Genomic DNA, 144,179 nt, shown 5'->3' on the forward strand with positions numbered 1-144,179 from the left:
CTTTATCAGATCTGTCATTTGCGAATACATTCTCCCATACTGTTGGGTACTTTTTGTTCTATTGATAGTGTCCTTTGCTGTACAGAAGCTTTTCAGCTTGATGTAGTCCCACATGTTCATTTTTGACTTTGTTTTCCTTCCCAGTAAGATACATTCATGAAGAAGTCGCTCATGTTTATGTCCAAGAGATTTTTTAAAATTAATTAATTAATTAATTTTGTGGTCATTAATCTACAATTACATGAAGAGTATTATGTTTATTAGGGTCCCCTCTTCACCAATTCCCCCCCAAAAACCCCATTAAAGTCACTGTCCATCAGCGTAGTAAGATGCTGTAGAATCACTACTTGTCTTCTCTGTGTTGCACAGCCCTCCCCATGCTCCCCCACATTATACATGCTAATCGTAATGTCCCCTTTTTTTTTTCCCCACCCTTATCCCTCCCTTCCCTCCCTTTCTCCCCAGTCTCTTCCCCTTTGGTAACTGTTAGTCCATTCTTAGATTCTATGATTCTGCTGTTGTTTTGTTCCTTCAATCCTTCTTTATTCCTATACTCTTTGGGTTTGAGATGAGTCTCTTGTAAGCAGCATAGAGATGGGTCTTGCTTCTTTATCCATTCTATTATTCTGTGTCTTTTGATTGGTGCATTCAGTCCAATTACATTTAGGGTGATTATTGAAAGATATGTACTTATTGCCATTGCAGGCTTTAGATTCGTGGTTGCCATAGGTTCAAGGTTAGCTTCTTTAGTATCTCACTGTCTAACTTAACTCACTTATTGAGCTGTTTTAAACACTGTCTGGTTATTCTTTATTTTTCTCCCTTAATATTCCTCCTCCTCTGTTCTTTATATGTTGGTTGTTTTATTCTGTGCTCTTTTGTGCTTCCTTTAACTGCTTTTATAGGTAGTTGATTTTATTTTTTGCTTTAAGTTAGTATTTCATTGGTCTGCTTTCTTTGCTGTGATTTTATTTTCTGTGGTGACATCTATTTAGTCTTAGAAGTGCTCCAATCTAGAGCAGTCCCTCTAAAATATCCTGTAGAGGTGGTTTGTGGGAGGCAAATTCCCTCAACTTTTGCTTGTCTGGGAATTGTTTAATCCCTCCTTCATATTTAAGTGATAGTCGTGCTGGATACAGTATCCTTGGTTCAAGGCCCCTCTGTTTCATTGCATTAAATATATCATGCCATTCTCTTCTGGCCTGTAAGGTTTCTGTTGAGAAGTCTGATGATAGCCTGATGGGTTTTCCTTTGTAGGTGACCTTTTTCTTCTCTCTAGCTGCCTTTAAAACTCTGTCCTTGTCCTTGATCTTTGCCATTTTAATTATTATGTGTCTTGGTGTTGTTCTCCTTGGGTCCCTTCTGTTGGGAGTTCTGTACACTTCCATGGTCTGAGCGATTATTTCCTCCCCCAGTTTGGGGAAGTTTTCAGCAATTATTTCTTCAAAGACACTTTCTATCCCTTTTTCTCTCTTCTTCTTCTTCTGATACCCCTATAATGCGGATATTGTTCCTTTTGGATTGGACACACAGTTCTCTAACATTGTTTCTTTCCTGGAGATCCTTTTATCTCTCTCTGCATCAGCTTCTATGCGTTCCTGTTCTCTGGCTTCTACTCCATCAATGGCCTCTTGCATCTTATCCATTCTGTTTATAAATCCTTCCAGAGATTGTTTCATTTCTGTAATCTCCCTCCGGACTTCATCCCTTAGCTCTTGCATATTTCTCTGCATCTCCATCAGCATGGTTATGAGCTTTATTTTTAATTCTTTTTCAGGAAAACTGGTTAGGTCTATCTCCTTTTCAGGGTTTGCCTCTGTGATCTTGGTATGTATCAATTTCTTCTGCCTTTTCATGGCGGTAGATATATTTGTGGGGAGCTGGTGTGTGTGTTGGATAAGAGAAAGTCCTTTCTTGCCAGTTTATGGCCCTCCTCTCCTGGGAGAAAAGCGACCACTAGTGGCTTGTGCTGGGCAGCTGCATACAGACGGGGCTTCTGATCTTGCCTGGCCGCTATGGAGTTTATTTAGCTCTGCAGTTGCTGTGGGCATGGCCTGCCTCACGCTACTGCTCTAATATGGTGGAGCTTCATTGGAGGGGAAAACAGATGGGAGGCTGTTTACCATGGTGAGGGGCCTCCGACTGTGCTGTGAGGGTTCAGTTGCCCAGAGTTCCCCCGGATTCCCAACTGCTGGGCTGTGTCCTGCAGCACTTCCATCCAGCTGTGGGGTCCCTGTCCCTTTAAGGCTTTCAAAAAGCACTCGCTTTTCTTTGTCCCAGGGGTGCCATCTGCGGGGAACCACTCACAGGTCTTACTGTCCTGTTTCCCTAGTTTCCAGCACCCCATACACGCACTGTGTGTCTGCACTCTGGTGTGGATGGCTAGGGCTGTGTGTTTAGCAGTCCTGGGCTCCCTCTCCCTCCCCACTCCGACTAGTCTCCTCCCACCAGGAGCTGGGGTGAGGAGCGCTCAGATCCCAATAGGTCTCGGCTTGTATCTTACGCCCTTCGTTAGGTGCTGGGTTCTCGCAGGTGTGGATGTAGTCTGGCTGTTGTCCTGCGTCTTCTGGTCTCTCTTTTAGGATTAGTTGTATTTGTTGTATTTTCAAAAATATATATATGGTTTTGGGAGCAGATTTACGCTGCTCTACTCATGCCGCCATCTTGGTTCTCACTCCCAAGAGATTTTTGCCTATGTTTTTTCCTAAGAGTTTTATGGTTTCATGACTTACATTCAGGTCTTTGATCCATTTCGAATTTACTTTTGTGTATGAGGTTAGACAGTGATCCAGTTTCATTCTCTTGCATGTAGCTGTCCAGTTTTGCCAGCACCATCTGTTGAAGAGACAGTCATTTCCCCATTGTATTTCCATGGCTCCTTTATCATATATTAATTGACCATGTATGTTTGGGATAATGTCTGGAATCTCTAATCTGTTCAACTGGTCTATGACTCTGTTCTTGTGCCAGTACCAAATTGTCTTGATTACTGTGGCTTTGTAGTAGAGCTTGATGTTGGGTAGTGAGATCCCCCTATTTTGTTCTTCTTTCTCAGGATTGCTTTGGCTATTCGGGGTCTTTGGAGTTTCCATATGAATTTTTGAACTATTTGTTCCAGTTCGTTGAATAATGCCATTGGTAATTTGATAGAGATTGCATCAAATCTGTATATTGCTTTGGGAAGGATTGACATTTTGACGATATTAATTCTTCCTAGCCAAGAGCATGGGATGAGTTTCCATTTGTTTGTGTCCTCTTCAATTTCTCTTAAGAGAGTCTTACAGTTTTCAGGGTATACATCTTTCACTTCTTTAGTTAGGTTTATTCCTAGGTATTTTATTCATTTTGATGCAATAGTGAATGGAATTGTTTTTTGATTTCTTTTTCTATTGGTTCATTGTTAGTGTATAGTAAAGCCACAGATTTCTGTGCATTAATTTTGTATCCTGCAACTTGCTGTATTCTGATATCAGTTCTAGTAGTTTTGGGGTGGAGTCTTTAGGGTTTTTTATGTACAATGTCATGTCATCTGTGAATAGTGACAGTTTAACTTCTTCTTTACCAATCTGGATTCCTTGTATTTCTTTGTTTTGTCTAATTGCTGTGGCTAGGACCTCCAGTACTATGTTGTATAACAGTGGGGAGAGTGGGCATCCCTGTCTTGTTCTGGATCTCAGAGGAAAAGCTTTCAGCTTCTGTCTATTCAGTATGATGTTAGCTGTGGGTTTATCATATATGGCCTTTATTATGTTGAGGTACTTGCCCTCTATGCCCATTTTGTTGAGAGTTTTTATCATGAATGGATGTTGAATTTTGTTGAATGCTTTTTTAGCATCTATGGAGATGATCATATGGTTTTTGTCCTACTTTTTGTTTATGTGACAGATGATGTTGCTGGATTTTCGAATGTTGTACCATGCTTGCATCCCTGGGATGAATCCCACTTGGTCGTGGTGTATGATCCTTTTGATATATTTTTGAATTCGGTTTGCTGATATTTTATTGAGTATTTTTGCACCTACATTCATCAGGGATATTGGTCTGTAAAATTCTTTTTTGGTGGAGTCTTTGCCTGGTTTTGGTATTAGGGTGATGTTGGCTTCATAGAATGAAGTTGGGAGTATTCCTTCTTCTTCTATTTTTTGGAAAACTTTAAGGAGAATGGGTATTATATCTTCTCTGTATGTCTGATAAAATTCCAAGGTAAACACATCTGGCCCAGGGGTTTTGTTCTTGGGTAGTTTTTGGATTACTGCTTCAATTTCATTGCTGGTAATTGGTCTGTTTAGATTTTGTGTTTCTTCCTTGGTCAGTCTTGGAAGGTTGTATTTTTCTAGGAAGTTGTCCATTTCTTCGAGGTTTTCCAGCTTCTTATCATATAGGTGGTTTTCATAGTAGTCTTTAATAATTCTTGTATTTCTGTGGAGTCTGTCGTGATTTTTCCAGTCTCATTTCTGATTCTTATGATGTGTGTTGATTCTCTTTTTCTCTTAATAAGTTTGGCTACAGGCTTATCTATTTTGTTTATTTTCTCAAAGAACCAGCTCCTAGTTTCACTGATTTTTGCTATTGTTTTAGTCTTCTCAATTTTTTTTATTTCTTCTCTCATCTTTATTATGTCCCTCCTTCTGCTGTCTTTAGGCCTCATTTGTTCTTCTTTTTCCAGTTTCGATAATTGTGATGTTAAACTATTCATTTGGGATTGTTATTCCTTCTTTAAGTATGCCTGGATTGCTATATACTTTTCTCTTAAGACTGCTTTCACTGCTTCCTACAGAAGTTGGGGCTTTGTGTTGCTGTTGTCATTTGTTTCCATATATTCATTGATCTCTATTTTAATTTGCTTGTTGATCCATTGATTATATAGGAGTATGTTGTTAAGCCCCCATGTGTTTGTGAGCCTTTTTGTTTTCTTTGTACAGTTTATTTCTAGTTTTATACCTTTGTGGTCTGAGAAGTTGGTTGGTAGAATTTCAATCTTTTGGAATTTACTGAGGCTCTTTTTGTGCCCTTGTAAGTGGTCTATTCTAGAGAATGTTCCATGTGCACTTGAGAAGAATGTGTATCCTGCTGCTTTTGGATGTACAGTTCTATAGATGTCTATTAGGTGCATCTGTTTTAGTGTGTTGTTCAGTGCCTCCATGTCCTTAATTATTTTATGTCCAGTGGATCTATTCTTTGGAGTGAGTGGCATGTTGAATTCTTCTAAAATGAATGCATTGCATTCTATTTCTCCCTTTAGTTCTGTTAGTATTTGTTTCACATATGCTGGTGCTCCTGTGTTCGGTGCATATATATTTAGAATGGTTATATCCTCTTGTTTGGCTGAGCCCTTTATCATTATGTAATGTCCTTCTTTATCTCTTGTTACTTTCTTTGTTTTGAAGTCTATTTTGTCTGATAAAAGTACTGCAACACCTGCTTTTTTCTCCCTGTTGTTTGCATGAAATATCTTTTTCCATCCCTTGACTTTTAGTCTGTACATGTATTTGGGTTTGAGGTTTCTTGTAAGCAGCATATAGATGGGTATTGCTTTTCTATCCATTCTATTACTCTGTGTCTTTTGATTGGTGCATTCAGTCCATTTACATTTAGGGTGACTATTGAAAGATATGTACTTATTGCCACTGCAGGCTTTAGATTCATGTTTACCAAAGGTTCAAGGTTAGCTTCCTTAGTATCTTACTGTCTAACTTAACTCACTTATTGAGCTTTTATAAACACTGTCTGGTGATTCTTTATTTCTCTCCCTTCTTATTCCTCCTCCTCCCTTCTTTACATGTTGGTTATTTTATTCTGTGCTCTTTTGTGTTTCCTTCAACTACTTTTGTGGGTAGTTGATTTTATTTTTTGCCTTTAGTTAGTATTTCATTGGTCTGCTTTCTTTGCTGTGATTTTTTTCTCTGGTGAAATCTATTTAGTCTTAGGAGTGCTCCCATCTAGGCAGTCCCTCTAAATACCCTGTAGAGGTGGTTTGTGGGAGACAAATTCCCTCAACTTTGCTTGTTGTTTCATTCCTTCTTCATATTTAAATGATAATCGTGCTGGATATAGTATTATTGGTTCAAGGCCCTTCTGTTTCATTGCATTAAATATATCATGCCATTCTCTTCTGGCCTGTAAGGTTTCTGTTGAGAAGTCTGATGATAGCCTGATGGGTTTTCCTTTGTAGGTGACCTTTTTCCTCTCTCTAGCTATCTTTAAAACTGTGTCCTTGTCTTTGATTTTTGCCATTTTAATTATTATGTGTCTTGGTGTTGTCCTCCTTGGGTCCCTTCTATTGGGAGTTCTGTGTACTTCCGTGGTCTGATCGATTATTTCCTCCCCCAGTTTAGGGAAGTTTTCAGGAATTATTTCTTCAAAGACACTTTCTATCCCTTTTTCTCTCTCTTCTTCTTCTGGTACCCCTATAATGTGGATATTGTTCCTTTTGGTTTGTTCACACAGTTCTCTTAATATTATTTCATTCCTGGAGATCCTTTTATCTCTCTCTGTGTCAGCTTCTATGCATTCCTGTTCTCTGGTTTCTATTCCATCAATGGCCTCTTGCATCTTATCCATTCTGTTTATAAATCCTTCCAGAGATTGTTTCATTTCTGTAATCTCCCTCCAGATGTCATCCCTTAGCTCTTGCATATTTCTCTGCAGCTCCGTCAGCATGGTTATGACCTTTATTTTGAATTCTTTTTCAGGAAAATTGGTTAGGTCTATCTCCTTCTCAGGGGTTGACTCTGTGATTTTGGTCTGTATCAAATTCTTCTGCCTTTTCATGGTGATAGAGATAGTTGTGCAGAGCTGGCGCATGTGACGGCTGGGAGAGTGTCCCTTCTTGCTGGTTTGTGGCCTTCCTCTCCTGGGAAAACAGTGACCTCTAGCAGCTTGTGCTGGGCAGCTGCACACAGACGGGGCCTCTGATTCTTGCCCGGCTGCTGAGGAGTTAAGCTCCACGATTGTTTTGGGTATGGCTGGCCTCAGGCTGCTGCTCCAATGTGGCAGAGCCGCTTAGGAAGGGAAACGGCCTGGAGGCTGTTTATCACTGAGGGGCATATGAGCTGCACTGCTGCCCATTGGGTTAGGGTGCCCGGAGTTCTCTGGGATTCCCAGCTGCTGGGCTAAGTGTCCCGGGATGCTTCCATCCACCTGTCCCTTTAACTCTTTCAAAAAACATCTGCTTTTCTTTGTCCCAGGGGTGCCACTGTGGGAACCCACTCACAGGTCTTACTGTCCTGTTTCCTAGTATCCAGCACACCATGCAGTATGTGTCTGCGCTCTGGTACGGATGGCTGGGGCTGTGTATTTAGCAGTCCTGGGCTCCCTCTACCTCCCTGCTCTGACTCCTCTCCTCCCTCTGGGAGCTGGGGCGCTCGGGTCCTGCAGAGCCGCGGCTTGTATCTTACCTCCTTCGTGAGGCACTGGGTTCTCTTATGTGTGGATGAAGTCTGGCTGTTGTCCTGTGTCTTCTGGTCTCTCTTTTAGGAAGAGTTGTATTTGTTGTATTTTCAAAAATATATGTGGTTTTTGGAGATTTCTGATGCTCTACTCACGCCTCCATCTTGGCTTCGCCTCCACTGTTTACTTCTTTACACAATGTTTCCTTTTTACTTTTTCACTGAAACATGTTCCAAATTTGTCTTACAGAAACTCATTTCCAAGTGTGTGTTTGAGGAAAGAGTGTTTCAGTGACCAAACTATTTCTGTTAAGTAGGACTTTTTAGCACTTGCATACACTGTAAATCTGTGTGGATATAATATATAGTATTGCCCACTTATTTAGCCATCATACTCATCTTCACTAAAATATTTTACGGGCTTGTAACACACTCTGGGAAATGCCTGTGATGAGGTCTGAAGTGCCATGATTTATTTTATTTAAATTATGAAAGGATGGTATGATGTTTGTGAAGGGAAAGTCTAAATTTTTTCCTTAATTTCATTTTGCAGTTGCCCTACCATATGCATTCAAAAGAATGTATTTTTTCTTTTATTAAGAACAAATTCCCTATAAAATATAGCATTGTTAGTTCAGAATTTTGTGTAAGAATAATTTTACTTAAAACAATGAAAGTATTTGAATCTATAGTCTTTTTTCCTTATATGTCATCTAGTCGAGGAAAATAACAACAGACAAAATGATATCTAGCTTTTGTGAAGGCTTCTTAGATACCAGGCATGGAACCAAAAATTGTATCAATATTATGTCCTTCAATCCATGTACCATACTGGGATGTTGAGGCTTAAAAAGATAAGGAATTGAGCTTAATGACATCTAAGGCCATAGTCCTAGTGTAAAGGTGAAATTTACCCCCCAGGTATGTTCATTGCTAACAGTATGCCTTTAAGTGCAATACTTTCATGATCTTAAGCTGATGTGACTTTAAATATATCAACCTCATATAATCATAAATGGTAATGAGTTTCTATAAGTTTACTGTGTCAGGTGACTAGGGTAAAGAAAGTATAAAATTTCCTTCATAGAATAATCACCAATATAATTAATTTATTTTCTTTCATATTATTGTTAAAAATACATAGCATTAACTATTTTTTAATATACAGTTCTAGTTGTAATATATGCATATTATTGTGCAACAGATCTCTAGTATAAGTTTTTTGTCTTACAAAAATGAGCAACACATTGACCAAATCTCCTTTTCCCCCCTCCTGTGCCCTGTCAACTACACTCCACTTTCTGTTTTGTTTTGTTTTGTTTTTAATAGTCATTCACTTATTCAACAAATACTTGCCAGGCTCCTGTTACATGGCCAGTCCTATGCTTGGTACTGGGGAGACAAGAGGCAAAACTGATAGACTGTGCCTGGGCTGGGAGCTCACACACTGGTGCATTATATATTCCAGAGCAAGGCAAACAGGAGAAGAGGTAGGACACCCATGGGGGAGTGCATTCCAAGACCCCCAGTGGATGCCTTAAACTGTGGAGATAGGGAAATATCAAACCCTTTGTATACTATGTTTTTTCCTATACACACATACCTGTGATAAAGTTAACTTATAAATTAGGTACAGTAAGATTAACAATAATAACTAATTATAAGATAGAATATTACAACACTGTACTGTAATAGAAGGTACGTGAATGTGGTCTCTTTCAGAGTATCTTATGACACTGTACCCACCCTTTTTGTGATGGTGTGAGATGAGGTGAGTGAGGTGAACAATGTAGGCATTGCCACGTGGCGATTAGGCTACTATTGACCTTCTGATGTTTAGTAGAGGATCACTGGCTTCCAGAGCATGGTTGGTCATGGGAAATCCACTTTCTGTTTTTAAGAGATCTATTTAGATTTTTCATATTATTGGATTAATGCAGTTTTTGTCATTTAGTGACAGACTCACTTCACTTAGCATAGTATCCTCAAGGTTCATCTATGTTGTAGCATATGATGGGATTCCTACTTCTTTAAGGCTTAATAATGTTCCATTGTATGTATATACCATATTTTCTTTATTCATTTGTTGATGAACATTTAGTTTGCTTCAACATCTTGGCTACTGTGAATGGTTCAATGAACGTGGGTGTGCCAACAACTCTTTAAGACCCTATTTTCAATGCTTTCGGATATATACCCAGAAGTGGGATTGCTGGATTATATGGTAGTCCTATCTTTAATTATTTGAGAACCCTCCATACTGTTTTCCATAGTAGATGCACCATTTTACATTTCTACTAACAGTCCATAGAGTTCTAATTTTTCTATATCCTCACCAACATTTTTTCTTTTCTTATTATTTCTTCTTTTCTTATCAGTAACGGCCATCCTAACAGGTGTGAAGTGCTATCCCATTATGGTTTTGACTTACATTTCCATAATGATTAATGATATTGAACATCTTTTCACATGTTTATTGGCCATTTGAATCTCTTCTTGGGAGAAATGTCTATTTAAATTTTACCACTTTTTAATTTGATTTGTTGCTGTTGTGAAATTGTAGAAGTTCTTCATATATTCCGGATATTAACCCCTTATCAAATACATGGTTTGCAAATATTTTCTCCTACTCCATAAGTGCCCTCTTCATTCCATCAATTGTCTCCTTTGCTGTGCAGTTTTTGAGTTTGATGTGGTCCCACTTGTCTATTTCTGCTTTTGTTCCCCATGCTTTTGATGTCCTATCTGAGAAATCATACCAAATCCAATGTCATGAAGCTTTCCTCCTGTGTTCACATCTAGAAGTTTTATAGATCCAAGTGATATGTTTAGGTCTTTATTCTCTTTTGGTTAGTTTTTGCATATGGTGTAAGGATCCAAATTAATTTTTTTCATGTGAATATCCAGTTGTCCTATTAGTTGAAGAGACTTTTCCCATTGTACAGTTTTGACATTTGTTGAAGCTAATTTGGCCATATATGAGAGTTTATTTCTGGAGTGCTTGTGCTGTTCCATTGGCCAGTATGTCTGTCCTTATGCAAGTACCATATTGTTTTGATTACTGTAGCTTTGCATTATGTTTAGAAATACAGAAGACCCTAACTATGCTTTTCTTTCTCAAGATCATTCTGGCTATTCAGGTCCTCTGAAATTCCATTTGAATTTTAAGATGAGTTTTTTCTGCAAATAAAGGAGTTTTGTTACGTATTGTATTGAGTCTTTAGTTAGTTTGGGTATGATGGACATTTTAACAATATTAAATCATTAAATCTTTGTATGCAGAATGTCATTCTATTTATTTGTGTCTTCTTTATCTCAGCAATACCAGATCACTTTAATCCATTGAAGGCTTGAGATAGGTTAGAATTAGTCATTGGTCCCTATGATGATTGGTACATTCAAGTTTACAGTACATCTTTGTCCCTAAGCCAAAAGAATTTGAAGTTATGACAGCTTTTCAGTCATGCTTTTATGAGTAGACATTAAGACATGTCTTAAATGTCTCACTCTATATAGCCCTCCTCTTTTTGCAAATTTTGATCTGCAATTCCTTTCCAAATTATACCTCCTTGATTTCTTCAAATATATTTTAATATATTTTGTATACCTTTTATGGTTATTTCCAGTAGAATTTTGGAGATAAGACATATTGCCTGCCATTGCTGGAAGTGGTACTTGGCTGCTTCCCTTTCTCTTTGGGAGGTAATTAGTTTGTGAAGCCAGATTTGTATTTTTCCATTTTCATTTAGGACAAGTACCAAGCAGTATGCCTAAAAGAATAATTCTATTTCTGCTATTTTAGAATAAGGTTAGTGGGTACACCTAGCTCATAAATAACTAGTATTAACAAATTATCCTTCAGAATATGATAAAAATATGTTTCTGATTTTAGCTGAGTAGAAATTTTAATCTAACATTTAAATATAGAAGCTCTATAATATTTGTAATAATATTTAGATATAGGTTCACTATGAAAGTGAATAACTTAAAAACATTAATATTTAAGTATATTTCTTACACAATAACCAATTCCTGTACAAGGGATATGGTTAAATAAATATTAGTAGGAACTGGAATATGTCACATAAATTTACCTTCAAGAATATTAAGTTCTCAGTACAATTACTCTTCTTCTATAAGAATATATATATGGATATGTACACATATGTATACGTTTCACATGTTTAAAGTATTTTTTAATCATTTGTGCTCTTACATGATGGTTTTATAAGGTGGAAAGTCTATTAATATAAACAATCCAGTATCCATGTATATTCTAATTTAAAATTAGAAGAGACATCAGCAGAATAAGTAACATTTCCAAATGGTAATAAAGTGCATCAGTCTGGAATGTGACTATTATGTGACAACTAACATAATTAGTTAATCTTAGTTAGAAAGTTAAAAAAAGATCTAGACCTTACTATCTTTAAAATGTATCAATTTTTAAGAAAAAAAAAATCAAAGGGGAAAAGAAATAAATTGATGTCAGTTGGTAATTGTGACCTGGAATAAAAGTTGTAGAATGTACTGTATGCACCATGTCCATTTCAAGTCTAGAATGAGAGGGAGCCAGTGTGATCATTTTGGTAGCAAAATTCCTTAGAGCTTTGGCATGAGCAGGAAAAGAAACATCACTTCTTGTTGGTTGCAATATCTGAGAATTACTCAGTTTTTAACAAATGGACAAGTGGTTATTTTCAGAAAAAGCTTTTTCCATACTTGCAGATAAATTGCATAAAATATTAATTCCAAAAGAAGTTTGTGGTAAACCATGTAGAATTTGAGAATGGGAAGGAACAAAGTTTTTATATATTCCATTGACTTCTTTTGTAATACAAAATAGCTAGACAGTTCACTAAAGTTTTAATAGTTATTGCTAAGGATTATGCATGTGACAAAAGCAAATTTAAATATTTTATGTCAGTGAGAGGGAAAAGGAAGGAAGGAAGAACACAAATACTATGTTCTCTTCAAACAGGTCATATGTAATGTCTTTTTTTTCTGTATGTTTGAAATAAATGAAAACAATAAAAAGCTGAGCTAAGCTAAGGTAATATTTTGCACGTTTCTGGGATCCCAAACAAAATCAGAACAATGAAGTTGATTAAAGATTCAAGTTTGAATATACAAACTGCTGAATTCACAATCATCAAATATTTCATTTTTTTATGATTTACAGCTGTGTTTAAATAAATCTATCTAATTATCCTGAAGCCTGCCATGTAATCATGGACTAAATCCCATTTGCATGCTTAGAAAATGATAACAATGAGCTCCATTGGGCAATAAAGATTTAAATAAACAAATTGAGAAGTTTCTACACCAATTCTAGGTATTTTTTCTGATTTTTATTTGGCTCTCTGCTTCCAACAGATCATATTTTTGACCTTAAACCAAAAGTAAGAAAGACAGATAAGTCAATGCTTGACACTTCTCCACAAAGACTGGACCATCTGGACACTTTATATTTGTAACAGGTGCTTCTGGGATTTAGAGACTAATTCTGGCCCAGATTTTGTTCTGTATGGGTGACTCTGTTGCTATGTGCAATTGTGCATTGCATTAATTGAAGAGAATAGAAAAGGCCAAGTACAGCAATTAGTCAGTTGGTCATGCAGAAAAGAGTCTAGTGGCTTTGAGCCATGAAATGTTCAATGCACAGATGCACAGAACCATCAGTTTTGCTCTCTGTGGTATGCTCTTAGTCCGTGACAGGTAAAATGCCTTTGTGATTTGATCCCAGTTTTCTGTTCTCTTTAAAAATGAAGTATATTTTGTACTCACAGGAGAGAGAAAATGTTATATTGATACAGTATGTCTTGAGTATCTAATAGAATAATACACAATAGGCAGAAAACTAAAACAAATATATAAATACGTTTAATGTGTACTTCAGTCATGAAGTATTTAGATGTGTTATTTTTTAAATGATGGTACTATTTTCAATAGTACTTTTCAAAATAAAATAAATTTTCAGGCTTATAACATGGGTACATATTTAATTTTGTTTAAATACTTTAAAGCATGCATAATAATTTAGTTACTTAAAACAATAGTTTCCTCATTTATAAATTAGGAGTATTGTCAATAGTCAAATGATATAATGAGGAACAAAGACAACAATCATTTAATTATTCTATTCCCAAATATTCTATTATTACATAATTCTATTCAAATTATTCTATTCCAACAAATAAACAAACAATAAAATAACACATAACTCTAATGGATTGACACCATTTTAACAATTTAGAAACCTATTTGTTTCTCTACTCATTTTTAGAAATTGATTATGATATTTTTATACTTTATGGTATTATCATTTCTGATGGCTAATTTCATGAGTCAACTTGACTGCATTACTGGATGCCCAGATCTGGTAAAGCATTACTTCTGAGTGTGTCTGTGAGGGTGGAATCAGAAGAGATTAACACTTGAATCAGTACACTGAGTAAAGAAGATCACTCTCACTAATACTGGTGGGCATCACCCACCTGAACGAGTGGGCTATCCATTCACGGAGAACCTGCATAGAACAAAAAGGCACAGGAAGGGAGAATTTGCTCTCTCTGATCTGGGATGTGCATATTCTCCTGCTTGCAAACATCTACTCTCTGGTTCTTGGGTGTTTGAATTCAGACTGAATTACACACCAGCTTTCCTGGTTCTCCAGCTTACAGAAAGAAGATGGTAGGACCTCTTCGCCTCAATAGTTACACGTGCAAACTCCTATCATATAACATACACACACACACACACACACATATACATATATATGCATATATGTGGATGTACATATGTAGTTTTGGTTCTGTCCTCTGGAGAACCTTGACTAACAAACCCATTAAATGTACATCATTTCCATTACTTTATTCAATGTTTTATACCACTTGTTGATTCAACTTACAATAACTTAAATAATAAAAATAGTGTTAAACACAAAATGGAGACTGGACTTGAAAATTCTCTAAGCAGACAAAACCATTTAAGCCACAGAAGTAACAATAAATCTAATTTATTTCATGAACAGACGTGAAATTTAACTTAGGTTATTTCTTGAAATACCTCTGATAATCATAAAATAAACTTAAGTCATCTTCCTACAAATGGTGTAAAATAATCACTTGTAACCAGTCCTGCCATTTGGAAACCCCCACTGTAATAACCAGTCACTGTAAAGGTTAAACAATGTCCTCATTTTAGCTTTACAAGCCATCCTGTAATGTAATGCCCCTGAGTTTCAGACCAGTTTTAAATTTGAAAGCTCCCACTTTGTAAACTGTTCTTATATACATAATAAACTCTTACTGAGCTATTTTACTGATCTGGTGGTTTTAATATTGCTATTTTTGGATCTTTGATAGTAGGCAGTATATTTTTAAAAATGAACAAATATTTTGAATATGCTCTATAAATCAAGAAATATGCTAGGTACTGGGGCATATGTCATTGGAAAAAACAGCTCTACTCCATAAAGCTTACAGGGTTGGAGAGAGACACATCATACATTTAATGTTTATTTGTATAGTTTCATATAACAATAATAAAATTAAGTAATGGTTGATGTCATTTAGGCAAAGAAAGCAAGGTAAGGAGGTGGAAATAATAACAATGTTATTTAGTTCCTGAAGCTTTGAAAGAGCTCTTTGAGGAGGTGGTATTTATATAGAAACTTACATGAAATGAGAAAACAAATCTTAAAAACCAATGGGTAAAGAGCATTACTAGCCAAGGGTTGAGCAGAGGGAAGAGCAGGAGCTGGTTATATAACATGGAACAGGCTTTTTGTGGATATGGAGCATCTTCGGTAACCCAGACACTTCACTAGATATCTAGCTGACCTACTGTATTTCTAGATTTGCAGATACACTACATGCTAAACTACTTAAACACTAAATACTGGAGAAAATTATATTCAAATCCAGATTCTGGCACCTACTAGGTGTTTTCCCATTTGTGAGATAGAGATGATATTCACAGTGATGACACAGCACTGCTGAACAAAAGCAAGCAGTGCACTTCCAATACCTGACATACAGTAAGCATTATACAGAAGCCAGTGATCATCACCATCATTAAACTATTATTCCCATTCTCAAGATGGGGAAATACAACTACAGATTTGTTTAATCACAGGTAATTTGCTTGTTCTATGATGTTTTTCAGACATCTTTTAAAAAAATTAATTTTATCTAATTTCTACAGTTGTTTTTATTTTTTTAAATTAAGGTACTATTGATATACAATCTTGCAAAGGTTTTACATGAGCAACACTGTGGTTTTTAAATTCACGCATATTATCAAGTCCACCCCTGCTACGCCCTATTGTAGTCACTGTCTATCAGCATAGTAAGATGCTATAGAGTCACTACTTGTCTTCTCTGAGCTACACTGCCATTCCCATGACCCCCCTACATTATGTGTGCTAATCATATGCCCCTTAATCCCCTTTTCCCTCCCTCCCCACCCACCTTCCCCACCCCCTTCCCTTTGGTAACCTCTAGTCCCTTCTTGAAGTCTGTTGAGTCTGCTGTTGTTTTGTTTCTTCAGTTTTGCTTCGTTGTTATACTCCACAAATGAGTGAAATCATTTGGTATTTGTCTTTCTCCGCCTGGCTTATTTCACTGAGCATAATACCCTCTAGTTCCATCCATGTTGTTGCAAATGGTAGGATTTGTTTTCTTCTTATGGCTGAATAATATTCCATTGTGTATATGTACCACGTCTTCTTTATCCATTCATCTACTGATGGACACTTAGGTTGCCTCCATTTCTTGGCTTTTGTAAATAGTGCTGAGATAAACATAGGGGCGCATATATTTTTTTGAATCAGGGATCTTGTTTCCTTTGGGTAAATTCCTAGGAGTGGAATTCCTGGGTCAAACGGTATTTCTATTTTTAGATTTTTGAGGAACCTCCAATTATTTTCCACAATGGCTGAACTACTTTACATTCCTACCAACAGTGTAGGAGGCTTCCCCTTTCTCCGCATCCTCGCCAGCATTTTTGTTCCTAGTCTTTTCTATGTTGGCCTTCCTAACTGGTGTGAGGTGGTATCTCACTGTGGTTTTAATTTGCATTTCCCTGATGATTAGTGATATGGAGCATCTTTTCATGTGCCTGTTGGCCATCTGAATTTTTTTGGAGAAGTGTTCAGATCCTCTGCCCATTTTTTTAATAGGGTTATTTGCTTTTTGGGTGTTCAGGTGTGTGAGTTATTTATATATTTTGGATATTAACCCCTTGTTGGATATGTCATTTACGAATATATTCTCTGTCTACAGTTGTTCTTAATGGGAGGATTAGTCAGGTACAAGTTATTCCTTTATAACCAAAGTAGAAGTCTCCCCTAGAAAAGATTTTAATGCTTAAAAATGACTTATTTTCCATGTAAATTTTAAAATTTATCTGAACCAAAATAATCTGATATTTGTAAATTTACCACAGATCAAGTATGAAAACATGACATTGTTCCTATCTCTCATTGTGTTTCAGTTAATAAAACCTTGTTTTCTGGGACAATACAGTTCATCAAGAACAGGATCCTCAAAGTCTCACTTGTTTTAACAGAGTATTTAAAACCCCAAAACATCAAGCTTCTTAAGGAAAAGTTTTTCAATTTTCTCTGAATAGTTTTTTTATTACCTATGAATGGAATAAGGCAAGATAATACTAGTAATGATAAAAAGACCAAGAAAGAACTTGAGTCCCATAGGAATTAAAATAAAACAATATGGGCCTCTCTTTCAGGAGATATGCCTCCCTTATTGCCAGATTTTTCAACAATAACATCGCCTTATTCAAATGTTGAAGTTTAGGATCCTAGGGAGAACCAGTCATGGGTAGGGCTTTCCCCCACTATGGTTCTTATTCATGACTCTGATGGTGGCTGCACCCAGAATTACTAAGCTTGGATTCTGCTCGGGGTAGCACCTCCTGGTACTCAGCTCACAAAAGCTGCTTTTGTAGCTCTCAGATGTTCTTGGTGAAAGCAAAGTCCAAAGTATTCTTATTTGATGGATAAATTTCAAAGAGTAATGAAGGGCTTTTGGGGGTCCTGGTTTGTGCTAAGTCTTCCGTTGGTGGCTCTGTGTCCCAAGAAATGCATGCCATGCTCAAAGACCCCTGGAGATTCACTGAGAGATAAGACATATTGTTCTACCTTCCTATATAATTCCCTGTATTTGGTTTTGTGTTCACATGAGAGAAAACACAGATAATTTGATTCCTTTGGATGAGAGGCAGGGCACTTATTTTACCCATTTTTCCCTCACTGAGGTTGCAGGTTGCCTTGCTCATCCTCACAATGGCCAAATCCAAGGATGAAGAAAAGTGACAGAAGTCACAAATATATTTAAACATCCAACTAGCAGGACTAAAGGCACTTAGGAAAATCAGGTTCCAAAAAACAGACATCTCATAGTTGCTCAAGACCCATATTAAAATAATGAAACTAGTCACTTGCAATTTTTCTACATATTTGTATATAATTGCACACGTGCACACACAAACTAGAGGTTCTCTCTTTCCCCAACTGGATTATCCCATTAACATTCTTAAGCATTTGTAACTTAAAAAAAAAATTCCTTCATTCAACATCACACTCCAGTTACTTTCTCCCTCCAATGCTAAGCTTTCCAAAATAATTGTACACAATTCTTGCTTCAATTTCTTTATCATTCACTTTACAACAAATATAATTATTTTCAATCCCATTTCATTAAAATTATACAAACAAAAGCACCCAAAAAAAAAATCAGTTTCCAAATTCTCACTTAACATGACTGCAATCTTTTTCTTGAACCTCTCTGCTTTCTTCTGTAGTTTTCCTCCTGTTTCTCTGGCCTTGCTTTTCAGTCCCTCTTAAGAGAATGACCTTTATGCATTTGCCCTTGATATGTTATTTTGCAACAGATTTTTCTTGCACGATGGTCTGAACTTTCCCTGGACTATCTTATTCATTCCAGTTTATCCGTATACTATTTTAGACTTACCTTTACTCTAGAGTCCACTGTTTAATTCAAAGTTAGCTCAGTAGAGCCAAAAGACTAAAAACATTTGCTTCTAAATGGTCCATAAACTCCTCAAACTCAACATTTAGAAAATTCATGGCTTTGATTTTCATCAAAATTTGTAATTTTCCAATAATTTCTCTGATCAAAATTTATTTTAATTGCTCATTTAATATATGTATTTTCCATTAGGCTTTAAATTCCATAAGTGCAAAGGCTCTTTTAGATTTATCTCCAAATACTTCAGTATAGTAGGTCTTCAAAAACATTGGCTACTGCAATGCTACCTAAATTAAAAAGCTGGCATTTGCCTAAGTTGAAACATTTATGATTTGCCATTTAAAAAATCTCTGAATATTTCAATTACACGATTTGATTGCTTTTCCCTTTAAGACTTTACTTTCCCCTTATTTCAAACATGTTCTTGATACAAGAGCCATGTACAGAGATTCTTTAAATATATGAAAATTCACTCATGCTATCAACAAGAACATACTTATAACTCTGCTAACCTTCTTGGTATCTAGTTCCATATTTTTCCATACTCACTTAAAACATGGCCTTTTCCATAAGGCTTAATTGACCCATGCCCAAGCAGAGCTCCCAACTCCCACCCTAATGATCCCACTGTCCTTTAGACACCTCATACATCACAACATGGACCTTCTTCAATATATACAATATATACATACAGGTAAGCCTGTATATGGTACATTTATATATATATATATGAACTTTATATATTGTGACTACAGGGGGAGAAATATGTTCCCAGCCCATGGCAAATAAACCTTTGAAGATGAAATCAGTAAAAGGGAGAAATAAAGTTGGAGAAACCCATTTATTGCTTACAAACAGTTGTGTACTCCTGCTAACCTGTGTCACTCATGACCTGGCTACAAAAAGACCCCACAAAACTTCTCCTGTCCAGGTGAGTGCTCACTCCCCACCCTCCCTAATTATCACCTAGGGACTTGGGGATGGACTACTTCTCTCAACCCCTTGGAAATACCTATTGATATGGAGTTGCACTTAAGACAAGGCAAGAGATTCTGGAAATAATGCAATTTTATCCATGGCCCACCCTTCCAGAAATCTTGCCTCACAATCTACTTGCTTCCTATCTTCCTCAATGTCTCCTGTGCAAGAAAACTGGAGATGTGTAACCAGACTAATAATATACAACAGCAGCAATAAAATCATAATAATCCTTAAGCTGGAGGATCCAGCTAGGTTCAAAGTCCTATGCAGATTAAGTCCATAGCTTGCCCATTCCACAAGAGGCCAGTAGCTGAACTAGTAGGGAGCTCAGTGCACTCATCATGCAGTAGCTGCAGCCAGGGGATGGGTCCAGACCACAGGGACTATACAAGAAAATAAGCTTAAGGGCAATAAGATGCATGTTTCAATGATACCAGCATAGGCAAGTCACATCCATCAGGTAAGATGCATACAGGAGAGTGATCCTGTGAAAGGATAGCGGCAGGAATGGGATCTCGTCCCGGTCTAGTATACCAGACCTTTACCTGCCTCCCTGTGGGAGTTACAGATGGGTCAATATATAGGGCTATGGGAGGTACATGCATTGGCCATAAAGATATAATAAAACTTCCTAGTAAGATGCTTTTAACTCCCAGACATTTTGGGTACACTACTATGATCTTTGGGGGCCACTCAGCTGTTACTCCAGTGTCAGTCCCTCCCTGCCTCTGACCTGTAGATAACGGAGGAGACACGATGAGATATCAAAGATATGAAAGGACCAGCCAGGGGACTCAAGGCTTAACAGCGCAAGACTGGTGCTGAGAGGGCACCTCTCATATTTATTGATCAAGTGGTTGTTAACAACAATAAAATTCTGTATTGGGGACTCAATACACAATCATTAATCAACCCCAAGACTAACTCTCAACAGTCTCCAATCTTATGAAGCATAATGAATAAGTTCTTACATAGTGAACAAGTTCTTACATGGTGAACAATGCGAGGGCAGTCATATCACAGAAATTGTTTGGGTTTTGATCATGCATCATGAACTATAAACAATCAAGTCAGATACGATTATTCATTTGATTTTTATACTTGATTTATATGTAAATCCCACACTCCATAACACACAGGAGGCCAGCTTCCAGGCCTTTTCCCCAACATGCCAGAAAGGACAGCCATCACTGGTCCATGTGTGGAGATGTCCAGGGCTATGCCCACTCAATAGAATCTCCAGGGTTTAATACAGCTGGGACTGGCAGCAGGACGTTGCTCTGCTGGCCATATCCTGCCTTCAGTAACTCCTCTTTGGCTTGTACATACAGTTGTATAGGAGAGGCAGCAATGTGAGTCAGCATGTCCACAGGGCTCAAGGCTCCCTTTCGGGGCTTCTTATAATACAAATGCCATAATACTGTCCATAAGTGAACTGACCATCCCCACAGACTATTGGTGTCCAACTTCAGGCCAGATTTCAACAACCCATTGTACATCTCTGTCATGCCTGCCCTGGTAGGGTTTTAGAGTACATGAAACTTCCACTTTATTCCTAATTGCTGCACCCATTCTTGTAATGCATGTCCAGTAAAGTGGGTGCGTTTATTGGTCTCAATCACCTGCGGCCAGCCACAGGTTGCAAAGAGGCACTCTACGACACTTTTTGTCATTTTCTGAGCTGCATGATGTACAGGAAAAGCAACCAATAGTCCAGGAGCCATGTCCACACAAGTCGTGGCATACCGTTGTCCTTCTGATAAGGGCAGAGGCCCAATGCAGTCTTATCTGCCACCTGACAAGGGGTATCGGCCCCTTTACTATTGTTCCATGTTATTGCAGGACTTGGTGTAAGTCCCTCTTAGAGCACACAAGGCACTCACTCTGGGCTCTGTTGACCAATCTTCCAAGATCAATGGCAAGCCCCATTGATAGGCTACAGTCCACATTGTCTTTTGTCCTACATGCAACAAATGCTGATGTAACCATTGGGCTACACCAGAGGCAGGCTCTCCTTCTAGACAACGCACTTGGGCCAATGTATCTGCTTCATCATTCCCTGGGGATGCAAAATGCAAATGGCCAGTCACATGATATATGGTAACTGTCTTAGTCAGACCAGAGGCCCATAGGTCTTGCCAAAACTCTTGCCCCTTCATTGCTAGCATATCTTTCAGGAGTGCGACCTGATTTCTCAATAACTGTCTCGCTTAAGGGCATTCCATATGTTATTGCCCATGTCCTCCAAGCGATGTGAAAGTGTGTTTCTCTCCTCAATAACCCTTTCCAACACCTTGAAAAACAAACATCTCATAATCCTGGTCACCACACGGCCACTCAGGGCCTCTAAGCAGTCTTCTACCTCATGAAGGGCTAATTCCACAGCCTCTGGTGTCTCCACACTTCCCCAGTTCTGGAGAATGGTCCACCCCACAAGAAGGTGCTTTACCCTAGACCAATTCCCCACTAGGGGCTTCCTGGTGGAAGTCCCACTGATAGGGGATTCCCAGGTGAAGCTGCAACACCCACTGTTGCCAGAGGGAAGCGTGAGTTTTCACCTCCCACCACAGCAACCACTGGGGCCTTGTCACCATCCATAGGGGGGTTTTGGGTATCTCCCCACCATCTCCAGGGGCAGGCCGCCCAAGCATAGTGCCCATGAAGACAGATTTAGGGTTCAGATGTCCTCCCAACTATTGGCAGGTGTAACTCCTGGGGAGGTGGGGTGGAAATATGTTCCCAACCTGGTACAAATACACCTTTGAAACTGAAATCAGTAAAAGGGATAAAGTGGGAGAAACCCATTTATAGCCTACAAGCAGTTGCTGACTCCTCCTTGCACGCGTGTCTCACTACCTGACTGCAAAAAGACCCCATCAAACCTCTCTGGTCCAGGTGCACACTTGCTCCCCACCCTCCCTTGTAATCACCTATTGATATGGAGATAGACTACTTCTCTCCACCTCTTGAAACACCTACTGATATGGATATGTACTAAGGCCAGGTGAGAGATTCTGGAAATATTGCAATTTTACCCCTCCCCCCCAGATATATATATATATATATATATATATATTTATATATATATCAATTGATATCGATCCATTTCTATACCTATGCCCTTATCAAGTAGGGTCTGTGGAAATTTTTTCATTAAAGAGGTACTTCAATGTCAATAAGTCTTGAGTCTACTCAAGAAAACAATATAGTCACTATAAAATATTACAATCAATTTAATTAAAGAATAAAAAGTCTCTGAGTGATTTCATGTACAAATGAGAAGATAACTTTTGAATTCAAGACATTATTTAAACAACAGTAATAATTAGATCAGTTGCCCACAATTTAAATTGCACCAAGAGGGATTATTGACAACAATTTTGTAAATAAAATTATATGTTGTTAATATACACACTTTTTCATAAATGGGCTATATTTTATATATACACACACATATATATGTATATACATAACATACAGAGCAGTATTTTACAGAAACAGCTACATGTGCTCTTAGGTTGGGACTTTCCTTTTTTTTTTTCAATTTTTCATAACTATTGTTCCACTTAAGGTGATCTGTCCTTTAGTAAGAAAAAGTGGATTCTTTTCTTTTTTTTTTTTTGAGTATAAAAGTCTACTACCATTCGGTACGGCTGTCACAGGGCAAGTGTGGAAATTTACAGGTCATGCTTAGTCTCTAAGATATAAACAGTGCAAATGTTGTTAACATACTAATGATAAAAACAAGAAATATGAGAAAGGAGAGCAAAAACTATGTATAAAAGACTATCATTATGTAGTTAGGTCTACATTACCAAAAGAAGCACAATTGTGAAATTGAAAGCAATTTTACAGAGTAATTAAAAACAGACTAAGAATATGGGTCAATTTATTATTAACTTCAGGTAAGAGATGACATACCTACATTCTTTACATGACTGTATATGATCAATGTAAATGAACAGTTAGTTGTTTTCAAAATTATATTTAATCTTGCTTACCAGAGTGCCTATTTTTTCTGCCTTCTTAATTTTCCACACACTGCTTCCTTCATGTGTTCATTCTATCAAGTTATATTAGTTAAAATCCTACCTATTTATTAAAGTCCTACTGTAAATGCCCCTTTCATTGTGTTACTCTACATGCATTAATAGTTTGTCTCATTCCAATTTAGTGTCTGAGAAAATCTGATTAGCACTAATTATGTGCCATGTACTTTCTAAGTGCTTTCTCAGAGTGCTCATTGTTAACATTGTTGTGCCCAAAGTCGTGAATCCCAGAAGACCACCAAGGAGCCAACACCGATGCAAAAGCAAAGAGCCTTTATTCGAGCTAGCTTGAGCTCAATCTCTCATCTACACCAATGCAGTGGCAAGATGCCAGAGAAAGAGAGCACGCTTTCCCCAGAACAAAGGTTTTATGGGTTTCCAGGGCGGTTTGGGGGGTGATGGCAGTGGCCCTGGCTGATTGGCTGGGCCTGGGGGTAGTTGGGGGGTGATGAGTCGTGGCTTTGGTCAATTGGCAGGGTCTAGGGGTGGTGGGTGTACTTCTTGCTGACTGGAGGGGAGAGAGACCAAGCTCCTATTGGGTGAAATAGGATCCGGGTCTCAATTGGCTAAAATAGAATCTGGGAGCTTGCCCTTTCAACATTATGCTTCATGTTTTTCCTGAAACCTTCAATTAATTGTTTGTAACTTAAAGGCAGAGACCACATCTGACTCACTTAATATCCTAGCATTTTTTATAAGTTCAATATATATTTAAGTGAATTTGATTTCCTGAAAAAATAGGTTTTCTCATGTCATAAAAGAAAAAAAAACTGCCTCCATTCCCCTTTTTCCTGTGCTCCTGTAGCTGTCATTCTCAAGTACACGTTGTTCAAAATTACTACCTCTGGTTCCTCTCTACTTCCCTCAGAGAAATACAAGAATGTGTAAGCCATTTCTAAGGATTTTTATAGGCATCTTACAAACACAAGCAAGTATTTTGTGACCCACGGGCCTGTGAACACATAAACCAATGGATTCATGGACTGTCTAAGCAAATCACAGAAGGATTTTCTTTTTCAGGTGCATGTAAAAACTAGGAATCAGAAAAATGTCTCTCTAAATCACAAAATAAAAACTCTTAGCAGAATTTTCACTATTTAAGAAGAAATAAAACAATTTTACCACTCAATTAAGTTCAGCTATTGATGCCGGGGTTCTTATTTGCAGAAGTCAAAAATGAACTTAGCAAACACTCAAGGTAGGAGAGCCAGAGAGAGGCTTTTATTTAAAGGTAAAGTGAGAAGGCAGAGCTCCTAGCTCATGCCAGGAGGGGACAAGGGAGCCCAGGGTGGTGCATTGTCTAGGGAATTTATAGGCAGTTGAGGATTTTGGAGAATGTGATAAAGGGCTTAGGGGTGTGGACTTGTTAAAACTGGCCTTAGAATGTTTGTCCTTGATGAGACATTAAGTCCCTTTTAGCATGCTAAAGTGAATCTTACACGTGATTATAAATGATTAGCCTAATAAAAACATGGGCTATGCTGAGGTATTTTCCTTTATTTGGGGAATATTAACTGATCTCACTGAAGAATGACTCTAGAGCTTAATGTTTAAGATGGAGTTCTTGTAGGGGGTTTCCTTGCATGTTGTTACACTGCTCTGACTGTAATTATCGTGCCTTGCTTTTTCCGGAGCCCTCCCCCTACTCTGACTACACTCATGGTCCCTGTCTCACTATGACATACAGTAAAGTGACCTGGTCTCCATGATGAATGCCTTGGATCTGGAAACGATCTGCATCTAACCAGTTACATGGCATTAGGCATGAAGTTTAGCCTCTTCTCCACAGCAGCATCTCCGTCTGAGGTGAAGATGTTGGATTCAATTATCCCTAAATTCCTTTTCAGCTATGGTAGATGCTATAAAAAGGCACCTTCTTATTACTGTTATAAACTGTTCTTTTATTGTTAAAATTATACCTCCATTGCTCAACCCTTAACATCTATGGTGTTTTTATAAATATGTTAGATTCATGTAATCTTTTCTAAACAATATATATTCTAGCATATTTATTTTTAGAAATGTATGTTTCACTGAGCCATTGAGCTCTAGTGAATACCACTCTCATAGGTATTGAAAAAGGAAAAGATGCACAACTTTTCCTATTCTCTGCTGAAGCTCACGGAGGCTGAATGGTGAGAATAGCTGGACATTTACATAATTAATTTCTTTTATTATTTAAATTGCCCTACCCAATTGCTTTAGAATAACAATCATTTCATGCATCTTGCTTTCTACAGTTTCATTGAAATGTAAATAAGAAACTTGATTCTTCAAAAGCACAATGCTGAACCAATTGGTGCAGTTGCCCATTATGAAATATTAGTGGAGACATGGAATCAAAACAAGACAGCATAATGAACCTGTCCTTTTGCCTCTTTCATCTTTGAATTTAGAAATGATTTAGAAAGCATACGGAGAAACGTTTGCAATATTTTATCTCATAATCCTCTATGTCTCTTTCTTCTGAGACGCTGAGGGACCCATTCTATAGTCTCAGATCTTCTAAATCTTGTGGGGCATAGACTCTGTGGGCTGTGGCTTGTAAATTGATGAGACATATTAATACTGACAATTTGACTTGCTAGCAATACTTTAGGATCTCAGATCACTTATTTCTAGAGAAAGTTAAACAAATGATGAAAGTTTTCCATAATGATGTATCCCCCCAAATTCAGAAAACGTTTTAAAAAAGTAAATAAATGAGGCAAGAATACTGTGTTTGTCAGTGTACGTAAAGAAATAAGGAAAACACACACACATTCACATACACACAGGGTTAATGACCTAAAGGAAATCCTGAATGATAGCTATTGCCTCTGACAAAAATCTGTTGCTTCCACTCATGGATAAAATAAAGCCTTTTATCCCCTTCCTTTCTTTTATTCACTGACTAAGCCACTTGGTTTACAGCTTGTCTGCCTATCTATCCTCTGATTTTATTCTATCTCAAACTTTGTATCAGTCCTCTTTTCTGGGATATCTTATAAAAACCATGTGTATATTCAAATACACAGTGATAAGTATTTTTGGAGCCATGGGTAAAACTGAAATACTTCCAGAATATCTCACCAGGCTTTGGTACATCTGCATATCAACAGGCGTTGAGAGGTGGAGAGAAGTACAGCTTCAGTGCATTTGCATCTTTCCTCAGGGGTGGAGAAGTTCATCTCCATATGAATGGGTAAGTACCTAGGCAACAGAGGGCTGACCTGTACCTGAGAGGTGAGGGGGAGGGCCGGTGTTGTGGTTGCTGCAGGAGCAGAGAAGAAAGACTGCCTGGGACTGCAGTTTGTGAGCAATAAATGGGTTTTAAACTTTATTTCTCCCTTTGATTGCTTTTGGTTTTTAGGGGTATTTTGCCCCAGGATTTCCTTTCCCTGGACTTACAATTGGCGAAAGTTGGCAGGGTTCCTGTGAACCCAAAACCTGTCATAATGGGTGCGACCTTTGGGAGGGCCGCCCCAAGAAATGATGGGGAGAAGTGGCACTCGCACTGAAGGACATGTGTCTACACTCGTGTGGTCGTGGAGGCGCCACCACTGCTGCTGGCTATGCCGACCCCGGCCTGTGGCCCGAGCCTAAGGCTACTGCTTCTGCCACTGTTGCTGCTCTTGCTGACGGCCAGAGCCTGGCCACAACCATGGAAAGGAGCAGAGCTCCGGGTCACCTTGAAGCAACTGGCTGCTGTGTACCATGCCTTGCTGGCTACAGAGCCCATTGCTGGAGCAGTTCCGACCAAGGTAATAACCTCCTATCCCATCACGGGGTGGGTGCAAGACTGGACCCAAAGACCATGGAGTGGCGTGGCACAGACATCTCAAAAGACAATGTGGGCCCATCGGTGTGTCTTGTTTTTCACCTTTGAAGAAGTCAGCTGAGCCCAGAAGGAGTGCCCTGCACATTGTGCAGATCAAAAAACCACCAAGAGGGGCTTAGAGCATCTCTCTGCAGCCTATGGTCAGACACCGGTTACTGAGAGCGATTGAGGTACCCACTTTATTGGACATGAGTTGCAAGGATGGGTGCAGCAATTAGGAGTAAAATGGATGTGGCCCTGGACATTTCAACACAAGGATCGGCAATGGCTGGCTCTTCTGGCACCTTGGGGTAAAGGCCTGGAAGCTGGCCTTCTGTGTATTCCTGTAATAACAGCAAATTGGTACCCGACAATCATGGTTATTTGCTTCTACAGTCTTTGTATCCTGGATGTGCCCTCTGGCTGCAGCTGCCACGTGATGGCTGGAATGGACGAGCTTTGGACTTAATCTGCATGGGACTTTGAACCTAGCTGAATCCTCTGGCTTGAGAATTATGATTGTGTTGCTGTTGTCAAGAAAATAATGTTTAAAGAGAGGCTTGACTTTGTCTAACGTTTGGTAAAAGTTTTGTGTGCAGTCTAGCATGATTGTTAGGAATGAGTAAACAAGTGTGGAAACGTATTGTGTGCTTAGTACGAGATTGTGCTTTAAAGTACATTTACTTAATCTGCATAGGCTGAATCCTCTGGCTTGAGGATTATCAAGATTTTATTGCTGTTGCTATTGCATGTTGCTAAATTGGTCAGAAGAGGGGGATTGAGTAAATTGTAAGGCGAGATTTCTGGAGGGGTGGATTGTGGGTAAAATTGAAACATTTCCAGTATATCTCACCAGGCTTTGGTACATCTGCATATCAACAGGCGTTGAGAGGTGGAGAGAAGTATGGCTTTAGTGCATTTGCATCTTTCCTCAGGGGAGAAGTTCATCTCCATATCAATGGGTATTACCTGGGCAACAGAGGGCTTTTCTGTATCTGAGAGGTGAGGGGGAGGGCCGGTGTTGTGGTTGCTGCTTGAGCAGAGAAGAAAGACGGCCTGGGACTACAGTTTGTGAGCAATAAACAGGTTTTAAACTTTATTTCTCCCTTTGACTGCTTTTGGTTTTTAGGGGTATTTTGCCCCGGATTTCCTTTCCCCTGACTTACAGAGCTATCAGCTAATTATACCTACTAGTCAAGCCGAAAAATATCATGTCCCACTCAGCATAGTGTGAAAAAAAAAGTGCCCTGAAGAATTCTGACTGTGGTGTCCATTTGATCTGTGAGAGTTCATAGCAAAGAGCAGTGAAATTTGTAGCCCAAATCCTGGAGTTCTGTCTTCTCATAATAAACAAGTGACTTTGAGAAAGCAATAAAAATATTTTGTTCTTAAATTTTATGGATGAATGGATAGATTTAAATTTAGAATCTTCATTTTTTTATTATCTTTATGAAGATGCCATAAAGGTCATGTGATTTGATATATGTGAAAATGGGTTTTCAAGCCACAGAATATTAAAACATTTAAAGTATTTCTGTTATTAACATTGAATAATTTTTACTTGGAATTCTAAATATGTATTAATATAATAATTGCAACTAATTTAGTTTATCACTGACTGTATCTTCTTAAAATTTTACATATATTAATTTGTTTAAATCTCAAAGTAAACTTATGAGGATATACTATCTTTATTACCATTTACTGATGAGCAAAACTAATATTGAAAATATTAATCGAATGCCCCATTCAATATATGTCCCTTAAGGTTTCTGACTGCTTTCATTCTCAAATTTTAAATTTATTATTCATTAATAAATCTAAAACCACTTACTAGGAAAAAAATTACCAGAATGAAAACACATGCCTATCAACACTTTCTCTGCACAGGACAATGAATTACTGAAGATGTGCAAAGAACCACAAAACCCTTTTAAAATGTAATATGTGAAGTTATTCACACTCTACTCTCTGTGTTGCAGTGTGACAACTGCAGTAAAACAGTAAAAAAAAAAAAAATCACTAACATGATAACCAGACACAGTAAGAATAGCAGTTGAAAAGGTTAGGTTACCGTAAAATGTCCAAACCACATCACAACTTCACATTTTCCCTTCTAAATTATCTTTTCCTAGCAGGGTGTAAATAGAGAGTCAAACTGCATAACCTTTCATCCAACATCATTGCTGTGCTAGAGAGAAGGCTTAAGTAACTTAATTTTTCTCACAAAACCTGATGTTGATATTTGGCAGCTTCTAATCTGGCTGTGTGCCCTGACATGAATTGTAGATTCTCCGTGCTCTTTTTGAGAGGAGTTTAAGGAGGATGAAAGCAGATGCAGACAAAGGCAGATGGAGCCCAGAAGCCAAACAGCATGAGGCCCCTCACTACAATTTGAGATTAAGGAGTAGATTTGGCAGCCTCATGCTGTTTTAAGGAAAAAAGGCAATTTTCTATAAGGTAATTAGGTAGTCACTTAAACAAACCATTGTGGTGATTCTGTTTTCATAACTTTAAGAAATATTTTTTTGAATATAAGTTAAAATTATGCAGCTGTTTTTGGTTGTTGCTGGTTTTGAATATCATTTTTTTAAGGCAAATGGAATTTTAGGGTTGAAAGTGATATTTAAATTGGAACACAACCTAACTGAGCTCCACAATCAAAGTCAATGTTGATCTTTTCAAACAGATAGAACAAAAAGTTGTTGTCTGGTCTGGCAACTCTAAATCTTATTTCTAAGTTCCTTGATTCTCTGGCTATTGCCTTAAGCTTCTCTGGGTTGCATTACTTATTCCTAATCCCCTACTTTTACAGAACTGGATACTGTCATATCTGTTTCTGCATGTCCTTCCATCAACAGTTTTCCTCAGTGATAGGTCTCTATTCACTTGTTACTTCTTGGGAGGCGGAGCTAGGCATTTCTTTGCCAAACCCATTATAATGCTCTCAATCAGTGTATTTTCTGACCTCTCCACACCTCTTTACTCATACTGCTTTGGATAGGTGGATTGATTAACTCAAATTTAAAAGGATAATCCCCACTCTTCTTACCCATAGAAAGTACCTACTATTAATTGATTTCCTGAAAAATGTATGTTTTACAAGGTCTTGTCCCTCCCTGGGATATTTGCAGTTTTGAGCAGTAAATTTTTGAGACCTTAAACATTGATACACTCTTTGGATATTCTAAAACATAAAACAAACAAAAAACTAAGGATGCAATTATGGCTACCTGTGGAAACAGAAGGTATGGCAGTGGACATTGTATTTTAGTGTGTGGGCAAAGTATTTTAAACCTGGGAGATGGTTGTGTTTATCCAGGTGATATTTTTACAACTGAGCATTTGACTTCTTATTTCTGAGTCCCGTGCAAGATGCTCAAACCAGTTCTGTGCTGACTGCAGTAACTTGAGAAAAGGTATCACCTTAAGGAAAGATGCCTAGGCTATAGAGTAAGTGCTGGACATCTGTAGGCTTGGCAAAGTCACTTGGACCTCAAACAAAGCTCACAAGAAACCACTTGGGGTACAGAAGTACTCTTCAGAACAGACTCCCTCATGCGGCTTAAGCACCAGCCAAACCCCATGACTGAGGTCTCGAAAGTAAAAGCTCGCTGCTGGGGATTTAGCATGCATGACATGGAGACCTCATGGCTATCTTCTGCAAAGGCTAGTTTACTTGGGATCTTGAGGCAAGGTAACAACTGTACCTTTAGTTGGAACAGGTGGCTTCAGCATGCATATTTTCACTGCTTAGTTCACAAGTTCCGTGTTTCCTAGGCAGGCATACATGAAGTACATTCAGTTTTAGGCAAAAGAGCACTTTATATCTTTTTTTATTAAAGTATTATTGACATACAATCTTATTAAGGTTTTACATGAACAGCATTGTGGTTTCAACATGTACCCATGGTACGAGAGTACCTTATATCTTTAAAGTTCTTTTAGAAACTGATTTACAGTATATTTGCTTCTATCATATGGCAACTGAATTTTGCGTGTACTTCACAGCACAAAGGAGGTTCTAGCTTTAAATTATTAATGTCAAGCCTGTATGAGTAGTTAGATTAGCAGACCCCAATTTTTTTTTATATTCTCAGTCAAGAAGGAACCACAAATAGGGTATACCATGAGTCTACTAGTTAAAGAACCACAGGAACTCAAGTTGATTCTGAATTGGTTAACTTCATATAAGAAAAAAAACCTCTCTAGGAGGCAGATTTCTTATGTATCAATGGGTCCATAAATAGTAACAGAAGAAACAGCCATGTGATGCATTATTGAAAACTACCCATTCACAAGGGAGTGTAAACCCTGGATTCCTAGCTAGAGTTCAAACAGAATAATAAAGAACTGGATATCAGAAGCCAGAGACTCAAAGGGTAAGTAGAAAATAGAAGGTGGCTGTCAATGGTTGATTTCTGACTGTGGATCTAAAAATCACAGGTCAAGTTTTTTAGAATTTAAGCAGAGAAGAATGATGCTTTCATTAATTTGATAGAGCTGTCATAACAAAGTATCACTGGCTGGTGAGCATAAACAATAGAAATACATTTTCTCACAGTTCTGGAGGCTAGAAATTTGAGATTAAGGTGTTAGCAGGGTTCGTTTCTTCTGAGGCTTGGAGATGGTGGTTTCTGGCATTTGTCTTCACATGGTCTTCCATCGGTGCCTGTCTGTATCAAAATTTCCTTTTCTAATTAGGACAAAAATCACATTGGATTAGGACCCACCCAATGACCAAATTTTAACTTAATTATCACTTTGGAGACCTTATCTACAAATATATTCACATTCTGAAGTACTGGAAGTAGGACTTCAGCATATGAATCTGGAGGGGACGCAATTAAGACGATTAAAATACCAACTGAGAGTTTCAAGATGGTGGCATGAGAGGTGAGACAAAGAACTCCTCCCAAAACCACATATATTAAGAAAATATTGTTAATACAACTAATCCTAAAAGAGCAATAGGAAAGAAGGCTGCACCAGACTGCATAAACCTGGAGAACAGAGCAGACCATGAAACAGGATAACATACCAAAGCCTTGATCCAGTGGGATGCAAGCCCTTCCCCAACCCTAGCTCACCAAATGGAGGAGGAGAAGCAGAGCAGGGAGAGGTTGGAAGCCTGGGACTGCTGAACACCAGCCCTGGAGATCTGCTATGGGTGCACAAACCTACATGCATGGTGCTCTGGAGATTAGTGGGGTTGGAAAGATAAGACAGGCGTAATACTTGGAGAAACTGAGATTACAGCCATTTGTGGAGGACAGGGATCCACATCTGGCCACTCTGGGACAAAGTAAAGGTGGGTGGCCTGAGAGGCTTCCTAGCAGTGAGAGGGCTGCTGGAGGGGCAGGGTTTGCATGGAGCTTGTTGCTTGAGAGAAGGGATAAGTGGACAAGGTTGTCTGGGCATGCTATGCCCAGCAGGTTGGGAACCTTGAGGAGCTTCAGACGCTCCATCCCCCTGGCGGGCTACTCAGCTCCAAGGCCCCCCAAAGTGAAATGAGGTCTGCTGCACCTTCCTCCTGGCCTATTGCCACAACCTCACAAACTGGCAGTCCCTGCCCTGGTGTCAGGCCAGCCAGAGAGAGGCCCCGACTATGGCAGTTACAGATGTAAAGAACAGAGGCTTACACCTGTGTGCTCGGCCCACTGGTTCTGAGAGTGGAGACAGGCACAGCAGCCAGGAAGCAGGAAACAGCTCTTTCCTCTCCACAGGCACCTGTGTCACTTCCCTGCAAGGCCTCACATCACTCTAGGGGCTGAGCAGCTTGAGAGACGAGAGCTTCTGGGCACTAGAGGGTGCCACATAGAAATATGAAATGTCATAGGAACCTGGTTCAGACCAAAATCTCACAAACCTTAGAAAAAGGGCCAAATGAAACTGAACTCAGCAATCTTCCCGAAAGAGACTTCAAAATAAAAATCATAAACATGCTCAGGAAGGTACAGAAAAATATTCAAGAACTCTGGGATGAATTGAGGACAGAGATTCAATCATTAAAAAATTACATATCTGTAATTAAACAGACAATGGGGGGATTTAAAAGCAGATTAGATGTAGTAGAAGAGATGGTAAATGGAATAGAAATTAGATAAGAGGAATACAAAGAAGCTGAGGCACAGAGAGAAAAAAGATCTCTAAGAATGAAAGAATATCAAGAGAACTGTGTGACCAATCCAAATGGAACAAAATTTGCATTATAGGGGTATCATAAGAAGAAGAGAGACAAGAAGGGATAGAAAGTGTCATTGAGGATGTAATTGCTGAAAACTTCCCCATAGATTTCCCAACAAAAGGGACCAAAGGAAGATAACATCAAGACATATAATAATTAAAATGGCAAAGATCAAGGATAAAGGACAGATTTTTAAAAGCAGCTAGAGAGAGAAAAAAGATAACATACAAAGGATAACCCATCAGGCTATCATCAGACTTTTCAAAATAAGGGAGTGGCATGACATATTTAATACAATAAACAAAAGGGCCTTGAACCAAGAATACTCTACCTGGCAATGTTATGATTTAAATTTGAAGGAGGGATTAAACAATTTTCAGATAAGCAAAAGCTAAGAGAATTTACCACCCACAAACCACCTCTATAGTGCATTCTGGAGGGACTGCTGTAGATGCAAGTATTCCTAAGACTAAACAGATGTCACTAGGGGAAATATAACCACAGCCAAGTAGAACAATTAATTACTAAGCATATGCAAAATGAAACCAACTACCCCCAAAGTCAATCAAGGGATTGACAAAGAGTACAGAATATGATATCTAATTCATAAAGAATGGAGGTGGAAGAAAAAGGGGGAAAAAAGAATCCTTAGATTGTGCTTGTAAAAACATAATAAGTGAGTTAAATTGGACTATTAGATAGTAAGGGAATTATCCTTGAACCTTTGGTAACCATGAATCTAAAGCCTATAATAGCAATAAGTACATACTTATCAATATTCACCCTAAATGTAAATGGTCTGAATGAACCAATCAAAAGACATAAAGTCACTGAATGGGTAAAAGAACAAGCCCCGTCTATATGCTGCCTACAAAAGATTCACTTCAAACCCAAAGACATACACAGACTGATAGCAAAGGGATGGAAAAGATATTTCATGCAACTAATAGGGAGAAAAAAGCAGGAGTTGCAGTACCTGTAACAGACAAAATAGACTTCAAAGCAAAGAAAGTAACAAGAGACATGAAGATAAAGGGGTCAGTCCAACAAGAGGATATAACTGTTATAAATATGTATGCACCCAAAACAGGATCACCTACACATGTGATACAAATAATTAACAGAATTAAGGGGGAAACAGAAAGCAATGCATTCATTTTAGGAGACTTCAACACACCACTCACTCGAAAGGACAGATCAACCAAACAGAAAATTAGTAAAGAGAGAGAGCCATAAACAATGTATTAGAACAGACGGACCTAATGGACATCTACAGAACACTCCATCCAGAAGCAACAGGATACACATTCTTCTCAAGTGCACATGTAACATTTTCAAGAACAGATCATATACTAGGCCACAAAAGGAGCCTCAGTAAATTGAAAAAAATCGAAATTGTACCAACCCAGCTTCTCAGATTACAAAGGTATGAAACTAGAAATAAATTACACAAAGAAAACAAATAAGCCCACAAACAGATGGAGGCTTAATAACACAGTCCTAAATAATCAATGGGTCAATGACCAAATAAAAACAGAGATCAAGCAATATATGGAGACAAATGACAACAATAATTCAACACCGAAAAATCTGTGGGACACAGTAAAGGCCATGCTAAGAGGGAAATAAATTGTAATACATCAGGAAAGAACAATCCCAAATGAACAGTGTAAACTCACAATTAACGAAACTAGAAAAGGAAGAACAAATGAGGCCCAAAATCAGTAGAAGGAGGGACATAATAAAGATGAGAGCATAAATAAATAAAATCGAGAAGAATAAAACAATAGAAAGAATCAATGAAAGAAGCAGCTGGTTCTTTGAGAAAATAAACAAAATAGATAAACCCATAGCCAGACTTACCAGGAAAAAAAGAGAGTCTACACAAATAAACAGAATCAGAAATGAGAAAGGAAAAATCACTACAGACACCACAGAAATACAAAGAATTGTGAGAGAATACTATGAAAAATTATACGTTAATAAACTGGATAACCTAGAAGAAATGGACAACTTTCTAGAAAAATACAACCTTCCAAGGCTGATCCAGGAAGAAACAGAAAATCTGAATAGACCAATTATCAGCAAGGATGTTGAACTGGCAAGCAAAAAACTACCTAAGAACAAAACCACTGGACCAGATGGTATCACTGCTGAACTTTGTCAAACATTTAGTGAAGAACTAATACCCATGCTACGTAAAGTTTCCAAAAAGTAAAAGAGAAGGGAAAACTCCCAAACTCATTCTACATGTACAGCATCAGTCTAATACCAAAACCAGGCAAAGACCTCACCTAAAAAGAAAATTACAGACCAATATCCCTGATGAACATAGATGCAAAAATATTCAACAAAATACTAGCATACCAAATTCAAAAATACATCAAAAAGATCATCCATCATTATCAAGTAGGATTTATTCCAGGGATGCAAGGATGGTACAACATTCGAAAATCCAACAATATCATCCACCACATCAACAAAAAGAAGTACAAAAACCACATGATCATCCTCCATGGATGCTGAAAAAGCATTCGACAAAATTTAACATCCATTCATGATAAAAACTCTCAACAAAATGGGTAGAGAGGGCAAGTACCTCAACATAATAAAGGCCATATATAACAAACCCACAGCCAACATTATACTTAACAGAGAGAAGCTGAAAGCCTTTCCTTTAAGATTGGGAACAAGACAGGGATGCCCACTCTTTCCACTTTTATTCAACATATTTCTGGAAGTCCTAGCCACATCAATCAGACAACACAACAAAATAAAAAGCATACAGATTAGCAAGGAAGAAGTTAAACTCTCCCTGTTTGCAAATGACATGATATTGTATATAACAAACCCTACAGAATCTACTCCAAGACTACCAGATCTAATATCTGAATTCAGCAAAGTTGCAGGATACAAAATTAATGCACAGAAATCTGTTACATTCTTATATATTAATGATGAACTAACTGAAAGAAAAATGAGGAAAACAATTCCATTCACAACTGCATCAAAAAGAAAAAAATCTAGGACTAAACCTAACCAAGGATATGAAAAAACCTACACTCTGAAAACTGTAAGACCCTATGAGAGAAATTAAAGAAGATACCAATAGATGAAAAATATCCCGTGCTCATGGATAGGAAGAATTAATATTGTCAAAATGGCCATCCTGCCTAAACCAATCTACAGGGTCAATGCAATGCCTATCAAAATACCAACTGCATTCTTCAGTGAACTAGAGCAAATAGTTCTAAAATTCACATGGAATCATAAAAGACTCCTAATAGCCAAAGCAATCCTGAGAAGGAAGAATAAAGCAGGGGGTATTACGCTCCCTGACTTCAAGCTCTACTACAAAGCCACAGTGATCAAGACAATTTGGTACTGGCAGATTTACAGACCCATAGACCAATGGAACAGACTAGAGAGCCCAGATATAAAAGCAAGCATATATGGTCAATTAATATATGATAAAGGAGCTATGGACATACAATGAGAAAATGACAGCCTCTCGATCAACTGGTGCTGGCAAAGTGGACAGGTACATGCAAGAGAATGAAACTGGATTATTGTCTAACCCCATACACAAAAGTAAACTCAAAATGGCTCAAAGACTTGAATGTGAGTCATGAAAGCATAAAACTCTTAGAAGACAACATAGGTAAAAATCTTTTAAACATAAACATGAGCAACTTTTTCCTTAACACATCTCCTCAGGCAAGGGAAACAAAATAAAAAATGAACAAATGTGATTACATCATGCTTAAAAGCTTCTGTACAGCAAAGGACACCATCAGCAGAAAAGGCATCCTACAGTATCAGAGAATATATTTGTGAGTGACATATCCAACAAGGGGTTAACATCCAAAATATACAGAACTCACAAGCCTCAACACCCAAAAAGCAAATAACACCATTAAAAAATGGGTGGAGTATCTGAACAGATACTTCTCGAAAGAAGAAATTCAGATGGCCAACAGGCAATTGAAAAGATGCTCCATGTTGCTAATTATAAGGGAAATGAAAATTAAAACCACAATGAGATATCACCTCATACCAGTTAGGATGGCCAACATAGAAAAGACTAGGAAGAACAAACGCTGGCAAGGATGTGGAGAAAGGGGAACCCTCCTGTACTGTTTGTGGGAATGTAAAATAGTTCAACCATTGTGGAAAGCAGTATGGAGGTTCCTCAAAAAACTAAAACTAGAAATACCATTTGACCCAGGCATTCCACTTCTAGGAATTTACCCTAAGAATGGAGGAGCCCAGTTTCAAAAAGACATATGCACCCCTATATTTATTGCAGCAGTATTTACAATAGCCAAGATATGGAGGCAACCTAAGTGGCCATCAGTAGATGAACAGATAAAGAAGATGTGGTTCATATACACAATGGAATATTATTCAGCCATAAGAAGAAAACAAATCCTACCATTTTCAACAATATGGATAGAGCTGGAGGGTATTATGCTCAGTGAAATAAGCCAGGCAGAGAAAGACAAGTACCAAATGATTTCACTCATATGTGGAGCATAAGAACAAAGCAAAAACTGAAGGAACAAAACAGCAGCAGACTCACAGAACCCAAGAATGGACTAACAGTTGCCAAAGGGAAAGGGACTGGAAAGGGTGGTTGGGAAGGGAGGAAGAAGGGGAATAAGGGGCATTATGATTAGCACACGTAGTTTAGGAGGGGCATGGGGAAGACAGTATAGCACAGAGAAGACAAATAGTGTCTCTATAGTATGTTACTATGCTTATGGACAGTGACTGTAATAGGGTATGTGGTGGGGACTTGGCAATGGGGGGAATCTAGTAACCACAGTGTTGCTCATGTGATTGTATATTAATACCAAAATAAAAAAATAAAATAAGAAAAAAGAATTTAAAAAATGCTAACTGGGAATGACTCCTCAAAATGTCAATAATACCATGTTTATCATGCTTGATTATTACTTTTCCTTTGTTTTCCTTGTGCAGTTTCCCTATCGTGGGAGCTCAAATAACTTGTATTAGATAACATTTAAGATTTAAGAACAACTTAAGATTTTAAGACTGCACTCTTCCCTGCCCAAGTATCTCTAGACTTGTGGTCCTAAACATTCCTGAGGCTGTTCATCTTCAGATGGCATGAGTTTACTTAGATAAGAGTCATTTAGGCTGACTTTTAGAGCAGAGAAAACTCACTGAGAGGATTTTTTAAGGTCATAAAACTGGAAAGTGACAGAGTCAGGTCCAAAGTGCACTAGTTTGAATGTTAAGGCATTTTAATTCTAGAATGCTAATTTTATAAACAGCACATTTTTTTATACATTCATAAAATAATTTTATGCAATCACTATGTGCTAACACTTCAACTGAAAAAGCTCAGAAAATAAATCTGTATAAAATGATGCTGGATGATTCCTGAACAGCAATGGGAAGCTTCCTAAGGATACCATTTCAAAATTTTACTGCGTTTTGCTCTACCTGACAATCTGTAATTATATGAACATGCTTACCCTACTATTTAGAACATGGTACTAATCAACAAGTTAAAATAAATTGTAAGTCTGAAAGTGTTATGGGCTGAGTTCATTCTCAGTTCTCATCCCCAAAGCAACAAAGAATTGAGAGACAGAGACATAGTGGCAAAGCAGAATGAACATTTTATTTGAATACACTCCAAGGGAGGAGCAGGACAGAGTCAAGGGAGACAGAGGCAGGTTTCCTTGTATGGGTAAAATGGCAGTATTTCCAGAATCTCCTGCCCGCCTTAATCATCTCCATATCAATAGGTGCTTACACGGGGTGGGGGAAGAGGCAAGCATGAGCCATGATGGGAGAGGTTTTGGTCTCCCAGACAAAAACAGAAGAGAAATGGGGGAAATGAGAGTAGCAACTGGAGAAACAGGCAAGCGGGAGTAGACAGAGCCAGGATTCTTGGAAGCAATGAAAGTCCTTCTTCCCATCTAGTTTTCCCTTGACTGATTTAGATTTCAGTGGTTTATGGCTTATGTGCCCCCAGCTGGGAACACATTTTCCCCCCTGAGTTACACATGATTACATTCCAAGGGAATCGCTGGCCAGAGTCAAGGTAGACAAAGGCAGGCTGCTTACTGTGAGGCTTCTTTTATGGGGTTTTCGGCAGGGCAGAGAAGTCCTTGATTGACATTCTTTGGCTTTGGGAGCTTGATCTGACTGGAGGACTGAAGACATGGGCCCATATTCTGACATTTTTATCTGGGGAATTTTTGTCATCTGGGGAGTGCAGTTTCTTATCTGGGGAGTGTCTGTGCCCTTCAGGTCACTCTTGGTCCCTGTGGCTTTATTTAATTAGTCCTCTAAGTTATCAGTGGATCTCTGGCTTTATATGATTAACTCCCTGAGTTTTTGGTGGGTCCGACCCTCTTTTCATCCTGCTATCTGTCTTTCTGCCTAACAAAACTAATAATTCACCTATAATTGATAAATATTTAGAAAAAGTTTAGAAAATTTGATAACTTTCTAAACTGATGTTGCTATTAAACATGACATGTTGTCCTTCAATTTAATTCGCATCTTCTAATATTACTAACTAATAAACAGCCAAGAAGTCACTTTCTTTGCCTCTCTTTCTTCAATTTGCTTAAATCATACCAATGCAAGATCTCCTTGAAACTTATGTTTTATCTGAAGAAATCTGAAATAATGTACTTGCCAAGAATGGAAACATTAATGTGACTGGGAATTTATGAAATTTTGAAATACAGAAAATTTTGTGAAGTATAGTACTGGAGCAACAATGCCAGTGACATTTGACACAGGTATAATGATACCCTAGATAATTATTTCCACTATAAGCAAATTCTTTAAAAAAAAACTAAAAAATGATGATGATAATGATAATGGTGGTGACTAACACTTAATACGGGCCAGGCAAACTTCTAAGTCTTTACAAATGTATTTTAATTCATTTTATATAAGAAAATGATTAGATATTTCTCATTATATGGTTGATGAAATACAAAGAGAAAAAGTTAGTAACTGGCCCAAGATAACACTGGTATTAAGTTATAGACTTCAATAAAGATAAACACAAAGGAACATCAATTTACACATGAACACTTTCTCCAGTTGCCATTTTCCATTAATATTTTTATTTTACTAAGTCATACTCTGTAGAAAAGTGTACAAATCATGTGGGCTGCTCTATGAATTATCAAAAAATGAACAAACTCATGGTATCTCCACTTAGAGCTAAAAATCAAACACTACCAGCATCCCATTATCAGCATACCCCTACGTCCCAGAAGCAATCTGTACTTAGAGACTTGTAATACTATATATTATTACATGATTTGGGACTTTGTTTAAATGGAATCATATGATATGTATTGTTTATTTCACTTGACATTACTGTTTGTGAGATTAATCAGCTTTGTTCAATGGAGCAAGTATTCATGAATATGTGGGTCTGTTTCTGAGCTTCCTACCCTGATCCATGGGTTTACTTATCTATTCTTGAATTAACACTGTACAGTTTGATGTACTGTAGCTGTTTAAAAGCTGATCATATTTTCAAGATTGTCATGGCATTTCCTGGCTCTTTGCATTTCAGTAGAAATACTAGAGTCTACTTCTCACACACACACCTACACAAACTGCTAGGATTATTTTTCCAAGAAATCCATTAAACATATAAAGCAATTGGAGGCAATTTAACATCTTTCAAGTATTGAATCTAAAAATGGTATATTTTTCCTGTTATGTATATATCTATAATTTATCTCAATCATTTTTATATTTTTCTGTATAGAGATCTTGCATAAATTTATTTCTAGGTGTTTTGTTTTTCCTGCTAATGTATGTATATATATAATTATAAAACTCATTTTTCAATTGTTTATTATTGGATATGTGTAAATAAAGCTGATTTTCAGATTGACCTTACATCCAATAAACTTGATAAATCACATTTAAATATTTTAACTATTTTAAGAGTTAAACATTTTATTATAAATGTTTGCAATATAATTTGCAAATACTGAGAGCCTTATTTTTTTTCCTATCTTACATATTCTATTTCTTATCTAACATCAAGGAACTCTAGGACAATGAAGAATGAAAGTGATGACAAAGGGCATCCTTATATACTTGTAATCTATTGGTGTTTTATCACGTGGTATGTTTCTACAGTTTTGTTTTGTTTTGTTTTTAAAACTCATAATTGAATTAAAGGCATGCTTTTCTCCTCTTAATAAGCTAAGAGGATATTTGTAGTGGTGGTATTATTGGTTTGGCTTTGGTTTTTAAACATGAAAATGTGTTGACTTTTGTTTTATCAAATGCTTTTTCTGAATCTATTGAAATTACTTTTCTCATCTTGGCATGAGATGAATTGAAATTACTTTTCTCATCTTGGCATGAGATGAAAGTTTTCTCCTTTGTTCTGTTAATGTAATGAATTTACAGTAATTGATTTCCCAGTGTTAGCTCAGTCTACATTCATGAATTAATCATAGGTTGGTGATGATATAGACTTTATGTATCTCTAGACTTGGTGTGCTAGTCTTTTGTTTAGGATTTTTGCATCTGTGTTTATGAGATACTTTTGGCTATAGTTTTCCTTTCTTGTAGTAATACCCTTGTGAAGCTTTTAAGCAAAATAATGTGATCTCAAACAACAAATTGTTCAATTTCTTTTCTTCTGAAATAATTCATGGAAATATTAACAGTATTTCTTAAATATTTGGAAAAATTCACTCATGAAGCCAACTGCACCTGTAGTTATTTTGAAGGAAAGGATTAAATTATCAATTTAATTTATTCAATAGATCAGGACAACAGAGATTTCATTCCTTCCTAGTTTGCCCTTAGCCCTCAAGAATTACAACATTCCAATATAGAATGCCCAGAGTTCTTTGTCTTTTGGAACTCTTCTGAATCTTTTGCTACCATGCAAGCAGCATGCAAAAAAAGGAAAAATTACTAGCATAAAGAAATAAAGATGCTGGTGCATAGACATATAAAATACTTTCTTAACTCAATTAGAGAGGAAGATGGCTGAATGGATATGTCACTCTTATCAAGTTAAAAAGAAATTGAAAACTTTCACTTGGATCTTAATTTTATATTAATTCTCATTCCATGCTATTATAAAATTTTACTATTTTTAAGTAAAAGAGTTATAAATGTTTGAGAAAAATAATGTTTTTAACCTTTTTAAACAGAAATAATGAAGACACCTGCTAAGAAATCTGGTATGAGAAATCCACAAATCTTATTCAGGAGTGGTTTTGGCTTATCATGTTATTCTATATTCAATTTTCAAGGTTATACCTTAAACTATACATTTATAAACATAAATAGCTAAAACATGGGATATATGAATATTTAAATATGTGACCAAAGTTTGCATTTAAAAAATTTATAAAAATATTTTCTTTTTTAATATCCTAGCAGTGGACATATGCTGAATACTATAAAATTTTTATCTTGGATTGGATTACTGGAATTAAAATGTTGCAAGTGCTAATTCCTTGGCATAACAAATTTACCTAATGTGATTATTCAGCAGTGATCTTAAAACCATTTAAGATATTTTACCTTTGACTGTATAGTATCTACTAGTATTTATCAATTCCTAGGAAAAACGTTATCCAGATTATTTTGTTTATAACAAAAATCAGTGTTTGCTATTAATTTTAATAATTTAGATGGAAGCAAGGACTAAACACATATTCATTTAAAAATAGAAGAGTATCAATATAACCTTACTCTTTAAATTACGTTTTTTCTTAAATACATACTAAAACTGTATACAGCATCCATTTTATCATTAGTGTCAGCACTATATGACATCACTGTAGGTGACATAAAATGCTGCCAATTGTTTTCTAGTCTTAAAAGGAATCAGAATTTCAGAAAATCAGAGACCACAGAAATGTAAATGTAAATTTTTGTTTAAAAATTTGACATTATAAAATGTCTAAGTAAATATGGTAAAATTATGGTATGTAACTTCTTTAAAAAATGTTCCTAGTTCCCATATAAAACCAGAGATGTTTTTTAAATACCTGATATTTTTCCACATCAAAAACAGGTGATGTAACTGACATGACATAAATAACACTTAATAGTAGCCAAGATTTCCTTGATTGGCACTGTAGCACCCAAAAATGATGCCCAGTGTCCAGAAACTCCAGTCATTTCATGGTGAGGATCTTTTGGCTTGAATGCCTACAATATTTACTAGAGAATAACGTGTACTTTCTTCACAGTAACTTCTTCCCTTCATGGTAGAAATGGGAATAAAATATTGAAAAGAACGAAATTCAACCTTTTAAAAGAATTCTACCTCCTCATTACTTGATCATTAGAAATCATGATTCCTCTTACTGACGTAAGCCAAATCAGGCTGATAAAATATGCACTTATTCATGAAAATTATATTTAACAGTTCCTGAATGTGTATGTCCTTTCAGACTTAAGAAATGTTTCTGACTCTAAAAAGTGGTGCATAGAAAGGAAAAGAATTAGGAACTTCTCTAGGGCTGCCAAATGCCATGAAAAGTAAAATTATATATGTGTGTGCTCACGTGCATGAGAACATGTGTGAGCACATGCATGAGAATGTACACGTATTTAAAATTTTTAAAGCTTAAAATCAAAATCAGTAAGTTAATTTTAAAAGTATTTCTGTAGATTTTCAAATAAATTTAAGTCCAATACATTCAATTGCACTAAATTTAAGGTCCAAATTTAAAATAGGAAAGTAAAATTATACTCATTCGAAAAGATGCAAAGGTTCCTACAGAATATCATGTTCAGTTGGCAAAGAAGCCAAAGTGAAACATGGGCTAGATATCAAAACACACAAAACACTACTATATATTTCATGGAAAATCTGGATAATGGCAGATTTCTTCATTTTGCTCACCTAATAAATCAAGATGTCCATAGATTTCAAGATATTCCTGAGTTTTTTTCCCCCTACTGATTTAACAATTGTGTTTCTCACTTCAATTTACAATTCTCCATGTCAGACATCTCTGTTAATATCATGACATGTATCTCCACATGTTATATTTATTCTCATTTATGACACATGAAAAAATCTTAAATCCTAGCATTACCCTCTGTTTTGGAAAGTTGTGGTTTAAAACAAAATAAAGAAAAACCTCACCATCCCCAAACAACCTCAACTCTATTTTTATCGCAGACATTTTTAGATAGAAGAGTTGTATCTAGTCAGATCTGGAGGATTAAACTGGTAAATTTAGTCCAAGAACTTTCCTCTAAAGTAAGTAATAGTTTAATATCTCCATGTCCAAAAACATAGATTGACCAAAAAATAAATAAAAATAAAAAAGAAGAAGAAAGATGATAAAGAAAAGAAAAATAAGCATATTTTGATCCACTTTAGGATAAAACACTTGTTAACCTAAGCAAGGGGGGAAAATGCAAATAACAAATTTAATCTATTTGTACTGGATTTATTTTTTAGTGATATTAGATAAAGAAGAACAGATTACATGCTTGGTGGCATGGTGTCAGTGCTTAAAAACTGAGGGACATAAGAATGATTTCAATAATATTTTTCCGCTCTGACAAATCCTAATTAATACTCCTTCAAACTTAGTTATCCCATTCAACACATGCTTTTTAAACATGCCTCTATTTGGGGAATGATATGGAGAAGGAATGAAGACAATAAAAAAAGAGAGACAGGCAAAGTATAAGGAGCTAGGAAAGAAGTTACAGAACATTTTTCAATTTTAAGAATGAAAAAAACTGAAGTTGCCCAAAAAAGATCTACTGTAAATCTTTTTGTAATAGAATAAAGATGAGATACAGAAAATAAATGAAAAGAAAAAGATCAGGAGGCGGAGCCAACATGGCGGCGTGAGTAGGACAGTGGGAATCTCCTCCCAAAAACATATATACTTTTGAAAATACAACAAACACAACTAGCCCTAAAAGAGAGACCAGAAGACGCAGGACAGTGGCCAGACTGCAGCTACACCAGCGAGAACCCAGCGACTGGTGAAAGGGGTGAGATACAAGCCCCGGCCCGGCGGGACCCGAGCGCCCCTCCCCACAGCTCCCGGCGGGAGAAGAGCAGGCAGAGCGGGAGGGAGACGGAGACCAGGACTGCCGAACACCCAGCCCCAGCCATCCGGCCCAGAGCGCAGACACAGTACATGCCCAGGGGGCCCTGGATACTGGGGGAACAGGGCAGTAAGACCTCTGAGCGGGTGCCGAAGCTGATGTCCCTGTGACAAAGAAAAGCGGGGGCTTTTTGAAAGTCTTAAAGGGACAGGGACTTAACAGCTTGACGGAAACAACCCAGGTCACAGTACAGCAGCTGGAAATTACAGGGAAAACCGGGTGCACTAGCCCCCTGGGCAACAGCTCTGACACCCCTCACGGAGGCAAACAGTCAAGCAGCCCCCCCATCCATTACCCCACCGGGCACTGCGAAAGCAGAGAAGCAGCCTGAGACAAATTCCGCCCACAGAAAGGGAAATTTCTCCCTTCCGGCCAGGCAAGACACAAAGACCCACTCTACACGCAATTACCCAACACAAGCCACTAGGGGTCGCAGTTGTCCCAGTAAAGAAAGGCCAGTAGCAAGTGAAAATTTTGGCCCTCCCAGCTGACAGTCAATAGCACCTGTCAACATGAAAAGGCAAAGAAATATAATCCAGACAAGACTAACCCAGACAGCTTCGGCATCTGCTACATCTTCCCCTGAGAAGGAACCTGGGGAGATAGATTTAGCCAGTCTTCCTGAAAAAGAATTCAAAACAAAAGTCATAACCATGCTGATGGACTTGCAGAGAAATATGCAAGAACTAAGGAAGGAGAATTCAGAAATAAAACAAGCTCTGGAAGGACTTCAAAACAGAATGGACGAGATGCAAGAGACCATTAATGGACTAGAAAACAGAGAACAGGAACGCAGAGAAGCTGATGCAGAGAGAGATAAAAGGATCTCCAGGAAAGAAAGAATTTTAAGAGAGCTGAGTGACCAAATGAAAAGGAACAATATACGAATTATAGGTATTCCAGAAGTAGAGAGAGAAAAGGGGATAGAAAATGTCTTTGAAGAAATAATTGCTGAAAATTTCCCCAAACTAGGGGAAGAAATGGCCTCTCAGACCACAGAGGTACACAGAACTCCCATGACAAGGGATCCAAGGAGGGCAACACCAAGACACATAATAATTAAAATGGCGAAGATCAAAGACAAGGACAAAGTATTACAGGCAGCCAGAGAGAAAAAAAAGGTTACTTACAAAGGAAAACCCATCAGGCTATCAACAGACTTCTCAACAGAAACCCTACAGGCCAGAAGAGAATGGCACGATATACTTAATGCAATGAAACAGAAGGGCCTCGAACCAAGACTACTGTATCCAGCACGAATATCATTTAAATATGAAGGAGGGATTAAACAATTCCCAGACAAGCAAAAGTTGAGGGAATTTGCCTCCCACAAACCACCTCTACAGGGCATCCTACAGGGACTGCTCTAGATGGGAGCACTCCTAAAAAGAGCACACAACAGAACACCCAACATATGAAGAAGGGAGGAGGAGGAATAAGAAGGGAGAGAAATAAAGAATCATCAGACTGTGTTTATAATAGCTCAACAAGTGAGTTAAATTAGACAGTAAGATAGTAAAGAAGCTAACCCTAAACCTTTGGTAACCAAAAACTTAAAGCCTGCAATGGCAATAAATTCATACCTTTCAATAATCACCCTAAATGTAAATGGACTGAATGCACCAATCAAAAGACACAGAGTAATAGAATGGATAAAAAAGCAAGATCCATCCATATGCTGCTTACAAGAGACTCACCTCAAACACAAAGACGCGCACAGACTTAAAGTCAAGGGATGGAAAAAGATATTTCAAGCAAACAACAGAGAGAAGAAAGCAGGTGTTGCAATTCTGGTATCAGACAAAACAGACTTCAAAATAAAGAAAGTAACAAAAGACAAAGAAGGACATTACATAATGATAAAGGGCTCAGTCCATCAAGAGGATATAACCATTATAAATATATATGTACCCAATACAGGAGCACCAACATACCTGAAACAAATATTAATAGAACTAAAGGAGGAAATAGAATGCAATGCATTCATTCTAGGAGACTTCAACACACCACTCACTCCAAAGGACAGATCCACCAGACAGAAAATAAGTAAGGACACAGAGGCACTGAACAACACACTAGAACAGATGGACCTAATAGACATCTACAGAACTCTACATCCAAAAGCAACAGGATACACATTCTTCTCAAGTGCACATGGAACATTCTCCAGAATAGACCACATACTAGGACACAAAAAGAGCCTCAGTAAATTCCAAAAGATTGAAATCCTACCAACCAACTTTTCAGACCACAAAGGCATTAAACTAGAAATAAACTGTTCAAAGAAAGCAAAAAGGCTCACACACACATGGAGGCTAAACAACATGCTCCTAAATAATCAATGGATCAATGACCAAATCAAAATGGAGATCCAGCAATATATGGAAACAAATGACAACAACAACACTAAGCCCCAACTTCTGTGGGACACAGCAAAAGCAGTCTTAAGAGGAAAGTATATAGCAATCCAAGCATATTTAAAAAAGGAAGAGCAATCCCAAATGAACGGTCTAATGTCACAACTATCGAAATTGTAAAAAGAAGAACAAATGAGGCCTAAGGTCAGCAGAAGGAGGGACATAATAAAGATCGGAGAAGAAATAAATAAAATTGAGAAGAATAAAACAATAGCAAAAATCAATGAAACCAAGAGCTGGTTCTTCGAGAAAATAAACAAAATAGATAAGCCTCTAGCCAGACTTATTAAGAGGAAAAGAGAGTCAACACAAATCAACAGCATCAGAAACAAGAAAGGAAAAATCATGATGGACCCCGCAGAAATACAAAGAATTATTAGAGACTACTATGAAAACCTATATGCTAACAAGCTGGGAAACCTAGGAGAAATGGACAACTTCCTAGAAAAATACAACCTTCCAAGACTGACCCAAAAAGAAACAGAAAATCTAAACAGACCAATTACCAGCAACGAAATTGAAGCGGTAATCAAAAAACTACCAAAGAACAAAACCCCCGGGCCAGATGGATTTACCTTGGAATTTTATCAGACATACAGGGAAGACATAATACCCATTCTCCTTAAAGTTTTCCAAGAAATAGAAGAGGAGAGGATACTCCCAAACTCATTCTATGAAGCTAACATCACCCTAATACCAAAACCAGGCAAAGACACCACCAAAAAAGAAAACTACAGACCAATATCCCTGATGAACGTAGACGCAAAAATACTCAACAAAATTTTAGCAAACCGAATTCAAAAATACATCAAAACCATCGTACACCATGACCAAGTGGGATTCATCCCAGGGATGCAAGGATGGCACAACATTCGAAAGTCCATCATTATCATCCACCACATCAACAAAAAGAAAGACAAAAACCACATGATCATCTCCATAGATGCTGAAAAAGCATTTGACAAAGTTCAACATCCATTCATGAAAACAACTCTCAGCAAAATGGGAATAGAGGGCAAGTACCTCAACATAATAAAGGCCATCTATGAAAAACCCACAGCCAACATTATATTGAATAGCGAGAAGTTGAAAGCATTTCCGCTGAGATCGGGAACTAGACAGGGATGCCCACTCTCCCCACTGTTATTTAACATAGGACTGGAGGTCCTAGCCACGGCAAACAGACAAAACAAAAAAATACAAGGAATCCAGATTGGCAAAGAAGAAGTCAAACTGTCACTATTTGCAGATGACATGATACTGTACATAAAAAACCCTAAAGACTCCACCCCAGAACTACTAGAACTGATATCGGAATACAGCAAAGTTGCAGGATACAAAATCAACACACAGAAATCTGTGGCTTTCCTATATACCAACAATGAACCAACAGAAAGAGAAATCAAGAAAACACTCCATTCACAATTGCATCAAAAAAAATAAAATACCTAGGAATAAACCTAACCAAAGAAGTGAAAGACTTATATTTTGAAAACTACAAGTCACTCTTAAAAGAAATTAAACGGGACACTAACAGATGGAAACGCATCCCATGCTCATGGATAGGAAGAATTAATATCGTCAAAATGGCCATCCTGCCCAAAGCAATATACAGATTTGATGCAATCCCTATGAAACTACCAGCAACATTCTTCAATGAACTGGAACAAATAATTCAAAAATTCATATGGAACCACCAAAGACCCCGAATAGCCAAAGCAATCCTGAGAAAGAAGAATAAAGTAGGGAGGATCTCACTCCCCAACTTCAAGCTCTATTATAAAGCCATAGTAATCAAGACAATTTGGTACTGGCACAAGAACAGAGCCGCAGACCAATGGAACAGACTAGACAATCCAGACATTAACTCAGACATATATGGTCAATTAATATTTGATAAAGGAGCCATGGACATACAATGGCGAAATGACAGTGTCTTCAACAGATGGTGCTGGCAAAACTGGACAGCTACATGTAGGAGAATGAAACTGGACCATTGTCTAACCCCATATACAAAAGTAAACTGAAAAAATGGTTCAAAGACCTGAATGTAAGTCACGAAACCATTAAACTCTTGGAGGAAAACATAGGCACAAACCTCTTAGACATAAACATGAGTGACCTCTTCTTGAACATATCTCCCCGGGCAAGGAAAACAACAGCAAAAATGAACAAGTGGGACTATATTAAGCTGAAAAGCTTCTGTACAGCAAAAGACACCATCAATAGAACAAAAAGGAACCCTACAGTATGGGAGAATATCTTTGAAAATGACACATCCGATAAAGGCTTGACGTCCAGAATATATAAAGAGCTCACACGCCTCAACAAACAAAAAACAAATAACCCAATTAAAAAATGGGCAAAGGAACTGAACAGACGGTTCTCCAAAAAAGAAATACAGATGGCCAACAGACACATGAAAAGATGCTCCACATCGCTAATTATCAGAGAAATGCAAATTAAAACTACAATGAGGTATCACCTCACACCAGTAAGGATGGCTGCCATCCAAAAGACAAACAACAACAAAAGTTGGCGAGGCTGTGGAGAAAGGGGAACCCTCCTACACTGCTGGTGGGAATGTAAACTTGTTCAACCATTGTGGAAAGCAGTATGGAGGTACATCAAAATGCTCAAAACAGACTTACCATTTGACCCAGGAATTGCACTCCTAGGAATTTACCCTAAGAATGCAGCAATCAAGTATGAGAAAGACCAATGTACCCCTATGTTTATCGCAGCACTATTTACAATAGCCAAGAATTGGAAGCAACCTAAATGTCCATTGATAGATGAATGGATAAAGAAGATGTGGTACATATACACAATGGAATACTACTCAGCCATAAGAAAAGGGCAAATCCAACCATTTGCAGCAACATGGATGGAGCTGGAGGGTATTATGCTCAGTGAAACAAGCCAAGCGGAGAAAGAGAAATACCAAATGATTTCACTCATCTGTGGAATATAAGAACAAAGGAAAAACTGAAGGAACAAAACAGCAACAGAATCACAGAACTCAAGAATGGACTAACAGGTACCAAAGGGGAAGGGACTGGGGAGGATGGGTGGGTAGGGAGGGATAAGAGGGGGCAGAAAAAGAGGGGTATTAAGATTAGCATCCATAGCGGGGTGGGAGAAAGGGGAGGGCTGTACAACACAGAGAAGACAAGTAGTGATTCTACAACAGGTTGCTACGCTGATGGACAGTGACTGTAAAGGAGTATATAGGGGGGACCTGGTATAGGGGAGAGCCTAGTAAACAAAGTATTCGTCATGTAAGTGTAGATTAATGATTAAAAAAAAAAAAAAAAGCAGTTCCTATGTGGTGACCTCTAATGACTTCTACACAATGATATAAAGGGCATATAAAAGTGTAGGCAAAGGGTCTGTTTGTGTTTATGCAGAGGATCAAAGCCTAACTTGGCTACCCCGAAAATGAACTAAGATACAATATGAAAAAGAACTTCCAACATCAGCACTCTCGGGAAGACTCATGACAGAAGATGATCAGCAAAAAAAAAAAAACTCCAACAAAGATCCACGCACTGTCACAGGTGTAGATGCACTCACCCCACCAGTTCCTGGACTTGCCATGGGAATGATGAAGGAGATATCTAAGCTGGCCTGTGTATACAGTAAAACAAAAATTGGACTGGATCTATACTGTTGGAACTCAACCAAGAATTAGGAGAAGTGCAAATTGTAGCACTCCAAAATCTTACAACCACAGACTATTTATCATTAAAAGAACATATGGGATATGAACAGTCCCCAGAAATGGGCTGTTCTAGTTTATCTGAATTCTCTCAGACTGTTTAAGTTCAGTCGGACAACATCCACCATATCATAGATAAGTTTTCACAAATGCCTAAGTTGCCTAACTGGTTTTCTTGGTTTCACTGGAGATGGCTGGTAATTACAGGTATGCTTTGGTTAGGTAACTATATTCCTATTATGTTAATGTGTGTGCACAATTTAATTAGTAGTTTAAAACCTATCCATGCTGAAGTTACTCTACAAGAAGATATGTCAAAGAAATAATCAATCTTCCCAGGTTTTCCTCCGCCTGCTACTTCTATAGCTTTTCTTCTTCCTACCTAATCACAACCTTTAAATAGAACTCATGCCACATGTCGAATTTACTGAGTATCATAATTCTTCCAAGTGGTAAAGACACCTCAAGACAAATGCTGGGCATAGAAGCCACAGGGCATAAATATGCAAAGAAGTAAAAAGCTAACCTTTTCAAACAATAAGGCTTCTCTCTCACTTACCAACTTTACATTTCCCTGTATGGCCCCAGAAGATGACTGGTTAGCCAGAGACGGGTAAGATTCCTCAAGGGAGGAACAACCTAAGACAGGCACAGTCGCAGGGGGCCATCTGGTGAGAAAATGGGGAGCAGCAGAGGTGAGGCTTAGAACCTCCCCCCTCATGTTCTGAGAGAAATCTTCTGCATACATGGATGTTTATTGCCCTCGTCTAGCTCGGATTAACACATAGTCTACAGGCACACACCTGATCATCTACATTTGCTCTCTTACAACACTAAACTCTGTTTTCTACCTTTATCTCGTATCTACCTACCACTTCAGCATTTTATTAAAAATAATAATAATAGAGAAATGTGGTATCCACATATAAATCAAGTTTAAAAATCAAATGAGTATTCATATTTGAACTGACTGTGTATAGTTCATAATGCATGAACAAAACCGAAAGCTTCTGTGATGACTGCCCTTGCACTGTTCACCATGTAACTTATTCACTATGTAAGAATTTGTTCTCCATGTAAGAATTTGTTCGTTATGCATCAGAAGATTGGAGACTGACGAAAATTAGGCTTGGGGTGGATTAATGATTGTGCATTGAGTATTGACCCCCCTATACAGAAATTTATTGTGGTTAACAACTATTTGATCAATAAATATGAGAGATGCCCTCACAAAATATATATATATATATATAAACACACTTCCAATTGTAAAATAAATAAGTAACCGGGATGTAATGTATAGCATAAGGAATATAGTCAAAATATTGTAACAACTTGGTATGGTGATACCTGGTACCTAGAATTATCATGTATATAAATGTTGAATCACTGTGTTGTACACCTGAAACTAATGTAATGCAATACTGTTGTCAACTACCCTTCAATAAAAAAATAAATAAAATTAAAAAATTAAAAAAAAAATAAAAAGTTGTTTTTAGATAAGCATCAATAAAATAAGTGTAGAGTCTGAAGGCAAATAAAATACCCTTTTGGACATTTTTTCCCCTGCTTTCAAATTTGACTTGAAGATTGCTTCCATTATTGTATCACTGATACTTGTTCATAATTTTAAAAACATGTAATTTCTTCATATCCTATTGCTTTTTTTTTTTTTCCTAATCTCAAGTGAAAAATGAAAGCAGTAACTTTCAGTGCAGGTTAATGAAACATAAGTAAGGTGGGGCTAGTGTTCAAATTTCTGTATTAGCCAACGTCTGCTTAACAATTGTGGTGGGATGGGGGAAAACATACAAGTAAAGAGACTTGCTCTATAGTAGCATACAATGGCCAGTCTTCTGAAAAGACTACTCTGTGTTGGTGGCTCAACTTATTGGTTTCTCATTTAGTCTACAAATTTCTGCATCTACTGAGGCTTCTGCTAGTCCTATTCAAATGCCCATGTTCTAACAGAGAGAACCAATGTCAGTAATGACTGCCATTGCTAATACACTGTTACTACTGACTTCACTTTACCCACACCTTTCACACCTACGTGTCCCAGTTCAGTCCCTGATACCATCTTTGTGCTTTCCAGATATATATATAGTGGTCCACCACTATTCTTATTCTGTAAAATTCTCAAGGTTACTACCCAAATACAAAAGACTCCAGATATCTCCCTGAAACTTTAGACTCCATACCCAGCTTCTACAGATGATCCATAAACTCACCTTAAGCTCAATATGCTTAAAACTAAACATACCATCTTTGGTGGCTCCCCATTGCCTACAAAATCCAAGCCCTCTCCTTGATATAGCTTCACCCTACCACTTCAGCCTCATCCTCTGCCATTCATATTTTCTGAATGACTACTAAAATAAAATTATCATATTTAAGGTTCATTACACACTAGTCACTATTCTAAGCATTTTACATGATTAGCTCATTAATGTTCACAGCAACCCTGTAAGACAGATGCCAAGCACTGTCCCAGGGATTCAATGTGAATATGACAAGAAGGCCCATGCACTCATGGACTCGTGGGACTTACAGTCCAATCAGTGGAATATACAAACAAACAAACAAAAATACCCAACTTATTATAGATTAAAAAGTGCCAGGAAGAAAATAAACAAGTTTTTGTGACAGATAATTTATACAGGTGGTGATACTTAACAGTGATCAAAGAAAGCCTCTCTAAAAAATGACTTTTAAGATGAAAACTAAAGGATGAGAAGGTGTCAACTACACAAAGAGAAGAGGTATATCTGGAAAGCACAAAGATGGTATCAGGGACTGAATTGCATCTCCCATCCCCCTAAATTCTTATGTTGAAGCCCTAACCCTCAATGTGACTATAGTTGGAGACAGGACATTTATAGAAGTAACTGAGGTTAAACAAGGTCACAAATGTAGGACCCTAATCAGATAGGACTGGTGTCTTTATTAGAAGAGGAACAAACACCAGCCATCTAGCTCTCCACATGCACAAAGAGGAAAGGCCACGTGAGAATATAATGAGAAGGCACCTGTCTACAAGCCAGAAAGAGACTGCTCACCAAAACCAACCTGATGGCACATGATACTGACTTCGAGCCCCTAGAACCGTGAGAAAACAAGTTTCGGTTGTTTAAGTCACCCAGTCTCTGGTATTTTGCTATGGCAGCTGTGGGGTAAAACTGCAATACTTCCATAAAGTCTCACCTGGCCTTAGTGCATTTACATATCAATAGGTGTTTCTTCCCACAGCCTCTGAAACAAGGGGCGGAGAGAGACTGTTCTCTCCTCCTCTCTGTACGGTAATTGGTCTGGCGCCTGTCAGTCTCCAGGGAGCCTGTGGAGTTTCTCTGGGAAGGGGCAGGTAGAGAGACAAGTGCACAACAGGACAGGGGAGAGACAGGGGAGTGAGGGCAGGGCTGAAGGGGGTGAGTGGAGCCAGGCCTTTTGTGAGCAATAAAAGAGTTTCTCCCAATCTAGCTTTTCCCTTGACTGATTTCAGTCACACCAGTTTATTCACGCAGGGCCAGGAAAATACTTCCCACCTGGAGCCATGGCAGCCCAATCAAACACACAAATTGGAAAGACGTTAAGTGTTTTGCAGGAACTGACGATAACCAGTGTACTAGAACACAGAGAACAATGGAGATAATAATATGTCAAAAACTCGTAAGCTCACAGATGGTAGATGAACCTGAAATGAGATGATCACAAAAACAGCCCCTTGGTGAACCAGTATTAAACCGGTTGATACTGCATTTGGAACTGTATGGTAGGGTATTTGTTCTCTCAGTTACTGCGAGTCACTAAAATACTGACTAGAATATAATAAACTATATTCCACCCTGGACTGCACAAAACAGCCCCACACAAGAAAGAACTGAACTTTTCCCAAAATATTAGTATCCTAAATGCCCTTGTTAAAATGTTAAGATTCCCTATTGAGAAACAATGGCTAATAGGTATGTTCTGTTTGCTCAGGGCACTAGAGAAAACCAAGATTGCATTTTTTTTTTTAGTAGTTCTTATACTACTAAGAATAGTTCTGAACTGATTCCAGTGAATTAATAAATACATGTTTTGCCTATGTGCAAGGAGTGGTGTTGGATATTTTTGAGCATGCCCAAATGAATCAGATGCCAATCCTAGGTTTAAGAGCCACAATAAGGGAGATATGACACCACATGTCATCAAATCTGAGGTACCACTGGTTATAAGATGTATCATTTTATGTACCACTAAGAAGGGAATCCACCAAGTAGATTATGACATCAACTGAAAATTCATATTAATTTCAGAGGTGTTACTTGTGAAAAAAAATATATATCTTAAATAAATGAAATAAATAGCCTAAATGCAAATAGTAGGAATCACATAAAAGAATCCATAGCAGGGATGGACTACTTCATGCAGAAAGTGGCATTTAAGCCAAATCTTGAAGGACAGGTAGAAATCAGAAAAGCAGAGATTTAAAAAGGAATATATTTAGAAAGGGGGAACTGCAAGAGTTAAAGCACAGCAACAATAAAGTGAGGGATGACTAGGGAGAAATATTTAAAGAGAAAACACTGTTGAAAAGTTAGAGAGACAAGAGTTAGGAAAACCTAGAAGACAGCTAGGCTAAAGGGGCTGAAAGTCACTGCATATGCTTGGGAAGTGGTTCTCAAATTTTTTTTTTTCCTCACCCCAGTATACTTCAGGGCTATAAGACACATAAAATATATGGTTCACTCTAGCAGTGATTCTCAACTGTAAGAGAGCAAAAGTGATTAATTCCGTCGGGGTGTTATTTGGAAAAGCCATCCAGAAAATCCTGAATTCCTCCTCCACCTCACCTTGAGAATCACCAAGTAACACAAAGTAACCCCGGAAAAATTTGAGCACCTAATTGATTCAGGTCACATTTGAGGAAAGCTAATCCAGCAGCACTGTGTACAAATGAATATTAGGATCAATATTAAAGACTGAGAATCTACATAAGAAGCTGTTCTTCTAGGAAGAAGTAAAACAAATTTAGATTAGTGGGGAAAATGTATGGTATAACTATTATAGAGACAGGAAAAATAAAGGGAAGAAAAGATTAAGTTACAAGATAATAAGCTCAAACAAGGACAAGTGCATTCTAAACTATGATGGACATTCAGGTGATGTCTAACAGGCATCTAAGATGGGGAAAAAAATGGAGTTCAGGTCTGGAAAAACAGATGCGAACATCATCTAAAAATGGGTATTAAAGCCATAATAATTAAGAAAAGGAGGCAAGAGATGTTATGCAAAAGAATTTTTTAAGTAAACATATATTATTTAGTTGCTTTATTTCAAATAATTGTTTTCATATTTTACAATAATCTCATGCTGATCACCATCATTGCTACTTTTAATATCCTATAATTTACAATTATCAAACAAAGCATAGTGAAGATTAAGTACATGTTTGGGATCACATAAAATAATATAAAAAACAGCATTTCATTAATTTCCAATCTGATGCTATACCCATTTAGATATATCACTTGTGTGTATAAACTTAGTAAAAAAAAAGCAAGTCTACACCTCTGACAGAACCTGAGAGCAATCAAGAAGGTGTATATAGGGAGAATTAATGTTTAAATTCCTACATGGTTTATTAGAAACATTCAGTTTTCCAGTTCAATTTATGAAAAATTGCAGTTGTGTCATAGAATTAAATTTTTATTTCTTTAAAAAAGTTTTGAAGATAGTGGGAACACTTAAGATCAATATTTCTAAGTCAGGTTTTTTCCAACTATTAAAGCATAAAGGGCACTATCACCTTCATATATGATAATGAATGGTTTCAAGTCACACATGGGATAAGAAAGAAGAAAATCTATAGAACTCTGATGTTAACACTTAAATATGTTATAAATACACCAAATAACTTTGATTATTCATTTGCCTGAAACACTTTCTGACAAACTTCCCTCACGAGTGGAAGAGGAAGGTATGGTGGGAAGGCAAAGAAGAAATGGAAGAAGGGAATGAGGGAAACCAAGTGAATGAAAAAAGAAGTGAGAGGAGAGGTGACCTTGCTGAAGAACTAGCTAACCAAGTCAAGATGGTGATGACCACCATATGGCCCCAGAGCAGAATTTCTTGAGCAAAGGGAATGATATAGTTTCTTGCTAGAAGTTGGGGATGATAAAGACTCTTGAAAAAAATCCTAACAGCTATCGATTTTTTCTCAAAATACTTACAGGTCAAAGGATTCTAACAGGGAAAACATAGATCGCCTGTTAGCCAGAGCAAACAGCACACAGTCTGTAATCTGTCTAAGAAATCTGACAAACTGAGCTGGCCAATATCAAAGTGCATGTTACAGTTTGTCAAAACATATTCTTCTGCTGAAGTATGACTACTTTTACATAAACATATCCCCTCAAAGGAAAAAAAAGTCCAAGTAATTTTCTAAAACTGCATATCATACAATAACACGGGGGTTAAATTTACACATAGCAAGAATAGTTTTAAAAAATGTGAAATACCTCAGTCTGACCTTCATGGGCACTGGTCTCATGAGTAACTCGAATAGCCTGTAACAAGAATACAAGGTGTTAACAGAAAAAAACTGACTATATCCAAGTTTTTAACTGAAAATAACAATGCTAAATTTAACATCTAAAGCTTTGTTAAGAAACAAAAAATTGGAGGAAATTTAGGAACACTTTAATTCTAAATATTTAAGAATAATTTGAGTAACCAAGTGAATTGATGCACTTTCTGAACCACAAATCTCTGATGATAGAAAACTGAATATGTGATTTTTTGTAATCTCCGGGTGTAAGTGGGTGTCATTTAGCTTATTTAATTATTACAATGAACATTTAACACTTTATTTAACTGAGACCAGAATAAAGTAAGCATCTCACAGATTGAGACTGAAGAAATTTATGTTATCTGTTTCTCCAGGTTACATGCTCCTCTGCAGCTCTGGTTGTATTTATGCTTAATCATGCAGCTTCAGTCAGCAGTTTAGAAATGTAGAGCAAAAAGCATGCATTTATCAGAAGCTAGATTTTTTAGTTTCCTGAACTTAAAAAAAATGCTCTTATAATACTCTACTAGCAAAGATGAAGAAAATGGGCAAAGTAGTAAATTACAGGTACAACATTTATGGATGGAAATTTGGCAATAAATAAAAAGCCTTAAAAACATGCAAACACTTCCAGGAGTTTATACATTACACATAACTGTACATAATTATAGATAACTAAGGATATTTGCAAAGATTTAGCTACAGTGGTACAACTTACAGAATTTTTTGAAATAGTTAAAAAGAGGAAAACATTAAATTTCTGACAATTTATTAGTTAAATAAAATACCATACAATGGAAAGCTATGCAACCATTAAATGATGATGTCAAATATATACTTACTGGGTATGTGATACTTTTGTGATAAGTGAAAAAAGCAAGTTATAAAACAGTATTACAGTGTGATCAAATCTTTGTTTCAAAAATTGGGTACATATACTCTCTATAAAAAATATTAATGGTGGCTATCTCTCCTTGGTGGGATTACTGGTGGTGACTTTATGCTTTTTATTTTATTTTTATATAAAACAAAGATGTTTAATTAGATCTATAGGTTTTTTTAAAGAAAAAACAATATAAGATAATCAATGTATGTTAGAATGCTAAAGCAATATAATCAAATTAATGAATTTATTGGGCATGAACTCTGCATAAAGCATTGTTCTAACAAAATAATTTGTACACTATACTGCTTCTAATTTCAAAGAACTTACAATCTACTTAAAATGTTATTAAAAGGTAAAAAGTCTTTAAAAGGAAAATAGATTTCAAAAATAATAAAGTTAAGAAAGCACTCTAAAACAATTCTATGAAATGGTGTAATAATTTAAAACTAGATTATGTGGACTGTGTCTTCACATGCAAAATATTATTACATTGGTAAAACAGCTAGAGTATGGTCTAAAATCTACCTTTAAACCTTTGTCATTTGCATTGGTCTTCAGTCTTGTTCCAAATTCCCAGTGAAAGACACACAGAGTATTGCCAGGTATATATTTATTATAAGGAGGGAATGGTAAGGAATAGTCAATCATAAGATATTTTATAAATTTGTAAATCAAACTGCTTTTTTTTCCTAATTCAGCTCTGGACATAAAAAGGAAATAGCAATTTATCAACATTTATGGATATTTCAGATAAAAAGTATCTGAGAGGTACCAAGGACCTTTTTTAATGGATACAAAAAAATCCATAATTGCTCAGAACTACAGTTTCAAGACAGACCTCCAAACAGAATCTACAATCCCACAAAACTTTGCCCACATGAGTTCAAAACAGAAAGAAGGTACCGACGTCAAAATTATCCAGATATCTGGTTCGTTCTTCAGGGCTCACTGATACAGACTACTCCAGGAATTTTTTCAAGGTTGATCCAGATTCTAAGAATATTAAAGAAAATAAAATTGCAAAGGCTTGATATCTATGAAATATTAAAAGTATGCTAACTATTTTTCAGGTAAAACCCTTTCACTGCTAAGTTAGAAATATGAAAATATTGGGATAAATGACAGGACTTAAGTTATTTCCTTGTTTGTTAAACCTCTGTTTATCAACAATATAAAAGAATAAGAAGGGTTATTATTTTTTCTAATACTACACACATTCCCATTATAAAAGAAAGAAGAAAAATGCTTTCTTTAACACTTTGAAAGAAAGAACTAGAGCACCACCTACTGCTCAGTAAGTTAACTTATAACTTAAGGGGGGAACGGAGAATAGCAGGAATGAAAACTGACTTACCAAAGTGCATCTTGTCTTTATTGTTGGCAATAGCAAGGATCAGCCCAATTGTTCCACAGGCATTGCTGATTGTTTACTTCATGAAATATACTGATGATGTAACATCTTGTCCCTTAGATTTTATTTTTTCCTCCTCTTCTGTACCGAATACTTCAAACTATTAAAAAAAAAAAGTCAACAGCCTACATATGAAAATAACACCTTAAAAAGGACTGAAACATAAAACTGGAAAATTTCTAAAACTCATCAATGAGGATTTGGTTGATTAACATGTTATGACATATATTAATGGAATACTATACAGCATTTTAGAAAGAACATATTCTGACTTAGAAATGTATCCATGATTATAGGGTAGTTATAGGTCAGTATATATGAATATGATTCTCACTTATTTTTTTAAAATATCTACTTTATATATGCAATGAGAAGTCTGAAGTACCAAAGGCCTTTTGTATATCATTCAAAAACTTAACAGAAGTTATCTCTGGGACAAGAGATTACTGGAGGATTTTTACTTTCTACCTTTCACATTTCTATATTGATAAATCATACTATATTAACAAAATTCACATTGTGTTCATAAGCATATAATATTCCTAACAAACATTTACCAATATCTGTAACAACTGGTTCTAAAAACAGTATGATGAATGTCAAAAGCATGGGCTCTACATTTGCCTGCCTGAGCCCACATCCTGGCTCCACCTTATTAGCTGTGTAACTTTGGCAAGCTAGTTAACATCTCTGTGCCTCACTTAACTAGTTTTTAAAAAGAGGCTTAAAAAATGAATGAGAAGAAGAAGGAAGGGGAGAATAGAAAGAAGGTTTTCTTTTCAGATTCCAGTTGAGTAGGGAATTAGCAACCTACAGTCTGCAGGCCAAATCCAGCCTACTGCCTGCTTTTAGTTTAATTTTTGTATTGTCTATGGCTGTTTTCACACTAGAAGGCAAATTGAACAGTGATAACATTCAATCCTACAAAGTTGAAAATATTTTCTATCTAGCCCTCTACAGAAAAAAGTTTGCTAAGCCCTGAAAGTAAAGAAACAAATGATGTCTGCAGTAAACCCGTAATTAAAAAATTGCTTCAAGCAACAAATGCATCTATGACTCAAAAAATAATTTTTATGAATGTGCTTCTAAATAAAATTTTGAAGTAACACTTTCAGAATAGATTCTGAACCATTAATTTGTTCATGTAAGTTCAACTGGTAAGAACTGTGAGAGGTTCAGTATAGTAACGTCTCATGCTGAAATGTTCATGCAGTCCTACACTTAAGCTTGTTGTTGTTTAGTATGAATGTTCCTTGCTGACAAAGCAGTGAGATTTGGTGACTTCTCAAGATTTAATGTTTAGAAAAAAATCCTAAAATGATGCACACTAAGTATAGGAAAAATGGGAAAGTAATTATAGCACCCCAAAGTGAAAACACAGGTTCTAGAGGCAACAAAAATACCAGAGAGAAGTATATTTACAGTGGCTTCACCTATGATTCATTGGCTGGCAAGCACTACTATAAAGGACACCTTTAGAACACCATACCTGACTTTATGTAAAGGGTAATGAAGTATCTATGAGAGTTCTTTTGCTATTAGTATGCTTAAGTCCCTCGGAAACTACATGATCAGTTTCTAAATTAGAATTCACAAGACTGAAACACTTTGTATATCTGAAAACATCCTAGATATCTTTTGAAGGACTTCAATGTCATTTATGGCCTAAAATTGGGACATGAAAAAATGGCAGATGCCACTATATTCTCTCTGTATGTAAGTATAAATACTTACTTATATAAATACTGACTTGTGTGCTTTCTAGCAGTAGGCACAATAAGCTTTCCAGGACTTATGAACCACTAAATGAATAAACCCTATTGATAAGGATAACATGCTTTTTTTGTTTAATACTGATGACCCACTAAATGAAGGAGATAAAGTCCAACTTACTCTTACAAAAAAAAAAAAAATAGGTCATAAAAATCAATGTTTTAGGAAATTTCCAATTTGGACTATAAACTCACATTTGTACTAAAGCAACTAAGAAAGCCTGACCTTTAAGGAGCTGATTTAAAAACATTTTTTTTTTTTTTACTACTTCTTATAATTGGAGTCCTGGGATAGATATCTATTGCCTTATTTTAATAATCAAAGAAGATGAAAACAACACTGGACTAAAAAAAAAGACTAAATGTCCTTCTCCTCTCCTAATTTCAGAATAATCATAAGCTCACCACTAAAAGTAGTTTAGTCGAACACCAGACAATCACTAAAAAATTTATAACTCTATAAACTTCTATATTACATTACAAACAGCAAATGTGAAAAAATACCCCTTATTTAACTAAAAGTAATTTGTTCTGTAGAATACTTAAGTAGAAAAAAGAGATATTTCAATATTTTTATACTTGCTCAATCTGAGGTTAGTTATGGCATTAAGAAAATTATCCAGGAATTTCCAGAGTGAGCAAAGTCTAATTCTTAATCTCTATGAGACCTGACTCCAGTTAGTCCTGAAAGATAAGACGGCCTGAGCATGTATATGCCAACTCAGCAACACCTCGTTTCTCTCACATCTTCCCATTGACTTCATTTTTTATAACTACTGAGCTCATCCTGCTTTTCTAAGTTTAAAAATAAAAATCAGGATACAGACTCAAAAGCTGTTTTAAAATGAATTTAAAAGTTCTGGTTCCATAATACATATATCTACATGACATCATTCTAGAAGAAAGGCCTATTACACAGAGATTTGAATTTAAATACAGAGAACTAAGAACAACTATAATCTCCAACACATCTTAAATCTGCCAATTAAACTATAGTTAAGCTTAGAGATTCCCACCCAAATCAAGTTTACTCTGCAAATAATGTAAACTATGGCATTAATTATACCTACCTCCTTAAAATAGGCATTTATTTCTTTTTACATATATATTTTAAAAATTACATATTTTATATATTGAAATTTGAACAGATATTGTCTATTCATACATTTCTAAGAAAGATTTATTATTATTGTAGTATTTAATATCTCTAACATATATGCATCAAAACATGATTAAATGTTACACTGACACACAGTTAAGGCAAACTAAACGTGTCTTATAAAAGAAGAAAACTACCCAAGTTTAAAAGACTAACTCAGGGCTTTATTGATAATCTATAATGCAAAATCTAAGTATCATCTCTTTAATAAAACAAGATTTTAAAGATGTGTCCACTGCCTAGATTTCCTCATTTTATGCGAAAAGGGAGTCATTTGTTCTTAAAGAAGAGCATATTTTTAATTCAACATCAAAAGAGAACTTGGCATTTACCAGAAGAAACTTTATGTCTTCTTAAAGATAATCAATGTATTATTATTGTCTTCCCTATAACACCTTTTCTGTTATAGGGAAGAGAAGTAATACTGCACACATGGGTCTTGGTACCAAGCTAATTCAGGATCCATTCCATATACATCAACAAAATGCCAGTTAAGATGTAAACCTAATTGTTTGAGAAACTGGGAAAAGGTGGGAAAAACAAAACAGTATACTGTTAACAGGGAAATAATCAAAATGTATGTACTGTGTATCTGATACATAAAAGGGAATGAAAGGTACAAATATTGATATTCTATAAGAATGAAGAAAAGCAGATTTTCCACAAATAGGGTGGGAAGAGATAACAATTTATTTATATCAATTTATAAACATCTAAAATGCAATATATATTAAGCAAAACTCCTTTTATCAAAATTCATTAATTTGGGATTGAAGATAATAAGCCAGGACTTCACCAAACACATATGGTTGGGTTGGTTGACACGTAAAATTCATTTCAAGCGCACTTACTTACATAAAGATACATAGATAGATAGACAGATAGATAGATAGATAGATAGATAGATAATCACTAATTATATCAATGAGTAAAGAGTATACAAAGGCAAAAAAAGTCCAAGTGACTTGGGAGAACACCAGAAAATGCTTGACATAAGAAGTAAACTGCTGGTTTCCTGACCTCTACTACACAACAAAACCTACTCGACTTCACTGACTCTCATATCTGGAAAAACAACCGTAACAAAAAATTGGTGTTTTAAACTTTTAAGATTTCATAGAAAAATAAAATGTAAGACTCTCATCTCTGCTGAGAGAAAAATAAAAAAATAATGAGAATGATGTCAATTTCACAATAAATTTTTAATAAATGTGTTGAGATTTTAAAAAGTACACCATCACAAAATAAGTTTTAGATGAAAGAAAAAAAGGAGGAGAGGAAACAAACAAACAAAAAACATTCTAAAAAATGCATCACTACACCTTACTTCTGGAACACATTACAGTATCTACTGGTCTAACAATATCTGAAATTTAAAAATAAAAAAGTGCCTTGGTGGGGAGGATCCAAGATGGTGGCATGAGTAGGGCAGCAGAAATCTCCTCCCAAAACCATATATACTTTTGAAAATGCAACAAATACAACCATTCCTAAAAGAGAGAACAGAGGATACAGTACAACAGCCAGGCTACATCTACATCTGTGAGAACTCAGCATCTCATGAAGGGGGTAAGATACAAGCTGCAGGCTGGCGGAACCCGAGTGCTCCCCCGACCCCAACTCCCCAGAGGGAAGAAAGGAGTCAAAGAGGGGAGGGAGTGTAAGTGCAGGACTGCTAAGTACCCAGCCGTAGTAATCCACACTGGGAGCACAGACATGCATTGCACAGTGTTCTGGATATTAGAGAAATGGAAAAGTAAAATCTGCGAGTGGGTCCCCCAGCCGCTCCCGTGGGAGAAAAGAAAAGCGAGTGCTTTTTGAAAGTCTTAAAGGGACAGGGTCTTCACAGCTGGACGGAAGCGTCCCAGCACACCCAGCCCAGCTGCTGGGAATCACAGGGAAAATCAGGCGTCCCAGCCCCCTGGGAGGCTACACAGCCCTGAAGCCCCTCATGGCAATAAACAGCCTGCTAGTCATTCCCCCAATGGTGTGGTCCTGCCACAGCGGCCGAGCAGCCTGGGAGCAGCCGTGCACACACCCGAAGTAGTGCAGCACCTGGGGAGTAGTCGCATATGCATGCGCAGTGGCGGAGCACCTGGAAAGGGCCACTGATGTGCAGTTGCTCGGCGCAGGTAGAGGATGCCAGGTGGGGCATGAAAGGGCACTGTTCTTGCAGGAGAGCACACCCAGCATGCCTGTCACTCTCCGGAGAGCTCTGGGCTACCCTGATGGTGACCCCACACACGGCAGCTTAGGGGATTAATCTGGAGGCAGCACCAGGTGTGCGGGTAACCGACACAGGCAGCAGAGAAGGGCAAGGCGACCAGAAAGCAGGAAAGGACATTGTTCTTCCAGCTGGCACATGCACTACCTGCCTACAACTACCTCTATTGCCATGAAAAGGCAGAAGAATTTCATCCAACCCAGAATTACACAGACAACCCCAGAGAGAGGGCCTGGGGAGATATATTTAACCAATCTTCCTGAAAAAGAATTTAAAATAAAGGTCATGACCATGCTGATGGACCTGAAGAGAAATATGCAAGAGCTAAAGGATAAAGTTGTGAGGGAGAACACAGAAATAAAACAATCTCTGGAAGGACTTAAGAGCTGACTGGATGAGGTGCAAGAGGCTGTTAATGGAATAGAAATCAGAGAACAGAAACGCAGAGAAGCTTAGGCAGAAAGAGATAAAAGGATCTCCAGGAATGAAAGAATATTAAGAGAACTGTGTGACCAATCCAAACAGAACAATATTCTCATTATAGGGGTACCAGAAGAAGAAGAAGAAGAAGAGAGAGAAAAAGGGATAGAAAGTGTTTTTGAAGAATAATTGCTGAAAAACTTCCCTCAAACTGGGGAAGGAAAAAGTCTCTCAGACCATGGAAGCCCACAGAACGCCCAACACAAGGAACACAAGGAGGATAACACGAAGACATATAATAATTAAAAAGGCAAAGATGAAGGTCAAGGACAGAGTATTAAAGGCAGCCAGAGAGAGAAAAATGTCACCTACAAAGGAAAACCCATCAGGCTATCATTAGACTTCTCAACAGAAACCTTACAGGCCAGAAGAGAATGGCATGATACATTTAATGCAATGAAACAGAAGGGCCTTGAACCAAGAATACTGTATCAAGCACGATTATCATTTAAATATGAATGAGGGATTAAACAATTCCCAGACAAGCAAAAGTTGAGGGAATTTGCCTCCCATAAACCACCTCTGTAGGATATTTTAAAGGGACTGCTCTAGATGGAAGTACTCCTAAGGCTAAATAGATGTCAATAAAGAAAATCAAATCACAGCAAAGAAAGGAGACAAACTAAATACTAACTAAACTCAAAAAATAAAATCAACTATTCACAAAAGCAGTCAAAGGAAATACAAAAGAGTTCAGAATAAAACACCTAACATATAAAGAATTGAGGGGGAGGAATAAGAAGAGAGAGAAATAAAGAATCATCAGACTGTGTTTATAACAGCTTAATAAGTGAGTTAAGATAGACAGTTAGATAGTAAAGAAGCTGCCCTTGAACCTTTGGGAACCACAAATCTAAAGCCTGCAATGTCAATAAGTACGTATCTTTCAATAATCACCCTAAATTTAAATGGACTGAATGCACCAATCAAAAGACACAGAGTAATAGAATGGATAAAAAAGCAAGGCCCATCTATACGCTGCTTATAAGAGACTCACCTCAAAACCAAAGACATACACAGACTAAAAGTCAAGAGATGGAAAAAGATATTTCATGCAAACAACAGGGAGTAAAAAGCAGGTGTTACAGCACTTGTATCAGACAAAATAAGACTTCAAAATAAAGAAAGTAACAAGAGATAAAGAAGGACATTACATAATGATAAGGGGTCAGTCCAACAAGAGGATATAACTATTATAAATATATATATATGCACTCAATACAGGAGCACCAACATATGTGAAACAAATACTAACAGAATTAAAGGAAGAAATAGAATGCAATGCATTCATAGTAGGAGAATTCAACATACCACTCACTCCAAAGGACAGATCCACCAGACAGAAAATAAGAAAGGACACAGAGGCACTGAACAAAACACTAGAACAGATGGACCTAACAGACATCTACAGAACTCTACACCCAAAAGCAACAGGATACACATTCTTCTCAAGTGCATATGGAACATTTTCCAGAATAGACCACATACTAGGCCACAAAAAGAGCCTTAGTAAATTCAAAAAGATTGAAATCCTACCAACCAACTTCTCAGAACACAAAGGCATAAAACTAGGAATAAATTATACAAAGAAAACAAAAAGGCTCACAAACACATGAAGGCTTCACAACATACTCCTAAATAACCAATGAATCAATACCAAATTAAAATAGAGATCAAGCAATATATGGAGACAAATGACAACAACAGCACAAAACCCAAACTTCTGTGGGACACAGCGAACGCAGTTCTAAGAGGAAAGCATACAGCAATTCAGGCCTATTTAAAGAAGTAAGAATAATCCCAAATGAATAGTCTAAAGTCACAATTATCGAGAATGGAAAAAGAAGAACAAATGAGGCCCAAAGTCAGCAGAAGGATGAACATAACAAAGATGAGAGAAGAAATAAATAAAATTGAGAAGAATAAAACAATAGAAAGAAATCAATGAAACCAAGAGCTGGTTCTTTGAGAAAATAAACAAAATAGATAAGCCACTAGCCAGACTTATTCAGAGAAAAAGAGAATCTACACACATCAACAGAATCAGAAATGAGAAAGGAAAAAATCACTAACTACGGACCCCAAAGAAATACAATAAATTATTAGAGAATACTATGAAAATATATATGCTAACAAACTGGAAAACCTAGAAGAAATGGACAACTTCCTATAAAAATAGAACCTTCCAAGAATGACCAAGGAAGAAACAGAAAATCTAAACAGACCAATTACCAACAAAGAAATTGAATTGGTAATCAAAAAACTACCCAAGAACAAAACCCCTCGGCCAGATGGATTCACCGCTGAATTTTACCAGATACACAGAGAAGACATAATACCGATTCTCCTTAAAGTTTTCCAAAAAAAGAAGAGGACTGATACTCCCAATCTCATTCTATGAAGCCGGCATCACCCTAATACCAAAACCAGGCAAAGACCCCACCAAAAAAGGAAACTACAGACCAATATCCCTGATGAACGTAGATGCAAAAATACTCAACAAAATATTAGCAAACCGAATTCAAAAATACATCAAAAGGATCATACACCATGACCAAGTGGGATTCATCCCAGGGATGCAAGGATGGTACAACATTCGAAAGTCCATCAACATCAACCACCACATCAACAAAAAGAAAGACAAAAACCACATGATCATCTCCATAGATGCTGAAAAAGCAGCTGACAAAGTTCAACATCCATTTATGATAAAAACTCTCAGCAAAATGGGCATAGAGGGCAAATACCTCAACATAATAAAGGCCATATGACAAACCCACAGCCAACATCATACTGAACAGTGATAAGCTCAAAGCATTTCCTCTAAGATCGGGAACAAGACAGGGATGCCCACTCTCCCCACTTTTATTCAACATAGTACTGGAGGTCCTAGCCATGGCAATCAGACAAAACAAAGAAATACAAGGCATCCAGATTGGTAAAGAAGAAATCAAACTGTCCCTGTTTACAGATGACATGATATTGTACATAAAACAACCCTAAAGACCCCTCTCCAAAACTACTAGAACTGATATCGGAATACAGCAAAGTTGCAGGATACAAAATTGATACACAGAAATGTGTGGCTTTGCTATACACTAACAATGAACTAATAGAAAGAGAAACCAGGAAAACAATTCTATTCACAATTGCATCAAAAAGAATAAAATACCTAGGAATAAACCTAACCAAGGAAGTGAAAGACCTATACCCTGAAAACTACAAGATACTCTTAAGAGAAATTAAAGAGGACACTAACAAATGGAAACTCATCCCATGCTCTTGGCTAGGAAGAATTAATATCGCCAAAATGGCCATCCTGCCCAAAGCAATATACAGAGTTGATGCATTACCTATCAAATTACCAAAAGCATTCTTCAACGAACTGGAACACATTATTCAAAAATTCATATGGAACCACCTAAGATGCTGAACAGCCAAAGCAAATCTGAGAAGGAAGAATAAAGTGAGAGGGATCTTGCTCCCCAACTTCAAGCTCTACTACAAAGCCATAATAATCCAGACAATTTGGTACTGGCACAAGAACAGACCCACAGACCAGTGGAACAGAATGGAGACTCCAGACATTAACCCAAACATATATGGTCAATTAATTTTCAATAAAGGAGCCATGGATATACAATGGGGAAGTGACAGCCTCTTCAACAGTTGGTGTTAGCAAAACTGAAGAGCTACATGTAAGAGAATGAACCTGGATCAGTGTCTAACCCCAGACACAAAAGTAAATTCGAAATGGATCAAAGACCTGAATATAAGTCATGAAACCATAAAATTCTTAGAAAAAAACATACGCAAAAATCTCTTGGACATAAACATGAGTGACTTCTTCATGAACATATCTCCTCGGGGAAGGGAAACAAAAGCAAAAATGAACAAGTGGGACTATATCAAGCTAAAAAGTTTCTGTACAGCAAAGGACACCATCAAAAGAACAAAAAGGCATACTACAGTATGGGAGAATATATTCATAAATGACAGATCCAATAAAGAGATGACATCCAAAATATATAAAGAACTCACACACCTCAACAAACAAAAAGAAAATAATCCAATTAAAAAATGGGCAGAGGAGCTGAACAGTTCTCCAAAGAGATTCAGATGGCCAACAGACACATGAAAAGATGCTCCACATTGCTAGTCATCAGATAAATGCAAATTAGAACCACAATGAGATACCACCTCACACCAGTGAGGATCGCCACCATCCAAAAAACAAACAACAACAAATGTTGGCAACGTTGCGGAGAAAGGGGTACCCTCCTTCACTGCTGGTGGGAATGTAAATTAGTTCAACCATTGTGGAAAGCAATACGGAGGTTCCTCAAAAAGCTCAAAATAGAAATACCATTTGATCCAGGAATTCCACTCCTAGGAATTTACCCTAAGAATACAGCAGCTCAGTTTGAAAAAGACAGATGTACCCCTATGTTTATCGCAGCACTATTTACAATAGCCAAGAAATGGAAGCAACCTAAGTGTCTATCAGTAGATGAATGGATAAAGAAGATGTGGTACATAAACACAATGGAATATAATTCAGTGATAAGAAGAAAAGAAATCCTACCATTTGCAACAACAAGGATGGAGCTTGAGGGTATTATGCTCAGTGAAATAAGCCAGGCAGAGAAAGACAAGTATCAAATGATTTCACTCATATGTGGAGTATAAGAACAAATAAAAAACTGAAGGAACAAAACAGCAGCACAATCACAGAACCCAAGAATGGACTAACAGTTACCAAAGGGAAAGGGACTGGGGAGGATGGGTGGGAGGGGAGGGATAAGTGGGAGGAAAAAGAAAGGGGACGTTACGATTAGCATGTATAATATGGGGGGAGGCACGGGGAGGGATCTGCAACACAGAGAATACAAGTAGTGATTCTACAGCATCTTACTACACTGATGGACAGTGACTGTAATGGGGTTTGTGGGGGGACTTGGTGAAGGGGAGAGCCTAGTAAACATAATGTTCCTCATGTAATTGTAGATTAATGATACAAAAAAAAAACTACAGTAATCAAAACAGTGGGGTAAAATAACAAACACACAGATCAATGGACAAGAACTGAGCTCAGATTATGGTAAACTGATTTTTCAAAAGGTATAAAAATAGTTTCACATTAAATGTGAGAGAAATATGCGTCTTTCCTATGACACTAAACCAGAAGTTGCAAATACTGACTTCTTCAACCTGAAGATTTTTCTGTCTTTTGCATAGGGGTGAAATGTTTTAGGGAAAAAATGAACAGCAAATTTCAAAGGCGGGAAAACAAAAGGAAATCAATATAGATTAGAAGCACCACCTGAAGAATAACATGAGATATATGCTAGATTTTGAACTTTGTGTATTTCCAGATTACTAAACAGACAAGAGCTGGGAGAATAATAGTCATTTTAAAAGCATATAATAAACTGAATAAGAAGATGAAGGATTTGCTGCCAACATTAAAATATTTATATCTACTTTCTATACATGAGGAATTTTCTACAAGCTTTGAAAACATAAAACGGAGTTAAATACCTGACGAATTGTTATTCCTTGATGACAGGAAAAAAGATTATTTGAGCGTTGGGGGATAGTATGTCGTATGATAAACTAAAAAGGCAGTAAAATGTAAACAAGCTGTTCAGAATGAAAACAGGACAAGAAAAATACACCTGAGCAAATCAAATGTTTGTACCTGGCAGCACTTGTTCTTTTAATCAGAGTGGCTGGGACATGTTCCCCAAACTTTCGACTCCAATACCCAGACGAACATTAATGATTGTAGGTGGCAGAGAATGGCGTGGGAACTATTATACTGAGTTTTCAGCGGCATAAAACCAACTAAATTCCAGTTTTAAGAGACTAGAAGAGAAAGGGGGCGTGGCGGGTCAGAGAGGTGCCTTGATGGGGCAAGAGAGGATGATTGGAAGGTGATTTCATAGCGCAGGCGGTGGATGGAATTACAGGACTGGGTGGGCGAGTTCACAAGGCTGGGAGGCAGGTGATGGAGGCAAATTAGTCACCCAGGAGGTACGGGGTGGGGAAGCCGTGGAATCCGCACTACCAGCATTTAGAGGGAAGAGGAATAGGAGCACAGGGCGAATGTCCCTCAAACCTGGGACCCCGAAACCCTCCGGAAACGTCATCACAGGGGACTGGGACCCGAGGAGGGGCCGAGGCAGCCGGGGGGCAGGAGCCAGGTGGGAGGGACGCGGACGCCAGAGCGGCACGACCCCAGAAACACAGCAAGGGGGGCCCTCAGGGAACGAACCCCCGACCCCCGGGGAGCGCACAGATGGAGGCGGGCGGGGGTCCGGGGTCCCGAGCGGCCGACACCGCACTCACCTGGTTGGTGACCTGCAAGCGAACACAGAACATGGTTTAGAGACAGACCGCCCCGGGCCGGCCCGCTTCCCTCCGCCCTGCGCGGCCCCAGGCCGAGGTCCGCGGCGCGCTCACCTCGGGGTTGGCCTCCAGCGGCAGCCAGCGCGGACCTCCATGGCCGCGGCTCCGGCCCCGCTCCGGCTCTGACCGCCGCCGCCGCCGCCGCCGCTTCCGCCCCCGCGGGCCCGACCCGGGACCGTCTAACCCGCCGGCTGCCGGGGGGTGGGGGGAGCTGAGGGACGAGGAGGAGCCTGACGACGCTCCAGCCTCCTTCTCGCTCCCTGCAGAGCCGCACGTCAGGTCTTCATGTAAGATACAGTCGTTAAGGAAAGGAATAGGGAAACTCCAGAAGGAAAAAGAATCTGAATCCACAGCCCCGCTCCCCTCACGCTTGGGCTCTTCCTCCCCGAGCCGAGCGCTTGTGTCACGCCTGCGCCACGCGCGGGTCTGGGACCGCACGCTCGCCGGCGCCCTGCAGTGCCTGCAGCGTCCGCCGGAGGCGCTAGGGGGCGCGCCGCTGACTCCTATGCTGAGAGGGAGATCGGGTGACTGCCCTCATTCAGCAGGCCGACTGGCTGGAGGACGCCCGTGAGTGGTGCCCCAGAAGCTTCCTTGTCAGGGCGCAGAAGTGGTATGTCAGCCTTGTGTGCTATTGCACAGCGTGTGGGGTGGGAGTGGAATAGCATATCTATGTATCTTATTTCCATTTGGCAAAGCATGTCAAGTACCTATTACGAATCAGATACTGTACTAAGTGTTGGATACACAAAGCCGAGCTCGTTATACAGTAGCAGCGGACAAAAGAAGGAAGAATCACAATTAAGTGAGAAAAGGTATGTGACAATGGTATCATGAGGTGTGGTGGAACTACAGAGAAGTGCAGCCAAAGGGGGAAGGGAGTGTGCAGAAGGCTTCCTGGAGAAGGTGGACAGCTGGAGTGAACCCCGAAAAGATGGTAGACGTCAGCCAGGCAGAGAGGAGGGTTCTCTGAAGAAGGAAAATTGTGCAGTGTGGCTGCAGAGACTGCAAGACTGAAAGGCAGTGGTTAGACGCGATGCTAGAGAGAAGCAGGGACAAGCTGGTCAAGATATCTGGGCTTCATCCACACGTCATTCTTGTCCACCCTGCCTTACTTGGATCTGCCAAGACACAGGACCAAACGGCAAGGCGGCTCGAATGCCAGCATGGACTTACTGTAGAGTGCTCTCTTGCTCAGGGACCCACTCGAACTGTCAGCCATCCACGTCACCCAGTACATGTGTTGTAACCTTACTCCCAAATGTGGCGTATGTTGCCTACAAAAGCTAACGGGGCCCACCAAGTGCCCTGCCTCTTCCCTGTGAACAGGAATCACAAAGTAACTTAACCTTCACCTCAGCAAGGTGTCCCAGTATGCATCAGACCTTTGGGTCCATAAAAGCTTTATTAATGTAGTAGGTCTCTAATGTTTGTAGGGTTTAACTTTTACTCTATGGCATGGATGTACCTACTATGTTATCAAGGGCAGAACTTATCAAACTGGAATGTGCATACAAACACCTGGGGACTCTGAAATGCAGATTTCAGTTTAATAAGTTTGACATGGGGTCTAAGATTCTGTATTATTGGGCCCAATATTTTAACTCTTGCTTTATCCATATCCTTTGCCATATAACATTGCAGTACTTTCCACTCAGAGGCAAAGGAGTGTCGATCCTCATTCATGGATTCTGTGATTTAGATTTACCTACCTGCTAACATTCTTTTGAAACCCCCAAATCAATATTCATATTACTGTCAAAGTCATTTGCAGACATGCATGGAGTCACAAAAAACTGAGTTCCAAGATGAGACAGAACAGGCAATAAATACTCTTCTGTGTTTCAGGTTTCATGCTGGACACATGGTTCCTTTCTGTAGTCTGTGTAGTGCCCCAGTTTTTGCATTTTTATTGCTGCTTTCATTGTATATATGGCCCCAAGCACTGTGTTGATGTGCTGACCAGCAGTTCTCTAGACCAAGAAAGCTGTGATATGTGTTACAGAGAAAATACATCTTAGATAGGTTCCTTCAGGTACAGATTATCATATTGTTGGCAGTTAATGTTAATGAGCCAACAATGTATATTAAGTGAGGTGTTTTCAAATAGAAACACACATACAACAAGGTTATGTATTGATCTGTTGGTAAAAATGTGACCAGAGACTTGCAAGAACTTAACCTGTATTTCCCCTGGGAGCAGTGGTTCAGTATTTATTAACTCAGTGTTCATGGCAGTGTTACAAACCATAACTACCATAAATAATGAGGATGAACTGTATATTTCCCCACTCCTTGACACTGAGTTTAGCCATGTAACTTGTTTTGGTTGATAAAAAAGGACAGGAATAATGGTGTGGCAGATCCAAGTCCAGGCCTTCATGAGTCTGTGTTTCTGCTTCGTCTCTAGTGCTTCTGTCATTACCTTGAAAAGTATGTGGTTGGACTAGCATGCTGGTCTCAGGAACAGAGGAAGAGACATACGGAGCACAGCAGACAAAGATCTCAGCTGAGCCCAGCCGAGAACGGCCAAGCCACCGTTAACCCCTCAGACATTTAAGCTAAATAAATGTTTGCTTGTAGTATTGATGCCAGGGTTCTTGTTGGCAGAGTCGAAGAATGAACTTAGCAAACTGTCAAGATAGGAGAGTCAGGGAGATTTTATTGAGAGATACACTGAGAGGACAGACAGAGCTCCTGGCATGAGCCAGGAGGGGACAAGAGAGCCTGTGGTGGTGCAGTGTCTAGGGGTTTTATAGGCGGTTGAGAGACAAAGAGCTAGGGATGCAGATCCACCAGATGGTCTCTAAATGTTTATCTTTGAAGAGACACTAAGTTTTTTATCAGTGTTCCGGACTATTTTGCAGAGTTAACATAAGGAATTTACTGCTTTGATCCTTTCTCAGAGTAGTAGTTTCTTGGTTTGGGAGTATATCAGTTAAGGCTGCTTGTTTTTGCTTTCAAGGTGAGCCATCAAGTTATTGACTTCATTAGGGCTGGAGGAGGAAAAGCAGCATCCGGGTAAAGTTAAAGATCAACTGAGCTTTTAAGCAGGCTAAAGTAAATTTTACAATAGTCTCATTTAATTGACACAAACAAGACATGGGCTGTGCTGAGGTATTTTTTTATCTGGGGGATGTTCAAACATTCCAGGCCAGGTTATTCCTGACTTTTTAGTTTTAATTAATCTTCACTGAAGAATGCTTATATTCCTAGTTTGATATTTTACTTGAGGGAATTAATGTGACTCTGTCTTTGTTTAATTGTTTAATATGGAGTTTTGGTAGGGATCTTTTCCAGAGGCCCTCACCCTACTCTGACTATACCCATGGTCCCTGTCTCAGTATTTCACTGGGAATTTGTGTGGGGTGGTGGGGGGGCGGGGGGGGGTGGGTTAGGGGTCTGCTATACCTGCCAAAAATTAGAATAAATTAAAAGTAGCAGCAGCTAATTGATACACTTGCCCAAAATTCTGATAACCAAATAAAAACATACAGTTTTACCTCCAAACATTTTTCGAATGTGCATGTTAATGCAAGTTTATTTTGATAAGGAACAGTTTAATTATGTTAACCAAATGAGATGTTGTTATAGCAATGAAACAATACTATATATTCACACTTGATTCAGGCTTTACACTTAAAATAAACTTTGACATTTCTCACATACTTGTGTGATGCTTACTACAAGTCTGTAAGTAGGCAGGTGAGAGAGAGATGTTGCCATATTACAAATCAGGTGACAGGACCTTAGAGAGTTTAAGTTATTTCCCAAGATTGCACAAGTGGTGGAATAGGATTTCAACCTAGATTTCTTGCAGCCAGACTTTTATTTCTTTTCAAAGCAGGAAAGAGACTAAAAGCAGTAATGATGCTGATAAACCAGGGAAGGGTACTCAGAAAACAAGCTGAGATTGGAGGAGGCTAAAAAGAGTAGATAAGCTGTAAAATACTCTGGGAACAAATCTGCATTACTATGAATCAAACAGTTTACACATTTCTTATATACATGGATAAGACAGTGACTTTAAAATACTTGTGTCCTGAAGTGAGTAGACATTTCGAGAATTGATAGTCTCTAATGTAGTCTGTTATATAGTCTATAAACTTTCCAAGTGCAATTTTAACAAAGTGAAAAAGTATTGTTGCAACAGCTGGTGCCAGAATTCCTCTCAGGAATGAGCTGTCAGGAAAAATTTCACGCCATTGATGAACCACTTCAGTGGGAGACTGAGACCCAAGGACATCACAGTCAGCAGAAGGACAGGCAACAAGAAAAATAAAAGTTAAACTGAAATGGTCTTTAGCAACTTTTTTTCTTTATAAACAGTTTTCAGAGTGATCTGTATTACCAGTAACTTCAGCTACTGTGGTGTGACTGACTACAGTGAATTTCTTTGTTTAGCTTTTAATGTGCATTTACTTGCTGATTACTTTTCTGCTTTGTATTTATTTTACTTCTAGGTCTTTTTCTGTTCCCTAGTTTTTTTTTTACTTTGCGTATTTTTCCATCTTTGACCATTTTCTTCATTGTAAAATAATTTTGAGGTTACATTACTTCAATCTTAACTACATTACTTCATTCTTAATATTCTCCATAGTGATAAATGTTCTGATTCAGATTTTTCCTTTCTTTATTCTTATTTAAATCTCCTGTGCTGTTCCTGTTTAAGGCTAGACCACATTAATCAGAAGGATTTTTTTTTTGTTAAATGAAACTTTATTTGAAAAATACTCTTAAGATTATAATGCTATGCTTACTTGGATAAGGGAATTGTCTTATCAGTTAAATAACAGTAGCTAAACCTAAAAGAGAGAAATCAAAATTAGCTTAAAGACAGAAACACCTGCAGAGCTGTGCCATGGCTGTGGGTGGTTGGGACCCGGCTGCCATGAGCTGAGTCACTCCTGCAGGTCACCCCTGCCCCCTGGGCCCTCATGGTGACACCCTCCTCCTTCCTGGGAGGGGGGACTGAGGATTCAGGGGTTGCTTCACTTAATCAGTTCCTTCTCAATTTCTGCACACCTCTTTTCCTCCTGAGCGATTTGGCTCTCAAGTTGCATGGTACGTTCTTGGTGTAGTTCAAGCAGATTCCGGAGCTTCAGCTGAAGTAGTTGACTTTCCAGATGTAGGATTCCATACCTCAGAGATGATTGCTCTGCCTGGAGGGCGGCTGTTTGTTTTCTCAGCTCTTCATTCACTTGCTTTTGTTCCCTCAATGATCTGGCTCTCTCAGGACTTTGAGGGGACACAGGGGAGTCAGCATCGTGCATGTCAGCCTTTGGTGCCTTTTCTGACTCAGGAACAGGGTGTTGGCACTTTCCTTCTTCCCCCCTGCTTGACTTTCAGGCTCACGCCATTCAGGCGATGTCTCAGGGACGCAAGCTCGTGGACGGCCTGGAGCAGGGTCTCAGTGACTGACAGTAGTCGGCTGACTCCCTCTTTCATGGCCTGCTCCGCACGTGTGTTCAACCGCAGCAGTCCTTCCTTCCCCTCTTCCTTTTCCCTCAGCTTCTGCCTGCATCTTGCATGTCCTGGGCAAGGACTTCTGCCCTGCCTGGAAAAGCAGTGTTTCCTTTCCAGTCATCCAGCATTTTCTTCCCAGGTTGTTCTCCATCCTTCTGTGATGCCCTGTGGGTAGGTTTCTCATCAGTGGCCTTGGGAAGTGTAAGAGGATGGCCCCCCCAATCCCTTTTCAAGAAGGCCCAGAGTGATCTGAGGGGATAGCATCAGGTGTGTGGCCACCGCTGCCAATCTCAGGCTTTGTAGGCTGGGAAGACTGGCCTTGCCCGCAGGTGGCTTGCCGGTGTCATCTGTGTGAGTCGTTCATTCCGCAGTGTTACCATGGTTTCCAGGTACTTCTTGGTGGGCAGAACAGCTTCTGCCCTGAGCCTCAGTGAGCCGTGAATTCCATTCTATTCTTATCATGAAAAGCATCTTCACAAAACCCACCAGGGTCCCCCAGGGGACTCCAAGGAGTCCTGATAGGTATCCCCAGCTCTCAGCGATCGCCAGGAGAGCCCCCCACAGGCGCTCCAGGATCAGCTGGCACATGAGTCCAGCGGCAGGCAGCAGGCCCTCCTTCTCAGAGCCCTGCAGAGTTCTGTTGCTAAGGGCAATGGGACCTAATAATAGGGCAGGTCAGTTAGGTGGGGGAGGGGAGGCCAGTCAGGTTCTAGAGCACTGCTTTCCCTACCTGGCCCTGCAGCCAACCTGGGTGACAACACAGGGCCAGGCCAGGTCCCTTTCTGTGTGTGAGGGCAAGCCAGGGCAGAGGTGCTGGGCCACATACCAGCTGAGGCCCTATCTCTTGATTTCCCTTTTTCTTCTGCCTCAGGGATTTCCACTGCTGTCCACCAGGGTCCTGGCATCTCCCTCGTCCGAGGCTCCCTCCCTCCTGTTGGTCACTGTGGGTGTCAGGTGGACATGTTCCCAGACACTGTTTATGGAACCCTGGGAACACAAGTCAGGGCACACCACAGCCATGCTGTCCGCTGCTCAGCAGTGGTGTTCTGGGTTTCAGCGGCACATGTCCCCAGACTAAGCTGTGTGTGTCCATATACCTCCCAGGGGTCCTTCAGGAAGGGGTGCTGGTCACACAGAGACAGGCCTGTGTAGCCTGCCTGTGGACGATGGCTCAGGCCAGCCATGGGGATGGTGATCTTGAGTCTCTGACTGGGGACTGGGATTGCTGCTGGAACCTCCACCTGGATGGAGTGGGGGTGGGTCAGGAAGCAAGTTCAAGTTCACACCCATCACGCAGGGGGCAGTGTGCAAAGTTCAACTCAAGTGTCTGAAGTACAGGGATCGGGGAGGACCTGAACACGTAGTCCACAGCCTTGCTCTGCTTGGTACCTCATGTGTGGGTGCTGTACAATGACACCAATATCATGGGCACCATGGAAATCACCAGAGATCACCTGACCTTAACTGTGACCTCCTGTCCAATGGGGGCTTCCACTCAGGTGTACTGCCAACCAGTGCCTCTCCCAGGAGGAGTCCATGGAGCTCACTCCCTCTGCCTCCCTGCACAGGACAAGGACGCCTTTGCTGTGAAGTCAGAGCTGACATCTGCCAGTCATCCCATGAGGGGTGGACTTGCTCCTGGATGAGGGCGGAAGAGCCTTTATTTCAGGCCTGGAAGGTTGTCTTCATCCAGTGTTTTGAACAATGACAGAACTTTGATTTCCAGTTCACTGTTTCTCTCTTCAGCTGCCTAATCTATTCATTAAACTATTAATTTCAGTAAGTTTATTTTCATTACCATAGTAGTATTGGTACAGATATAATTAACAGATATAATTAGTTCTTTTTCAAATCTGCCTGTTTTCTTTTCATGTAGCCTTCCTTTTTAAAAAAAATCTTTTAATAAGGTATTATTGACATACATTCTCATAAAGGTTTCACATGAAAAAACAATGCGGTTACTATGTTTACCCATATTATCAAGTCCCCACCCATACCCCAATGCAGTCACTGTCCATCAGTGTAGTAAGATGCCACAGATTCACTACTTGCCTTCTCTGTGCTACATTATTTTCTTCAGGACCCCCTACACCATGTGTACTAAACATAACACCCCTCAATCCTGATCTACCTCCTTCCTGACACACCCTCCCACACCCCTCCCCTTTGGTAACCACTAGTCCCTTTTTGGAGTCTGTGAGTCTGCTGCTATTTTGTTCCTTCAGTTTTGCTTCATTGTTATATTCCAAGAATGAGGGAAATCATTTGGCGCTTGTCTTTCTCTGCCTGCCTTATTTCACTGAGCATAATATCCTCCAGCTCCATCTATGTTGTTGCAAATGGTAGAATTTGTTTCTTTCTTATGGCTGAATAGTATTCCATTGTATATATGTACCACATCTTCTTTATCCATTTGTCTACTGATGGACATTTAGGTTGCTTCCATATCTTGGCTATTATAAATAGTGCTGCGATAAACATAGGGGTGCAAAAGTCTTTTTAAGTCTGAAAAGTTGTATTCTTTGTGTAAATTCTAAGGAGTGGGATTCCTGGGTCAAATGCTATTTCTATTTGTCATTTTGTTTGTGACCCATACACTTCTCAGGGGCACCAAGAGTTTTCTGAGGAACCTCCCTATTGTTTTCCACAATGGTTGAACTAGCTTACATTCCCACCAGCAGTGTAAGAGGGTTCCCCTTTCTCTGCATCCTCACCAGCATTTGTTGTTCTTAGTCTTTTTGATACTGGCCATCCTTACTGGTGTGAGGTGATATCTCATTTTGGTTTTAATTTGCATTTGCCTGATGATTAGTGATGTGGAGCATCTTTTCATGTGTCTGTTGGCCGTCTGAATTACTTCTTTGGAGAATTGTCTCTTCATATCCTCTGCCCATTTTTTAATTGGGTTATTTGCTTTCTGGGTGCTGAGGTGTGTGAGTTCTTTAAATATTTTGGATGTTAGCCCATTGTCAGATATGTCATTTACAAATATATTCTCCCTTACTGTAGGATAACTTTTTGTTCTGTTGATTGTGTCCTTTGCTGTACAGAAAGTTTTTAGTTTGATGCAGTCCCATGTGTTCATTTTGCTTTTGTTTCCTTGCTAGAGGAGATGCGTTCAGGAAGAAGTTTTTCATGCTTATATTCAGGATATTTTTGCCTATGTTGTCTTCTAAGAGTTTTATGGTTTCATGACTTACATTCAGGTCTTTGGTCCATTTCGAGTTTATTTTTGTATATGGGGTTAGACAATAATCCAGTTTCATTCTCTTCCATGTAGCTGTCCAGTTTTGCCAACACCAGTTGTTAAAGAGGCTGTCATTTCCCCACTGTATGTCCATGGCTCCTTTATCGTATATTAGTTGACCATATATGGTTGGGTTTATATCAGGGCTCTCTAGTCTGTTCCATTGGTCTATGGTTCTGTTCATGTACCAGTACCAAATTGTATTGATTACTGTATCTTGAAGTTGGAAAGCGAGATACCCCTCGCTTTATTCTTCCTTCTCAAGATTGCTTTGGCTATTTGGGGTCTTTTGTGGTTCCATATGAATTTCAGAATGATCTGTTCTAGTTAATTGAAGAATGCTTTTGGTATTTTGATAGGACTTGCATTGACCCTGTAGATTGGTTTAGGCAGGATGGCCATTTTGACAATACTAATTCTTCCTGTCCATGAGCACGGGATGTGTTTCCATTTATTGTTATCTTCTTTAATTTCTCTCATGAGTGTCTTGTAGTTTTCAGAGTATAGGTCTTTCACTTCTTTGGTTAGGGTTATTCCTAGGTATTTTATTCTTTTTGATGCAACTGTGAAGGGAATTGTTTTCCTGATTTCTCTTTCTGTTAGTTCATCATTAGTGTACAGGAATGCAACAGATTTTTGTATATTAATTTTGTATCCTGCAACTTTGCTGTATTCAGATATTAGATCTAGTAGTTTTGGAGTGGATTCTTTAGGTTTTTTTATGTACAATATCATGTCATCTGCAAACAGGGACAGATTAACTTCTTCCTTACCAATCTGGATGCATTTTATGTCTTTTTGTTGTCTGATTGCCGTGGCTAGGCCCTCTAGTACTATGTTGAATAGAAGTGGGGAGAGTGCACATTCTTGTCATATTCCCGATCTTAAAGGAAAAACTTTCAGCTTCTGACTGTTAAGTATAATGTTGGCTGTGGGTTTATTATATATGGCCTTTATTATGTTAAGATACTTGCTCTCTATACCCATTTTGTTGAAAGTTTTTATCATGAATGGATGTTGAATTTCGCCAACGCAGTTTCAGCATCTATGGAGATGATCATGTTGTTTTGTCCTTTTTGTTGATGTGGTGGATGATGTTGATGGATTTTCATATGTTGTACCATCCTTGCATCCCTGGAATAAATCCTACTTGATCATGATGGATGACCTTTTTAATGTATTTTTGAATTTGGTTTGCTAATATTTTGTTGAGTATTTTTGCATCTATGTTCTTCAGGGATATTGGTCTGTAATTTTCTTTTTTGGTGTGTTCTTTGCCTGGTTTTCATATTAGAGTGATGTTTGGAAGTATTCCCTCTTCTTCTACTCTTTGTAAAACTTTAAGGAGGGTGGGTATTAGGTCTTCACTAAATATTTGATAAAATTCAGTGATGAATCAATCTGATTCAGTAGTTTTGTTTTTAGGTAGTTTTTTGATTACCAATTCAATTTCGTTGCTGGTAATTGGTATATTCAGATTTTCTGTTTCTTCCTGGGTCAGTCTTAGAAGGTTGTATTCTACTAGAAAGTTGTCCACTTCTTCTAGGTTATTCAGTTTGTTGGCATATAGTTTTTCATAGTATTCTCTCATAATTCTTTGTATTTCTGTGGTGTCTGCAGTGATTTTTCCTTTCTCATTTCTGATTCTGCTTATGTGTGTAGACTGTTTTTTTCTTGGTACATTTGGCTAGGGTTTTATCTATTTTATTTTCTCAAAGTACCAGCTCTTGCTTTCATTGATTGTTTCTTTTGTTTTATTCTTCTCAGTTTATTTATTTCTGCTCTAATCTTTATTATGTTCCTCCTTCTATTGACTTTGGGCCTCATTTGTTCTTCTTTTCCTAGTTTTGTTAATTGTGAGTTAGGGTATTCATATGGGTTTGTTCTTCTTCCTTGAGGTAGGTCTGTATTGCAGTATACTTTCCTCTTAGCAATGCCTTTGCTGCATCCCACAGGTTTTGTAGTGTTGAATAATTGTTGTCATTTGTCTCCAGATATTGCTTGATCTCTGTTTTTATTTGGTCATTGATCCATTGGTTATTTAGGAGCATGTTGTGAAGCCTCCATGTGTTTGTGGGATTTTTCATTTTCTTTGCATAATTTATTTCTAGTTTCATACCTTTGTGGTCTGAGAACATGGTTGGTACATTTCAATGTTTGAATTTACCAAGGCTCTTTTTGTGGCCAAGTATATGATCTATTCTTGAAAATGGTCCACGTGTACTTGAGAAGAAAGTGTATTCTGCTGCTTTGGGGTGTAGAGTTCTGTAGATGTCTGTTAGGTCCATCTATTCTAATGTACTTTTCAGTGCCTCTGTCTCCTTACTTATTTTCTGTCTGGTTGATCTCTCCTTCAGAGTGAGTGGAGTGTTGAAGTCTCCTAGAATGAATGCATTGCATTCTATTTCCCCTTTTAATTCTGTTAGTATTTGTTTCACATATGTGCATGCTCCTGTTTTGGGAGCAAAGATATTTATAATGGTTATCTCTTCTTGTTGGATTGACCCCTTTATCATCATGTAATGTCCTTCTTTGTCTCTTATTACTTTCTTTGTTTTGAAGTCTATTTTGTCTGATACAAGTACTGTAACTCCTGCTTTTTTCTCTCTATTAGTTGCAGGAAATATCTTTATCCATCCCTTCACTTTTAGTCTGTGTATGTCTTTGGTTTTAAGTGAGTCTCTTGTAGGCAGCCTATAGATGGGTCTTGTTTTTTTATCCATTCAGTGACTCTATGTCTTTTGATTGGTGCATTCAGACCATTTACATTTAGGGTGATTATCGATAGGTATGTACTTATTGCCATTGCAGGCTTTAGATTCATGGTTACCAAAGGTTCAGTGTTAACTTCCTTACTCTCTAAGAGTATAACTTAACTCACTTAATATGCTATTACAAACACAATCTAAAGGTTCTTTTTTTCTCATCCTTTTACTTCCTCCTCCATTCTTTGTATATTATGTGTCATATTGTGTACTCTTTGTCTATCCCTTGATTGACTTTGGGGATAGTTGTTTTAATTTTGCATATGCTTAGTAATTAACTGTTCTACTTTCTTTACTGTGGTTTTATTACCTCTGGTGACAGCTATTAAACCTTAAGAACACTTCCATCTATAGACGTCCCTCCAAAATACAGTGTAAAGATGGTTTGTGGGAGGTAAATTCTCTCAGCTTTTACCTATCTGTGAATTGTTTAATCCCTCCTTCAAATTTAAATGATAATCTTGCCAGATAAAGTATTCTTGTTTCAAGGCCCTTCTGCTTCATGGCATTAAATACATCATGCCACTCCCTTCTGACCTGTAAGGTTTCTGCTGAGAAGTCTGATGATAGCCTGATGGGCTTTCCTTTGTTTGTGATCTTATTTCTCTCTCTGGCTGCTTTTAATAGTCTGTCCTTATCCTTGATCTTTGCCATTCTAATTACTATAATTAGAAGGTTTTTAATTTGCACTTTATTTAGTTTAAAATTTGGAAATTCTTATCTCATAGACCTAATCTCAGCTCTCCTTTACCCATGAATACTAACTCTGCACAGTAAGTGTCTGGATGGCAGCTCTTTTTATCTCCTCACTTGGCAGTGTATTCGAACATAATGTTCCATACTTTCTTTTGTTTGAAATGTTCCAGATAACCTAAAGTTTTATTTCAGAGAGAGTCAGGTAAGCAGTGTTTTTCTCTAACATTTTACTGTGGACAGTAAATCAGCAAGGGGTTATACAGCAAGTTATAGTGCCTGATTACATTTCTGGACATGACCATTGAGCTGATTAAAAAACTATCTCTAATCGTGAACTCCCTGAGTTCTGTTCCTGTATTTTCAGCCATTTATTGAATATTCCTATTTAGATACCCCTTATCATTTCTTGATAATACCTTTGGACTTAAAATATATAGAGTCCTGATTGATAGTGATATCAGCCTTCTTTGGGTCATCTGGGCTCAAATTTTCTTAGTTGTCTTTGATACCTCCCATCACTACATAAACAATCATCAAGGCTAGAGATTCATTTTTTATGGTAATCCTACTCATCATCACCATAGTTCAGGCACTTAGAACTTTACATCCGAATTATTGTTGTATTGTGTTGCCACTAGATGAGTCTTTTTAAATCAGTACTTTCATTCCTGTTACTCAAAAATTTACAGTGAATTCCCTGTGGAAAAGTTTAAATGACTTATATTTCCCATATTAAGATAAAGCATATGTGAGTACTTTGAAAACTTCTGAAAAATTGCAAAGAATTACTTCCCTCCTGATCACTTTTGTCAGCTTTATTTTCCATACTTCATTACAAAAGCCTTTCACTTTAAGGCAAATAAATGCTCTATTCCTTTATTCTAGTTCCTCTTTATCTCTAGTTGGTTCAGCTTAATATTTATTAAGCATTTATTTTTTACTTAGTTGTACAGTTGACTCTTAAACAATGCAGGTTTCACCTGTGAGGGTCCACTTATATGGAGTTTTTTTCAATATATTGGAAAAATTTTTGGAGATTTGAGAATTTGAAAAAACATTTTTCTAGCTTTACTCTAAGAAAACAATATATAAAATACATATAACATAAAAAGTATTTGTTAGCCAACTATTTGTTATCAGTAAGGCTTCCAGTCAACAGCAGGCTATTAGTAGTTAAGTTTTGAGAGAGTCAAAAAAGATATATGGATTTTAGACTGCACAGGAATCAGCACCTCTAACTCCCATGCTGTGTTGGGTTAACTGTGTATTTATGAAATATATAAAAAAGATACATTTTCCTCTCAATTTCAGGTGTTTAATCTTCAAAACTGAACTTATAGCTTTTCCCTTCTATAAAGCTTGATCACCCTCGCCTACAAAAAATTTTTCCTTTCAACTAGAAATGTGGAACTCAGTAACCTATGTCTGTCCCCCATTATATGTGCAAGGTAACATATAAGATAACGCATATACAAAAAGGTATAAAACATAAGCAGTTTAATTAATAATTTTAAACTGAACATCTGTGTAACCACATCAAAATTCAAGAAATGGAGCATTACCAATACCTCAGAAGACCATCACATGCCCCTCCCCAAACTTCCTTTCCCTCCTCCCTAGAGGTAATGTTATCCCTGATGATAATCATATTCTTACTTCTCTTCATAGAAGAAACAAGAGATACCTGTTTAGCCACCTGTGTATACATCCCTAAGCAGTATGCATTTACTTTTTCTCAAGTTTAAGAGAGCAGAATCACATAACTTTTTGACCAGTTTCTTTGGACATTTGTTGTTAAGTGTAGCTGAAGTTGGTTTTCATTGCTGTATAGTATTCATTTATTCATCTTATTAATGACAAACATTTGTGTTGTTTCCAGTTTGGGGCTATTATAAATACAGCTACTAGGAACATTATCTTATGTGTATCCTGTGTGCATAACATTTTTTAAGGTTATATCCCCAGTAATTGAATTGCTAGCTCACAGAATATATGTAACTTCAGTTTTATTAGATAAAGACAGTTTTCCAAAAGATTGGCCCAGTGTAGACTTCCATCAACAGCATCCTTCCTTGCCAATACTTGGAATTGTTGGATTTAGAATTTTGCTATTTTCTTAGGTGTGTAGTGATATCTCATTGTGCTTTAAATTTTGCATTTCCCTGTTTCCCAATGAAGGTAAGCAATGTTTTCATATGTTTATTATCTGTTTATAGTTCTTTTGTTATTTATCTTCTATTCTGTCCCTATTTTTATGTGGAGATCTTATTTAAAATGGATCTATACAATGTTTTTACTTACTAAAAATGTTAACCTTTTATCAGCACTAGCTTGGCCTATTATAATACTGTAACAAATTGACTGAACACTTGTCTGAGACCGAAAGAAATTTTGGTCTCTACCCTAACACATATTAAAAAAAATTTTTTTAATTCAACTTATTTAAATAAAAGAAGGTACCCACTTCCCCCGACCTGCCTCTTGTAATCATCAATCTGTTGTGTCTGTGAGCTTAGTTTTTTTTAGATTCCACATATAAGAGAGATGATACGATATTTGTCTTTTTCTGATTTATTTCACTTAGCAATAATGCCCTCCAGGTCCATCCATGTTGTTGCAAATGGCAAGATTTCCTTCTTTTTTTATGGCTGAATAATACTCTGTTGTTTGTGCATATGTGTATATACATGTGTGTGCATGTGCATATATATGTTTATATATGTATATATACTGCAATTTCTTTATCCCTTCATCCATCAGTGGACACTTATGTTGTTTCCATAGCTTGGCTATTGTAAATAATACTGCAATGAATATGGGGGTGCCTATCTTTTAAAATCAGCGTTTTTGTTTTCCTTGGATAAATGCCCAGAAATTGAGTTTCTGGATCATGTGATCTACTTTTAATTTTTTAGGGAACTTTCATTCTGTTTTTCATATTGGTTGTATCAATTTACATTCCTATCAACAGTATATAAGGGTTCCCTTCTCTCCAAAACCTTGCCAACACTTTTTATTTCTTATCATTTTGATAATAGCCTTTCTGACAGGTGTGAAGTAATACCTCATTGTGGTTTTGATTTCCATTTCCCTGATGATGATAATTGAGCATCTTTTCATGTACCTGTTGGTCATCTGTGTGTCTTTCAGATCTTTCCATTTTCTAATAGGATTGTTTTGTCTTTTTGGCATTGAGTTGTATGAGTCTATTATCTTTTGTATTTTTCTGGTATCTGTTGTAACATATCCTCTTTCATTTCTGACTTTAAGTCCACTCTCCTTTTTTCTTGGTGATTCTAGCTTAAGGTTTGGTCAATTCTATCATTTCAAAGAATAAGCTCTGATCTATTCTATTGCCTTTTTAGTCTCAATTTCATTTATTTCTGCTCTGATTTTTGTAATTTCCTTCCTTCGAGCTTTGAGCTTTGGTTGTTCTTTTTCTAATTCCTTGAAGTATAAACTTATGTTGTTTATTTGAGACTTTTCTTATTTTTTGAGGTAGGCATTTATCACTATTAGAACTTCCCTCTTGAACTGCTTTTGCTGCATCTCATAAGTTTTGGTATGTTACATTTCCATATTCATTTGTCTCAAGGTATTATTTTTTTATTTCTACTTTGATGCATTGCTTATTCAGTAGCATGCTGTTTAATCACCACATAGTTTGTAAATTTTCAAGTTTCCTTCATGTAATTTCTAGTTTTATACCACTGTGTTCAGAAAAGATCATTCCTCCTAAGTTTATTAGACTTGTTTTGTGTCCTAATGTGACCTATCCTGGAAAATATTCCATGTGCCCTTGAGAGGAATGTGTACACTGTTGCTTTTAGATGGAATGTTCTGTAAATATCTGTTAAGCCCATCTGGTCTAACACTGTCATTTAAGGCTGATGTTTCTCAATTGATTTTCTGTCTGGATAATTTATCCAGTCATGTAAATAGGATGTTAAAGTCCCCTACTATTATATTGCTGTCTATTTCTCCCTTTAGGGCTGTTAATACTTGCTTTATTTCTTTAGGTGCTACTCTGTTGGATGCATAAATAATTACAAGTATTAAATCCTTTTGTTGGATTGACCTTTTAATCATGTAATGCCCTTGTCTCTTATTATAGTCTTTGCTTTAAACTCTGTTTTGTCTGATATAAACATAGCTACTCCATCTTTCTTTTGGTTTCCGTTTGCATGGAATCTTTTTTCCATCCCTTCATTTTTAGTCTGTGTGTGTCTTTACATCTAAAGTGAGTTTCTTACACACAGCATTGAAGAATCTTGTTTATAAAAAAAAACCCCACCTTTTAAAAGAAATTTGTTAATAAGCAAAGCTTTTTGCCCTATCAGCATTAATTTGGTAGTAAAATGTATTGGTCAATCAACAATTATATTTTGTGAGTGCCTGCTATGTACCATGTTCTTCTTTAAGCTTTGGAAATAAGAAACAAATTTCCTCCAATCAGAGTCTTATATTTTAGAGTCAGTATTAAGAGCTGCATCCAATCCTGTTTTATGCCATAATGACAATGAACAATCATTGACAGGATTTTGATTCAAAATATTGAGGCAGTTAGTGGTCAATAAGCATGAATCAGACTTGTTTCAGTTCTAATCCAGAAGTGTATGACCTCTTGCATATTATCTAAGCTCTCTGAAATTCAGTTTGTCATCTGCAAGATAGAAATAATAGCCTATAACATTACAATGATTCAGTGAGGCATTTAATGCATGTATATTGCCAAGCACATCACCTGGCAGGTGTCTATCATCAAGAGTGATGAAATCTAAAACCACCATATCACCTAGTACTTCTGCTAGTATAAGGTTTCAGGTTGGAGACCATGGTGAGGAAAGGAACTGGAAGGGCTTCCATGTGTGCCTCAGTCACTTGTGAAGATGGTAAATGATTCATTTTCCCTTTTAGGACTTTTAGGTTGTGGAATGGAGAAGGCATATACGGAACAGGAAAGTGAGATGCTCTAAAGCATCTGGAGTCCCTTTAAGTGCAGGAGCAAAATAAAAGGAAAGCCAGCATCGCCACATCTTCCTTCTACTTCCATTATACATCTGGTGGAGAGTTTTGTTTTCTGTTTTGCTTTTTTGTTTTGTAATATGACAGTGTTGTTTTCTTTCTCTGTTTATATCCCTTATTGCCTCTTTCCATTCTCATTTTATTGTTGTTCCCCTGGCAATATTAAAACGAAGATTTTTCTTTTTTATTGTGACTGGCATTGAAACTAAAAGTTGAATGTGAAAGCAGTAAAACTGAAAAATATCTGTATTCCAGGCAGTGTTATCACCAGTGTATTGTTTTGTACTGTTTCATTACAGCTTATAGATTTTCAGTGGAAACTGGGGATGGCTGTGAGCTCGGATAGTTGCAGATCACTGAAGTATCCTTATGTAGCAGTGTTGCTAAAAGTGACCGATCATTCAGGCCAAATAAAGAACAAGTCCTTTGAAATGACAATTCTGCAATTTCAGGTTTGTAATTTAATTCATTCAATTTTAGTTCATTGTTCTGCAACTGCTGCTTAAAGAAATGTATAAAATCTTTCTTAAAGGAAAATTTTAAAATTATTCTATTTGCAGTTTTGATGTGCTTTATTTATTATGTGCTTTATGTGCTCATAAAAGATCAACTTGTTTTCTTTGGAATTTGATCAATTATGTTCAATATTATTGATGTAATATGCTGAATTGAGTACTGTCTCATTATATCACTCTCACAGTACCCCTCGGTGAGTATATTTAGGAAAGTTTCATTTTCTCTGGCAGACATTTGCTTTGCATTTATTTTATTCTTATTTTTGTAGGTTTATTATTCAAGTATGATAAGCTAAATGAAATGTTATCTTTGAACAGTTCTGACCCTTCATTTTCTGACTAGTGATGTTTATAATGCAGATCAGAACATGAGTACTTGATGACCAGTTTTATTGCTGAAGGCTTGAGTAACTAAATAGTTTATATTAAGGGTCATGTTATTCATATTACCATCCTACATATTTTCTGCAGTAAGGAAGAAAAACGGGTGTGGGTGTGAAATTAGGTTTTCTTTTAAATATCCGTACAGGAAAATGTTTTGTCATCGATTGATACAACTGGTCTTAGAATTTTTTTGTTTTCATGCCTTTGGTTAGTAAATAGATAAGAATCTTCACTGTGTTTAATACTCTAAGAAAAGCAGCCATAATGAATGAAATGGAAATATAATGATAATTCTTTGTAAAACTAATTAAAATAAATGGTCCTACGCTTCCTTGTTTTAAGAAAGCCTCTCATACACTACTTTAGGATGCTTTTTATTTCTTCTGTCAAAAACCACACTGTTCCCCCAGCTTTACTGAAGTATGATTGACAAAAATTGAAAACATTTAACTTATAAAATGTGATGTTTTGGTGTATGTATAAGTTGTGAAGTGCTTACCACAATTAAGTTAAGAAATCTGTTACCTGTCATAGTTGCCTTTTTGTGCATCTGTGTGGTAAGAATACTTGAGATGACTCTCTTAGCAAATTGCAAGTGTACCATATACTATCAACTGTAGTCACCATACTATACATTAGGTCCCCAGAACTTACTGTGTGACTGAAAGTTTGTACTTTGGACCAACATCTGTCTCATTTACCTACCTCTCCAGACATGGTAACCATTGTCTACTCTCTATTACCATGAGTTCTACTGTTTTAGATTCTACATATAGGTGAGATCATGCAATAATTGTCTTTCTGTGTCTGGCTTATTTCACTTAGCATAATGGCATTCAGGTTCATACATGTTATTAAAAATAGCAAGATTTCCTTCTTTTTACATATGAATAGTATTCTGTTTTCTTCATCCATTTTCTTTATCTATTCATTTGTCAACAGACACTTAAGTTGTTTCCATACTTTAGCTACTGTGAGTAATGCTGCAATGAACTTGAGAGTGTAGTTATCTCTTTGAGACAGTGATTTTATTTCCTTTGGGTATATATACCCAAAGTGGGATTGCTGGATCATGTGGTAGCTCTGTTTTACAAATTACATTTTAAGGGTTTATTTTCCCTTTGATTTCTTTATTTTTAAAAGTGGTATCTGTGCTTTAAAACAAAAATAATGGTCACAGATTCAATATTATTAATGCTGGTTAATCTAGGAAGGAATTAAGATTTGGTTAAAAGGAGATAAATGATATATTGTGATATGTGGGTAGTCTTTAAAACAAGAACTGAATCATGAAGGTTCCTCAAAATACTAAAAATAGAAATACCATTTGACCCAGGAATTCCACTCCTAGGAATTTACCCTAAAAATGCAGGAGCATAGTTTCAAAAAGACATATACAACCCTATGTTTATCGCAGCACTATTTACAATAGCCAAGAAATGGAAGCAACCTAAGTGTCCATCAGTAGATGAACGGATAAAGAAGATGTGGTACATATACACATGGAATATTATTCAGCCATAAGAAGAAACAAATCCTGCCATTTGCAACAACATGGATGGAGCTAGAGGTTATTATGCTCAGTGAAATAAGTCAGGCTGAGAAAGACAAGTATCAAATGATTTCACTCATCTGTGGAGTATAAGAACAAAGCAAAATCTGAAGGAACAAAACAGCAGCAAAATCACAGAACCCAAGAATGGACTAACAGTTACCAAAGGAAAAGGGACTGGGGAGGATGGGTGGGAAGGGAGGGACAAGGGGGAAAAAGGGGCATTAAAATTAGCAGAAATAATGTGGCGGGGGTCACGGGGAAGGCTGTACAACACAGATTCTATAGCATCTTACTACGCTGATGGACAGTGACTATAATGGGGTATGTGGTGGAGATTTGATGATGGGGGGTAATCTGGTAACCATAATGTTGCTCATGTAATTGTAGATTAATGATACCAAAATAAAAATATTAAAAATCAATTAATTAATTAATACTTAGGCCACTTCTACCTGGAACCAGGTTGAAACAACTGGTGTGGACTAAGACTCCCACGTCAACAACCTTAAAACCAGGACAAAATATCTGAAACAGTTGTTTTTAGACACAGGGGAAAGAGGTCACCCATAGGTGAGCCTGACAATAATATCAGCTTTCTGCCAGTGCAGGAAAGGGGAACCTAAGCAGAGCAGAGCAGCCTCGATGAGAAGACTGAGAAAGAGAGTGGAGTTCAAGGAAGATGAGGCTGCTGGAATTTACACAGTAACAGAAAGACAGTGCCTACCCACTTTGGAGAGTTATTGCATTCTATCTGGGCTGGGTCACGATCAGTGTGCCAGGTGGCAGCAGTGTGTCTGGGACTGAGTTTAGGTCAAGGAGACCAAGAGCTTGAAGGGAAATAGGTAAATTAGAAAATATATGAAAGATAATGGAAAACACTAGAATAAGCTGTATAGCATTAGATTACAATTAGAAGTGTTGATATCAATGAATTTCTTTAATATATAGATGAGAAACAGATATAACTGTGTGCATGTATATTCATATTCACACATATGTGTTAGTATATTTATATAACATATTTCCTAGCTCTTTCCCTGAGAGAAGCAATGATATCTCAGTAGCAATGAGCATACCTAGCACCCAGATATTGGTTCTAAACACAATTTTCCACTGAAAGGAACTAGAGTTCTATGGAGAAGTGGCTGAATGCAGGGCTGGGGCAGAAAAAATAAAAGATGAGCCTAGAACATCTTGTTCCACTGCAGAGTTAGTAAGTGCTCAATGAACGACAGGGAAATATCAAAAGGACAAAAGGGCCAACCTGAAAAGGGTTTTTTCAAGGCCAAGTCTGGGACAATTTGAGTATCAAAATATGTAATAATGGATTGTAATCTTTTGAGTAAAATATGAGTTGATGAATCCATTCTGATATGAATGAATGACTTAAGGAATGTGGGAAGAAATAAAGCATCTAGTTTTGGAGGAGTTCTTAAAAAAATCATTTGGCAATCATAGTGATAACTCAGTCAAGAATCATCAATAGATGCTAAATTGATAGACAAAGGCTTAATGAGGAACTATATAGTTTTAAAGCATCTCCTCATAAAATATTTATTCATTACTAATTAATTAATTAATATATTATATTATATATTAATTTTATATTGGAGAAACAAAGCAGATCCCTTTAAATTAAGTACTAAAAGAATCACTGATAATGGGACAAATCAACTTCCTATGCCTCCTGAAGTGATGCACCAAGGACAGAGCATTAGTTCTGTGGTATATGTGCCAAAATTTATAAATCATGAAGAAATATCAGATAACCCAAACTGAAGAATAATCTCAAAGTAACTGCACTGTATTCTTACTAATTAACATCAAAGACATAAGAGTCAAAAATAGATTTGAGGAACCATTGCAGATTAGGAGACAAAGGAACATGACAATTTAATGTAACACATGATCTTGGATTGGATCCTGAACCTATAGAGGACATTAATGTGAAAACCAGCAAAATCTGAAAAGACCTGTGGATTCAATGCTAATACTGAATCAATGTTAATTTCCTAATTTTTGTAGTTACATAGGAGAGTAGTCACTTGTTTTGAGGAAATACATACAGAAGCATTAAAAGATAATGGGGCATCATATCTATAACTTATTTTCAAATGGTTTAGAGACTTTAACTGCAGCTGGGGAATTGAGTAAAGGGTTAAAGGAACTCTGTATATAATGTCTGAAATTATTATAATAATACTAAATTATTTCAAAATAAAAAAAATGTTTCAGAGTATTCCTCTGTCTTCAGGTAGACAATAAATTGTTAGCTAACAGTTTCTAATCTGGTGGTTTAATCAGTTCTCAATTCTCCTCCCAACCTCATTGCTCTAATTTATCCATAAATAGTATTACATCTGTTTAAAAATATGTACTTCTCCCCTTCTACATATGCCAGAAACTATATGAAGCTCTAAGACAAAGGAAGGAGTGATAACAAAAAGACAAATAACTCAATCCTTTTCATTAATTAATGTCACAATGTAATACAGAATGAATATTATTAAAGAGTACTACGGTCTTTTGTTAATTGTCCTGTACAAATTAGCTTGTACCATGTCTATAGTCACATAGCCTTATTTTTGAAAATAAGACTATTTTGATATTTTTTCTTCTTAAAAACTGTATCCTGTTTTCTTAATCACTGTTTTCACTAACTCAATACTCTTCTCACTCAACATTCCTTTCAAATTTATTAGGAATCCACGTCAGTGTTGCTGCCAATTTCCCTCGTAGTGACTCAGCAACTGCCCATCTTCATTTGTTTTGTTCTTACTCCTGTTCTCTATGACATCTCAAAGATTATAGCTATTCTTTAGAACTCTGAAATTCAAAAACTCATTTGAAGAATGTAATCCCATAAAAGACTCTCATTTCCTATCAGCCATATTGTACAAAAAAATAAGAGGTACAAACTTCCAGTTTAAAGTAAGTCACTGGTATGTAATGTAAGATCATTCTTCTTACTAAAGAATACCTAAACCCAGTAAGACCTCAGTAGTTCTGCCTTTCTTTTCTGATGTTCTTACTTTAAATCCATTTTAAAGTCCTATAGTGTTGATCTTGGCATGTAAATAAGAGAATTACTCTTCCTACATAGCTTACGCTTGATCTATGTCTTTCTTCTAACTGCCCTTTTAGCCTCTGAGCTCAGAAAGTGAGCTTAGCAGTCAAATCGAATTTTTTAGTCAACTCTTGCCTTCCCATTGAGATGATCAGAGATTTTTTTCCTAAATATCTTTTAGATGCTATTGTTTGTTCTAGAAATAAGTCTATCATTCTGAAAGTCATTACACTTTTACAGTCTCTGGACATGAATAATAGCTATAACTTCTCTGGCCTTCCCTAAATCTACTCTCTTGAAGCTGACAGAATGCATCTGGGAGGTTGTGGCACTCTCTTTACTTTCACCTCCACTACTTTCACCAGTGGAGTTGTTCTCTACTGCTCACAGTTCAGATCAGAAATTCAGCTGTCAGCAAGCAATCAGGCTTCTGAAGTCCCCAATCACTATAACATCTTATCTCTACATAGATTTTGTGGACTCAGTTAGCAAAGCTTACCTTCCCAGCTGCTCTGCAGGTCTTTTACAAACTCCTATAAAAAGGACTTCTTTTCATTTTAGTTTGCTTCCGACTCAAATCACTGTACTATTGTAGACAATACTCAGAGGTATACATTTCTATAAAACTATGTTCTTACCTTTCCTTGTCATAGAAATATTTCATTTTAATAAAGTATACAATTCTGTTGCCATATTCCAAACATAAAATACACCTCAATTTTATAGACCACATTTATAGTCACAATCTGAGTCCTTTCAGAACTCTACTTCCTTTAAGATGTGGTGAATATATACAATGGACTATTACTCAGCCATAAGAAAGAATGAAAGCTTGTCATTTGTGACAACATGGTTGGACCCAGACAGGGTATTATGCTAAGTGAAATAAGTCAGACAGAAAAAGACAAATATCATATGCTTTCACCTTTATGTGGAATCTAAAAAAAAAAACAAATGAACAAACAAAAAAACAAAAATAGACTCATTAATACAAAGAACAAACTGAAGGGATGGGTGGGGAGATGGGTGAAATAGGTGAAGGGGATAAAAACATGTACACTTACATTATAAAACAAGTCTCAGGGATGAAAAGTACAACTCAGGGAACACAGTAAATAATATTGTAATAACTTTGTAGGTTGACAGATGGTAACTGCAGTCATTACAGTGAGCATTTCATAATGTATATAATTGTCAAATCAGTATGTGGCATACCTGAAACTAATACACTATTGTATATCAACTATATTCCAGTAAAAAAAAATAAGAGATACAAACTTCCAGTTTAAAATAAGTCACTGGGATGTCATGTATGGCATAGGGAAAGTAATCAATAATATTATAATAATCTTGTAGGTGAAAGATGGTAACTAGACATGGTGAGAATCATTTTAAAATTTGTAAAAATAGTGAATCACTACCTAAAAATAATATTATATTGTATGTCAATTATACTTAAATTAAAACAATTATAGCTCCCAAAATGAAAATAACTCCTCTGCTTTTAATAATTTAAGGAAAATGAAAGTGGCAAGTTAATATATAGACAGCAAATGAGAAGAAAGATAACTAAAATTCATGGAATCTAGAAAGTGAAATGGACAATTATAAAAGAATCATAAGAAGTTTCTTCTTTCTGAATGAATCAATTAAAATTATAAGAATCTCCTCCAACACTCCCTGAAATAGTCCACCTACAGTTAAACTTCTTAAAAAATAAGTGCAGGTATAGGCCAAAATACCAAATAATTTATCGTGGGTACTTTGACACATGCCTTTAGGAATCACTGGCAGAAAACATAGAGTCCTGTTAAGTCTTTTTAAAAATAAGATGTAATATAAAGAAAGAGCATAAAACCCTAAAAACCAGTGATAATCATTACTGTATACAAAAGCCAGGCCTTATGAACATTACATTATGTTTTAGTATCTAAACATAATATCAGGACATAGTATCTAAATATAGTCATCATATCTAAACTAGTATCAGGATCAACATGGTTCATCTAGGTGTTGCAGTAGATGTGGTTCCTTACTATCTTGGAGTTAGTGAATTCTTCTAAAACATTTACAGTGACTCATCTAGTCTCACATTATTCTTCAGAGATTGTTTCCTTACAACTATGAAAAAGAAACAATCTAGGTGGCTTAGAACTAGTATCAGGGTCAACATGGTTCATCTAGATGTTAATAATTTAGTAAAGACAATTGAAGTGATTTACAGGAGTCTCCTATAATGATTCTCACTTTCCTGCTTTGCTTAAAATGCAAAGGTAGTATGCAAAGATTCTTGAATTATAAGTTGCTTGAACATCAAACAAAATTTATTTTTTCTATTATGGAAAACTTTCATTATTGCCAACTCAATGTTATAGGGCAACTGATTAAATTAGGCAAACATGAATAAATATTGGTATCCTGTTAATCATAGAGACTTTCCCATTTACTAGTGCCCTGACCCAGAATAAAGTAAAACAGTTCTTACCTAATTCATAGAGATGTCCATCTACATGAACTAATGCAATAAAATGAAGATCTACTTTTTCATCTATATTTGGTGCCTGGAATAGGAGGAAAAATATATATTGTATGTTAGTAATCAAACAAAGCAATACAGTATATATAAACAAAAACAAATAATATGAAATGACATGAGAGAATATTGATCCAATATAATGCAAGACTCAGTCTTTGATATGGTGGACAAAGAGTGAACATGACTACATTTATGACAATGTGCTCACCCATTGACAAGAAAAACATTGACTAAAAGCACATTTTTCTTAACCCTAACCGATCTAATAACCTGAAGTCTTGCTCCCCTTGGGATCCCCAGTGCCTGGTACATAGTAGAGTCAAAATACATACTTGTTGAATGCAATGAATGCACGAACTGATTTGTCTAATTTTTGAAATCTGAAATAAGAAAGTTTAAAAAAATTTAATAGTATAATCAGGATTAAAGAAACTCTAAGTTAAGTCAAGAAAGTGAGTTCTTCTCTTAATGGGATAAACTTGATAACCTTTTTTGAACAATGCAATATAAACAGTCTTAGAATAAAATTATTATCATTATTCTTCCTAGATTCAAAAAGGTTAAAAATGAACACATGAAGGAAGGTAGCCCAAAAGAATAATGGCGGGAGAAGAGGATAAAAGCAAAATAAAATACAAGTAACTATAGCCTATGATTTTTATCTTGCTTTCTTAGTGAACTCCTTGAAACCACACCTAGGTTTTTACAGCTTAACAAATTCAATTTTCATGAGCAGTATCTGCTACATTTCTTAGACATTTGAATAACTTTTGCCAAGTCAATACATGATTAACTGGCACTATGATCTGTACCTACAGGGGCAACACTAATATGGGGAACTATACATCAAATCTAAATGGTTTGGTATGAAATACAATCACTGTTAAATGCAAGTACAAATTTTAAAGACAAAATTTTAAAGAGGCATAATCAAATTATGTCTCACATCATTTAACATCCTGTAAGTAGCGTGATAATATCTTACTTCTAAAACTTACACATTTTCACCCTCATGTTAATTATATTTCAAGTAGTTGTAGTATGAAGTTTTCAGATGCAGAAATTGAAAGATATAGAATAAACATTACTATCTTGGGTTTACTGAATGCTTCTAAATAGAGTGACTCATCTAGTCTCACATTATACTTCAGAAATTATTTCCTCCCAATAACAAAAGAGAGAAGAGAACCTCATCATAAACTGAGGTGGCAAACTAGCTCTTCCTAACTTCGATTTAGAACTAAAGAATTCTACAGTTGCTATTCTTATTCTTGGCAAAGTTATCCAGTTCGCTGTTACTCCAATAGTAGACTTTTGTCTCCGACAGCCCCATCCTATGGTGACCCCTCCAAGAACAGGAAACGGCCCCTAGGTTTTAAGGGGGTCCCTTCCACCTTTGGAAGTTTTGTTTATAGTTATCCCTCCTTCTGAGGATAAAATATGTCTCCCAGTATTTTTCCATCATCTGAGGAAGTCTAATCCTTCTTGAACATGATACTTCTTCAAATGCTGAAAGGCAATGATAATGAGTTTTCTCACTTTGCTGGTCAGAGAATCAAAAAATATTAGTGATTACTCAATCTAATACCCTCATTCTACCAATGACCTGAAGAGAATCCAACTTTTCAAGGCTAGACTTAGGAAATTCTACAAACTACCTATTCAATTTTATAACAAACTAATGGAAAGATTTCTTTATCAAGTTAAGAAAAGCTCTTGTTTTACTAATTTTAAGACAATTCTCCAAGATATTAAGTATTTTAAATCTTTTGAGCTATAAGGCTTTCAAAAATTATTATTTTAATATTCTTTTAAGAATACTACATCTTTTAATTCTGTTATTCATGTTTTGTCAGTAAATGCAACCATACTAGAACCAAAAGTAGGGCAACTGGAGTCAGAGCCCTGAATATGTACCCAACCCCTGGGAGCACTGAGTTTCTCATCCACTTTGAGGTTTAAATGAAATGCATGAAAGTACATTGTAAACTGTTAGGTGCTATATAAACATTATGTATTATTACAATATTAATACTGCATTATCACAAATGTAAGAAATCACTAAATCTAGTGACTCAAAATTATGAGTCATTGTACCTTTTATCTAAAAGTGCATATTAAAAATACAAAACTCTAAAGAGGGTATGAAAAGCCTTCAAACTACTACAAAAAGATAAATAAGCTCTAAACTTCTAAGTCTCCCACAAAACCTTAGGACCTATTAGGAATCCTTCCATTGGTCAGCTTCAATTAGTCTGACAGTCTGAAATCTGCAATTATTTAACTACTTAAAAATTATTCCACTAAAAAGGCAAAAACCAGAAGTTGTAGATTGGATCATTTTTTTATATTATTTCTTAAAAAGTCCTCTAATTTATAATACAGCACTTGTTATCTCAAAAAATTAAGGTGATATAACAAATTGATTAGATAGAAATTAATTAAATACTAAATATAAATTTCAAATCATAAAAAATAAGCTTAAATTTAATTTATAATTGTATGGCACTTAATATATAACAGGCACTCTTCTAACTGCTTTGAAAAAGTATTAACCAATTAAGCATCATAAAAACCCTATGAGGTAGGTAGTTAAGTATAGTTATACTCATTTTACTCCCAAGAAAACTGAATCACAGGACATTAAGTAACATGCTCCAGGTCACACAGCTAGTAAGTAATGGAATCTACTTTCACACCTAGGCAGTGTGGCTCCAGAATGTTATTAACCACTATGCTTTGAAAATATTTATGAAGCTACACAACAGCAATGGAATTACTATGGATCAAAGATCGACATTATAAAAAACATAAAACTGGAAATGCCAATTTTTATGACATGTTCACTTCTATTTAGAGTATTTTTTAAGTACAAAGGAATGTAGTAAAATTCAGAATCAATTGTGCCCAAGTCAGAATTTGCAAAATTAGGGTGAGTCTGATTATTTAATTCACCTAGTATCTCCTACTGTGGCAAACAGTGTATGGTACAGTAGGAAAGCAATATTAAATGAATAAATGAATCAAAATGACAAATGTGTGTTGTGACCCAATAAGGATAATAAAATAGACACACCAGTTTGTTAATACTCAGAACAAATGGAAAGGCTATTTTGATGACCATAATGATACTTGGTAGAAACAGATGTTTAAGGAATGTTTCACACCAACTTTTAATTTTTTAAACACTAAGTGTATGTGTAATCAGACTTCCTCTGGCTTGAAAAGTCATGATGATTTATAGAAGTGTCAAGTTTCTTATAAATGTATGGCAAACACCACATCTTTCAGATACACCATTTCTAGGTAGGCTCTGCTAAACCACAGGCATTGACATTAATAGTCTAAAACATCAAAAAGAGAAGAGTTGAATTTGCCTAATCCTGCAGTTTATTTCCATTATGAGTATTATTAAAATTCCATAATCAACCTCAAATTTTAAGATAATTAGCAAGATTATAAGAACAAATGTACTTTTTAAATAGTTGCTAATATTATCAACCTAAGAAGGAGAAATTATAAAATCTGTGGGAACCCTACATCAATTCACAAGGAGAAAATTTTCACCTCCTACTTGGAAAAGATCTGGAGAAACTGAATAGGCGGGGAAGATCGGATCAAGATTAAACCAAGTACCTGAGCCACCTCAGGGAATAAAATAGTTCAGATGAAACACCCTACACCACGAAGGATTAGATTAAGGATAGAGTAAGTAAAGTGACCCCAGGACATGACAAGAGACTAAAGTCATGTTCAGAAACATGAAAAAAATAAAGTAAAAGATGGCAAAGAACTCAGAAGGCACACAGCATTTGCTGACCTGAGTCAACTAAATGAAATCAGAAAGATGAAGGGTAAGAGAATACATATTCACTTTAACAACTGACACTAACTTAAACATCACCATGAATGTCAATCAGCACCCTTCTGTTGACAGGATATGGAGGGGAGAGATGGATGTTCACCAAGGCACTGGTGAAAGTCAAGCCAGACTGCAAAGCATAGAGATATGTTTGCAGTCTTACTGGGGGAGAAAAAGCTAATGGTTGAGTGAACCAAGAGAAAAGCACTTTGAAGACTGAAGAAGTTTAAGGAAACAAAAATAGACTGCCCTTGTCACTGGAAGAAGAGATGGGAGATTGACTACACTTACAACAGAATGGAGACCCAAAGATGGTAGGCGTAAGAAGGGTCGCCAGCGACGAAGACGGAGAGATGGACTGGTAGCCTTTGCAGGGCCTACATGGTTACGTTTGACCCAGGGCAGGGATGCATGGTGACACAATGATGAGGCCTTCGTTCTGCAGTGGCTAGAATGAGGCTGTGATGAGGATGGCAAGGAGGACTATATAATTAAAAAACAGAACATATTACTTAGACCATATTACTGAGCGATCATTTATTCTTAAAAGCAACGGATGGTCATACTTGTATTTATATGGTTTAGTATTTTTAATCAATCATCATCTAGAAAAGAATCATATATGAATATTGGTTAAAAGTGGGTAAAGTGGAAATATGTAACCAACGTATCAGGTTCTGTAAGTATACATCTACAATATTTACATATCCTCATTTCTGTAGAACAGACTCATGGTATTGATTACTTAAAAGCCACTAAAATGGAATTACTACATCGAATTGTTTTTTTAAAAAAAAATGTGCACACAAAACATGTTACACATACAAAACACACAAAGAATAATGTGTGGAAGAAAACTGTGTGGTGTTGGGCACTGATAAAAATTCATCGGAGGGAATAAACTCAAAGGGGGGAAAAACCCTTAAACCTCTTTGAAGCTGATGATCTGCATAAACTATCCTCTTAAGGTGACAAGTTAAATGGAAATTATCATAATCTATTAGCCATCTTTTAGTAAACAATATATTAGTTAAAATATGTATCACTTATTTTGTGCCAGGCACTCATTTAAGCACTTTATATGTATCAACTCATTTAATCTCTCAGTAACCCAAGAGGTAAGTATTGTAATTATTCCCATTTTACAAATGAGTAATCAGAGCACATAGGGGTTAAGTAATACAACCAAGGTCAAACTACCAGCAAGTGGCTGGGCTAAGGTTCAAACACAGAAAATCTGGTTCTAGAATCCAATTATCTTAATCACTATGATGTACAGATTAAGTGGCTCAGAGAAAGATTTTAATGCTGATTTATTAGACCAGATTCTAATGGAGAGAGGAATAATCCTCTTAAAATTGAGATATTTTGAGTCACCCTTTCAAACACAAAAAGCTGAATCTGGCCCACAATTTACCACAAAATGCATATGCTTACAATAACTAACTTATTAATGGTAATCCAAATAATTTTGTGACTGTCACCTCCAATAAATAACAATATATATGACACAGAAAAATTAACTTAAAGCAGTATAAAAATTATAATTACTTACAACCAAATTGAGAAGCTCTAAGAATAGTGATTTAATTCCTTTCTTAGTGATAATGGATTTCACTAACCATGATCTATTCTTTTTAGAAAATTAAGAGATTTTTCCCTGAATGATTTCTAAGACTCTTTCAACCCTTAAAATTCTATGATTCTTAGTATTTTAGAACTATGTAAACAATGCACTAACCAAAAATAAAGCTATGATTGTGGTAAGACTTTTAAAAAAATGCTTATGAACACTTCAGCTACTCATAATAAGAATCAATCAGAAATAATTCAATCCTACACTTGGCTCCAAATGGGAACAAAGATGCATATATGATAAAGTGTCTGCTCTCCGCAAGCACAGTCTAATGAGAAGTTTATCATATTCAGTCTGATAACATTTAAATAAGAGAGAGAGAAGGGAAAAATGAGGAAGAGGAATATCACTGAAGAGGAGAAAGAAATGGAGTAAAGAAGAGAGGGAGGGAGAGGTGACTAACGAGCAGTGGAGAAAACAGAAACCTTTTAAGAAAGAATCTGGGGAAGGAGAAATTACTACACCATAACTAGAACTGAAGGTATACAGAATGTGTAATTTGGGCAGCAAAATGGGAAAGATAATCCTGACAAAGAATTCAGTGTGAGAAAAAGAACAGAAATAGGAACAATGAGGACATGTTCAGAGGATGAGACTACCAGGTCTGGGATTTTATTTTATCCTTTTAATCTAAAAACTTAGCCTGTCACTTTTTCATGGATGGTGGGAAAAGACATGAGACTCCTGGATTGGAGGAAAAGGACTTTATGCATAGCACAGCATGGAGTATGGTCATCAGTATGTCTGTGAACTCACATGAGGGCAACAGCGAGGGCCCAGATGGATGGTTCCACACCCAGTGAGCTACATTACAGGAGCGCAACGTGAAGCTTGGGCAAATGAATGTTCTACAGTAAGCAGTAAGCCAACTACTCTTTGTTCTGGAGGCAGATTACCTCATCCCTCAAGGCTGCTTACTGTAAGAAAAGCAATTTCCAACCTCAAGTATGATGGCCTTCTTTTGCCATTTTTGAGGAAACTTACAAATGTTTTCTTTTTTGGTACCATTCATCTACAATTACATGACGAACATTATGTTTACTAGACTCCCCACTTCAGCAAGTCTCCACACATACCCCATTAGTTACTGTCCATCAGTGTAGTAAGATGCTGTAAAATCACTACTTGTCTTCTCTGTGCTGTACAGCCGTCCCCATGCCACCACCCCCCGCATTATACATGCTAATCATAAGGCCCCCTTTTTTCTTCCCCGCCCTTATTCCTCTCTTCCCACCCATCCTCCCCAGTCGCTTTCCCTTAGTCCTTTCTTGGGTTCTGTGATTCTGCTCCTGTTTTATACCTTCAGTTTTTCCTTTGTTCTTATATTCCACATATGAGTGAAATCATTTGGTACTTGTCTTTCTCCACCTGGCTTATTTCACTGAGCATAATACCCTCTAGCTCCATCCATGTTGTTGCAAATGGTAGGATTTGTTTTCTTCTTATGGCTGAGTAATATTCCATTGTGTATATGTACCACATCTTCTTTATCCATTCATCTACTGATGTACACATAGGTTGCTCCCATTTCTTGGCTACTGTAAATAGTGCTGTGATAAACATAGGGGTGCATCTGTCTTTTTCAAATTGGGCTGCTGCATTCTCCTAGAAGTGGGATTCCTGGGTCAAATGGTACTTCTATTTTGAGCTTCTTGAGGAACCTTCATACTGCCTTCCACAATGGTTGAACTAACTTACATTCCCACCAGCAGTGTAGGAGGGTTTCCCTTTCTCCACAACCTTGCCAACATTTGTTGTTGTTTGTCTTTTGGACAGTGGCGATCCTTACTAGTGTGAGGTGATATCTCATTGTGGTTTTAATTTGCATTTCTCTGATGACTAGCGATGTGGAGCATCTTTTCATGTGTCTGTTGACCATCTGAATTTCTTCTTTGGAGAACTGTCTGTTCAGCTCCTCTGCCCATTTTTTAATTGGATAGTTCACTTTTTGTTTGCTGAGGTGCGTAGCTCTTTATATATTTTGGATGTTAACCCTTTATCGGATCTGTCATTTATGAATATATTCTCCCATACTGTAGGATACCTTTTTGTTCTATTGATGGTGTCCTTTGCTGTACAGAAGCATTTCAGCTTGATATAGTACCACTTGTTCATTTTTGCTTTTGTTTCCCTTGCCTGGGGAGATATGTTCATAAAGAAGTCGCTCATGTTTAGTCCAAGAGACTTTTGCCTACGTTTTTTTCTAAGATTTTTATGGTTTCATGGCTTACATTCAGGTCTTTGACCCATTTCGAATTTACTTTTGTGTCTGGGGTTAGACAGTGATCCAGTTTCATTCTCTTACATGTAGCAGTCCAGTTTTGCCAACACCAGCTGTTGAAGAGGCTGTCATTTCCCCATTGTATATCCATGGCTCCTTTATCATATTTTAATTGACCATATATGTTTGGGTTAATGTCTGGAGACTCTATTCTCTTCCACTGGTCTGTGGGTCTGTTCTTGTGCCACTACCAAATTGTCTTGATTACTGTGGTTTTGTAGTAGAGCTTGAAGTTGGGGAGTGAGATCCCTCCCACTTTAGTTTTCCTTCTCACATTTGCTTTGGCTGTTTGGGGTCTTTGATGATTCCATATGAATTTTAGAACTATTTGTCCCAGTTCGTTGAAGAATGCTGTTGGTAAATTGATAGGGATTGCATTAAATCTGTAGATTGCTTTGGGTAGGATGGCCATTTTGACAATGTTAATTCTTCCTAGCCACAAGCATGGGATGAGTTTCCATTTGTTAGTGTCCTCTTTAGTTTCTCTTAAGAATGTCTTGTAGTTTCAGGGTATAGGTCTTTTCACTTCCTTGGTTAGGTTTATTCCTAGGTATTTTAGTTTTTTTGGTGCAGTTGTGAATTGAATTGTTTTCCTGGTTTCTCTTTCTATTAGTTGATTGTTAGTGTATAGGAAAGCCTCAGATTTCTGTGTATTAATTTTGTATCCTGCAGCTTTGCTGTATTCCGCTATCAGTTCTAGTAGTTTTGGAGTGGAGTCTTTAGGGTTTTTTAAGTACAATATCATGTCACCTGCAAATAGTGACAGTATGACCTCTTCTTTACCTGTCTGGATTACTTGTTTTTCTTTGTTTTGTCTAATTGCCTTGGCTAGGACCTCCAGTACAATGTTGAATAACAGTGGGGAGAGTGGGAGAGTGGGCATCCCTGTCTTGTTCCCGATCTTAGAAGAATTGCTTTCAACTTCTCTCTGTTCAGTATGATATTGGCTGTGGGTTTATCATATATGGCCTTTATTATGTTGAGGTACTTGCCTTCTCTACCCATTTTGCTGAGAGTTTTTATCATGAATGGATGTTGAATTTTGTCAAATGCTTTTTCAGCATCTATGGAGATGATCGTGTGATTTTTGTCCTTCTTTTTGTTGATGTGGTGGATGATGTTGATGGATTTTCAAATGTTGTACCATCTTTGCATCCCTGAGATGAATCCCACTTGATCATGGTGTATGATCCTCTTGATATATTTTTGAATTTGGTTTGCTAATATTTTGTTGAGTATTTTTGCATCTATGTTCACCAGGGATATTGGTCTGTAATTTTCTTTTCTGGTGGGGTCTTTGCCTGTTTTTAGTATTAGGGTGATGCTGGCTTTATAGAATGAGTCTGGAAGTATTCCCTCTTCCTCTATTTTTTGGAAAATTTTAAGGAGAATGGGTGTTATGTCTTCTCTGTATGTGTGATAAAACTCCACAGTAAATCCATCTGGCCTGGGAGTTTTGCTCTTGGGTAGGTTTTTGATTACCAATTCAATTTCTTCACTGGTAATTGGTCTGTTTAGATTTTCTGTTTCTTCTTTGGTCAGTCTTGGAAGGTTGTATTTTTCTAGGAAGTTGTCCATTTCTTCTAGGTTTTCCAGCTTGTTAGCATATAGTTTTTTGTAGTATTCTCTAATAATTTTTTGTATTTCTGTGGGGTCTGTCATGATTTTTCCTTTCTTGTTTCTGATTCTGTTGATGTGTGTTGACTCTCTTCTTCTTAGGAGATGTGTGTTGACTCTCTTCTCCTTAGGAGTGATTGGATTAATAAGTCTGGCTAGAGGCTTATCTATTTTATTTTCTCAAAGAACCAGCTGTTGGTTTCATTGATTTTTTCTATTATTTCATTCTTCTCAATTTTGTTTATTTCTTCTCTGATCTTTATTATGTCCCTTCTTCTGCTGACTTTAGGCCTCATTTGTTCTTCTTTTTCCAGTTTCAATAATTGTGATGTTAGACTATTCATTTGGGATTGTTCTTCCTTCTTTAAGTATGCCTGGATTGCTATATACTTTCCACTTAAGACTGCTTTTGCTGCGTTCCACAGAAGTTGGGGCTTTGTGTTGCTGTTGTCATTTGTTTCCATATATTCCTTGATCTCTATTTTAATTTGTTCATTGATTAATTGATTACATAGGAGCATGTTGTTAAGCCTCCATGTGTTTGTGAGCCTTTTTGCTTTCTTTGTACAATTTATTTCTAGTTTTATACCTTTGTGGTTTGAAAAGTTGGTTGGTAGGATTTCAAACTTTTTGAATTTACTGAGGCTCTTTTTGTGGACTAGTATGTGGTCTATTCTGGAGAAAGTTCCATGTGCACTTGAGAAGAATGTGTATCCTGTTGCTTTTGGGTGTAGAGTTCTATAGATGTCTATTAGGTCCATCTGTTTTAGTGTGTTGTTCAATCCTTACTTATTTTCTGTCTGGTGGATCTGTCCTTAGGAGTGATTGGTGTGTTGAAGTCTCCTAAGTAAATGCATTTCATTCTATTTTCTCCTTTAATTCTGTTAGTATTTGTTTCACATATGTTGGTGCTCCTGTGTTGGGTTCATATATATTTATAATGGTAATATCCTCCTGTTGGATTGACCCCTTTATCATTATATAATCTTATCTCTTCTGATAAATATATGTGATATGTATGTGCAATATAATATAATCATATATCTTTATCTCTTGTGACTTTCTTTGTTTTGAAGTCCATTTTGTCTGATATTAGTACTGCAACCTGCTTTTTTCTCCTTGTTGTTTGCATGAAATATCTTTTTCCATCCCTTGACTTTAGTGTGTGCATGTCTCTGGGTTTGAGATGAGTCTCTTGTAAGCAGCATATAGATGGGTCTTGCTTTTTTATCCATTCGATTACTCTGTGTCTTTTGATTGTTGCATTCAGTCCATTTACATTTAGGGTGATTATTGAAAGATATGTACTTATTGCCATTGCAGGCTTTAGGTACGTGGTTACCAAAGGTTCAAGGTTAGCTTCTTTACTATCTTACTGTCTAACTTAACTCACTTACTGAGGTATTATAAACACAGTCTGATGATTCTTTATTTATCTCCCTTCTTATTCCTCCTCCTCCATTCTTTGCATGTTAAGTGTTTTTTTTTTGTGTGTACTCTTTTCTGTTTCCTTTGACTGCTTTTGTGGGTAGTTGATTTCATTTTTTGCCTTTAGTTAGTATTTGATTCTTCCACTTTCTTTGCTCTGATTTTTTTTTCTCTGGTGACATCTGTTTAGCCTTAGGAGTGCTCCCATCTAGAACAGTCTCTCTAGAATACCCTGTAGAGGTGGTTTGTGGGATGCAAATTCCCTCTACTTTTGCTTGTGTGGGAATTGTTTAATCCCTCCTTCATATTTAAATGATAATCGTGCTGGATACAGTATTCTTGGTTCAAGGCCCTTCTGTTTCATTGCATTAAATATATCATGCCATTTTCTTCTGGCCTGTAAATTTTCTGTTGAGTATTCTGATGATTACCTGATGGGTTTTCCTTTGTAGGTGCCTTTTTTTCTCTCTCTGGCTGCCTTTACTACTCTGTCCTTGTCTTTGATCTTTGCTATTTTAATTATTATGTGTCTTGGTGTTGTCATCTTTGGGTCCCTTGTGTTGGGAGTTCTGTGTGATTCCGTGGTCTGAGAGGCTATTTCCTCCCCAGTTTGGTGAAGTTTTCAGCAATTATTTCTTCAAAGACATTTTCTATCCCTTTTTCTCTCTCTTCTTCTTCTGGTACCCCTGTAATGTGGATATTGTTCCATTTCAACTGGTTACACAGTTCTCTTAACATTCTTTCATTCCTGGAGATCCTTTATCTCTCTCTGCATCAGCTTCTATGTGTTCCTGTTTTCTGATTTCTATTCAATTAATGGCCTCTTGCATCTTGTCCATTCTGTTTTTAAGTCCTTCCAGAGATTGTTTTATTTCTGTATTCTCCCTCTTTAGCTCTTGCATATTTCTCTGCACATCCATCAGCATGGTTATGACCTTTATTTTGGATTCTTTTTCAGGAAGATTGGTTAAATCTATCTCCTCAGTTTCCCTCTTAGGGGAGGATGTCTGGGTTATTCTCGTCTGTATCAAATTCTTCTGCGTTTTAATGGCGATAGAGGTAGTCGTAGGCAGTTGGCATGTGTGTCAGCTGGAAGAACCAAGTCCCTTTCCACTTGCTCCTGGCCTTCCTTTCCTGGGAGAACGGCGACCCCTAGTGGCTTGTGCTGGGAAGTTGCACGCAGAAGGGGTCTCTGATTCTTGCCCAGCCACTGTGGAGTAAGCTCCGCCCAGTTGCTGTGGGCATGGCCACTTTCAGGCTGCTCTGCTATGGCGGGGCCACGCTGAAGGGGGAACAAGTGGTAGGCTGTTTTTCACCGTGAGGAGCCTCAGAGCTGCACTGCCTCCTAGAGGTTTAGGGCACCCAGATTTCCCCGGGATTCCCAGCTGCTGGGCTGTGTGTGCCAGGATGCTTCTGTCCAGCTGTGAGTCCCCTGTCCCTTTAAGACTTTCAAAAAGCACTCACTTTTCTTTTGTTCCAGGGGCACCAGCTGTGGGGACCCGCTCACAGGTTTTACTGTTCCGTTTCCCTAATATCCAGCACACCACGCACTGTGTGTCTGTGCTCCCGGTGCGGATGTCTTGGGCTGGGTATGTAGCAGTCTTGGGCTCCCCTCCCCACTCCTACTCCTCTCCTCCCGCCGGGAGCTGGGGTGAAGGGTGTGCTCAGGTCCCGCTGGGCCGCGGCTTGTATCTTACCCCCTTCGTGAGGTGCTGGGTTCTCGCAGGTGTAGATGTAGCCTGGCTGTTGTACTGTATCTTCTGGTCTTTCTTTTAGGAATAGTTGTATTTGTTGTATTTTCAAAAATATATATGTTTTGGGGAGGAGATTTCTGCTGTCCTACTCACGCCACCATCTTGGCTCCTCCTCTCCTACAAATGGTTTTTAAGAAATAATTTCAAATTTATAGAAAGTAACAAACAAAATTGGAAACACTGAGATCTGCCTATGACATTTTACCATTTACTTTATTATCTGTACTTGTATTCTAAACATAAATTTTTTCCTGAACCACTTGACAGTAAGTTATATATATCATGGTCCTTAACCCCCAAATACTTCCATATTTCCTAACTAACAATTATCTGACATAATAATAGCAGTGTTATCGCCTTCATAACTTATATATACACTGATAAAGTATTTCGTTTAATCTTCCATCCATATTTTAATTTTATCAGTTGTCACTTCCTTTATAGCATTTTCCCTCAGGATCTGATTTAGAAGCAGGTATTAAATTTACTTTATCTCTCACTTTTGTATCCTTTAACCTGGAATATTTTGAAAATTATTTGTCTTTTATGACATAAACGTTTTAAACACAGACCCATTCTCCCATTTTTTGGTAAACAATTTTCTATATAAAAAATCATACTATGAATACACATATTTTCCTTTCTTCCTTTAGCCCATATTCCCTTTCTTTCTTGTGCCTTACTTTACTGACTAGGACCTCTAGGACAACAATGAATTTTGCTGATTTCTGCTTTTATCTTTGTTATTTCTTCCTTCTGCTTATTTTGGGTTTAATTTGCTCTTCTTTAGCTACCTTAAGTTAGAAATTTGGATCATGACTTGAAGCCTTTCTTCTTTTCTACTATAAGCATTTACTATTATAGATTATTCTCTAACCTGATTTTCCTTTTCTACTATAAGCAGTTAATGTTAGCTTTCTCTCTAATCCCAGTCTTCGTTACAACTTATAAATTCTGATATATTTTTTATTTTCATTCAATTCAAAATGTTTTTTAATTTCCTCATTCATCCATGTGCTATGTAGAAGTGTGTTAATTTCTAAATATATGATGATTTTCCAGATTTTTTTTGTGTTATTAATTTCTAATTCAATTCCATTATGGCTAGAAAATACTCCTTGTGTAATTTAAATTTCTTAAAATTTTGTTAAGATTTATTTTCTGACCTAGAATGTGGTCCATCCTGGTGAATGTCCCATGTGCACTTGAAAAGAATGTATATTCAGCTGTTGTTGGATGGAGTGATCCATAATGTTATTAGGCCAAGTTGTTTGACAATGACCGTGTTGTTCAGGTCTATGTACTTACTAATTTTGTGTGTCTCCTTGCCCTGCCAATTACTGATAACACTGTTGAAATAGCCAACTATAATTGTGGAATTGTCCATTTCTCCCTTGAATTTTATCAGTGCTTTGCCTCATACATTTAGAGGCTCTGCATTTAGCTGCACTCAAAAACCTTTGTATGTTATGCCTTCTTGGTGAATTGATCTCTTTATCCTTATGTAATGTCCATCTTTATCACCAGTAGTATTTATTGTTTAGACATCTATTTCACCTAATTTTAACATAGCTACTCCAGCTTTCTCTTTATGAGTGTTTCATGATATATCTTCTCCCATTCTTTCAATTTTAATCTTTCTGTCATATTTAAAGTGGCTTTCTTGTAGACACATACACTTGAATTTTGCCTTTTTATCAATGTGATAATCATTCCTTCATTTTCTGTGTTTATACTTATACAATTTAAATTTTATTACTTTCAGGTAATTACTGATATGATTTAAATTAAAATTTATGATCTTGTCAGTTCTCTATTTTTCTATCTGTTCTTTGTTCTTTTTCTTTGGGCTATTTTTATGATTTCATCTCAAATGTACTATCACCTTATTGTTTATACCTCTTTATATCTTTTTCAGTAATTGCCCTCAGGTTTACAAATTTACCTTTAGTCACAGCTACCTTCAAATGATATTATACATACCATATGGAGTGTAAGAACCTTACAGTGGTATCCCAATTTCTTCTTCCCTTCCTTTCTGCTACTGTCATATATTTTATTTTTAGGCATGTGATGAATTTATAATACATGGCTTTTATTTTTTACTTAGACCATTATCTTTCAGAGCAATTTTTTAAAAAAACAAAATTTATTTTATATTTACCTTCATTTGTTTCATTTCCAGCACTATCCAATGCTTTGTATAGTTCCAAGGTGTAGTGCAGTTAAGTTGGTATTGAATTCTCTCAGTTTTGTCTCAAAGTCTTTATTTCTTTTTTATTTTTGAAAGGTATTTTTATTCCACTGAATTCATTCAGCACTTAAAAAATACCAGTTCATTGTGTTCTGCCTTGTATAATTTCTGATAAGAATCTGCTATAATTCTTATCTTTCTTCTGTTTTTTCCCCTGGCTGTTTTGAACACTTTCTACTTATCTTTGGTTTTCTGCAGACTGACTATTATGTATCTCAGTGTGTATAATTGTTTGGTTTTTTTGGAGGGTAGGAGGTGCTTATCCTACCAAGCGTTCTCTGAAATTCTTGAAGTTGTAGTTCAATGTCCTAAATTATATTTTTGAAAAGTTAGCCACTAGGTCTTCAAGTATTTTTTCTGCTCCATTCCCTCTCTTCACCCCACCTCTCTCTTTTCCTTCTGGGATACTACTTTCATGTATTAGATCAATTGAAATTGCCTCCAGCTCTTGGATGCTCTGGGGTCCCTCCCCAAACACACACAGTATTTTATTTTTGTGGTTCAATTTGGGTAATTTCTAAGTGATTTACCTTCACAGTCACTGGTTCTTTCCACAACTTTGTTTAGTCTACTGACTGGTGAACCCATTAAAAGTATTCTTCATCTCTGGTACTATGCTTCTGATTGCTAGCATTTCCACTTGATTCTTTCTTATTGTTTCCACCTCTCTGCTGATATTCCTCATTTGTTGATACTTGTCCGCCTTTTCCATTTGAGCCTTTAACATATTAATCATAGTTATTTTAAATTGCATTTGATAGTTTCAACATTTGGAACATATCTGAGCTGATTCTGTTGCCTGTTTTGTCTTGTGACAGCGTGTTGTTACTTTCTTAATTTCTTCTTTGTCTTGTAATTATTAGTCAAAAGCCACACATCTTTGGTGAGCACACAGAGACTGAGGTAAATAATATTTATGCCAAGAATGGGCATGCCTAGTCTTCTGCAAGGTCTTTAGTGTGTGGAGTTGAATCAATCTAGTCAGTGTTGAACTGTTTAGGTTTTAATTTTGCTATGGTTACCCTCAGTAACTCATGGTTGAAAATTCGTCTAGCATTACTTTGTGCTTAGAGGAGGAGATGGGTTGCTGGATACTTTTTTTCAATGTTCTTGTTCCATCCAACGCTTTAGGCTTTTACACAGAACCTATGCTTCAGACAAGGTCTCTCCCCTTGTTTTTGACCCCCTCACCCCCGAACTTTGGACATTGTTTATTAGTGCTTACTGATCTAATGGCAGGTGTTAGGAAGGTGGAGGCATTCTTTAATGTTCTGGTTAAGCCTCCATCACAGTAGGCTGTTTGTTCCTGGATATCAAGGACCAGACTTTCTAAGGGATCTTTCCATTCTCCAGTGATTTCTCTTTATAGGAGCTTATGGTTTTAGCTGTTCACTTCCCTAGAGAAGGTTTTCTGTCCCAGTATATTTCCTTCTTGCTCATAGGGGAAAAGAATCCAGGCTTGGTGTGTCTCCCATAGTAGAAGTTGCTTCTTTTCCCAGGACTGCACTTTAGGGCTCTTTCCAGCCTTGTCCCAGTTTGTCTCATAAGCACCCAGTGAAGTCTGTAGAGCGGATGTGAGCTCCCCTTTTGGGGTTGCTCACAGGGATGTTATATCTCACAGTAGCCTACACTTGGCCTTTAGCAATTTGTTATATTTTTTTAGCATTTAGTTTTTTACAAAAAGAGATCATTCTCTTTATGATGTTTTTTTTCATTATCCATATATCCTGGGCATCTGTTCACCCTAGCAAGTATATGTGTGTACATCATTTTTCATGGGAACATATCATTCCTTAAATAGATGTACCATAAATACATTATTGCATGTTTAGGTATTTCTAGTTTTCTACAATTATAAACTATGCTATAGTGAACATGTTCACAAAAGTATCCTTCTATGCTCATCAGTGAACAATAATAATAGCTAACATTGAGTACTTACTGTTTTATACCAGATATTCTAAACTATGGATGGTACAGATATTCACAATAACCCCGTAAGTTAAAAATGATCATTTCTATTTGAAGATGGAGATTTAATTTCTACCCAAACACTATCAAATTATCTATGGGTGATTTTAGCCCTCTTTCTACTCATCATGTTTTCCAATATAAACTTATTTAAGAGGAAGGAATGAAAGAAGGATGACAAACTCAAAGGTACATCCTGCTGAATGAGTTCCACACACATGTGTTATATGTGTGTATGTTTATATCTGGCTAATGTCCATCTTACAATATAAAAAATAGGATGGTATATTATGACTGCTTTACTAATAAAGTCCTTGTAAGACAAGGAAAGCTTTTATCTACTACTTTATTGCCCAAGTGCCAACTTACTAAGTATTGTAAGTAAATGAATATGTTGAGATGTTGAACATTAGAAGCAATGATTCCCAATGTTTACTCTAGTCATATTTATTTCTACCTGCTAATGCTAAATAAACACAATATATACATATTTTCTAAAACTGCACAATGAAAAAAAAACAATTTAGCTCATAATACACACATGCAGTATACATTATGTATGTTTTCAGTTCCCATGAAAGTTGGTAATTCAGGAAAAGACTTTTGAATAATATCATTTCAAGGGATAAAAAGACTTTGATATTAAGTGTGCTATTATGGAATTTTTAAATTCCTAAGCTTTCTTAGAATTATGAAGATTAAAGACACATCAACTTTAAAATTTTCATACTAGCTGTCACTGCAATTGCTCAAGTTACTAAGTTAGCCTTGCTTTCAAATACAAAAATTTAAGCTGTGAGCTGAATCTTGAGAGGAAATACGCAATTTTCACAGTCTTCCAAACTAATTGGAAAAGATCAAATATCCATAATTTATTCTTGAGTGTTTCAGAAAAGTCTTAATAAAGAGCTCACTTTTGAAACGATCTGAATAAAGAACTCCCTTTGTTCTTTGTTTGTAGTAGAAGTTGCTTCCTTTCCCCAGGCCTACACTTGAGGTCTCTTTCCAGCCTTGTCCCAGCTTATCTCATGTTGTTCAGTTCTGATATAGGAATACAAAATTGCTATAAATTATGTATTTCATTAAAATTAGTAATAAAATCTATTGACTTTGTGGGTATTGCAACAATATAATGTGACTTCACATATGCCATTTTACATGTAATATAAACCTATCTTTTTTGTTACAATTTGGAAAGACCTAGAATAGGTTTTTCAGAATCCTATGAATTTAAAGCAGTTTCAATGTTTTGCTCTTCAGAAAGAACTCTTAGGAATGTAATAAACTATTTTTGCACTAAGGAATTAATTTTAGACCTTTATTTTAAGGGACTTTTAAGCACTTTGATTCTGACTTAAGTTCTCTTAGAGTTAAAAAAAATACAAAGAGTTTACTCTTCTATTAAGAAATCAAGTGTTTGGTAGGTTATCCTAAGCGCTTAAATCTAAATTATTCTAAAATGCTGAAATACAGCAAGTAGATTTTGGCTTACACCCAAAACACTTTCTCATCTAAATAGGCATTCTGTTATTAAGAAAAATATTACTATAACCACATAATTTCCTGAACATGAAGGGATCATTAGCTGATAGATACTTAATATAACTACTGTTTTCCAAAGTATACAACATGATTACCAAAATAATGTGGTGGTTGGTTTATGGATAAAATTTTATGTTTAATATAAGGAAAAAAATATACTACTGACTAAGAGCTAATTTAGATATATGGGTCACAGAGAATAAGTATGTATTCAGCACAACTCTGAGTGGTCATTTGTAACTCATTAAATATTTGCATTAAATTATTAGCTTTGTGCAACTTTGTTTTTAGGACAAAAACAAAAACTTAAATTTAAAAAACCTCACTTTCTCTATTTTTCTTTGTTTTAACAATTCTGATTTATTGATACATTTTGTTGCCTTAAGACTATGGGCAGTACTTACTAGCTGTATGACTTCGAACAAGTACTAAGTTCTTAGTCTTTCCATCTGTAAAATGGAGTAATAACATCTACCTTAAGGAACTGAGAGGATTAGAGTAGGAACATACATCACTTAGCATAACCTACCAAATAAGATGCATTCAGTAAATGGTAACCATCATTTAAATAAGATGGCAAACATAGTTTCAAGGGCAGTGAGAATTAAGGAAATGAGAGTGCTTGTATGTTGATAATAACTTCAATTTCCAACAAATTCATTAAATAATAAATAGTAGAAGATTAATGATCTTCAGCATAGTTTAGCTCAAAGTTAAAGCTGGTTTAGCAGACAATTCAATGCTTTAGCCTCGATCAATATTCAATATATCTAGAATTCTTAATTTGCAATTTATGTCTGTTGAGATTTAAACCTATTCAATTTGTTATATTAGTGTAATATTGATTTACCGACTTCTCTTCATATTTTCGCTGTTTTCTCCTGCAGTGGGCCTGACTGAGCCTTGTTCCTGCTATGGTACTCCTCGTGCAAGTCTACACAACATCCAACTTTATGTGAACAAATTCTTGCCTAATTTAGGGCTGTTTTTGTTGTATATATCATTAATTCTCCTTTTGCTGAACACAGGAGACTTGGAGTGTATATATTTTGTGCAGATAAAACACTAAGAAACAATGGTTTGTTTACCAAGAAACAATACTGTCTCTGAATCAAAGTAGATAAATAAAGGGAAGATATGGCACTTCTTTTTCTCTTTTTTCTCTTGTACCCAAGATCAAAACAAGCTGGTGCAACAAACATGGTGCTAAAAAACTTTTAGAGAGATAATAAGATGTCCAGGGGTGAGAACAAAGCTCTTAGAAAAGAAGATGAGTTGTTCTGGAGAGAAAACAAAGGTCTTCAATGGGAAAACAAAGGTCTTCAATGGGAAAACAAAGCCTTCCAAGTGGATGGACAGTTAATTCGGGAGAAGAATCATTACCTAAGACAGCAAAACCAGGTCCTATGGAAGTTGAAAGTGTCATCTTAGAAAGCCAAAAACCACCTGGGGGAAAAAAATCAAAGTCTTGAACACAGTAAAAAAGTCTTATTGGCAACAGAATAGAGCCCTGGGGGCTCAGATCAAGGCTCTCCAGGAACAGGAGAAAGCCTCCCAGAGTGAGGCAAAAGCTCTGCAAGATGAAATAAGGTCTCTCCATGAGGAGACCAAGGCCCTACAACACGAAGCGAGAATGGTCAGGACGGAGGCTCATGCCCTGATGGAAGCGGGAGGAGCGCTCATGAGGGAAGGGCAGGCTTTGTGGAAGGAGGAGCAGGCCCTTTGTGAGGAGAACAAGGCTCTTAAGGAGGAAAGCAGTGCTCTTCAAGGGGAGGAAAGAGCCCTTCTGCAAGAGGCAAAAGTCCTTGAGGAGAGGAATAATTTTCTTCAGGGATAAAACAACAAATGTGTGCTGGAAAAATGCACAAGAATAAAACAGAACACGAGATGTAACTCGACGATTTAACCAGCAAACCATGAATATCACTGACATTCTAGGGAAAAAAAACCCAAAAGCTTTTGAAGGTGAAATAATGCTATTATCAGGGGAAGTCATAGCCTGGAAATATATAGGGCTCAGCATCTGGTTCTGGAAACTAAATAGTTATGAAAAGTGAAAAAAAAAAAAAAAAAAGGAAAGGAAATGATTCTTTCAGGTTTACTTAAATTTTACATTACTATTGGTGATAAATCCTATATTAGAGTACAAAGATGTACTGCTGAAAATGTGTGACACTGAATGGCCCAGCTGGGTTTGCCCTTTACTTTCATAGACACTGGATGAATATCATAATGAATAGGTAATAGTACAAAAATAGTGAGCATTCACAGCATTCTCCACTTTTTTTTTTCTCCTCTCAGTTATCATCCTTCTCTTCTTGCTTGTTGGGTGAGTGGGAGGTTGTTTTATCTAAAAATGTACTAAATAAAAAAAAAAAAACGGAGTGAAACAACAAAGGTCTCCAAACTTATAATAAGGGTTTAGGAGTTTGGAATGTGAATCTGTGGAGCAGTTCACATTCAGTGGAAACTGGGGAAGGAAGAAAAGATTTTCCGAAAATGTTAATGTTGATTCTTGATCTAACTGAATGCCCTTCTAAAAATCAATTCTACAAAAACTGAGTCAGATGGGATCATGGACTTTAGTCACATACATAGTTGCAGCACACTAAGACACAAAGTGCTGGTGGGCTGGTGCCAATACCTTACTTTTTTCATCATCGTAAACTTTCAGCATGGAATGGGTCCTACTGAATGTGACTGGAGCCATGCATCATTCCGATTCTTGCCCAGTTGGGGAACGAGAGTGCGAGTATAGAAAGAGAATACTTCCATCTTCCCTAGTGCTGTCTCATCTGCAAAAAGCCAACATACGTTTATTGAACACCACTAATTAGCACTCTGTTAAGCAATGTGGACAAATTTAAGCATAAAAAGTGAAAATGTCTCCTGATTTTAAGGATTCCATAGCTTGTGAAGGCAGATGAATATTACTACTTTATTTCTTGAGAAAGTTTATCTTCCTGATAACCATTTTACTCTTCCTTGGAACTGATGGAGCTACCATTTAAATAAAACAGACTTGAAGAAGATTTAAAAAGCCGTGTTTGCAGATATGTACTCCACTGATTTGTAGTTCAAATGGGACAGGGAAGAAATGCAATGGCTTTATCATTGTTTCTACCCCAAAAGATGTGGAAGAAACCTGGAGGCAGGTCGATGACCAACTTGCTGTCTAGGAATTTATGGTTATGTGACCCAATTGCCTAGGTATTAATTTTGATATGTTATTGTTCACAGAAGAGTCCTTGCTGTGGAAATTCTCTGCTGTGTTTAGGGGATAATAAACTATTGTACTCTTTGGTGGTGAGGTCAAGGAGAGCAGTGCCCGTGGAATGGGCATGTTTATCCGTGACTCCTCCTAGTGAGAAAGCCATCACTATCACATCATAGTTAAAGCAGCAGTGACTTGGTTTAAACTGAAGGCACAGGAAGTACTGATCAGAATTTCAATCTCTCTTCTGAATTCAAATGTTGAGGACTGGCACTACTACAAAAAGAAATTGATTAATGTTTATAGCACATTCTACAAGTGAGAAATTATATAAAGTAAGAAATGGGTTAAACATGTTGATATCACTCATCATAATGTCTGATGTTTCATGTTCACAGACTAATCATAGTTTCTGCTAAAATTTCCAGTTACCATATTTATGAAATACTATATTGAGAACTGTATTTTCATCATATAATAAGGTGGATATAATTACATGTACATTAAAAATATTTCAAATGTCTTATTAGATACCAATTTTATTGAAATTATGTGTTATAAAAAGGAAATACTTTTGAATGAAAAAAAAGGGGGGCATTTTGATGCCCACAATGAAGAACTTTAGTGTATACAAATTTTCTTTCTTTGTCATTCATTTCTACTTTCTTCCTCATGGTTTCCAGAAAGGGTGGTTACCTGAAGGTCATCTGAATGCCTAATGTTCCCAATGGGATTGCCTCCTCCAGGCCAGCAGTCACTTCCTACAGGAGAAAATAGTTGCATGGATGCTTCAAATATTTTCTGAGAGATTACAGTTTGTTTCTCTTTTTAGGGGACCATCAGGTCTAAATATGTGGTAAGCTCCATTTATTTAAGGCCACAAGTCCCAGGCCCCCAGATGCATCCTTCTTCATGTTGGTTTACACTCCATTATGCTCTATATGTCCTCTAATATATCCCAATTCTACATCATTCTTCACCCCCTTGAATACTTGATCAAAAGTTCTTTATCTTTAACTTCTTTCTGAAAGTTCCTTTTGTCTTCTTTACCTGGATAGACTTCAAGGATACTGCCCTCTTAGTACACCTCTCAGGTGAAGGCTTTCAGACACCAGCAAAGATAGAGCTAGTGTAGATTTCCTTATTTCTCACTGCATTTCCCAAACTTTTATCCTTCCCTGTCCCATTTATCCTCCTATAAAATATTTAGATTCAACAAAGCATATAATATGAGATACTACTTTCTATTTTATGTGGTATTTCATATGTAGATTTTTTGTTTATTTTCCTTCAGACATTAAAACCTTTGGAATCTGGCTCATAGTTTTCTGCTCCATCCTTCCTGCTTTTACTCTTCTGTATTGTTGCCAGGCAGCTGTGTCTGGGAAGGTCTCCCCCTGCACACTAGGTGAAACCTCAGCCTGGACAGGGGAGGGTTTTTGACTCTGAATGAGAAAGAACTCTCGGGCAGGTCAGATGAGTGTAGGCAAGGAAGGGATTCATTAAAGCAAGAGTAGCTAAGAGTAGCAGGGAATGGTAGCTGCCTTGCAGACAGCAGAGAGCAAGGAAGAGCATAGAGAGTAAAGGGAAGCCATTGAACTCCTGCTCAGCATGGGGCAAATCCCTTGCCAAGTCTTAAAGCCAGGGTCACCTGGCATCCGGTGTCTGCTTGAATCTGCATGGCGTGGGAACTAAGTCCCTACCACCTCAGGATTTGGGGGACTTGCCGAGCACTGGATGGGGTGAGATTATGTTCTGAGAACTTCCTAAAGGCAAAGAAAGGAGATTTTCAGGCAGACTACTAAAGAGTGGGATTGCACAGCTAGCTGCAGTCCTGTCTGGGTCACCCAGGGGACAGAACTAGCCAAATCAGAGATCTCAGTGGCCCCTCCCTACTTATCTTGAGTAGAACAGAGACGGGTGCTTAGGTCTGAAAAACAGAACGAAATAGCAAAGTGACAAAGACACTTATCACTGGAAGAATGCAGAGAAAAAACACAGTGAGTTAATGCAGAGAGAAGTCTTTATTTAAGGCAAAAATACACACTGAAGAAAGGGGAGTGTGGGCAACTCAGAGAGGAGGTGCATTAAGGGTTTGGGGTTTGGGGTTTTATAGGGCCTTTTGAGTAAGGATCAGCATAAGGCATGATGTACACAGGTGATTCATAATTCCTTTGAAGTTTTGTTTTAAGAATAGGGTTATTTAGGAGACTGTGTTTACTCTGATCTTGGTGTTCTTTATCTACATAGGTTCATTTACACTTCAGAGGTCTATCTCCTGTCCTGGTTACAAAGTTACTTAATTGATTAAAGGGCTGGAAGAAGAGGAAGAACAGCCTATAAATTAAGTTAAATAATAAACTGGGCATTTTTTGCAGGCTAAGTAGATTTTACAATGTCATGACCCTTGTCCTATTTCCCTGCCCTACCTCCCTATGACTTCAAACTGCATTTATAGAGAAAGTCCAGAAATGTGCTACTCAGCTGCTTGGATTTTATTTTCAAAAACTATTTTCTCCATATCATCTCATCTTCATCCTCATTGTTATACCTTAAAAGGTTTACAATTGGCAAGAACATTGATTCAGAAATCTGAACTGTTTCACTTTCTGAATACATTCTTACAGCTCTACGTCATTTTCCTACTTAATCCAGCTGAAGTAGAAATCCAACTGTTGGCTCCAGGAACATTATTTCACTACTATCACCTCACATATCTTTGCTTCTCTTGTTCATTCTTGTTCTTTACAATACCTTTCAAAATGCTCTTTACTTTTTTAATTCAATCTCCAGTGCACTGACCTAAAAATTTCCAACCCTGAGTACTTGTAACTAAGTTTTTTCCTTTTCTATACCTATTCTATTCACTTGTGTATTTCACTGTGTTTAGAGTGGCTGAATTTAGCCAAAGTTTATGTTATTAACAGAGTTAACATTATATACTACAAACACCTACATTTATATATGTTAACTCACTTAATCTTTACAAGCAACTTAAGTGCTGTCAGTATCCTCATTTTGAGGAAAGAGAAGCACAAGAAAATTTGACTTTCCAAGGTCACATATATGATATATTTTAGAAATGGGATTTGAACTCCTGTGTTCTGTCTTTAGACTCTGCTCCTCTCCGCCTCTACAATATCTTGCCTCAACACAAAATACTGGGTATTAATAACATAAAAATCACCCAAAATGCAAATGGGAGAAACATTGTCCAGCAAACTTATGTTTTCCTGCTTTCTAATATAACTAAAGTTTAACCTCTTTCTCTACTACCTCCAGGAATTCTCACATCTATTACTACCAAATGATAACCTGATTCATGGATCCCTAAGAAAATACATATCAAGAACTCAGGCAGTACCACTCTACCACAAACACAATTGCACCTACTCTGAGATACTTAGCAGTATCTCAATGTGGTTTTAATTTGTGTTTCCCTGATGACAAATGATTTTGAGCATATTTTCATATGTGTACTGGTCATTAGTGTATTTTTATGAAGTATTTTTCAACTATTTTGTTCATTTTTTCTTGGTGGTTTGTTTTCTTTCACTGAGTTTTTAAAGTTCTTTATATATTCAGGACACAGGCCCTTTTACAGCTATGTGTACTGCACCTAGTTTCTCCAATCTGTAGCTTGCCTTTTCATTTTTCAACAATGAGATGTGAAGAGCAGGTTTTTGAATATAAAGTCCAGCTTATGTATTTTTTTCATTTAATGTGTATTATATTTACATCTACTGTCTTATTAGCAGTAAGTGTTCTCATTTGGGATTATATTTTTGTCCAGAAATATGGATTATAGTAACATCATTCAACCAGAGTCTCAAATCAAGTGTTTGCTTGCTTATTTATAAATAAAGTGACCAAAAGTAAGTATTTATCTTCACTGAGCTGCAGTTTTATCAATATTAAGTTAAGCAAGTTAATAACTGACATCTATTGAGAGTTTTGTAAACATTTTATTTAGCCCTCATGATACAAGTTTTGAACTTTATAAAGTGTTATATTTTTCTCACTTGTTTGGTAACTGAGCTTTAAAGTTCATCATATTTCAATTAGCAAGTTTTTCAGGTAGATACGGTATTTTTTCTTTTCACTTGATAAAAATTCATGATATTTAATAGTGAGTAATTCACAAGGTAAGCAATTAAATTATGCTGAATTATTTCAAGATGCAACTTTTGAACTAGGAATGTTTACTATTCTATTTTGTCCTTGGAAATCATCATCAATTCCTTAATATTTTAGTGTTACTTTTTAAAAGTTAAATTATAGAATTACTGTTAGTTAAGAAGGGATGATGATTTGCTGAGTCCCCAACTGTTGGCTCACTGACCAGCTAACTATAATTCTCTGGCTAGTGCAGAGTGGTACCTAGGGAATAGTAAAGTCTACAGTACACTGTAGTCCCTGTAATATACTCTACTTTGTCCAGTCCACATCCATGTAAATAATGTCTATTATCAATCCTGTAGTCTTTTCATTGCCAGAAGAGCTATGAGAATAAACTATATATAAATAGCTATGTTATTTGAAGAAAGTGAGGCAAGATATTTAAGGACTAAGGGGCACTGGAGCTCACTTAAGGAGTCCATTCACAATTGGCTCAGAGAGATGATTCTACACATCTCTTCCCAACTCTGCATTCATGATACATGTTGGTATCCTGAGTTTTGTATATACCAAACAGAGCTTTTTTGTTTTTTGTCTTTTTGGTTGAGCCGGTTGTTAAATATTTACCAACCCACCCTGAGTCTTGAAAATTGCTTAAAGAAAACAACACAACCTAGATGTTTTTACAATCCTTGAATATTTGTGCATTTCAAATGCACAATACAGCCCAATTATTTTCAGACATTCATAGTATCAGCTATTTATCTTTCAAAGAAATCTCACATTAGTTATCTATAATTTTTTGACCATGATTCATATTTTAAACAGGAAAAATAAAAGGATAATTAAAACAATAATGCAAGACTTTTTTTCTAAAACACTACAGTTATTTCAATTTTATTAATACATAAAAATGTTTACATAATCAAGAATTATGTTTTAATATTTTACTAGACTAAGGAAATAGAAATAGTATATGTTTTTTTATATGGAGAGTGAAAAGCATGAAAGTAACTGGAAAATTACAGAAATTCAAGAAGAAATTGAGAATAGATCACCATTTATTTTATGTTTAGGATAATATACCTTATGTTCAGGAACTATAATAGGCCAGGCAGCAATCCTGAGAAAATGGCTCATTAGGGGTCTCCAAAGGGAAATCATTGTATAGTAAAGAATGTTAGAAAAATATTAGAGCTAACTGAAATTATAGATTTTGCACTGAAGGAGTTGTGATAAACTAAATTTAATTCAGAGTGAAAAGCCAAAAAGACATAAAATTGGATCAACAAAGAAGAAAGTATTTATGGTTGTTTTACTAAATAAAAACAAATAATCATGATTCATATCATTTTGATACTCATTATTTCTGAAAAACTTAACTGAAGAAGTGAGAGGTATCCTCAACTATATTAAAGTAGAATATCTGTTATTATACAGTATTCTGCTTCAACCTTAAATTTTTAAACTCTAAATCCCCAGGTATATCTTTTAGGCAGTAAAATTACACATATGTAGATGTATTTCTGCACCTCCTAAAAATATCTAGAACAATTCGGTTTAAAGAAACTATCATTATTATCATTGCAGGATGGAAATGTTAGTATCTTTGGTTATCAAAACGTTAAACCTTCCTGATTTAGGCCTATGAATATAAAACCAGAAGTAAAATTTGAATCACTACAACACATAACAAATGAGACCCTGGAGGATGTTTACAAATCTTTTCTACCAGTGCTAAGGATTCAATTTTCCAAGTCTGATAGTCTGAAAATTCACCACTGCCACACTGAATCTGAGCTAAACCACCTGACTTGCTCTCTGGCAAAGGGAATGTGATCAGCTGACACAAGCAGAACCTCAAAAAACACTTGCCTATTTCTATTTGTGCACTACCATCTCTGCCATTATCTTCAGAACATTCCTGGGCTAGTTTGCTTTAATGTAAGAGACATGTTGAACAGATTTAATTTCCACCAGTCATCCCATTGGAGGCCAACACCCATCAGACCACAGGCATGAGCCCAGCCTTGACCAGAACAACAACCTAGAGAAGTCAAGTCTAAATCGACAACCCACAGTCCTATGAGCCAAATAAATGCTTATTAAATTTGGTCACTGATGTTGGGCTTGTTATACAATAGAATTGAGACAATAAGATAACCTAAACCAAGTTACTGTCTTTCTTTTGTTATTTTATGATTTTTGTTAGAAATTTCTAGTTACATTTAAAAACATTTCAAGGCATTTTTAGTTAAACAATGACATTTTATGTTTTGTTCTGTACATTTATAACATTAATAAAATAAATTTACTTACAGATATAAATTAATTAAAATAAATGCCTTTACTAAATCACTAGCAAAATATCATGGTTAACTACAACTGCAGTGATAATACTGTTTGAAGCATTATTAATAGGCTGTCAAAAATACAATCATGCTATCAGTAAATGATGAAATTTCAGAATAATATGCAATAGTTTATAGGAAAGAAAAATACATCTTAATCACACTGCTAATTGGTATTCAACCTAGGAAAAATTCTGACGAATACCATCTGAAAGATGATCTTCAAGCTCATTTAACAAAAATCATATGACAGAAGAGGCCAGTACAATTTTAGAAAAGAGGAATATTTTAGACGAGCTTCATTTATGTTTCTAATAGAGATAGTCAGTTATTGGCAGAGTAGAGATAATCTATTCTTCTTTGAATGGCTTCATACCTGGCCACTTTTGCCTATAACAGCATTGAGTCATGTGCCCCACAGTTCCTGAAACAAAATAGGCAGTACACTACTGGGTAAACTTTGGCATTAAATTAAACCCCACAGATGTCAGACAGTGGAGCCAGCTACATTCACTGTGTTTCCAAGTCCCCTTCCCTGACAACACATTCCAAAATTTGGTTTTCCAGGAACAAACTTCCATGTAGCTTCCTGTATAGTACAGAAAATGAATACATAATCCAACCTATATAGGAATTTAATAAACAATAAGTGTGATTTAATACATTGGATAAAAGAGGAATTACCACTTAATGATCTTCAAAATAGGTTGTTATCTGAGATAAAGTGAAATTAGTTACATCCTCCTCTTCTTACTGACACTACCACCAAAATATAATGTACATGGGTATGTGTTACGTAAAGACATCTATAGCTGTACACCTATACATTGGTTTGCTAGGGCTGCCCTAACAAAGTGCTAGATTGGGTGGTTTAAGTAACTGAAATTTTTTTTGTCACGGTTCTGGAGACTTGCAGTCCAAGATCAAGATGTTGGCAGGATTGGTTTCTTCTGAGACTTCTCTCCTTGGCTTCTAGATGGCCATCTTCTGTGTCTTCACATGATCTCCTCTCTGTGTCTGTGTTCTAATCTCCTCTTCTCATAGTGACACCAGCTTATTCATATTCCTTCATTTGATCTTGATTACTTTATTCAAGTCCCATCTCCAGAGCAGTCATATTCTGAGGTACTGTGACTTAGGACCTCAAAACATGAATTCTAGGAAGATATGCTTCAGACCATTGGACCATACATAAGATATAAATGTACTTCAAGGTATACTATACCATAATATAAAAAAATTTATGTCAGTTTGTAAAAGAAAGAAAATCTAGAATCTATATAGAAAAATGTTTATATATTTGCTAAAAGAAAAAGGAAAACAGGAAAAATCCATGGCAAAATGTACTGTTAGGAAAATGGATGAAAAAAAGATTAAGAGAAACAGTTGCAATATAAATACCATATAATGGGTTGTTAATTATCCCCCAAAAGATCCAAATATTAATATGAGGAAGACAAAAGTCCTTGGAGAAGGAATACAACCAGGATGGAATGAGAAAGAAAAACAAAAGGAAAATAAACATACTAGAATATTTCCATTCCTGGCAAGCCAAGCCTCTCTGAGCTTGGGGTACTCCTTGGGTATTGTATCTAACACTTCCAAGTGTGTCTAAGTTAAGGTCAGCTTCTCTGGTCAGGTTAGATATTGTCAACTACCACATTCCATTCTGGAGAGACCTGAGATACTGACTTCTTTCCTTTCCATATGGTTGAGGGTTCAAACTTCTGTAGCTTCTCTCTTGACATTCCCAAGATGGTTCATGGCACCGTCAGAGGAGGAAAATCCAGGTGACAGGATGTTGGTTAATTGACTTCTGGGAAATGGGAACTTGTTTCCTGTTCAATGTATCCTTCTGTACCCATTATTCACTGCCATCTCAGATGACTGTAGTGAGTGTCAGTGGTCTGTGTGAATTTATCAAGGAGAGAGCAAAGGGGGAAATTCAGTTCAAGCTTCCAACCTACTCCAGAATATCCGCACATCTCTAGGGTTTCAATAATACTGTGAAGAGTGTTTCTGAACCAGTTGTGAGTTGTCATGCTTTTAACTATTCAGAGCAATTTTGCTGAGACACACCTAAATATATGCCACAACCACAGGGTAGACTTATGGAAGTGAGCTTTTTTTGTGGTTAAGTGAATCTTGAAGATCTTCTACATTCATATCTCTACATCACTTTCTGCTTCCTATTAACTGCAAGCTCTTTTTAATTTTCACAAAACTCTATGAGCTGGGAAAATACTTAGTCTGGTTTTGGCATATGTAAATTCTCAAGTTCTATCCCTTAACATGAATAAGAACTGAGTTGCTATTCTACAGCATGGACTTGTGCCCCATAAGGATGTTTTCCAAATTGTTCCATGCCTGACCTGCAATGAGATATCATGTTAACCCAAGGACTATTGATAAGCCTTTTAGGACTTAATTTCAGGGAACTTTTTACCCTACCCGAGTGGATAAATTTATATATTAACACCCAAAATTATCCCTGAAGTTTTGGCTTTTTTGCAAATTTGTAGTATTTGGGGGACAGTTTTCATAATTTATCATGAGTTGTAGACAATTTTCTTCAACAAGACTATTTTTCTGATTTTTAGTCTCTGTCATGTTATTTAATATGATCCTTCTGTACCCAGTATAAATACCACAACATTAACACATGCAAATCTTTACAGAAAGAGCACGCATATTGTTTTATTTTCTGTGATGAAATGACACATGAGAAGCAGGATCAAATATGAAATAAATGAATTTTGCTTAAAATGTACTTAGATATTGAAGAAATAGGTGAGATAGAAAATACCCTTTTTGAATGTCATTGCAGGGTTACAAGATAAATACTGAAAGTAGAAGTCTATTGATAGAATTCCAGTAAGCATGGTTTAATTCCAAATCGGTCACAGTTCTGACTCAGACAGAAAAATCTTTTTTTTATCCATTTTGTGCATGTTGTTAGTGAACATATTAGTTAATGACCAGAAGGCAAATCCCTGCCAATGTGATTTTGTGCTAATTGTGTGGAAAAATATTTCTAGCTTTTAAGAACGCGACATTCTAAAATGCTATAGGGAATTAATCTTCCCTGTTTGAGCTATTCTATTCAACCTTCCTCAAGGGCACTGAATCATATTGAATGAGTCATGCAGCATTCACATCATATCTAAAATTAAGGAAAACTCTCAAGAGGCAATGTTGGGGATTAAACAGAATCATTCTGTTTATGTTCAGTTGAAATTAAAATTAAAAATTAACTATAAAATCAACTTTTCAAGAGTATAGATATTTTAATATCTCATTTACATAGTGCCTTATATTAAAATGCCAAAACTTTAGATATAATTTTTTATCTTTACTTTTTGAAAAAGCCTCTTATTTTAAATTTTATATTCTTTAAAGCAATTTTTATTATTAATCAAGTTAAAATACACTAGACACTTACCAAAATAAATGTATGCTTCCTGAATATGCTTACTAAAGGACGTCCAGGCCTTCAACATGCTCAGGTTGAAAAATATTAAGTTGAGGTTTGTTAAAAATGAAGCTATAAAACATATGTGTATAAAAAAATTTTTTTAATCGTTGAAATGACATCTTCTATTGATTTTAACATGATTAGAAAGGTTATTTAAAAATAATGAATCTTTTGATTCATTGAGGAAAATACATATTAAATGTACATATGACTTTATTTTCCATTAACCAAATATAAATATGAATGCTCTAAATAACACAGAAGTTCAAGTTTATAATTTAAGATTTCTTTCAGTTTCAACTACTCTCTTAACTGCATTTTTCACATAACACTAATTCCCTTACTCTATCCCCTCCACACACATACACAATGACATTCTCTCTAGTGTACTTAACCCAAGTATTTTCAATCAATTTAAATTATCCTGAATTAGGTATAAATGAGTCTTTTAAAAATTATATAGATTTGTTTGAAATGTGAGTTTCCATTTTCATAAAAAATATTGTTCTATACATTGTACTGTTCTTAACGTTTTCCATTCAACATTAGATATGTCAATGTTCTTCTAATAAATATAACTCATATTTGAAGCATTCACTTATCATATATATGTGATATGTGTACACACGTATAGATAAATCACACAATTGTAAATCTATCCCTCCAATAATGGACTTGCAATTTGCCTAGACCTCTGTGCTATCAGAAGCAACACTGATGTGAATGTCTTTATTCATATCTCCTTGTAGACTTGTGAGAAAGATTTTTGGGGAGTATGTACTCTGCTTTTGCACTAACTACTGTATGTGGGATATTTCCATATATGTTTTTACCAGATATTACTAAGCATTTCTATAAAACCTCACAAGTTTACATTCCCACCATCAAAACATAAAGTTTCTCATTTCCTTATATTCATATATTTTATAGTGTACTGCCTTTTATTTTAACCTATCTGCTACTTACAAGACGGCATGAGACTTTTGTTTTAATATATATTTCCACATTTTCTGGTGAGGCTGAGCATGAACACATTATGTGGATATATCCTTAAAGGCAATAAAACAAACTAATAAAGAGCACAGATGTTAGACCAAAATGATTTGGGGACAAATCATGGCTCCAGCACTTACTTAGACAAAAATAAACTTGGATATGTTATTTAACTCTCCATTTTATTCATTCATAAAATATGCCTCAGTCTATTCATCTGTTATGAGGATAACCGTATCTATTTCATAATTCTGTGTTAAATTAATTAATATGTTTAAATGCTGAACACAGTGTATATTAAACAATAATTGCTAAGTATGTAAGTGTTATCTATTATTTTTGTTCATATCTTCAGTCCATTTTAAAAATATTTAAAATGCTTACTGAGTCAAATGCGTTCCTTCATAATATAGACATTAATCATTTGCTTCTGTTATTTAACATTGCATGTATCATCTCCAGTCTGGTATAGTGGTTAACTTTGCCTGTGATGAAAATTTTAAATTAAAGATCTTTCATTTTCACCTAGCCAAGAGAAAAAAAAATTTTGCCCATGGTTTTTATAATCAGGTTTTGCTTTAAAAAATTTTCCTGACTCTGTAGTCACAAAAATATTCTATCTTTAAAATATTAATTTTAATTTTAATTTTGCTATTTGGGTATTTAATCTATGTGGTTAAATCCAAATATTAAAGCAATTTTTTTAGGGTATTTTTTTTTCATTTTGTTATCATTAAACTACAATTACATGAAGAACATTATGTTTACTAGGCTCTCCCCTACCCCAAGTCCCCCCCACAAACCCCATTACAGTCACTGTCCATCAGCGTAGTAAGATGTTGTAGAATCTCTACTTGTCTTCTCTGTGTTGCACAGCTCTCCCCTTTCCCCCAAACCCCACATTATAGATGCTAATCATAATACCCCATTCTTCTTCCCCGCCCTTATCCCTCCCTACCCTCCCATTCTCCCCAGTCTCTTTCACTTTGGTAACTGTTAGTCCATTGTTGGGTTCTGTGATTCTGCAGCTGTTTTGTTCCTTCAGTTTTTCTTTTATTCTTATACTCCACAGATGAGTGAAATCATTTGGCATTTCTCTTTCTCTGCTTGGCTTATTTCACTGAGCATAATACCCTCTAGCTCCATCCATGTTGTTGCAAATAGTAGGATTTGTTTTCTTCTTATGGCTGAATAATATTCCATTGTGTATATGTACCACATCTTCTATATCCATTCATCTACTGATGGACACTTAGGTTGCTTCCAATTCTTGGCTATTGTAAATAGTGCTGCGATAAACATAGGGGTGCATCTGTCTTTTTCAAACTGGAGTGCTGCATCCTTAGGGTAAATTCCTAGAAGTGGAATTCCTAGGTCAAATGGTAAGTCTATTTTGAGCATTTTGAGGAACCTCCATATTGCTTTCCACAATGGTTGAACTAATTTACATTCCTACCAGCAGTGTAGGAGGGTCCCCTTTCTCCACAACCTCGCCAACATTTGTTGTTGTATGTCTTTTGGATGGTAGCCATCCTTACTGGTGTGAGGTGATATCTCATTGTGGTTTTAATTTGAATTTCTCTAATAACTAGCGATGTGGAGCATCTTTTCATGTGTCTGTTGGCCATCTGAATTTCTTCTTTGAGAACTGTCTGTTCAAATCCTCTGCCCATTTTTAATTGGATTGTTTGTTTTTTGTTTGTTGAAGTGCATGAGCTCTTTATATATTTTGGATGTCAAGCCTTTATTGGATCTGTCATTTACAAATATATTCTCCCATACTGTAGGGTACCTTTTTGTTCTATTGATGGTGTCCTTTGCTGTACAGAAGCTTTTCAGCTGATATTGTCCCACTTGTTCATTTTTGCATTTGTTTTCCTTGCTCAGGGAGATATGTTCATGAAGAAGTCGCTAATGTTTATGTCCAAGAGATTTTTACCTATGCTTTTTTCTAAGAGTTTTATGGTTTCATGACTTACATTCAGGTCTTTGATCCATTTTGAATTTACTTTTGTATATGGGGTTAGACAGTGATCCAGTTTCATTCTCTTACATGTAGCTATCCAGTTTTTCCAACATCATCTGTTGAAGAGACTGTCATTTCCCCATTGTATATCCATGGCTCCTTTATCAAATATTAATTGACCATATATGTTTGGGTTAATGTCTAGAGTCTCTAATCTGTTCCAGTGGTCTGTGGCTCTGTTCTTGTGTCAGTACCAAATTGTCTTGATTTACTATGGCTTTGTAGTAGAGCTTGAAGTTGGGGAGCGAGATCCCATCCACTTTATTCTTCCTTCTCTGGGTTGCTTTGGCTATTCAGGGTCTTTCGTGTTTCCATATGAATTTTTTAACTATTTGTTCCAGTTTGTTGAAGAATGCTGACGGTAATTTTATAGGGATTGCATCAAATCTGTATATTGCTTTGGGCAGGATGGCCATTTTGACGATATTATTTCTTCCTAGCCACGAGCATGGGATGAGTTTCCATCTGTTAAGTGTCCTCTTTAATTTCTCTTAAGAGTGTCTTGTAGTTTTCAGGGTATAGGTCTTTCACTTCTTTGGTTAGGTTTATTCTTAAGTATTTTATTCTTTTTGATGCAATTGTGAATGGAATTGTTTTCCTGATTTCTCTTTCTATTGGTTCATTGTTGGTGTATAGGAAAGCCACAGATTTGTGTGTGTTAATTTTGTATCCTGCAACTTTGCTGTATTCCGATATCAGTTCAAGTAGTTTTGGAGTGGAGTCTTTAGGGTTTTTTATGTACAATATCATGTCATCTGAAAATGGTGACAGTTTGACTTCTTCTTTACCAATCTGGATTCCTTGTATTTCTTTGTTTTATCTAATTGCCAAGGCTAGGATCTCCAGTACTATGTTAAATAACAGTGGGGAGAGTGGGTATCCCTGACTTGTTCCCAATCTCAGAGGAAAAGCTTTCAGCTTCTTGCTGTTCAGTATGATGTTGGTTGTGTGTTTTTCATAGATGGCCTTTATTATGTTGAGGTACTTGCCCTCTATTCCCATTTTGCTGCGAGATTTTATCATGAATGGATGTTGAATTTTTTCAAATGCTTTTTCAGCATCTATGGAGATGATCATGTGGTTTTTGTCCTTCTTTTTGTTGATGTGGTGGATGATGTTGATGGATTTTCGAATGTTGTACCATCCTTGCATCCCTGGGATGAATCCTACTTGGTCATGGTGTATGATCCTTTTGATATAATTTTGAATTCGGTTTGCTGATATTTTATTGAGTATTTTTGCACCTACATTCATCAGGGATATTGGTCTGTAAAATTCTTTTTTGGTGTGGTCTTTGCCTGGTTTTGGTATTAGGGTGATGTTGGCTTCATAGAATGAGTTTGGGAGTATTCCCTCCTCTTCTATTTTTTGGAAAACTTTAAGGAGAATGGGTATTAGATCTTCTCTGTATGTCTGATAAAATTCCGAGGTAATTCCGTCCAGCCCAGGGGTTTTGTTCTTGGGTAGTCTTTTGATTACCGCTTCAATTTGTTTGTTAGTAATTGGTTTGTTTAGATTTTGTGTTTCTTCCTTGATCAGTCTTGGAAGGTTGTATTTTTCTAGGACATTGTCCATTTCTTCTGGTTTTCCTGCTTCTTAGCATATAGGTTTTCATAGTAGTCTCTACTAATTCTTTGTATTTCTGTTGGGTCCATCGTGATGTTTCCTTTCTTGTTTCTGATTCTGTTGATGTGTGTTGATTCTCTTTTTCTCTTAATAAGTCTGGCTAGTGGTTATTCTGTTTTGTTTATTTTCTCGAAGAACCAGCTCTTGGTTTCATTGATTTTTTTCTATTGTTTTATTATTCTCAATTTTGTTTATTTCTTCTCTGATCTTTATTATATCCCTCCTTCTGCTGACTTTAGGCCTCATTTGTTCTGCTTTTTCCAATTTTATTGTGATGTTAGACTGTGATAATTGTGACGTTAGAGTATTCGTTTGGGTTTGTTCTTCCTTCTTTAAATAGGCCTGGATTGCAATATACTTTCCTCTTAAGACTGCTTTTGCTGCGTCCCAGAGAAGTTGGGGCTTTGTGTTTTTGTTGTTGTCATTTATATCCGTATATTGCTGGATCTCCATTTTAATTTGGTCATTGATCCATTGACTATTTAGAAGCATGTTCTTAAGCCTCCATGTGTTTGTGAGCATTTTTGTTTTCTTTGTAGAATTTATTTCTAGTTCTATATCTTTGTCGTCTGAAAAGTTGGTTGGTAGAATTTCAATCTTTTGGAATTTACTGAATCTCTTTTTGTGACCTAGTATGTGGTCTATTCTGGAGAATGTTCCATGTGCACTTGAGAAGAATGTGTATCCTGTTGCTTTTGTATGTAGAGTTCTATAGATGTTTATTAGGTCCATCTGTTCTAGTGTGTTGTTCAGTTTCTCTGTGTCTTTACTTATTTTCTTTCTGGTGGATCTTTCCTTTGGAGTGAATGGTGTGTTGAAGTCTCCTAAAATGAACTCATTGCATTCTATTTCCTCCTTTAGTTCTGTTAGTATTTGTTTCACATATGCTGGTGCTCCTGGTTTGGGTGCATATATATTTGTAATGGTTATATCATCTTGTTGGACTGAGCACTTTATCATTATGCAATGTCCTTCTTTATCTCTTGTTCCTTTTTTTGTTTTGAAGTCTATTTTGTCTGATACTAGTACTGCAACTCCTGATTTTTTCTCCCTATTGTTTGCATGAAATAGCTTTTTCCATCCCTTGACTTTTAGTCTGTGCATGTCTTTGGGTTTGAGGTAAGTCTCTTGTAAGCAGCATATAGATGGGTCTTGTTTTTTTATCCATTCAGTGACTCTATGTCTTTTGATTGGTGCATTCAGTCCATTTACATTTAGGGTGATTATCAATATGTATGTACTTATTGCCATTTCAGGCTTTAGATTCGTGGTTACCAAAGGTTCCAGGTTACTTTCCTTACTATCTATAAGTCTAATTAACTCACTTATTATGCTGTTACAAACACAATCTAAAGGTTCTTTTCTATTTCTCCTCCTTTTTCTTCCTCCTTCATTGTTTATATATAAGGTATCAAATTCTGTATTTTATGTCTATCCCTTGATTGACTTTGGGGATAGTCAATTTAATTTTGCATTTGCCTCATAATCGGCTGCTCCACCCTCCCTACTGTGGTTTTACTACCTCTGGTGACAGCTATCCAACCCTAGGAATATTTCCATCTATAGCAGCCCCTCCAATATAGACTGCAGAGATGGTTTGTTGGAGGTAAACTCTCTCAGCTTTTGCTTATCTGGAAACTGTTTAATCCCTCCTTCAAATTTAAATGATAATCTCGCCAGATAAAGTAATCTTGGTTCCAGGCCCTTTTGCTTCATGGCATTAAATACATCATGCCACTGCCTTCTGGCCTGTAAGGTTTCTGCTGAGAAGTCTGATGTTAGTCTGATGGGCTTTCCTTTGTATGTGTTCTTATTTCTGCCTCTGGCTGCTTTGAAGTCTGTCCTTATCCTTGATCTTTCCCATTTTAATTACTATGTGTCTTGCTGTTGTCTTCCTTGGGTCCCATGTGTAGGGGGATCTGTGGATCTCCATGGCCTGAGAGACTATCTCCTTCCCCAGATTGGGCAAGTTTTCAGCAACTACCTCCTCAAAGACACTTTCTGTCCCTTTCTCTCTCTCTTCTTCTTCTGGTATCCCTATAATGCGAATAGTGTTCCGCTTGGATTGGTCACACAGTTCTCTCAATATTCTTTCATCTTTATAGATCCTTTTTTCTCTCTGTGCCTCAGCTTCTTTGTATTCATCTTCTCTAGTTTCTATTTCATCTATTGTCTCCTGCACCATATCCAACCTGCTTTTAATATCCTCCATCGTGTTGTTCAACGATTGAATCTCCGACCTGAATTCATTCCTGAGTTCTTGGATGTCTTTCCGTACCTCCATTAGGATGTTGATGATTTTTATTTTGAACTCCCTTTCAGGAAGAGTCACAAGGTCCATATCATTTAAATCTTTCTCGGGAGTTGTATTAATAATTTTACTCTGGACAAGGTTCCTTTGGCGTTTCATGTTTGTATATGGCGCCCTCTAGTGTCCAGAAGCTCTATTCTGGAGCTTCTCAGCCCCTGAAGCAATGTCGGGGCTTGCAGGGGAGCGATACTGGTGCCTGGGTGGAGGAAAGAGCTGTTCCCAGCCTCCCAGCTCCTGTGCCTGTCTCCACTGCCTGAGCCAGTGGGCCGGTCACACAGTTATGTTTTTGTCCCAGAGCAGCTGGATATGGATCCCTGCTTTCCACAAGCAGCCGGAATCCCAGTCTCCCCTGGGAACTCTGCCTGTATTAACTTTCTGACCGGGTAGTCATGCGAGTCTCATGAAAGCACCATGAAATGTAGGTTTGTGCTCCCAGCGCAGATCTCCGGAGCTAGGTATTCAGCAGTCCCAAGCCTTCCACTCCCTCCCTGCTCCGTTTCTCTTCCTCCCGCCGGTGAGCTGGGGTGGGGGAGGGGTTCGGGTCCCCAGAGCCACAGCTCTGGTACGTTACCCCGTTCACTGAGGTCTGCTCTTTTCTCCAGGTGTGTGCCATCTGGCGCTGTCCTCTTTCCTGTTGCTCTCTCAGGATTAGTTGTGCCAATTAAATTTTCTAATTGTATCCAGTTTTAGGAGGAAGCCTCTGTCACTCCTCTCATGCCTCCATCTTTAATCAGGAAAAAGCAATTTTTAAAACCCAACTTTGTAACTCAATTTTTAAAGTGTATAACTAAAGATATATATATAGGATCTAAATGAGGAAAACTATGAAGCTGGTAAAAAAAATCAAAGAAGACTTAAATAAATGGGGAGATATTCCATGGTCATGGATAGGAATACTCAATGTTCTCAAGACGTCACTTCTTTCCAACTTGTTCTATAGATTTAATGCAGAACAATCAAAATCTCATGATAAGTTATATGATAGATATTAAAAAGTTTATTCTGAAGTTTATATGGAGAGGCAAAAGACCCAGAATAGCTACCACAACACTACAGAAGAACAAAGTAAAAAAACTGACACCGCCTGACTTTAACACTTAATATAAAACTACAATAATTAATAAAATGTGGTGCTGAATCAATGGACTAAAATAAAAGAGCTCAGAAATAGACACCCCCCAGTATATAGTCAACTGATCTTCAACAAAGGAACAAAAACAACGCAATGGAGCATAGATGGTCTTTTCAACAAATGGTATGGGACAACTGGATACCCACATACAAAAGGGAAAGAAAGAAAGAGAATCTAGACACAAACCTTAAACATTCCACAAAAATGAACTCAAAATGGATCACAAACCTAAATGCAAGAAGCAAAATTATAAAACTCCTGAACGATCACAAAGGAAAATCTAGATGACCTTGGATTTAGTGATGAGTTTTCATATACAACAAAAGTATGATCCATGAAAAAAATTGATAAGCTGGACTTCATTAAAATTAAAAACTTTTGCTCTGCAAGTTACTGTCAACAGAAAGAAAAGACAAGCCACAGACCAGGAGAAAAAATTGGCAAAAGACATATCTGCTACAGTAATGTTATGCAAAATACACAAAGAACTCTTTAAAGCTCAACAATAAGAAAAAGTAAGAGTCAAAGACCGTAAGAGACATCTCTTTAAGAAGCTGTAATAATTGCAAATAAACATATAAAAAAAATACTCTGTATCATATGTCATCAAGGAAATGGAAATTAAAATAACAATTACTACACACATATTAGAATGGCCCAAATCCATAGCACTAACTTCCAAATGTTAGCAAGGATGTGGAGCACCAAGAGGAACTCTCATTCCTGTTGGTGGGGATGCAACATGGTACTTACTTTGGAAGACAGTTTGGCAGTTTCTTACAAAAGTAAACATACTCTTACCATACAATCCAGCAATTGTGCTCCTTGGGATTTACCCAAAGGAGTTGAAAAACATGCAAAATCTTGAACCTGACTATTTATGGTAGCTTTATTCATCATTGCTAAAACATGGAAGTAATCAAGGTATCTTTCAGCTGGTAAATGGATAAACTGTGGTACATCCAAATAATGGAACGTTATTTAGTGCTGAAAGGAAATGAGCTACCAAGTCATGGAAAGACATGAAAGATCCTTACTCATATTCCTAAGTGAAAGAAGAATCTAAAACGGCTATATACCATATTATTCTGACTCAATAACATTCTATAAAATGCAAAACTATATAGACAGAAAAAGATCAATGATTGCCAGGGTTTAGCTGGGGAGAGAGGGATAAATAAGTGGAACACCAAGGATTTTAGGGCAGTGAAACTTTAATGCATTACTATAACAATGGATACATATCATTATACATTTGTTAAAACCCACAGCATGTACCACACCAAGAGTGAACCCCAGTGTAAACTTTTTGCTTTGGGTTGTTATGATGTGTCAGTGCAGGGTCATTCATTGTGACACATATATCATTGTGGTGGGAGGTAGTGATAATGGAGGGGGTTGTGTATGTGTTGGGGCAGAAGATTACATGGGAAAGTTCTCTGTCTTTTGCTAAAATTTTGCTGTGAACATAAAACTGCTCTAAAAGATAAACCCTATTTTTTAGAAAATAGTAACAAACTGTTGAAAATTTAAAAGTACATATTTTTACACTGAAGGTGGGTATTAACCTATTAACAATGATCCATTACATGCCACCCTCTAAATAGAGGTTTCTCCTTTATTTCAAGAAAAATAACAATTGAGTGTTTAAAGAAATACATTTCGGTTAACCCCAAAGCTTTGGCTTCTCTGGCTCAGTCATGCATCTTAAAAGCCTTATAACCCAGGATTTCAGTTTCTTTCCTGGAATGCAGTATCAAGCCCCTGTGAGAGGCTCTATTCTATTGTAGACTGCAGTGGACAAAAAGAACCACGCAACTGCTACTATTTCTATTTTCAAAAGTTTTTAGTAGCTTATGAAATTATAAAATATAAAGTAATGAAATTATTCAATGATGCTCAAACAGGTCCAGTTTGTGTGTTATGTGGTCATTTACTCTCATTTGCATGATGTAGTCCATTTTTTTTGAAATAATAATTTTATGTTAATAAAATTTTTGATAATGAAATTATTTTGCATTTGGGGGCTAAACTCTACTTGATCATAGCCAGTTAGTTTTAATTTCCTATTAGAATTAGGGATTTGCATTTGTATATTTGCACCCATGTTAATATATTGAAATTAGCCTACAAGTCTTTTCCTGGTTTGCCTTTATCTTAGTGTGGAAAAATGTACTGCAAATTTTTTCCTCTTTTATTATATTTTGGAAGTTTCTATGAAATAGTGATTATTTGTTAAAGGTATAGAATAACTTACCTGAAAAAGCCTTTCTAACTGTTTATATAATGGTCATTCCTCCTTTTGAGATTTCTATTTCTTTACCTGCCATTTTTAGCATTTTACAAGTGAAGAAATAAGTTTATATTATCAATGTTTCCAAATTAATAGACTTGGTTAAGTAATATTATTGAATATTTCTTTCACACATCTCTTAGTTATTTGTATCACATACTGGGATCCTACTATTGCTTTGTTATCAATTATTTTTAAGAAGAAAACTTTTTAAAGGATTTCAGAGAAGTGCCATATGATTGAGAATGAAGGTATAAAAATTCACTTAATTCCCATGAATTATAAAAGTAATGAGATGGATTTTGTAATCTGAGCAACACCTGATAATAAATGTTTTAAAGCATAAGGATAATTTTATATATAAACTGAGAGAGACTACAGCACATCAAAACAATGATATTTTGTTGTAATGGCATCACTGATAATTGGCTGTCAAATTTAAAAGCATATAAGCAAGTGTGGAGAAATGGAAGTTCCAGTGGTCAGGATCCTTACCTGACCCTAAACTATTGATGATGCAATTGGCTTACTGCTAGCCTACTGCTTCCACACCCACAGTCAATGAGCTATTGTTGACTGAGTCACTATATAAAGAGCTCTACCCAATGTTCTGGGCTGACACAGAGACAGAGGTGGATTATGGACCTGCAGACTGCTGGATGCAGACATGATTCTACTGTTTGACCTACTGCCAGGAAAAATAAATCCGAGTATAAATCCTTTTACCCCAAGAACGTTCCCTTGTTATCTCTTCGTCTCACTGACTCCATAGTGCATTTGCCCAGGGCTGAAACCCATTGGCAAGACAATTACCAGAGTCAACAGGGTTCATTGTAGACTGGAGAACAGAACAGGCAACCCTCATAGGAGGGGTGCTTCAGCAGGCTGTTCCTATGGATGGGGAGACATTTGGGTGTCTCCCAGTGGGCATCTAATCTGAGGTGGCTTGCCTCCTAGAGGACTGGGCCCCCAGACTTGGGGGAGGTGGAGGTGACATCTGAGGCAGTAGAGGTGGTCCTTGGCATAATAAGGAGGTCCTTTGAGAAACAGAGTTCCTGCAAGGTGGCAGGAACCATGGGTTGGCTATTTTTCACAGTATTAAAAAAGGCTATAGATGAGAAGAATGTGTTCCTGCTAGAGACAAAAGAAATAGCAGCATGAGAACATGAGCTGCAAAGTGCTATGGATTTGTTGAAGAATGAAATGGCATTGGTACAAGAGGAGGCACCATGAGAACGTGAACTGTGAGGTGCTGGGGAAGAACTAAAATATTTGGCAAAAAATGAAATGGTCTTGCTGTGAGGCACTATGGAAGAGGTAAAGGCCATGAAAGCAAAGGACGTACCCCTGCGAAAAGCATAAGAACAGGCAGCTTGAGAACTTGAGCTGTGAGGTGCTGTGGAGGAGGTAAAAGATTCTTTACAGAGTGAGACAGCAGTGCTGCAAGGTTTTCTGAAGGAGGCAAAGGCCATGAAGGAGAAGGATGTACTCTTGCAGGAAGCACAAGAAGAGGAAGCATGAGAATGCCAGCTGCAAGGTATTGAGGTGAAGGTAATAGAGCTGTTGAAGACTAGGCTGGCACTGCTGTGAGGCAGTGTAGAACATGTAAAGAGTGTGGCAGAGGAGCTACTCAGGGGAGCTAGGAGAAAGGTGCTGTCAGTCCCTGAAATGGAAGGCCATAGCTTTCCATCCTAAGACTGAGACAATATGGATGGAAGACAGTGAGAGAAAGAACAGTCAAAGGGCAGAGTTGTGGGCAGTGTGGCTCATGATCAGCCAGGAGCCACCCCCAACAGTTGTATGCACTGATAGCTGGGTTGTCTATCAAGGCTTGTCTCTGTGGCTACCGACATGGAACCATGACAACTGGTTGGTTGGTCACTGACCCCTCTGGGGGCAAGACTTATGGGCCTCTGGCCAGACTAAAACAGTTACACTGTATCATGTGACAGGCCATTTGCTGCTGGCATCCCCAGGAAATGATGAAACAGATGAAATGGCACAGGTACACTGGCTAGAAGGAAAGCCTTCCTCTGATGTGGCCCAATGGTTAAATCAATGTTTGTTGGATGTGGGGCAAAAAATAATGTGGGCTGCAGCCCGTCAGTGGGGCCTGCCTTTGACCTTTGAAGAACTCAGCAGAGTCAGGCAGGAGTGCATTGTATGCTCTATAAAGGACTCACACTGAGTCCCACAACAACATGGAACAATAGCTAAGGGACCAATACCCCTCATCAGGTGGCAAGTAGACTATATAGGGCCTATACCCATGTCAGAAGGGTACCAATATGCCATGACTTATTTTAACATAGCTACTGGACTTCTTGTTGCTTTTCTGAATGTTGTGCAGACTAGCATGTGACCAAAAGAAGTCTGGAGTGTTTCTTTGCAGCCTATGGCCAGCCACAAGGTAATTGAAAGTGAACAAGGCACCCACTTACTGGACATGCACTGCAAGAATGGATGCAAAAATTAGGGATAAAATGGAAGTTTAATGTACCATATAATCCTACTGGGCAAGCATCATAGAGAGGTACATGGTTTGTTAAAATCTGGCCTGAAGTCAGACACCAATAGTCTATGGGGATAGTCAGTCTACTTATGGACTATACTATGGAATTTAAAGGAGAAACCCTAGAAGGGGGCATTGAGACCTGTAGACATGCTAACATGTATTCCTGCCTCCCCTATACAACTGCAAGTACAAACCAAGGAGGAATCATTGAAGCTGAGGTTTGGCCATCTGAATATCTCACTGCCAGCACCAACTACAATAAGCTTAGGAGACTCCATTCAGTGGATGTGACCTTGGATATTTTGACACATGGACCAGTGATGGCTGGACCTTCTGGCTTCATGGAGACAAGGCTTGGAAACTGGCTTCCTGTGTATGCATAGAGTAACAGCAGAGTGGCTCCCAAAGATCATGGTAGTATATCCTAAATGGCTGGAAGGTAGGAGCATCTTACCGAGTTTTGTCTTATCATCATGGCCAGTGCATGCACCTCCAGTAGCACTATATATAGACCCCTCAGTAACCACCACAGGGAGAGGAGTAAAGATATGGTATAGTAGACCCATATGGACCCCCTTCTTGTCATGGTCCTATCACAGGACCACTGTTTTGCATCCATCCTACCTAACAGAGAAGATCTGCTTATGTTGGTGTCACTAAAACCCTTTTATCTTATTGCCTTTAAGGTCAATCTGTTCTCATGTCTTTGTGGATTGGGCACACACCTGAGCAAAAGACTGCTACTTCCTGGAGTATATGAAGTTCCCTACCAGTACCACTACTGGCCTCCCATGGAAAGTGAATCATAAACTGGGACTGGTTTGAATACAGCTGGGATGACCATTTGGTGGCAGTCAATCCCCTAGGGCTTGAGAATGGCTATTATTATCATAATTTTTGTTGTTACAAGGTTCCAGCTTTCTCACATAGGGATCATTGCAGAAGACTGATTTCTCCCATAGAAAGTGGGAGTCATGAATTCATCTGAGTAAAACTAGTTTGAAAACTGGGAATGACCACTGCAGCAATTGATCTCCTCAGGCTTGAAGATTATTATAATTTTTGTGTCCTGTGTCATAATTTTTGTTATTATCTCTATGTTGTTGCTATCTTCTGTTGCTGTTGTAGAAGTGGTTACAATATTCCAGGTTTCTTACACAGGGACCATCGAGGAAGATTGAGGGCATATAAATTGTGAGGCAAGAATCCTAGAGGGGTAGAGGGTGGGGAAAATGGAAGTTCCTATGACCAGGATCCTCATCTGACCCTAAAGTACTTGATGATGTAATTGGTCTACTTCTAGGCTACTGCTTCCACACCCATAGGCTATGAGCTATTATTGACTGAGTCACTGTATAAAGAGACCTGCCCAGTGCTCTGGGTGAACACAGAGACAGAGGTAGATTATGCACCTGCAGATTGCTGGCTGTAGACATGATTCTAGTGCTCGACCTACTGCTAGGAGAATAAAGTTGGATATAAACCCTTTTACCCCAAGAACATTTCATTGTCACCTCTCAGTCTCACTGAATACATAGTGAGCTTGCCTGAGGCTAAAACCCTCAGGCAAGACAGCAAGTAAGTGACACATATATAAAGTTCATTAAAGTAATAACAACTATATAAGAAAAATAAGCAAAGGATATAACTTTGAAACTGATAAAGAGCAGACAAGGGTAGTGGTCTTATTCTTTCAATTTGGTAGAAATTCATGGCAAAATACTTCATAAAATTCTGCCACCATTTATTTATTTAATTTTTATTAAAGTATAGTTGATATATATTATATTGGTTTCAAGTATACAGCACAGTGGTTCAACAGTGATTTTGCAGCAGTTTTAGTCTAGGAGCATGAGAGTGTCAGGATTAGATGAAGAGGGGACCGATTTATTGTTCTGTTATGTGGTTTTATATAATGATTCCTTGTATAGACTCAGTATA

At 37.0% G+C, this 144,179-nt stretch overlaps 2 protein-coding genes and 1 long non-coding RNA gene across 3 annotated transcripts; 2 read left to right on the forward strand and 1 right to left on the reverse strand.

Moving 5' to 3' along the window:
* Positions 1 to 31,401: 31,401 nt before the first annotated feature.
* Positions 31,402 to 71,934, reverse strand: LOC130681388 (uncharacterized). The gene is made up of 5 exons (XR_008994509.1): positions 71,876 to 71,934; positions 60,483 to 60,639; positions 60,036 to 60,121; positions 58,193 to 58,240; positions 31,402 to 31,928 (listed from the first exon to the last, which is right to left on the reverse strand). It is a non-coding gene; the product is annotated as an uncharacterized LOC130681388 (long non-coding RNA).
* Positions 71,935 to 77,959: 6,025 nt separating this feature from the next.
* On the forward strand, positions 77,960 to 117,470 carry LOC118916553 (COMM domain-containing protein 6-like). Its single transcript, XM_057494546.1, has 3 exons — positions 77,960 to 78,219; positions 90,081 to 90,233; positions 117,071 to 117,470. Exons 1-3 carry the CDS (start codon positions 78,112 to 78,114, stop codon positions 117,077 to 117,079), a joined length of 270 nt encoding a protein of 89 aa, XP_057350529.1. The 5' UTR covers positions 77,960 to 78,111; the 3' UTR covers positions 117,080 to 117,470.
* CCDC70 (coiled-coil domain containing 70) lies at positions 117,098 to 118,186 on the forward strand. Its single transcript, XM_057494633.1, is given in 3 exon segments — positions 117,098 to 117,115; positions 117,405 to 117,601; positions 117,603 to 118,186. Coding segments are annotated over 3 exon segments (633 nt in total). The 3' UTR covers positions 118,021 to 118,186.
* Positions 118,187 to 144,179: the final 25,993 nt, after the last annotated feature.

Source organism: Manis pentadactyla, chromosome 17 (assembly GCF_030020395.1).
Source record: "Manis pentadactyla isolate mManPen7 chromosome 17, mManPen7.hap1, whole genome shotgun sequence".
NCBI lineage: Eukaryota > Metazoa > Chordata > Mammalia > Pholidota > Manidae > Manis > Manis pentadactyla.

What these genes read in the sequence shown, in the direction of transcription:
- LOC118916553 (XM_057494546.1), top strand. Translation starts at nt 78,112, where the DNA reads ATGTCCTGGGCAAGGACTTCTGCCCTGCCTGGAAAAGCAGTGTTTCCT. An exon ending in CCTTCTGTGATGCCCTGTGG is followed by an intron (nt 78,220 to 90,080) that starts GTAGGTTTCTCA and finishes GTTTCATTACAG; the next exon opens with CTTATAGATTTTCAGTGGAA.